The sequence below is a fragment of the Cervus canadensis genome, chromosome 1 (assembly GCF_019320065.1).
Source record: "Cervus canadensis isolate Bull #8, Minnesota chromosome 1, ASM1932006v1, whole genome shotgun sequence".
NCBI lineage: Eukaryota > Metazoa > Chordata > Mammalia > Artiodactyla > Cervidae > Cervus > Cervus canadensis.
Genome location: NC_057386.1, coordinates 113627051 through 113748946, shown reverse-complemented (window position 1 = coordinate 113748946; position 121896 = coordinate 113627051). Strand labels below are relative to the sequence as shown.

The following is a 121896-nucleotide window of genomic DNA, read 5'->3' as shown; positions in this document are numbered from 1 at the left end:
TGGACCAGGAGGGACTTTGCAATTTTAGGTATCTGTTTTCTGGCTTGCGTTGCCTGCCTGCCGCCCAGAGCATCGGTGATTCACCGGGAGCACCGCGCACTCTCCACCCACCCCCTCCCCGGGGTGCTCACCCATCTCGCGGCCCCAGCACCTCAGCCGATTCTCCTAGTTAACCATAAACACAAATCCTGTTATCTCCCCTCTCTCGCAGCACTTGCCCCTTGATTTAAGCTGCCTTCTCTTCCCCTTTCATCAGCCCTGGGCCCCTCCTGTCGTATATCTTCCCGTTTATCTACTTCCCTGCTCTGGATAGCCTTGTGCGCAATCGATTCGTGGGCGGGGGAAGATGGCAGGCCGCCTGCCCCGGCCTCCCGAGCCCGCTGTTCTTCTTGGGAGCCTGAGCCAGTATTTCTTGTTAAGCTTCTGTCTGGCCATGTTCGGTTTCTCATTAGGTTTCTGCCCGGGCGTGGCAGTATTTCTTGTTCCTCCGCAGGCACACGCTGGAGATCACTAGTAATTCTTAAACCGCGAGATGGAGAGGCGCTCCTTTAGAGCGTTCTAGAATCCGCCTGGCCCGTGCCTGGAAGTGGCACGTGGGGGCTTGCTGGAAGAGGGATGAGGGGGAGGGGCTCCCAGGATGGGGACTTGGTTGGGGGTGGTCCCTGGGTCACAGGGTAGGTTTGCTCCTGCGCCGGCTGGGGTCAGCTCCACCTTGGCGTCTCTGCTGCTGAGTCATCGAAACAGGATGGTAGCAGGTTCCCTGGAGCCGGCATCACCCCATGCCATCGTCGGAAAGAGCTCAGCAACTCTGCTAATAGCTCAGTGTGGTAAGTTCTTCTACGCCCGACTCAGTTTCCTTCTCTGCGAAATAAGTTGGTCTCTCTTTTTGTTCCTTTCTCCATTTATTTATTTAACAAATCTGAAACATGCAGAGTGTTCGTGGTGTGCCAAGTAGTGTCCTAAATATTTTACAACACGGACACATTGAGATTCTCCTAGCCACCCTGTGATAAGGGTTTACAGATGAGGAAACCATGGCCCAGAGAGGCTGAGTGACTTGTCCAAGGCCACACAGCTAACAAGAGGCAGAACAGGGATTTAAGCCCAGGCACTGGCTCCAGCGCTCATGCTCTCAAGAGGTGGTTCCTCTTTTTTTTTTTCCCCCTCTTTTTTGCCCACATCATTTGGCATGTGGGGTTTAGTTCCCTGACCAGGGATTGAACCCGTGCCCCCTGCATTGGAAGTGTGGAGTCTTAACCACTGGACTACCAGGGAAGTCCCAAGAGGTGGTTCCTCTTGATGGTCTTGTGGCCTCCACCCAGTTCCTGAATGTTGATTCTTGTTATTCCAACTAGTTATGCTTTATAAACTAACCACAAACACTGAACTGGTGAAGACTGAACTATGGCTCTTAGGGGACATACATGGTTAGGTTCCTGAAAGCCTCTGGACATGACGTTTTTTGTCAACTGATGAATACATAAACTTGTTTTATGTGTGTTTCTGTTTAAAGATACCTGAGTTAATATATATCGTTGATTCATTAACAGTGAACTCCCAGCCAATAGCACTACAGCTCATGTCTGAATAAATGTTCTCCAATGTGTGTGTTTTACTCCATAAGGCACATCACACAGCCTGCTTGCACTTAGGAACTCTATATAGCCAAATAGCAAAATGAAATGAACAAAGAAAAACATATGCAGCAAAATCACCAATGGAAAGCATACAGATGCAAAAAAAAAAAAAGTGGCCCCATTTAGACCACAAAAGGACACTTGTTCACAGGATGTGAGCTGAGACAGGAAGGCAGAGTGCTACCTTGCTCAGCCCCAGCTCTGAATGTTCATGATGGGTGACACATTTTTTTTTTTTTTTACCACTCTGCCTGTGCCCAAGAATGACTATGGAGATAGATTTGGGGGTTACGGGTACAAAATCCATGAATAATGAGGATTGATGGTATCATCTATTACTCCCCTGCTCAAACACCATCTAAGGCTTCCTACTACTTACTCTATCAAATAACTAAAGAGAAACTTCACCTGCCTGCCTTTCAAGGGTTTTAGTAATCTGGCCCCGTTTGGTCTATTAAAATACATTTCCCTTAACTCCTGGGGCCATCCCCTTCCTCTCTGGGCCAGGCTCCTCTTTCTCACTCTTCAGTTGCATCACCACCTCCCAACTTCACACCTTTGCTCTGGTGCTTTCCCTTCTGGGCTTATCCCCCCTTCTTTCGTTTAACTACCAAATCCTACTTACAGTTTAAAGGTCAGATCAAACTTCTTTTTCTTGGTATCACTTTCTCCTACTGATTTACCCCTTCTTGGACGGCACAGGCTCATACTGTGTGTGCGTGCTAAGTCACTTCAGTCGTGTCCGACTCTGCAACCCCATGGACTGTAGCCCACTAGGCTCCTCTGTTCATGGGATTCCCCAGGCAAAGATACTGGAATGGGTTACCATTTCCTTCTCCAGGGGATCTTCCCGACCCAGGGATTGAACCCATGTCTCCTGCATTGGGAACCGAATTTTTTTTTTACCACTGAGCCACCAGGGAAGCCCAGATCATACCATAGTGGAGCTTAATTTAAAAAAAATTTTAAAAACGTCCCTTTGTGATACTGTCACTAACAGCCTGTTTGTGGGGAATTTCCAACAAACCACTGTTTGATGACGCCTGCAGAATAGGAGACATCCAAGTTACACTGAACCATGTTTGGGCTTGGAGAGTGAGGATGTTTTGGGTACAAGTATAGAAGGAGAGATAACATTGTACTCACCGGTGAGACGTGCCTGGAGGAATGTTTTAATTCTTCAGAAATACCAGTTGGCCTCCTTACATAACATAGAACATTGAGCCAAGGATAATTAGACCATCAAAGTGGTCTTGGAGAGAGCTGATCTGTTCAGAGAAGTAAGCCTCTGCCTCTAACAGCCACGGGGTGAGCTGGCCACATGTGGACACCAAACAGATGCATGTTGCATGGATGGAGGAGCCCTGCCTTGGTGTTTCATCTGCTGGGTTTTTGCATACAATTTTGTTTGAACAAATGAATCACATGGTTCACCAGTTAGGGCCCAGCAGGAAACACATAGCACATATAAATTGGGATAATTCAAGGAGAGTTTAATAAAGGAATTGCTTACAAAGGTGTGGGCAGGGCATAGGGAAACCACACAGGATAGCAAAGTCTCTGGGGTCTAGGTACAGAGGGTACCAACATCATTCCTAGACCAGGAGATGGGACCAGGGAGGGTTAAGGGTTATGTGGTCTCCAGGCGGGGGTTGAAACCCTTTGTGAAAAGATACAGCCACCCCATCAGAGCTCCTGGCAGGCAGGAGTAGGAGGCGATAAACACCCTGACCTCCATCACCCTCCTCCCTCTCGTTTCCTTCTGGACCTCTCCTTCAGTTCAGTCGCTCAGTTGTGTCTGACTCTTTGTGACCCCATGGACTGCAGCAGGCCAGGCCTCCCTGTCCATCACCAACTCCCAGAGTTTACTCAAACTTGTGTCCATTGAGTCAGTGATGCCATCCAACCATCTCATCCTCTGTTGTCCCCTTCTCCTCTTGCCCTCAATCTTTCCCAGCATCAGGGTCTTTCCCAATGAGTCAGCTCTTTGCATCAGGTGCCCAAAGTATTAGAGTTTCAGCTTCAACATCAGTCCTTCCAATGAACACCCAGGACTGATCTCCTTTAGGATGGACTGGTTGTATCTCGTTGCAGTCCAAGGGACTCTCAAGAGTCTTCTCCAACACCACAGTTCAAAAACATCAATTCTTTGGTGCTCAGCTTTCTTTATAGTCCAACTCTCACATCCATACATGACTACTGGAAAAACCATAGCTTTGACTAGACATTCCTTTGTTGGCAAAGGAATGTCTCTGCTTTTTAATATGCTGTCTAGTTTGGTCATAGCTTTTCTTCCAAGGAGCAAGCTTCTTTTAATTTCATGGCTGCAGTCACCATCTGCAGTGATTTCGGAGCCCCCCAAAATAAAGCCTGTCACTGTTTCCATTGTTTCCCCATCTATTTGCCATGAAGTGATGGGACCAGAGGCCATAATCTTAGTCTTCTGAAGGGACCTCCAATTGGCAGAGCTCAACTGGAAAGCAGAAGGCAAGACAGTCCACTGCAGTCCACACGTGTCAGCCTCTGGGGCAGAGAGTCAGGGGAGGTGGGTTTAGAGAGGAAATGGGGGTGGAGCAAAAGGAAGATGCCCGAGACCAACACCCACCCCTGAGACCAACACCCACCCCCACCCTGTGATTACACAAGCCAGGGTTAGCTCTCAGATTGCCACTTTCTAAGGATCCTTCCGGGTTGGTCGTGCACAGGTTCTTCAATGGGTCCAGGCTTGCCAAGATCCTATTGTAGCAGCTCAGAGTTGGTCTGGTGAAAATGGCACAATTTTGTTGCATTAGGTCAAATAATGCCTGGATTCAGTTGTTTTGGGGTCATGGCATTTTCCCTCCCTCCTTTTCTTCTTCCTCTCTCCCTCCCTCTTTTTCTCTCCCCTCTCCTTCTCCCTCCCTCCCATCTCTCTCTGTATTTTCTACACACACAGATATTCCTCCTGCCGCTCTGGGATGCTGACAGGGGGAGCAGATATACAGCATCTCCGCCATGATATAAGGGCTGCTGCAGTGCACGACTCTCTCCCATGAAGGCGCTGCCTGGGTGTAAAACTGCACTTCCTTGTCAGCGCTGGTCTTCATGGACGTTTACTGACTTTTCCAGAAATTCTTGCAGAGCAGAGTTTCTCAAACAGGGGAGAGGTTGCGCCCACACCCGCCCCATTTTCCTGGAGGACACATTGACCCTATGTCAGCCCCTACGGCAGAGAGTCAGGGGAGGGTGGTTTGGAGAGGGAATGCAGGTGGAGCAAAAGGAATTTGCCCTTTTGATTGGAGACGTTTTTGGCTGCCACAACTAGGGGTTTGCTGCGGGCATCTTAGGGTAGAAGCCAGGAATGCTGCTGAACATCCTCCCGTGCCCAGGACAGCACCCGCCTCCCCCCAAAGAATTATCTAGTCCAGAATGTCAGTGGTGCTAAGGTTGAGAAACCCTTTGGTCGAGGGAGCCGCTTCGTGTGACTCTGATAGTTTAGTCTCTCTTTTCCTGAATACCTTCTACTACCTTCTTGCTATGTGATTATGAAGACTCTTGGATAGCCCAAGCAACAGGGAGCTCACTACTTGTTTTGAAGTCATTCAAGTCCAGGCTTGATCCCAGCTCTTCCACTGGCAGCCGCGCGGGACTCCGGGCTTCCCCACAGGCGGGCGTGGCTCCACCACTTTGGGCCTAATGTTCCTCCAGGACCACGGGATCAGCAGTAGCCCCGCCTCACAGGTTGCATGAGGAGCCGATGAAATGATGCTCTTAAGTGGCAGCTGGGCTCATGGCACAGGGTGAGACCACTCAGTAAACGTTCGCCCCTATGAATGCCCTGCCCTGGCCGGTTTCATCACCTGGGTTGTGGGTGCGTCAAGAGCAGATGAACCGCAGGCTCTTCTCTTAGGCCTGGGAAATTTCAGAAATGTTGACAAGCTTAGCACTGAGTGAGGAAGAAAATATAGGCTCTTGGAGGGGTGTGGGGGTGGTGCTTTCCCTTTGGGGTTGCTTCCGTTTGTGGGAGGGGCGGTCCTGGGGTGGTCCCAGGAGACCTGATATCTAGGCGGAGTCCAGGAGAGACCAGGAGCAAGTATGATGTTGTCTCCTCCCAGTGGAACCGTGGGATAGAGCTTCACTCTCCCAGCAGTGGCGTGCAATGACACATCCAGAGCCTTGCCAGCCAGGGAGGCTTACTGGATTCATGGGGTCCAGCATTTTTATTGGGCATCAGTCACATAGACATGGAGCACCTACAAACTGACCTTAATTATTCGGCCTCCAGCCCCTCCAAAAATCAAATGATATAGCAGGATTCAAGGCTGTCCCCCATAAATCACATTATTAGCATAGATTGTCCGGCCAGGTGTGGCCCAGGGTCCCAAATATACAAAGACACTCCTATTAGTGAGAATGACTCAAGGGCTTAGAGGTAATCTCCCAAGAGCCAGTGTAGTCCTTTCTTTGGATGGTTCAGGGTTGAAGATGCTAAACCTGCTTAGTTAACTCTTTAATGCACAACAGGATTCTACAGGTAAGAATGGCAAGGGCTTTTCAAGCTTGGACATTTGGAGATGGTGTCAGTGATCATTATCTGAGCAGGTTACTGCCTGTCTCAGTGCTATGTTCCTACCATTAGACTTATGGTAACTTATAATTATCCTATTTATTGGTTTACTTGCCTCATTTGCTAAACCATGGGGTAATGCGTGGGCCTGGTTTCTGGTGTTTTCCCTAATACTTAACATACTTCACATGCAGAGCCAGGACTAGGGTGAAGCAAAAATTTTTTTTAATACTTAATTTCAGGGGCTTCCCTGGTGGCTCAGACTGTAAAGAATCTGCCTGCAATGCGGGAGACCCAGGTTTGATCCCTGGGTTGGGAAGATCCCCTGGAGCATGGAATGGCTACCCACTCACTCCAATATTCTTGCCTGGAGAATTCCAAGGACAGAGGAGCCTGGCGGGCTGCAGTCCATGGGGCCGCAAAGAGTCGGACACGACTGAGCACACACACATTTCCTTGGCTGTGCCGAGTCCTGGTTTCGGCATATAGGGTCTTTAGTTGCGACATGTGGGATCTAGTTCCCCGACCAGAGATTGAACTCAGGCCCCCTGCGTTGGGAGCTTGGAGTCTTAGCCACTGGACCAATAGGGAAGTCCCCTCTGGGGTGCAAAATTTAAGACTGGTGGATGTATACAATCTCAGTCATTAAGATAAACAGTGTTTTAATGCAATATTAAAAAAAAATCAAAATTAATACAAGAAGCAAAGTCTCAGAATTTTAAACAAAGACAGGATCAGTGCTGTTGCTGATATTTTTCGACCCCCAACTCTACCAGGGCGTGGCACTGTTTGTGGCCTTGTCTCTGTACACAGTTTTGATATTTTGTTCATGATGGATTTGAGGTGTTCATTTTGATTTGAAAAAAACACTGCATCAAGAAGCTATTTTGAGGACTTCCCCGGTGGTCCAGTGGTTGAGACTCTGCCTGTCATCGCACAGGACACAAGTTCAACCCCTGGTCCTGGAAGATTTCACATGTCAAGGGGCAGCTAAGCCCGTGGGCCACTCCTGCTGAGCCAGAACTTGAGAGGCTGCGCTCTGTGACCAGAGAAACCGCTGCAGGAAGCCTGTGCACCGTGAGTGGAGAGCAGCCCCTGCTCGCCCCGACCAGAGAAAGCCTGGGCGAAGCGACAAAGACTCAGCGCAGCCAGAAATAAATAAGTTAATTAAAGACATTATCTTGAGGGCTGTTTTGGTGCCCCTTAAATTTTGTACTCAGAGGAAATGCCTTGCTTGCCTCATCCTCATTCTGGCCCTGTTGCTCCCCCATGGTAGGCCGTCAACAAATATTTCTTTGAACTTTTTATTTTGTATCAGGATAAAGCTGATGAGGGGCTTCCCAGGTGGCACTAGTGGTAAAGCAGGAGACTTAAAAGATGTGGGTTTGATCCCTGGGCCGGGAAGATCGCCTGGAGGAGGGCATGGCAACCCACTCCACTGTTCTTGCCTGGAGAATCCCGTGGACAGAGGGCCCTGGCGAGCTACAGTCCATAGGGTCGTAAAGAGTCAGACACGACTGAAGTGACTTAGCACACACGCGTGGCTGATTAACAGTGTTGTGATAGTTTCAGGGGAGCATTGAAGGATCTCAGCCAAACATATACCTGGGTCGGTCCTCTCCCCAACACCCCCCTCCACTCCAGGCTGCCACATGACATGGAGCAGGGTTCCTTGCACTGTACAGTCCCTGGTTCGCTATCCATTTTAAAGACGGCGATGTGTACCTCTCTGTCCCAAACTCCGTAACTGTCCCTTCCCCCCCGACAACCTTATGTTTGTTCTCTAAGTCTGTGAGTCTCTTTCTTCAACAAATATGTATTGAATGAATGAAGCTCCCACCTATGAGGTGCAGAGTCATATCTCTGTTTTTAAGATGAGGAAGGGGAGGCTCACAAGGGTGAAACCACTTGCTCCAGACCCAGGAGAGGAGCTGGGTTTCTTCCTGGATTGTCTTTCTCCAAAGCCTGGCTTTGATCTACTGTATCCAGCTGTCCCCTCTCCCTGCCTCTGAGCCTCCTATTCTGAGGTGGACCCTCCCGGGGGGCCCCTGGGGGACACATCTCGAGGAGAGGAGGCCAGTGGTGAGGGGAGGAAGGTCAAGAATTCGGAGAAGGCATAACACGTGTTCGTAGTGTCTGGATGGAGACACGTGACAGGCACCTTCCATGTGAGACAAACCCGCTGCCTTTGTCACTCACTGTAAATTGTCCCCCAATCACTGGGCTGACAAAGATGGATTCTCAGGGCTCACGGCAAAATGAAGCTTTCTCAGGCGTCTCACGGGGAAAGGAAGCAGTTGGTTTACTTGTGAATGCTTGGGGGTAATTTTCTAATGTCCCTTCCGCCATTACGGAGGCTTGGCTTCAATCTCTTATCATATGTAATTCCTAATGATTTCTCTGTTATGTCCTGTTTTATTAAAGCGTCATTGAACTATACCCTATTGATTTAGATTTCACAGACAATTGAAATTTAAATTGACTCCAAATTGAATGTCTCCATGTAATCTCTGTTCTGCAATAAAGATAGATAAAATGCTTCTATTTTTGATAACAAGTTATACTGGAGGCACATTTTAATTTTGGGAGAGCAGAAAAAAAAGTGACAGAGTCTTGACTTTCTTTGAAAAGTGGCTGATGGTTCAGGGCCTGGGAAGTGGTGGTGGTTGTTGATTTTTCATTTTTTTTCCCCCTCTGGGGCATGATGTTGGAGTTAAGGAATTTTGGACTGTCTGGGCCGGCTCATAGATGGCAACAGGAGGTGATCTCGGCCGACCTATGTTTGAATTAATAAGGTGAGCCACCCACAAGTCTATCCATTTGTCCAGTGTGAGGGGCAGGGGGCGCAGGAAGAGACGAGGACAACTCATCCCATGGCGGTGTGTGTGACTCATGTCCTTTGGAGGGTTGGATGTGGAAAGACATCCTGAGAAAAGGAGGAGACACATCATTGCATCACGTTCAATCATTATTCCCACAACCAAGGATGGCTCACTCCTGCCTGCCCTGGCATTTGCCGGTTATTGTCCCTCACTGATCAAAATGCCAGCCACGTGCCCCACCCACATGTCTTCCAGCACATCCTCCACCCAGAACCTCATAGTCCATGTTCTGATGGTACTCCCACCCAGGCGTATGATCTAGACATGAGTTGGCCCAGACTCATTCAGTCAGATCAGATCAGTCACTCAGTCATGTCCAACTCTTTGGGACCCCATGGACTGCAGCACGCCAGACCTCCCTGTCCATCAGCAACTCCCGGAGCTTGCTCAAACTCACGTCCATTGAGTCAGTGATGCCATCCAACCATCTCATCCTCTGTCATCCTCTTCTCCCACCTTCAACTTTCCCAGCATCAGAGTCTTTTCAGGGTCTTTTATTTGATCTGCCACTGAGATTCCCCTGTGGCTTGGACCTCGAGTCCACCCTCAAGGCCTGAAGTTGCTCTTCTTTCTCTCTCCTCTCGCATCCCCAGCATTTCCCGGGCCGTATCCTGCTTGCCCTTGAGTCTCCTGGGCTCCGGAGTGGGAAGCACCTGGCACCTAATGGCGGCTTAATAAACGCATCAATCCTTGTTAAGGCTTGATTGGCTGTTAGCCTCATTATCCTGTGAGCAGAGGGCTGGGGGAAATTCTAGAATGCCAAAGAGGGGCGAGATCACGAGGTGGGTATGACCAGCCCCCATGTATGAACACCCAGAAGGAAGGCCATCTGACCAGGAGTGTTCATCCCTGGTTGCATGTCAGACCCATGGGGAAGGTTTATAAATACCGATGCCCACACTCTGCCCAGAGGTATGGATGCTGAACCTCTAGGGGAGAGGTCCAGCCATTGGCCACTGGTGGCTTAGAAGGCCACCCCGCCCCCAGGCCAGTTTAATGTGCTGCCAAGGAGGTCTGGAATATTATTTTTAGTCTCTCCAGTGAAGAAAAGCCCCAAATTTGGCCAACACAGCTTTGCCACATGGGGATGCTCGATGAATATTAATAGCAAGTTCCCCGAGATCTGGGACTTTCTGGTCCCATCAACTTGGCCTTGTTGACAGTCTCTTGTCATCGTCGTCCTAGGTCACGCTGATACAGCATCTCCCGTGACCCTCCCAGGCACCCGATGGTCGCCATATTCATGCAACCTATGTGCTTCCATGCATATCTTTCTTCAAATTGCAGTTTAACCCTTCTCTTATTCCTCCCCTAGTCTATTCTAAACTAATCTTGCGAGAGTGTGGGTTTGATATTCTATGGATTTTTTTTTCCCCTAACACACGAAAACATAAACATAAAAGGATGAAAAATTAAAAATAGGCTCATGTCTCTGCCACCTAAAATCACTTGGTCAACAGCTCATTGTGCTTATCCTGCTGTATGGAAAAACACTATTTTATAGTTTCTGAAGCTGTTCCACAACTAAAAGGATGAGGGTGAGCACTTTTAAAAACTCACTGTCTCTCTCCATGAATAAGACATTGTTATTCTTTCATTACAGCCTTCTGACAGCCTTTGAGATATTAAAAATAGACTGTTTCTAATTAATTAAAATAGAGCCCCCTGGGGGTCTAATTTTGTGTGACTTACTTTCTTTCTTTTTCTTGGTATTTGCTCCTGGTCACAAATCAGTTTCACTCCTAAAACTTCATTTAAGTAGAAACCAGATTTCTCATTAAGAATTTAAAAAATATTAATACCCTTAGACCCATTCATTGCATTCTGGGGCATATATAAGAAGGGAAAAATTCAATATAGCGATAATAGTTTATATACAAAAACGTTCACGGCGCTGTTCTGTACAATTGTGAGAAACATTAATCCACCCAAATGTCCAATAACAGCAGGACTAATTCGATTAGCATATAATTAATACATAGTAGTGTATATACATATATATTCAATTTGATGAAAGATGTGGTTTATCAGATCAGGACCCTAGAAGACTTTAAAGTTTATTGGATTCTAATTTTTATATCTCCACCACTTAGCACAGTGCTTGGCACAGATGAAACCCTCAAAAATACTTGTTAGAGACTGAGTGATTTATTAAAATGATAGTCACAGAATTTATAATAACACACACACAAAAAACTGTTTAGTAAGTGAAAAAATCAGGGTGCAATAGTAAACACAAAGTATTGTCACATCTCTATTAAAATATGCTTTGGGGGCTTCCCTTGTGGTCCAGTGGCTAAGACTCTGTACTCCCAATACAGAGGGCCCGTGTTCAATTCCTGGTTCAGGGAACTAGATCCCATGTGCCAGAACTAGAAGTTCCCATGCCACAGTTAAGACCCAATGTGGCCAAATGAATAAATAAACATTAAAAACACACGCACTGGCTTTGCACATGCCAAAATTAAGGGTGGATCGCATGTAGGCTCAGTTGCAGCCTACTCTTTGTGGCCAAGAACACTGAAGTGGGTTGCTATTTCCTCCTTTAGGGGATCCTCCAAACACAGGGATCAGGCCCTTGTCCTCTGAGTCTTCCTCATTGCAGACGGATTCTTTACCACCGAGCCACCGGGGAAGCCCTGAGGGTGGGTTAGAGAAATATATATCCAGGCTATAGACTTTCCTGCAGCTACTAAAATGATGTTTGCAAATAACATTCACGATATGAGAAACTGTTTATGACAAAGACAGAAAAAGCCACATGCAGTATAATCCAATTTGTGTGTATGTATATAACACTAACTCTATATACTGTAATTGAATTATATCTATAATAATATATACATATTTAAATCAATATATTGTATTTATACATTTTGCATAAATTTAATATTAAATATTTATATATTATATAGGCGTATTTGTATTAATTTTTACATTTTATCTTATTTATACATGTGTGCACATGCATATCTGTGAATATATGTATACGCACACATATTCACAAGACTGGGAATAACCTCAAATATTAAAGGTTGTTTTAGGTGGTAAGATTAGGGTAAGGTTTTTCTTCTTTCCTCCATTTCATCTTTCCCAATTTTCCAAACATCTTCCTACAATGAGCAAGAATTACTCTTCTTGTCAAGACAAAAGAAGAACCTTGAGGGATGTTTTAGACACAAAGTGGGTGGAGGAGTGGAGGAGAGGCCAGCCGCCCAGAGGGATGCTGGAGAAGGGAGGTCCGCAGTCACATCGAATCAGCTGGTGTGACTGATTCCGCCCAAGTTCAGGTCCGCAGGCTTCTCTGGCTAGGAACCCTTGGCAGGGCTGGGTGGGAGGGTGAGCGCTGCCTGCACCCTGAACCGTCTCCCTGGGGGTGCTTTCGTGGACTCGTAGCCCAGAGGCCCGGCTGAACCCTTTCGGAGGAATGCCGCCTTCCCCTAATTTGCCGGGTCTCTCCAGTTGCTAAGAATGATGGACAGTAATTAAAACTAAGCTAATAACCTCCTCACTCTTGACATTTCTATGGGGTTTTGTTCACCATTATCTACATATAGATTAAAAATTGTAATTGGACTGGCGATCGGGTTAGGAAAATCAACCACCTTCCAACTCGTCGTTTGCTGGAGACTGACACTTTGAAATTTTATTTAATCTGAGAAAATTGAGTTGAACTCTGGGAGGAGGGGCGACGGGGGAGGTGGGGGGAGAAATAAAACAGCATTTATCTTTAAGGACTGATGCTAGCTAATAAAATATTCAGACTCCGGGCAGGAAGGAGTGAGTCAGAGGTCAGAAGGTTGGGGGCGGGGAGCAGCCACAAGAATCCAACAGAGGGGGCGTAGGGTGGGGGCCTCCTAGGAGGAAGCCCTTGGGAGGGTGACCAGATGCCCCAGCGGGACCCAGGATGAAGGAGGTTTAGGGAGGCCAAGGCCACCTTCCGGAGAGGCTTCCTGTGTCATTTCACAGGGCTCGGGTGACCTAACCCCACCGAATCCCCTGTGCCGGCAAAGAGTGACGTGCGATGTGTATGCTCAGTCGCTTCAGTCACGGCTGACTCTTGGCGACCCCATGGACTGTAGCCCGCCAGGCTCCTCTGTCCATGGCATTTTCCAGGCAAGAATACTGGAGTGGGTTGTCGTGCCCTCCTCCAGGGGATCTTCCCAGCCCAGGGATCGAGCCCATGACTCTTCTGTCTCCTGCATTGGCAGGCCGGTTCCTTACCACTGGCGCCACTCAGGAAGAGGAATGTTATTGGTTTGCCATTCTGTGACTCCAGGTCTCTGCAATGCTGTGGATATAGGGCTCCACCTGGTATCCTCCTGTTCTCTGCAAGACCGAGGTGCCATGCCTCCGTTTCCCCTGGGTCTAAGAGCCAGAGTTTCTCTTATTTCTGCATCTATGCTTCTGGAATGTGAGGATTCTAAAAATCAGAGATTATATTAATAACCTCAACCTTAAAAGGGTGGGGGGGGGGCATGGTCAGATCTGCCCACCAGTCCTTCCCATGGAGTCATGAATTTGTCTAAATTGAAACCCTTATACTGACATTAGTCTCAGCTTCTGTCCCCCAGGGGATGGGCCAGGTGAGGATTTCTTTGTGATACACCTTGTATCTGTGTCCATGCTGATGCTTAGGAGATTTCAGTGGGGTCTCACGGCCCCATGTGGGTCAAGTCCCGTCTCCTTAGGATGGCTTCAAAGCCATTCTGGGTTGGCCTTGGGCCTCATTCTCTCCAAAATCAGCCTCCTGAATCCTCACAAATATTCCCTCCGGCCCCAACAATATGTACACTCTCTGTCCCTTTTTTTTTTTTCTTTTTTTTTTGCTCTGTCCCTTTTTGACAACTATGCCCCCAAGTCTTTGCATTACTTTTCCCTCTGCATGCAGTGATCTCCTTCCCACCCCAGTACCATCCCCCTGAACACTGCCTTCTTCACTCCCCTGATTTCTACCCATCTGTCATTTATCTTGGGCTGCACCTTCTCCAGGAAGTGCTTGCCATCTTTCTGAATCGTGACCTCTGTTCCCTGGGCGTCTCCGGGCCCCATACTCACTTTGTGCCAGTTCTGTGTGCGACTCTCTGCCATCGCCTCCCATCAAACCGGGATCTCCTTGAAGGCAAGAAGACTTTCTTGTTTAACTGTTACATGATGTAGTATTGCCAGAATGAGACGAAGAATGGATCTGTGTGTAAAGGCTGGGAACTTGTGATTCCTTTCTTCTTGGAATGATAAATATTTCTTTATACATTTCAGAAGTATGTGTTGGCTGTCTGCTGTGTGCCTTATGCTGAGCTCAGCCATGGGATGTTACCCGGAGCAAGACAAATAAGTCTCTATCATCTATGGCACTTATGGGGAAAATAGATTAGAAAGATGGATTGGGGTTAAGGAATTAGGGGAGGAACATTCTAGGCAGAGGAAATCCATGCAAAAGATCTTGAGGGAGGAAGGGAGGGGAGAGACACACGGTGAGACAGAAGCCCAGTGGGGCTGGGGCACAGCGAGAGATGAGGAGGGGTCCAAAATGAGCCCCAAAATGTGGGCAACGACTCGGATCATGAGGTCCCTGCAGGGTTTCCAGCTTGGAGCTACAAGATCAATTTTACACTGTGAAAAGATGGTTTGTTAAATGAATTAACTCCATGTGCAAGATATAGACAACCTTGTCCCTTTATTCTGAGAATAATTATTCTCATCCTTCATGCTTGTTGCTTTAATCTTTCCAGCACACATTTACCTCCTAGAGAGGACTGATGAATTGTATCTGCCTAGAAAGCTTTTCCAGTTCCCTTCTTCTGGAAACAGATTCTGCCCACCCTGGCGGCAGAAGTGGTCCCATGACCCAGGTCTGACCAATCATAGCATCTGATCCCTCTGGTGACAGTGATTGGTGCAGGAGGCAAGCACGTGACCTAAGTAGGGCCAATCAGAGTCCTTCCATGGGATTGGTCTATGGACTTGGTTGGAGGAAGTTTCTCCCCGCACTTAATTTTGTCTAGCCGGTCCCAGCCACGTGGAGAAAGTAGAAGGTGTGTGTGGACAGTGAAGCCTCCATCACAAGATGAAAAAAAAGGGAGAAATGAGAGCTTTTCCTTCCAACATGCCCCAGTGTCTGTTGAGAACCAATGAATCTCCCCTTTCTCCACTAAGCTAGCTTACATTAGATGTTTATCACTTACATTCAAATGAGTCCCAACTCATTCATGGCACACCTGATCGCCTTACCTATCCGGGATGTAGTCAATGGAACCATCTTATCCTAATTTTATAGTGGAGGGGGGCTCTGGGACTCACAGAGTTGCCTACGTTTATGCATCATAGTGGCAGTGCTGGAATCTACTTATCCTTCTATCAACAAGGTGATGCTGTCAAACTGTTCTAAGAATGGTGATTCTGAGAATTTTCTGGATCAGCCCCAATTTCAGATTCACTGTCCCAGTATCCTCACAGACCATCTGAATGACCCACTAATTTGAAGTGACAAACCACCTTTCCTGAAATACTTTTCCATGTCCAGCAATAATTTTAAAAATTCGCTATAGCCATAGCTCTTGATTTTTAATTTGGAAGGCACTAAAATGACTCAGTGGTGTGCTGGTACATGTTTAACATTTAACATGTGTGGTTCTGACATGAATCTTGGTGAATATTTTTGTTTACATTAATAAGACAAAATAAAGCAACAAGACATATGGTTTGGACTTCACTTGTTTGTCAGTGGCGTGGGCAACTTCTTTCTAAATTGAATCGTGGTTTTCAAATACTGGAAGGATAGTTCCTCGATTGTCTGTGCTTCGACAATAGAATGACTATGAACACAGCATATCTTTAAGTTTAATCTGCTTTATTAACATTTTTCACATCACTTTTTAGAGAATCAACAAAACAATAGTAAATTAAACCCTGGCTTGAAGCATTTACTAGTGTCTGTAAATATTTTCATTGGGGCTGATTTCAAGCTACCAACCTGATGTCACTGAAAGTGAAGTTGAAGAGATGCACAGATGTTATTATGCATATGTCCAGCAGATAGATGTAATGGGTGTAAATAACTTCAAAAGCATAGATAATAAAAAAAAGTGGTCAATTAGGAGGTGATGAGTTTTAAGTCATTTTTAATGTCATTTATTTAATTGTAAGCTTATATAATTTAATTATTTTGGGAGTTGATCCAAACACATTTTATTTAAAAAATTTATTTAAAATTTCCATAAGAGACTATGAATGAACAAAAAAGTTATATTTCAGTTTTTCAAGATCTTTTAAAATTATTTTGTTTAAGGAAATGAAAGTGAACTTAAAAAATACAGTTTGGAACATATATTTCCATATAATTTAATCATGAATCATGGCTACAGTATACAACAGGCTCACAAAATTCCTGAAAATTTAGCCATTAGCTCTCCTGGGCTGGTATGAGCTGGTCCAGTGCCCTGCCACAGATCTCTGTGACCGTGATAGAGTGATCCTCTCTGATGACTGGATGTTGAATGGCAGAAACTGTCTGCCATTGTTCAAGTGGGCTTGCTCCTTCTTTTACTGGGAATAAGCTTATCATGGAAGTTCCTTCTAAAAGTATCCTTCCAGTTCAGATCAAGCAATGCCCTCCCCTTTCCTCTCACAGCCTCCTCTTTTTCCCTTCATGGTCCTTAACAAAGTTTGTAACCAGGTGACAACCACAATAGAGAAATATCAGGGACTTCCCTGGCAGTCCAATGGTTAAGACTCCATGCTTCCACTGCAGGGGCTATGGGTTCAATCCCTGGTCAGGGAAGTAAGATCCCACATTCTTGTGGCATGGCCAAAACCCCCCTGCATATATAAGTAAATATAAAAACATCTCCAGTCTTCCCACATCGTTTTCATGGGAGAGAGTGTTTGTTTCTGTATTTGGACAGAAAAGAAATTACACAGTAATAGTCATGATTGTGATGATGATGGTGGTGACTACGGCAGGTACAAGAAATTGTGCTCTTAAGGTGACAGGCTCGATTCAAAGGGTTTCTCGTGCTTGATTACTTTACAGTTCACTCGTGAGGAGGGTGTTATTACCTCCATCTTGTGAATGTGGAAACAGAGGCTCAGAGAGGTTAAGTGACTTCCCCAAGGTCTGCTGCTGCTGGTGCTGCTGTTTAGTTGCTCAGCCGTGTCCGTCTCTCTGTGACCCCATTGACTGTAGCCCACCAGGCTCCTCTGTCCATAGGGTTACCCTTGCAAGAATACTGGAGCGAGTTGCTATTCCCTTCTCCAGGGGATCTTCCTAATCCAGGGATCAGAGCCGCGTCTCCTGCCCCGGCAGGCGGATTCTTTACCACTGGGCCACCAGGGAAGCCCACACAGCTTCATTCCAAGACTGGTCGACTCTGAAGCACCTCCTCTCAAAGCCTGTATCTTATCTGGGAGGGAAAACCTGGATGGGAGGCAGGTGCGGGATCCCCTTTAGCTGGCAACCCTTTGCTCATTTCCTTCCCAGCGTCCGTCACCTTCCAGCCACGGAGGCACAAAACCCCGCTCCCTTGGCCATATTAAGTGCATTCACAAAGCTTGGCCAACCCGGCAGAGACTGACCTGTCAACCAGCAGAGAGAAAAAAAGAAAAAGCAATTTCTTCCATTTCTTGGCTCAATCCTATGCAGTCAATACTGTTAACAGTAAATCAAATATCAGGGCTGCACTGACCCAGGAAAAGGCCAAGGAGAAAAAAATTTCAGAGAAGAATCCAAAAAGTGTAGAGAGAGAGAAAAAAAAGAAGTTTCATCCAGAAGCATAAATCATACATAGGGAAGAGAATGCGCAGTGGCAGCGTAATGGAATTGAGACTCAGCTGCCCCAGCGAGCTGGATCCCAGGACCTCTGATTTTGGTGTCTGAGTTTCTTGGACCCTGCTTCTTGGTAGATCCAGGGGACGAGAGGCCACCAGAGGCAGGGCTGGGGATTCTGATTGGAGGTCCTGACTTGGGGCCTCACTGCACAACCCCTGTCTCAGTTGAGAAGGTATGTCTGTAGGAAAGGGCTCTTGGGGGAGAAAGCTCCCCCTCCCCACCTCAGCCCTTCATCCCTCCATACATGCCATCCTGTAAGATTTCATATCTTAGAGTGCTGGCTCCAAAAAGTATGAGGCTCGAATGTTCTAAAAAAAATTTCAGGCATGTCTGAGACGTGTTGCCCATTGACCTGCGGCCTCCTTTCATAAACGTAAAGAAAGTGAAACGTGAAAGTGTTAGTCACTCAGTCGTGTCTGACTCTTTGTGACTCCATGGACCATAGCCCACCAGGCTCCTCTGCAGAATTTCCCAGACAAGAATACTGAAGTGGCTAGCCATTCGCTTCTCCAGGGGATCTTCCCGACCCAGGGATTGAACCCGGGTCTCCTGCACTGCAGGCAGAATCTTTACTGTCTAAGCCACCAGGAATGTAGCTATTCAATAAATTTTTATGAAGTACGCACTGTGTGACAGGCATTGTCCGAAGGCCCTGGGGTTTCATCTATGGACAAAATAGAAACACGTTCCCGACTTCACTGAAGCTACAGTTTAGTTAATGATGAGGGAGATAAGAAAATTGAGATTTTTATAGTATGTTGGAGGGTAATATATGTTAAAACAACAACAACAAAAAGAAAATAAAAGAGAGGTAGAGTGTTTTGGGTGGGAGGAGTCAGGTTTAATTATGGTAAGGGGATGTTTGAGGACAGACTTAAGGCAGATGAGCATGTGAGCCCATCAGAAAGTGGAGAAAGGTGTTCTAGGCAGCAGGTGCAAAGGTCCTGAGGCATGGTGCATTGGGGGGTGTTTGAGAAATAAGGAGGGAGGGCTGGAGGGGAGCTAGGGGATGGTGATGGATGGTGTAGTTGATTGGAGAGGTGACCGAGGGCCAGGACAGGCAGGGCATCTGGGCAGTAGTGAATTCGGTTTCTTCTGGGTTGATAGGGATTGTTGGGGAAATTGGAGCTGGGAGAGATCTAATCTAATGTGGTTTTCAATTTCTTGTCAGTCCCTCATTCCTATATCCTGACTACTCAAGATTAAAAAAATCTAGATGGATTTATATGGCAACTTGTACACCACTGAGAACCCATCTTTCTTTCTTTCTTTTTTTTTTCAGGCAAGGTTTTACTGGGGTCCCTGAGACAGCAGGGGGAGTCGAGAACAAGTAACAGTTTCCCTTGCTCGCTGGTTCCCTGAGGGTGAAGGAGGGGAGCTTGTTCCTTATATGGGGTGAGGGTAGGAGTGTGTCAGGGGTGGGGCCAGAGGGTTGACTGGGTGGTTTGCCCACCCCACTGGTGGTATTGAGCTATGGTTTTTCCAGTAGTCAGATGTGGATGTGAGAGTTGGACTATAAAGAAAGCTGAATGCCAAATAATTGATGCTTTTGGACTGTGGTGTTGGAGAAGACTCTTCAGAGTCCCTTGGACTGCAAGGAGATCCAACTAATCCATCCTAAAGGAAATTAGTCCTGCATATTCATTGGAAGAACTGATGCTGAAGCTGAAACTCCAATACTTTGACCACCTGTTGTGAAGAACTGACTCATTGGAAAAAACCCTGATACTGGGAAAGATTGAAGGTGGGAGGAGAAGGGGCTGACAGAGGATGAGATGGTTGGATGGCATCACCAACTCAATGGACATGAGTTTGAGTAAACTCCAGGAGTTGGTAATGGACAGGGAGGCCTGGTGTGCTGCAGTCCATGGGGTTGCAAAGAGTCAGATATGATCGAGCGACTGAACTGAACTGAACTGGTGGTGTTGAGTGCAGAGGGCATGCGTAGTACCCTGCTTTTGCTGCTGACACCCCATTTTTCTCCCTCCAGGCTCTTCAAAAGTGGCAGTTGGGTGTTTTTGTCTCTTCGTATCTTCTGGGTCCATAATTTGCCCTAACCACGCCTGCACACAATTATTTTTAGTCCTATATAGTTTGCTCGTATTTTGTTGCTCAAGGAGAGGTGTGTCCAGTTGCAAGCATTGCAACACTGCAGTAAAGGGTCCCAGGTCCCTCACTGCTCCCTGAGAGACTCTATCCCCTTATTCGTAAGGGGTGAAGGGCCGACAGAGGATGCGATGTTGGATGGCATCACTGATTCAGTGGACACGAACTTGGGCAAACTCCGGGAGATGGTGAGGGACAGGAAAGCGTGGCCTGCTGCGGTCCACGGGGTCACAAGGAGTCGGACAGGACTTGGTGACTGAACAACAGCAGCAAGGGGCTGAAGGCCTCTTCTGAAACTTCGTCCTGCAGGACAGGGGCCGTGGACACAAGAGAACCCATCTTTCTGACAGTCACCTGTAAAGCCCTTGCACATTCTTGGTACATGACAAACACGCAAATGTATTAGATGAGCATAGAAAGACAGCTGGGTGGATGGTCAGCAAACAGTCAGTGGTGCTTCCTTTGGAGACTGGAATGGGTGTGACAGGTAAAGGGCAATTTCCTCTTTTATTGCTTATCTTTTTTGTACTGTCAAATTATTATTTTTTAAAAAGATGTGTTGACTGGATAAAGACTGACCTTGCATAGGTCATGCTTTTCCGAGTGTCCACCACTTGTTTTATAATGAGGTAGCCCTTTCACACCTGCTCATGAGGGTCTTGGGACGATTAAGCGTAGTGTCTGGTTTGCACTGATTTTAATCAGTGAGGAGCCATGTAAGTTTCTTAAGGAGAGACCTGATGGGGAAGGACCTGCGCCTTATGGAGACAGGTGCCTGTACTAGCCTTCACCTGCTGCTCTGAGCAGGCCCAGCCTCCTCTATCCTCCTGGGCAGCTGGGAGCTGGTTGAATATCCCTTCTCCCCCTGACACACCCCTACCCCAGCCTAGTACCCTATATTTTCCTAGGAGAAAATCAGCCAGCTGCCCTGCACGTCCCTCCGAAATCGAAGGACTTGCTGAGACCTAGGGGAGAAACCAAATCGCCCAGTGGAACTCGGTGGCATCTTCTTCCAGGCAAATCGCAGAGCCTTGTAAGGCCTTTACCTAAGAAGGAGCTAGGGGACTATCTTCACCTTCACCTTAGACATTTCCTGCAGTGTCACCCCCAACAAGGCCCCTGAAGTGGACAGTTGTGGGTTTTGCCTCATTAGCATCTTTTCCTTTTCCTGGTAACAGTCCCCTCCTATTTTAATTTTTTTTGGCCGCTCCACCGTGGCATGTGGGATCTTGGTTCTCCGACCAGGCGTGGAACTCGTGCACCCTGCAGGGGAAGCTTGGAGCCCTAACCATCGGACTGCCAGGAAATTTCCAACCGCACCCTACTTTCTTAAGGAGTCCCCTGCCATCCCCATTCCACCAGATTGAATGAGGCTCACTGTGGCACTCCGACATCTGGCGGAGGGCATGTGGACCAGGCCTGAGCCAGTCAGAACACTCCTGCCCTCTGCTGTCAGTGACTGGCTCCGTGCTGGGACTCATGACCCAGTCTAGCCAATGAGAGCCAGACTCAGGAGTTTGGTTTGGCCTGTTGGTGTAACAGTCAAGAAAGGGTCCGGGATATGCTCCAGCCCCTCCGTCTTACTTACGGTGGTGCAAATCTTAGTGGCACAGAACAGGGCACACGTTGACTTCTTGTTCATGCCCCTTGTCTGTCTCAGGCTGGCGGGGGCTCTGCTCCTATCTCCCTCATTCAGAGATACAGGCTGGTGGAGCTTTCACCACTGGGAACATCATCAAATACCATAGCAGCGGGGAAGGGCACCGTGGAATTAGATGCATCTGACTTCAAGTCCTGACCTTGTTGCTTGAAGCAAGGGGCCTGCCTGGTACTCAGTTATTGCTCAGAGAGTATCAATTTCCCCCTTATCCGGTTTCTCCAAACCTTATTTTCTGTATGTCCCAGTTGGATTTCCAGAGCTAGGCTCAAATGCCTGCCCCTCCAGGATGAGTTCTGAGACCCACATTTCCCAGCACCTCTCCATCATCTTAGCACAGTGGAAGCACATACTAGAGACTGTATGTGCCCTGTCAGTGTTGAGCAGAGAGCTAAGTGCTTGCACGCTAAGTCACTTCAGTTATGTCCGACTCTGTGACTATGGGCTTCCCTTGTGGCTCAGCTGGTAAAGAATCCACCCGCAATGCGGGAGACCTGAGTTTGATCCCTGGGTTGGGAAGATCCCCTGGAGAAGGGAAAGGCTACCCATTCCAGTATTCTGGCCTGGAGAATTCCACGGACTGTATAGTCCATGGGGTTGCAGAGTCGGACACGACTGAGTGACTTTCACTTCACTTCTGTGACCTATGGACTGTAGCCCGCCAGACTCCTCTGTCCATGGGAGTCTGCAGGCAAGAATATTGGAATGGGTCGCCATTTTCTCCTCCAGGGGATCTTCCTGCCCCAGGGATGGAAGCTTCGTCTCCTGCTTGGCAGGCAGATTCTTTACCACTGAGTCACCAGCTTTGGAGACCACCCAGAACAGCTTTGTGTGTGCGTGCGTGCTCCGTCACTTGTCATGTCTGACTCTTTGCGACCAAGGAGGTCTCTGCCAGGCTGCCAGGCAGAGCTGTGGCCTGCCAGGCTTCTCTGTCCATGGGATTCTCCAGGCGAGAATACTGGAGTGGGTTGCCATGCCCTCCTCCAGGGGATCTTTCCAACCCAGGGATCGAACCCGTGTCTCCTGCTTTGCAAGGGGATTCTTTACCTGCCGAGCCACCTCCGGTGCCCCGTCAGTGTCCAGCAAAGACCCAGGAACTTAGTAAGTGGTATTCTCAGTGCTTTGCAATGTGAGGCACGTAGTAGGCGTTATTAGTTGACCTGTCCACAATGTCCAGCAGTGTCAAGCTCATAGTATGTTTTTTCCTTGTATCTCTTCCCGCAGTGCTTCTAGCAGTGTCTTTTTCAAAGGTTACTCCTCAAAACACCTCCTCCCAGCCCCCAGCCTCCTGCATCATGGGACCTGGAGTTTGTCGCTACCAGGGTGTATTTGCTGAAATGAGTGGGGTGGGGTGAGGGGGCCTTGAAGGGGTGGTCCAGGGCTGCACTGCCCCGCGCGGGTCATCAGGGGTCAGCGAGCAGCAACTTGGCTTATGAATTTCCTCAGAGGGCCCCAGACAAAGGGGGAAGTCATTGGTGATGCGGTTACCTTGGCAACCCTTTGTGCTGGAGAGTGGGAGAGAGAGGTGAAGGGAGGAACCTGAGGGAAGGGGGCAGCTGCTGGGGGAGAGGGCGAGGCAGGAGGGGACGCTCCCCTCTAAAAGAGAGGAATGACTTGGCGTCTGGCTTCTGAACAAACTGAAGGAAGGGGTCTTCCCGCGGCAGGAGGGAGGCTGGTCAGGGTGGGATGCCCTGCTTCTCCTCCTCCAGCCTCTCTAGAAATCCTTCCAGCTGGTCTGAGAACATGGAGAGAAAGTTGGTGTTCCGACTTGCTGTGTTACCTTGTGCAAGTTACCCTCCCTCTCTGAACCTCAATCTCCTCTCTTATGAAATGGGGATAATCATCCACAGCGTGGCAGTGAGGGTTAGATGATTGTTTGATGTAAGGTGTGGAACAGTGCTGGGACGCTGTTATTCATCTGATGGCCTCTTCCTGGCCACATGGATTTAGGCAAGTGACTGCGTGCGTGCTCAGCTGTGTCTGACTCTTTGTCACGTCACAGACTGTAGCCTGCCAGGCTCCTCTGTCCATGGAATTTTCCAGGAGTGGATTGCCATTTCCACCTCCAGGAGATCTTCCTGACCCAGGGATCTAACCAAGTCTCCCACATTTCCTGCATTGGCAGATGGATTCATCACCTCTGTGCCACCTGGAAACCCCGGCAACCGATTACCTTGAAATAAGGGTAGGGCATTTCTCCTGTAACATGCTAAGTGGGAGCTCCCAGTGACTGTTGATTATTGATGATTATGGATGTTTCTTGACCTTGGGAGTGGGGTATGGAGGAGAGGCGTTATTGTTTCATCTTATGGGTCATTATTATGTCAATGGGGAGACTGAGGCCCAGACTTGGGTGTGAGTCTGAGATGCCTTTGAGGGAGATGCCTGGGAGAGGAGGCCAGCCGTAGGGCACCAACGTTGCTCTGCCTCTGCATTCTGTGTGTCCGTGGTCCAGCCCACTTGACACCCCAGCGCCAGGGCTAAAATCCTCGGCTTTTGGTGGATGAGCAAACTGGCAGACATTGGCTGCTGGTGGAGCAGGATCTGGGGCAGAGAGGATGTCACCCCACTATGCCCCACTTCCGTCCTTCTCCCTCTGACCTGTGTGTTGGGAGGGGGCTTCCTGGGGGCCCTGGAGAATTTCCTGCCTGCCCCCACTCCCAGCCTCTGCTGGTGGACCACTGCACAAGGCACCTTGGAGTCACTTCCCTGCCCTGGAGCCGGCCCAGGACACAGATTTCTACAGGCAATCTTAATGGAAATCTCTCCAGCTATTTTTCTGTCTCTAGGAGGAATTAGCAACCACAAAATCTTCTTTTGCCCCAGAAGTGGAGCAAATAGGCAGCACTAAGGAGTTGTTCTCTCCTCCCTTTACCATGACTTAAACAAATTTTTTTGAGTATATTCACTTTACAATATTGTGTTAATTTCTACTGTACAGCAAAGTGAATCAGCCACACGTGTACATACATCCCCTCTTTTTTCCCATTTCCTTCCCACTTAGGTCCACACAGAGCATTGAGTAGAGTTCCCTGCGCTATACAGTAGGTTCTCATTTGTTATTTATTTTATACACAGTAGTGTATATATGTCAATCCCAAGCTCCCAATTCATCCCACCCTCGTCTTTCCTCTTTTTGTGTTCATATGTTTGTTTTCTATGTCTCTGTTCTATTTCTGCTTGCAGATAGGTTCATCTGTACTATTTTTCTAGATCCCACATGGTTGTGTTAATATATGATATGTTTTTCTTTCCGATTGACTTCACTCTATGACAGTCCCTAGGTTTATCCATGGCTCTGCAAATGGCACAATTTCATTCCTTTTCATGGCTGAGTAATAGTCCGTTGTGTATATGTACCACATCTTCTTTATCCATTCCTCTGTTGATAGACATTTAGGTTGCTTCCGTGTCCTGACTATTGGAAATAGTACTACAATGAACATTGGGTGCGTGTATCTTTTGGAATGATAGTTTTCTCTGAATATGTGCCCAGGAGTGGGATTGCTGGGTCATATGCTAGTTCTGGGGTTTCCCAGGTGGGACTACTGGTAAAGAATCTACCTGCCAATGTAGGTGATGCAAGAGACTGGAGTTCGATCCCTGGGTTGGGAAGATCCCCTGGAGAAGGGAATGGCCACCTACTCCAGAATTCTTACCTGGAAAATTCCATGGGCAGAGGAGCTTGGTGGGCTATAGTCCATGAGGACACGGAGTCGGACATGACTGAGCACGCACACATACTACCATGCTAGTTTTATTTTTAGTTTTTTAAGGGATCTCCATGTTGTCCTCCATAGTAGCTGTGTCGCTTTACTTTCCCACCAACAGTGTAAGAGAGTTCCCTTTTCTCTACACACAGCCTGACCATGGTATTTGCAACCACGGGGGAGATCATCAATTACTGAGCACCAGCTGTGTGCATTTCCTACGAATAGTTTCTATCTGGCTGGTAAATTCATTCGATTCCACTTTGTGAACAGAAAGAAGTGGAACTCCGAGAAGAGCTTTGCTGAGGTCACTCCCCAGAGAAGCTTAGAGCCGGCGTCCACACCCGGGTCTGCTCACTCTGAAACCCCCGAGTGGGGCCACCGTGGCAGTTGGGCACTGGAGCCAGTTCAGTGCCCTAGTTTAGGTGTGGCTTCTTCCCAGGAAGCTGGGTCATCTTGGGCAAAGGGCTTGACTTCTCTGTGCCTCAGCTTCCTCATCTGTAGAATGGGCATAATAAAAGCACCTACTTCACTGGCTTGTGAGAAGTTAATAGCTTAGACTGTGTTTAGCTAAAGTACTGGGGACAGGGCCAGATGCGCTGTGCAATCCAGGTGAATTCAACAAATCTCGATTTGGATGCTGGCGCTAGAGTAGAGGAGCAGAACAGACCCCATCCACCTTCCAGCACTTACATTTTGGCAGTGCCAGAAAAGTGTAAGATACTAATCTGTGAGCCTTGAACTACTATGTATATATATTCATCCACTTAACAAATGCTGAGTACCTACCATGTACTTGGCCAGGCAAAGAGGAATAAGGTGCTGCTTCTCCAAGGAAGCATGTGGATGGGATTATGAAGAGGGAAGGAGCGTCAGAGAGCCTGCACCAGGCTGAGTCCTGGAGGACCGACAGGAGATAGGCTGGGAGGGTGATCTAGGGGCTGGCATAGCACACGCAAAGGCACGGAGCTGTCTTGCTGACTCTCGTTAAATCTCATGGTTGTTAGAATCCTCCAGTGTGACGCGAAGAGCCGGCTTACTGGAAAAGACCCAGATTGAGGGCAGGAGGAGAAGGGGACATCAGAGGATGAGACGGTTGGATGGCATCATCAGCTCAATGAGTATGAGTATGAGCAAACTCTGGGAGTTGGTGAAGGACAGGGAAGCCTGGCGTGCTGCAGTCCATGAGGTCGCAAAGAGTCAGACGTGAATTAGCACCTGAACAAGACTCCTCCACTAACGTTTGGCCATTTCTTTCCAAAACTCGGTGAATTGTGGTTGAACATGAGCACTTTAACCCCAGCTAGCTTTGACCTTGATTCTCTTTACTTTCTTTTCATATATCAAGTATTTTTATTTTTTAAATTTTATTCATTAAAAAAATATTTATTTATTTGGCTGTGCTGGGTCTTAGTTGTGGCATGTGGAATCCAGTTCCCTGACCAGGTATCAAACCCGGGTCCCCTGTATTAGGCGCACAGAGTCTTACCCACTGGACCAGCAGGGAGGTCCCACACATCATGTCATTTAATCGGAACAGCAATCCTGTTAGTACAGGAATAGAGGACGACTTCATTGTACAGACGCCCAGAAAGGTGAAGTGTTATGTCCTAAGTCACCTCGTTGCTGGACTTACAAAAACAAAAGAAAACAAAACTGGGAGCCCCATTCAATTCAAATTTCAGATAAACTATGCATGAGTTTTTTGAAGGCTAAGTATATGAAATATTTGAGACATCCTTTAAAAAAGTGTTTGCTGTTTCTCTGAAACTGATGGAGTGTTTTGTACTTGGCAAAGCTATCCAGGTTTTGAACTCGGTTGTGCCTGTTTTCACCCCTGAAAGTAAAGGTAGTGACCACTATAATCTGGGTTTCTTGGGGGCCTACTATGTGCCAGGCTGTGTCCTAAGGGCTTGACATAACCGTGTCTCTGGAGCTCTGAAGGAAGGGGCCGGTCGCCGGCTGTCAGCGGCCTCTGCTCGCAGTTCCCAGCGCGGCCACGCGGTGTCACCCTCGGCCCGCGGTACCCGGGAGGGGCCGGCCGGGCGCGCGCGGCCCATTCATCACCGCGGGGCCGCGGCGCGCAGACAATGCGGGGAGCGGCCCTTGCCCGCGCCCGCGCGGCTGTCGGTACAAAGGATGCGCTGTTAACACGTGTACGGTAATGGGCTCCCCCACGGCCTCTTCGCGGGCCGCCCGCTCCCAGCCTGACGGATGGCCCGAGCCATCCATCTAAATTATGTCATGGGCAATGAGCATCCTCCTGTGTCCAGAGCCCTGCCGTCTGGGCCAGGCTGGACTTCGTTTGGTGCCTTCTGCCTGGGCGACCCCAGTGACCTGTCACTCTCTGGAAGGAACCTCCTGCGGGGTGAGCACCTACTGTGTGCTGGGTCCAGGCACTCTCTCCTTGATTTCCATCTAAGGTGGTGTTTGGGTTATTAGCCCATTTCACAGAGGAGGAAACTGAGGCTTGGAGATGGGAAATCTGTATTCTAAGGTCACACAACTCTAGAGTTTGCTTAAGATGGATTTTTTTTTTCTTTTGCAGCTTTATGGAGATAAAACTCACCGACTATAAAATTCACATATTCAGATGTACATTTCAGTGGTTTTTAGTCTATTCACAGAGTTGTGCAACTATCCCCATGATTCAATATAAGAGCATTTTAAAGTCCACTCCTGTGGCCCCCTCAACCCCCCGCCACCACTAGCCAAAACCTGTTAGAAGTTTAAAAAAATTTTTTTTTAAATTTATTTTTGGCTGCACTGGATCTTCATTGCTGCACTGGCTACTCTCTAGGTGCAGTGCACGGGCCTCTCGTTGCAGCGGCTTCTCCTGCTGTGGAGCAGAAGCTCTGAAGTGCTCAGTGGTTCCGGCTCCTGGGCTCTGGAGCACAGGTTCAGTAGTTGTGGTGCCCGGACTTAGTTGCTTCCCACGTCGTGTGGGATTTTCCCAGGCCAGGGGTGGAACCCGTGTCTCCTGCATTGGCACGCAGGTTCTTTACCCCTGAGCCACCAGGGAGACTCCAGCAGTCGTTCTTAATTCCTGTCTCTCCCTGGCTCCTGGTAACCACGAATCTACTTTCTGTCTCTATAGATTTGCCTCTTCTGGACACTTCATATAAGTGGAATCCTACCATGTGTGACCTTTTGTAACTGGATTGTTTCACTTAGCATAGTGTTTTCAAAGTTCATCCGTGTTGTAGCCTGTGTAAGTTCTTCCTTGTTATTGCTGAATAATATTCCATTGTATGGATATATCACATTTGTGTATCCATTCATCTGTTAATGGACACTTGGTTTGCTTCCACTTTCTGACTCTTGTGAGTAGAGCTGCTATGAACATTTTTAGAATTTTGGTGTAGATGTATGTTTTCAATTCCTTTGACTAAATACCTAGGAGTGAAATTGCTGTCATACAAGAACATGATGTTTACCAAAATTTGAGGCTAGGCTGTTTTCAAAGTGACTGTATCATTTTATATTCCTGCCCACAGAAGATGAGTGTTTTGATTATTTTTCCACATTTTAGCCAACCCTTGTTACTATCTGACTTTTTGATTCCAGTCATCCTAGTGGGTGTTAAGTGGTACCTCATTGTGGTTTTGACTTGCATTTCATGTCCCTGATGATTAATGATGTCAAACATCTTTAAGTGTGCTTATTGGCCATTTGTATATTTTCTTTGGAGGAATGTTTATTCAGATCCTTTGCCATTGAAAAAAAAAAAGAGTTGTCTGTTATTGAGTTGTTGGGGTTCTTTATATATCCTGGATACAAATACCTTATCTGATAGATGATTCGCAAGTATTTTCTCTCATTTAATGAGTTGTCTTTTCGCTTTCTTTATGGTATTGTTTGCAGCAGTTTAAAATTTTGGTAAATGTCCAAGTCCCTATTTTTCCTTTTGTTGCGTATGGTTTTCATGTTGGTAATGAAGAACCAGTTCCGTGTGACTCTGAAGTTGGTGGTCTTTTTGCCTTCAGTTTCCATGGGGGATGAAAGAGCTGGTCCAGGTTTGGTGGTCATTGTAGGCTTGGGTGAGGGTGCAGAGCTGTGAAGAATAATGACCCTGGAATCAAACAGAATTGAGTTCCAATCCTAGCCAGGATGTTGCTTTTTTTGATGACTTGGGCAGGTCATTCAGTGCCTTTGAACCTCCGTTTACTCATCTGTACAATGGAGATAACCACACCTACTTCGAGGTTGCTGTGAGGTTAAATAAAGGGGGGGCAAGCACATGGAAGACACTTCCTAGACATAGCTGGGGTGACAATGGCCTCTAGGTTCGCCCATGAAGACCCCCAGGTCCCCCACCCCCAGCACTGACCAAGGCACACGGCCCAGAGTCCCTGAGCCTCTGCAGTGAACTTTTCTCTGGAGTCTCAACACCAAGCATAGTTTGCCTGTACCCTGCTGAAAACCGCAAGGGCAGCAGAAGGAACCAGAAGGAACCATTAGACTGTCGGGCAGAGGGAGGTGGAGGCTCCAGTTTAGACATAGCCCCCCAGCCTGCCCTGGCTCCCATAGCCTTTCAACCTCTGTTACTGACAAAGAAACTGAGGTTCAGAGAGGTGAAGCCCCTTGATGGAGGTCACACAGCCCCATTCTGAAAAGTGATATGAAAAAGGCCTTCTTGCCTCTGGGTCCGAGACTCTTCAGGCATCACCCTGGCACATGCCCCACTTCACTTAGAGTCAGGCCCTTGGGATGACGCCCTGCCCACAAGGCACCTCCTGGCTCCCAGTTAGGACATGAGGCTTTGGAGCTACACGGAACAGAATCCAGAGACATCATCTACTCTGTGACCCTCAGTCTCTTCATCTGTTCAGTGGGAACACTTGTTCCTGCCGGTAGAGTTGCTGTGAGGATGGAATGAAAGCTGAGCCTTGTATGAGCTGAGTGTGGACCTGACCATCATGAGCACTTGGTAATTACAACTATTTATTATGATTATCAATAACCCAGATGAGGGTCTTGGAACAGATCCAGACTGGGCATGCACACTGGCCTGACTGGGAGGTGGTGACCAGACTGCTTCCCCATCCCCGGAACCCCCAGAGGCAGTATTTTCAGGGCGACGGGAAGTGGAGGGCGCTGTCTGCTGGCAGATGGATGGAGGGGATAAAATTGATTCCGGCCCAGCGGCCGCAGGTGGCTGGGCAATTACCCACTGCCAAGCTGCTGGAGATGAGACGCCCTCGGGTCACGGCTCTGCTGACCCCCAAGGCGGTGGATCGGGCTGGCTGGCTGGCTGGCCGGCCGGGCCTCCTGTGCTAAAGCTGGGGGCTGTGATGCTGGGGCACCCAGGACTGGGGCTTAGCCTCGCCCGCCTCTCCAGATGGACAGATAGCCGGCGGACGGGCCCACGTCCACTCCACGGGGGAAGCTGGACGTGGTTCTGTTTTGATCATCACAGACCCAGTCTCACAGGCCAGTGCTTAGTCCCCTGGGGAGGTCCATAGCCCACTCATGCACACAGGTCCCCTCGATGAAGTCTCGGTGAATTCTGTCGCTCCTCCGACACCTGGTGATGCAAAGACAGCTGCATGGCTGTTAAGCCCCAGACTGAGTGCCCCCCAGGACAGGAGCGCGTCTGTCTGGGTCAGCATCCTCTCCCCCCGCGCCAGGCACAGTACCTGGTACACAGCGGGCACTTGGGGGAACGTGCAATTGGGGTGGATGAGCGCTTGACCCGGGTACCAAGGGTTAGGATTTCAACATATTTTGCGGGCACACAGTTCAACCCATACTTGGCCTGCCATGAAATAAACATCGTGCAGTGTTTTTTTTTGAGCGCCAACTGTATACCTGGCACATGGTGCCCAGGGTGCAAGGGAGAGAGGTAGGGGGTTAGGGAGGAGAAACAATAGGAGTGAGGACCAGGGCGGGGGTGTGGCTGGGAGGGGGTGTGGCTGGAAGGGGGTGTGGCTGGGAGGTGGGAGGCGGCCTCTGTCTCTGGGCCTGCAGGGGGCGCATTCGGAGCTGGGTCAAGACAGCTGGGACCGATGCTGCTGGTGGCTTGGAGTGCCAACCAGGCGCAAGACTTGGGGATTGAACCACTAAGAAGTTCGCAGGTGTAGACAGGAAGGCTTAGACTTGATGAGCTCAAGAGCTGTAGAAATCATGCTTTTTAAAAAAGAAGTTCCGTTCTTTTTTAAAAAATTAGTTTTTTGGCTGCATTGGGTCTTTGTTCCTGCCCTCAGGCTTTTCTGCCCCCGCAGCGAGCTGGGGCTCCTCTTCGTCGCGGTGCACGCGGCTTCTCACGGCGCTGGTTTCTCTTGTTGCAGAGCGCGGGCTCTGGGTGCGCCGGCTCAGTAGTTGTGACCCAGGGGCTTAGTGGCCCCTCGGCACTGGGATCTTCCCGGAAACAAGGATGGAACCCGTGTCGCCTGCGTTGGAAGGCTGATTCTTACCCCCTGGACGGCCGGGGAAGTTCCCTGTTTGTTTGGAGCGGGAGGTCTGTGTTTAGAGCTCAGCTCAGCGACAGCTCTCATTTTATGCGGGAAGAATCCGAGCTTCGGAGCGGGAAGGTGACTCTCCCAGGGACACGCAGCCCGCAGGGGCCAGGAGGAACCCTGGACGACAGACCTCCTTGCTTCCAGGTCTTGCGAGCATGTGGCCCAGTCTGCAAGTTATAAAAATGCTTATTCAAAACACAACAGCCGTTGCGGATGACAATAGAAGCCATTTGCCTGGTTTCGCTCATCTGCATCTCTAGGGGTTAGTAAACTTGCAGCCAATTTTCATGGGTTTCAAATTGAATTTCTAGGTAGGTTCCGTTGAGACGCGGAGAAAAGTCCCCACACTTATGGTAGAAAGGGCTAGGCTTTTCCTAGAAAGATTCCTTCATGCGGTGAGTGTTTCCCGATCACCCACCCTGTGTGCCAGCCTCCCACTCCCCAAATGAGGGCTGGGAATTGAGATTTTTTTTTTTTTTACTCTTGGAAATTTCTTTAAGAATCCAAAAATACTCTTGCTGCCTTGTCCTCATGGAACCCGGTGTCCAATGGGGTAGGCAGAATGGTGTCCAGTGGATAATCAGAATCCAGGTAGGACTTCCCTGGTGGTCTAGAGGATAAGGATCCACCTGCCAGTACAGGAGACACAGGTTCGATCCCTGGCCCGGGGAAGTTCCACGTGCCGTGGAGCGACTGACCCTGTGCACTGCAACTTACTGCGCCAGAGTCAGAGTGACTGAAGCCCGCGTGCTCAGGTCGGCAAGCCACGACTCCTGAAGCCTGTGCACCCAGAGCCCGCGCTCCGCAACAGAAGGAGCCACCACGACGAGAAGCCCACACGCTGCAACTAGAGGGGAGCCCAAACCATCTGCAGTTAGAGAAAGCCTGCATGTAGCAACAAAGGCCCGGCACAGCCAAAAATAAATACATAAAAATAAACATAGCAGTGTGTATATGTAAAAAAAAAAAAAAAAGAAATAAATCAGGTAGCATGATTGGAGCAAGCCCAGGGGGTGGCAGGGGTCTGGGAAATGTGTCTGACCAACCTGGAGTGAAGAGAGGGCTTCCAAAAGAAGGTGATTGGCCATGAGGCTGGGGAGGTGTGAGGCATAGAGGGGCCGAGATTAGGAAACGCCTTTGGGGGTGGGCTGCGTCTAGAATGTCATAGGGATGTATTTGGAAGGATTCAGAGCTGGGGAGTAGAACCTAGCGATAGTGGCCTTTTTGAGAGCTCTTTCTGGCTACTGTGAGGCCGATGAAGAGACGGCTGCAGTTGTGTAGGTACACAATATTTAATATAATAATAGAGGATGGACTTCCCTGGTGGTCCAGTGGTTAAGAATCCTCCTTCCAATGCAGGGGATGCAGGTCCGATCCCTGGTCGGGAAACTAGGTCCCATGTCCCACAGGACACTGTAACTAGAGAAGTGCATGCCTGTGAGGAGGACCCAGCGCAGGACCCTCCAAATATACATATAGTAGTTACTACAATATATACTACAAATAGTATACCAGGAAATATTCTAAGCATTTACATGTTCTACCTCATTCACTCCTCAAACATCCCTACAAGCTGAAGTGCATCTAAAGTTCTTAACCTCGGGCCTGGTGTATCGAAAGCATCAGCCAATCATCTTCATCATACTAGCAAGCTGTATGTGCTGCTAGCCCCATGTTGCAGCTGAAGATTGAGGTTCAGACCATTTAAGTAACTTGCCATGTTGGATGCTGGGGTGTACAACCGGCCCCAGTTGAGGAAAGGAAGGGTTTATTCTTTCACTCCAGGAGTCGTGCCCTCTTTAAGGACTGACTCAGCAAGGTCACTCCCTTCTGGGGGCAGCCAACATCCAGTGACTGAGAGATGCGGGAAGATAAAGTCCTGACCCCCTGTCCTAATTCGAGACGCTTCTGAGAGGCCATCCTGGCTCCCGAGCTCTGTGTGGGATCCGCTGAGACCTTTGGTGGACCATCATCAGAGCTCACCTTCTTCCTCTTTCCAGTTCTGCTTCCTTCTCCCCTCGTCCTTGAGTTCTGATCCCAAGAGCACTTTCTACTGAACAGCCTGCATGGTCACGTCTGCTTGCTGGGGACCCACCTGTGATGCTTGCCCAGAGGAGTGCAGCCAGTGATCAGCAGAGCTCATGTGTTAGTTAGGGATCTCCAGAGAAACTGAACCAATAGGACAGATAGACAGGTAGGTAGGTAGATAGGTAGGTAGGGATAGAGAGGTAGGTAGGTACATAGATTAGCTAGGTCAGTAGATCTATGTGTGTGTGTTTAGTCACTCAGTCGTGTCTGACTCTTTTGCGACTCTTTGGACTGTAGCCTGCCAGGCTCCTCTGTCCATGGGATTCCATGGAAATTGGATTACTAGGCTCCTCTGTCCATGGATTTCCAGGAAACAATGCTGGAGTGGGTCGCCACTTCCTTCTGCAGGGGATCTTCCCCACCCAGGGATCGAACCCACATCTCCAGTGTCTCCTGCATTGCAGGGAGATTCTTTCCCTGCTGAGCCATTGGGGAAGCCCCCAGTAAATCTATAGATAGATAGCTGAGCTAGATAGGGGTGGGTAGGTAGGTATGGATTAGATATATCAATAGATTTATAGATCTATAGAGAGATAGGAATTTATTATGAAGGATTGGCTCACGTGATTATGGAGGCTGAGAAGTCCCCTAGTCTGCCGTCTGCAAGACTGAGCCCCAGAAAAGCTGGCAGTGTGGTTCTAGTCCACACCCCAGGTCCCGAGAACCAGCGGAGCCAACGGTAGAAGTCCAGGTCCAAGTCAGAAGGCCCGGAACCATGAGGGCTGATATCCAAGGGCAGGAGAAGGTGGACACCCCAGTTCAAGCAGAGGGAGTGAACTGGCCTTGCCTCTGCCTCTTTGTTCTCTTCCGGCCCTTGGTGGATCAGGTGATGCCTACCCGCGTCGGTGAGGATGAGCTTTACTCAACCTGTCGATTCAAACACCCTCACAGACATCCCCAGAAATAGTGTCTGACCAGCTGTCTGGGCATCCCTGAAGCCTTGTCAGACTGACACATAAAGGTAACCATCGCAGCCGGAAGACAAACGCTGGCCCCCCCGGTGTCAATAAAGTCTCCATGCTGTTCTCACGCCACGCTGCCTTGGTCGAGCATCTCTGACTCTCTGAACTTCGGTTTCCTCGTCTGTAAAGTGAGGGCGTATCGGTCAGTGTCTTAGTCTGCTCAGGCCGCCGTGACAGAAGACCATAGACGGGGGCTTAGACAGTAGACACTGGTGTTCCCACAGTGGTGGAGGCTGGGATTTGGGGTGCTCGGAGGCTGCTTGGAGGAGGTGATCCAAAGCATCTTGGGTGGCTTCTCACTGCTGCTTTCCAGACCTGGGGGCCTGATCTCCATGCCTGCAATGCTCCGCCATGCTAATGACCTAAAACAGTGGCTAATTTGACAAGCCAAATGGAGTCCCCATGATTGCATTTGACTTTCTGACTGATGACAAGAGACGAACTCCCTTTTCTTAGTGCAACTTACAGTTGGATAGCCTTGGGCCATCACCCGATCCCATTGTTCAAAATGTTGCCTTGTAAATTGTCTAATAAAGTAATAAAGAAAGAGACTCGCTAAATGATTTGTCTTTTAACCATTGTAATGGGATTTTTTTTTTTTTTTTGGGCAACTGTTTTATGTTAGAATGCAAAAATTATCACATGTAATTAGAATCATTTCAATTCCGGTCTCCACCAGGCCTCTGACATATCCGGCAACTTGCGCCACGTCGTCGAGAGAGTCAGCTCGTAAAACCTAATCAAATAAAATTGTAAAAGGCAGTCAGATTTGGAGTGGTTCTGTGAATGCTGGAAGGGAAGGCGGCTCCTCCACGCCTTGGAGGGAGGAGAAAGCAAGGAGGGAGAAGGACGGAAGAGAAGAAAAGAAGAGGGGAAGAGTCACGACAGGGCTTCTTTCTACCCAGGCAGCCCAGGACCTGACGGGCCACAGTGACGCTGTGAATCACTCCCCCTTCATCCCCACTCAGATCCGCCAATCATACCTTTTGCCATTTGCTCCCCAAGTTTCATCTCATTCAGGCTGACCAGGTTTCTGCCTGTGCGTCTTCTTAATATTTAATCCTAACCATGCAGACACATGTATGGATCTATTTATCCACAAAAGCTGCAGAATAAATGTTTAACCAGGAAGGCACTCGGCAGCTCAGAACATCTAACAGACAAGCTTTTCCAAGGGCAATGAGGACGGGCAGGCTGTCTCGCTCTGGGGAGAAGATATTTATTGAGAAAAATGTCCCTGGGTCCCAAAATGTCCAGGTTGGGCTTTGGGGGACTGGAGGTTAGCAAAATGTTGCTCTTTTCAATTGGCTTGAACGAGAAGTGGCTCTTGGCCTCTGATAGGAGGAGAGTGGAGATCGAAGGCTGCTTCCTTCCAGATGTTGGTGGGCGTACAGGCCCTTCATTTGTCCCACAATGTCCCTGTGTAATGGTGGCGGACTGTTTGTCCTCCCTGGGGCCTGGAATCTGCTTCTAGGCAGGAGACTTGTCTGCCCAGGCTGCAGCATGTGGGCGGCAGTGGAAATTCACGTTGGAACAAGTGCCCGTGGTAGAAGAATCACAGTGTAAAGCCAAGTGATGGCATCAGGGAACAGCAAGAGAGTGCTTGAATATTCTGGGCGCTTGGACCCACAGCCAGTTCCAGGCCCGGCTCCTGATTCGTCAATATTACACATAGGCACTATGGCAAGCAGACTGTCAGCAACTTTACTGTTTTTTTTTTTTTTTTAAACTTTTTGTTTTACATTGGACTGTAGCCAATGAACAATGTTGTGATAGCTGCAGGTGGACAGCAAAGGGATACAAGCGTACATATACATGTCCATTCTCCGCCAGGCTCCCCTCCCATCCAGGCTGCCGTATGACTTGAGCAGACTTCCCTGTGTCAGTACAGTAGGTCCCTGTTGGTTATCTATTTTAAATATGTGTACACGTCCATCCCCAAACTCCTGACTATCTCTTCCCCCCATTCTCCACCCCTCTCACAACCGGTAAGTTTATTCCCTAAATCTGTGAGTCTGTTTCTTACTTGTAAATAAGTTCATTTGTATCACGGATTTTTAGATGTAAAGGATGTCATAGGATCCTTCTCCTTCTCTGACTTAGTTCACTTAGTATGATAATCTCTAGGTCCATCCTTGTTGCCGCAAATGGCATTGCTTTATTATTTTTAATGACAGAGTAATAGTCCATCATATAAATGTACCACATCTTCTTTTCCCATCCCTCTGTCGATGGACAATTAGGTTGCTTCCACGTCTTGGCTATTGTAAATAGTGCTATGAACGTTGGGGTGCATACATCCTTTCAATCCATAGTTTCCTCTGGATATATGCCCATGGGTGGGATTGCTGGATCATATGGTAGGTCTATTTTTAGTTTCTTAAAGAACCTGCAAAAAAAAAAAAAGAAAGAACCTGCATATGGTTCTCCATAGTGGCTGTACAAATTTACATTCCTACCAACACTGTAGAAGGGTTCCTTTTTCTCCACATCCTCTCCAGCATTTATTATTTTTGGATTATGTAAGAACTGAAGGACTTCCCATTCCCTTCCTGTGTTCAAGCTGAACAACTCTGTCCATTCTACTTACTGGATTTTGTTTGAAAAACTATTCCACATGGACTTTATTCAGGACTCTTCTGATAGGGGAGATGGAAAGAACAGTGAGAACTTTTAGCCAAGAAGCAGTTTGGAGGTGGTGGTATGAATGGTCAGTGACTAACAGAAGACATCAAGGATAGAGGGGATTCTGTTTTTGATTATGTGAAAGTGAGTGGAGTCGCTCAGTCGTGTCTGACTCTTTGTGACCCCACGGACTGTAGGCTACCAGGCTCCTCTGTCCATGGGATTTTCCAGGCAAGAGTACTGGAGTGAGTTGCCATTTCCTTTTCCAGAGGATCTTCCTGACCCAAGGACCGGGTCTCCTGCATTGTAGGCAGATGCTTCACCATCTGAGCCACCAGGGAAGTCTTAATGGCGGCATTCAGGATCTTCACTACCACGTGGGAGATCTTTAGTTGCAGTATGTGGGATCTAGTTCCTTGACCAAGGATTGAACCCCAGGCCCCCTGCATTGGGACTGTGGAGTTTTAGCCACTGGACCACCATGGAAGTCCTGAGGGTAGAGGGGATTCATGCTGAAGGCAGGCCAGGGGGTCAGATATCAAGGATAAGGGATTCTCTCAATGACTTGACAGGATTCTTACTACAAGTGGGTGATGCGGGTCCGGCAAGAACGGGTACTAAGGACAAGATCTAGCTGAGAAGAGGGCTCAGAGGAGCCTGACTCAAGGGAAGCTTCATGAGAAAGACCGCAAAGCTCTCCGGGTGTGGTTCTAGGTACCAGAGGAGTCAGGGACCACCCTGCCTTGCCTACAGTCCTCCTGGATCCTAAGCACACGTCGCCTTGCACCTCCTCCAGCTCCCAGCCCTCAAGCACTGCAGTTCATGCAAATAGCTGCCTGAGGGTAGAGCAGGCCTAACATGTTAAATTTCCACTTAGGCTCAGCTGGGATCTGTAGTTCCGCGGTTTCTTTATGATTCAGGGGTTTTTAGTGTTCTTTGATACTTGAGCACTCTATCCTCAACTACTATAGCACTTTGATTTTGCATTTCTTTGATTCTAGACATGATGATCCTGGGATGTAGACTTTCTGGCTCAATTATGCCGGGAAAAAAAAATTTTTTTTTTTTTTTTTTAACCAACTTGTCCAAGCCCCACTTGTGAGATACTGGTCCATGCCATGGCGAGGCACCAGGGGTGGGAGTGCAGTGGGGGTTGCTGACTGAGACAGAGCCTTACATGTTGGCCGTGTCCAAGGTCAAAACTAGAGCAGCTGCACCTCTGCCCTCAGGTATGAGGGGCCAGAGTGTGGCCAAGCAGAGCAAAATAATGCCAGGCGATTAAGAGTTGGGGGTACAAAGGACGGAGCGGGGGATGAGGAGCAGAAATGGATATGAGGAAAGCATCACCTATTCGATATGAGAGAACTGGGATGCTCTGAAATGATTGGGTTTGGACAGGTGCTTGTGGTTCCCTGCGATAAGCTCTTGCTACCCCCCTTCGCTCCAAATCAACCTGCCATATCATCCCCTGCTCCCAACAGGCATCTGAATAAAGCCGTCCATACATCCCATGTGGGTCTGTTAGCCAGTTAACTGTTGGAATTTAAATGGGAGCCTTTGGTCTTCCCCGGTGGTTCAGACAGTACAGAATCTGCCCGCCCTGAAGGAGACCTGGGTTCAGTCTCTGGGTCAGGAAGACCCCCTGGAGAAGGGAATGGCTACCCACTCCAATATTCTTGCCTGGGAAATCCCATGGACAGAGGAGCCTGGCGGGCTACAGTCCCTGGTACCACAAAGAGTCAGACACAACGGAGCGACTGAGTATGCAAATGAGCACGCATATACTTTGATACAGCACAACATTGATACCAAGGATTGCTGAATTAGTCAGGATAAGCTAGGTTACTGCCGCAAAAATGCCTCGTAAGCAAAGCTCATTTTTTTGCCCCTGTAAAGTCCACTGTGGGTCTGGGCAGCTATGTTCCACATGGTGATTCAGTGATCTAGGCTCCTTGAATGTTTCTGCATTTCAACAGGAGGCTTCGTATATTAACAGGGGGCAAGAGAACTTCCACAGTTTGAAAGTGATGCTTGTGACCTCCACTCAGAACCAGTCACGTGACCCTAGCTACCTGGAAGGAGGCTAGGAAGGGTGATTTTCTACGTGTCCAGGAGAGATGAATACGAAGTAGCATTTGGTGAGCACATCGTACCATTTCTGCTACAACCACCATGTCTTATTTTAGTAGCAACCATACAAACATGACTCTACATTAATTTATTTAAATCATTAAAGATCCTTACAGGGGCTTCCCTCCTGGTCCAGTGGTTAAGACTCTGTGCTCCCAACGCAGGGGGCCCCGGGTTTGATCCCTGGTCGGGGAACTAGACGCACATGCTTCAACTAAGGGCTTGCATGGCTCAACTAAGATCCTTCATGCTGTGACTACGACCCAGTGCAGTCAAATAGATAAATATTAAAAAAAAAAAAAAGGAAACTTTTCAGATGAGGAAACCAAGGCCCAGAGAGGTTGAATAACTTGCTCAAAGTCACACAGATAATGGCAGATTCAGAATCTGAACCCAGGGGCTTCTCTGGTGGTCCAGGGGCTAAGACGCCACACTCTGGAGGCAGAGGGCTGGGGTTCCATCCTTGGTCAGGGACGTGGCACAGCTAAGAGTCACATGCCACACCTAAAGATCTCAGGGGCTGCAGCAAAGACCCAGTGCAGACAAATAAACAAATACACAAAAATAAATATATATATATTTTTTTTAAAGAATCTGAACCCAGGTTTGCATGCCTCTGAGGTCTGCACCCTTCCCTTCTCATGTGGTGGACCCGCCGGGTCCGGGGGTGGGATGACGGCCTGCACTCCCAGCTATCTGCTTGCGGTAGACAAGCTGGATCCGAGAGGGGAAGCACCCTTTGCTGACTTGGGAATTCACTGGGTGCAGATAACCCCTGGCAACAGGCAATCAGTGGTTCCTGACAACTTTTTTTTTTTTTAATTTAGGCAAGAAATATGGAAAGCATATTTTGAACTTTGCTTTCCTTCCATTTCCCATCTGTTCTTCACTGGGAGTTCAGATTTAAGAGCCTCCTAGAGTTGGTGTTGGCTTCGAAGCCGACACTCCTTGGGGAGCTCCCGTGTTGTGAGAGGCTGGGTTGGGTCACTGGTTGTCGTTTCCTCCTCGGCCTTCTGTCTGTGTGTCCATCTGTTTCTCTCACCTTCTGTATCTGATCCTTCCCATCCAGAAGGCCCAACTCACTTGTGGGTGAAACTTTCGTGTATAATTTCAGAGATATTTGATTAGTTTAGTGACCTTTCACCCACTTATGCCTATGTCTAAAATTCTCTCATTCAGGAGCTTTTCCTTTAGCTTAGGAGAATGCTTATGTCTGGTCAAGATGCCCAAAGAGAGCTAATTGTGTCACAATACTGTACCCTTTCAGCAGCAGGGGGAAAACTCTTGAAGAAAACAGATCTCAGAAGGTAAAGAAGATAGAAGACACAGGGAAATAATACAGTTGTGTTCAGAGTGCTGAGTTGGGGTCAGAAAACATGGGGGTGTGGCCTTCCTTGGTGGTCCAGTGGTTAAGAATCCGCCTTCCAATGCAGGAGACACGGGTTCAATCCCTGGTCTGGGAACTAAGACCCCACACTCCACGGGGCAACTAAGCCCAAGTGCCACCACCTCTGCGTCCAAGCTCAAGGGCCTGGGAGATGCAGTCACTGAAGCCCTTGTGCCCCAGAGCCTGTGCTCTGCAACTAGAGAAAGCCCACACAGCAACGAAGACCCAGAGCAGTCAAAAAAATAAAAAATTTAAAAAATTAAATGAAAAACTCCTGCTTAAAAAAAAAAGAAGAAGAAAACACAGGGTTGTGTGCCACTTATGCCACCGTCCTTGGGTTTGGGTCTTGCAAGCCATCCGACCTCTCCGAATTTGTTTCTTCATCTATAAAATGGGGACATTTGATGTATTTCTTATAGGGTCACTGAGAAAATCGTGAGAGATGAAAAAGGCAACTCACACAAACACAGTGTTTCACAGTCTGGCAGGAAAATATTAACTTAGATCCTCTTTTAAAAAAAAATAATTCTGTGCATTTATTTATGTGCTGTGGCCCGTCTCCTCACTCAGGCAGCAGCCAGACCATGCGGCATGCCTCAGGGAAAGGATGACACAGCAGAACTCAGATAAGGAAGGAATCCAGCCTTGGCTTTTGAGTTTTAAAAGCCGGCCAAGGACTGGGCATATGACAAAAGATTTGGAAGGATGGAAGAGTGAAGTGGTCCTGTCTCTGAGGCTGGAAAAGACTCCGTGGGCTGCAGGATAGAGTGAGGTGGGAAGTAAAGGGAACATGGAGAGGCTTCCCAGGTGGCCAAAGAATCCGCCTGCCAATGCAAGAGATGCAGGAGGTGTGGGTTTGATCCCTGGGTTGGGAAGATCTCCTGGAAAAGGAAATGGCAACCCCCCTCCAGTATTCTTGCCTGGGATGGGGGGTCTAGTTCCCTGCCCAGGGACTGAACCCAGGCCCCCTGCATTGGGAGTGTGGAGTCTTAGCCGCTGGACACCAGGGAGGATCCCCTCCAGAATTCAGACACAGCCCTGGAGAAAGCAGGCAGAGGACCCTAAATGCACAGTAACTATTTCCGTCACTTGGTTGAGCACAGGCTTAAATAGAAATTATGCGTGCTTCTGCTTGGCCACCAAGCCACGTCTGACTCTTGTGCAGCCTCTGGAAAAAAGGGCTCTTTTGCAGCACACCAGGCTCCTCTGTCCATGGGATTTTCCAGGCAAGAATACTGGAGTGGGTTGCCATTTCCTTCTCCTGCGGATCTTCCCTACCCAGGGATCGAGCCAGAGTCTCCTGCACTGGCAGGCGGATTCTTTACCACTGAACCACCAGGGAAGCCCTATAGATATGATACTCAATTACAAACAAAATAAAGCTTTCTGGACTGCTTGAGTTTCTAGATTAGCCATCTGCTGCAGCTTACTCCAGACGGTTTCCATGGACATTTCCGGGACCGTGGGAATCTGGAGAAGCCAGGACAGGAGCCCTAGACTTTTGGGACAAGGTTGGGCAAGGTGCCTGACAAGACACAATTCCCCAGTTCTTCGATTTGGGGACCACCTGGTCTGTGCCGGTCCCTTCTCTGGACTCCCTTCTGCTTCTCACTGCGTACCTTCCCACGAGCACACGCGAGCTCTGCCCAAGCCCTTCAATTTGTCTCGTTAGAAAACCCTTGTGTTAAAGAGACCATTAAAAAAGAGAGGGAAAGACAAATTGCCTGAAGCTGCAAGGCCCAGGAGGGAAGAGGAGAGCAGGTGATGGAAAACAGGCCTGTGATTAGAGGGCAGGGGGTGGCACGGGAGCCCGGGCAGGCAGAAACCTCCACTGGAGATGTCAAAATATTTGAAAATCCTCTTCCTTTGGTGAATTGAGTTACCAAAATGTATTTTTTTTTCTCTCTCTCCCTTTTTGCACACAGAGCAGTCTGGCTGTGGTTCAGAGCACATTTTTGAGTCCGGCAGAGCTCCCTTTCTTGCTGCTATCTGACCTCAGGTGAGTCTCTGAACCTCTCTGACCCTCAGTATCTTCCTCTAGAAAGAGAGATAACGGTAAGCCTACAAAAAATGGCTCTGAACCTCCCCCTCTCTTTGTGCTTATGCTCCTTGCAATGTGACTTTACATCTCATGTCTCAAGGTGGAGTCTTTCCTCCTACTCCTTGATTTCGAGCTGTCCATGTGACTTATTTTGGCCAATAGGACATCGTGAAAGTGAAGGTATGACAGTTCTGAGCCCAGGTCCCAAGAGGCTTTGTTCACTCTGTTCTCTGAACCTTAGAAGGAGAATCAGGCTAACCTATTAGAGGATGAGAGACCACACGGAGCAGACATGAGCTGTCCCAGCTGAGACTATTCTAAAACACCTGGGAGCCAGGTGACCACAGATGCATAAGAGAGCCAGCCGGTATATGTCAAGGCAGACCCAGGCAAGCAGGAGAGCCAGCTGACTCATAGACTCAAGGGAAACAGTGGATTTTCCATTGTTGTTGTTTAGTTGCTAAATTACGTCTGACTTTTTTGCAACCCTGTGGACTGCAGCCCCACCAGGCTCCTCTGTGCATGGAATTTCCCAGGCAAGAATACTAGAGTGGGTTGCCATTTCCTTCTCCAGGAGGTCTTCCCGACTCAGGGATTAGCCTCGTGTCTCCTGCATTTTCAGGCAGGTTCTCTGCCACTGAGCCGCCAGGGAAGCCCAGGATTTAAGTTGCTAGTTTTCGTGTTGATCTGTTACACAGCAGTAGCTAACACACACACCTTTACCTTAAAGACGTGCTGTGAGGAGGAAGCGGTCATGCAGGAGAATGACAATAGCTGCCTTGGTTGTGTGCAGATTGCCTGGCAGCCTGCTGGGGTTTGATAGGCAGTGTCTCAAGGGCTTCCCTGGTGGCTCAGTGGGTAAAGAATCTGCCTGGAATCCAGGAGACAGAGGAGATGCAGGTTCGATCCCTGGGTGGGGAAGATCCCGTGGAGGAGGAAATGGCAACCCATTCCAGTATTCTTGCCAGAAAAATCCCATGGACAGAGGAGCCTGGTGGACTACAGTCCATGGGGCCGCAAAGAGTTGGACACGACTGAGTGAGCAGGCATGCATGTACACACCCGTGTCTCGAGGACTTGCAGAGAGAGACTTGTGGCTGGGGTGGGGCATCCTAGGGCCTCACACGGAGCCTGGCACAGGGTACCTCCTCGACACGTGTTAGTCGCTGGCTGCTGCTGCTGTTGGGAGTTCTGACATGTGCCTCTGGTTCCGCAGTGGGTTCTGAGCTGTAGCCTCTGGGTCTGGAGGCCTTGGTGAGTACTCATCTGTGAAAAGACTAGCATCTCTGGGTGTTGGGGGAACCTGAAGGAATGAAGTTGGGTCAGGCAGGGGACAGAGCATCAGCCAGGATGCTCCATACTCTCCCCCCTCCCCACCCCCGCCCCCCACCAGCCCCATGTGATCCCTGAACCAGCTCCCTCAGCATCCTCTAGGCTATTATTAGAGATGCAGATTCGGACTTCGTTGGTGGTCCACTGCTTAAGTCTTGGAGCTTCCACTGCATGGGGCATGGGTTTGATTCCTGGCCAGGGAAGTTCTGCATTACTGCACAGGGCAGTCAAAACCCCCAAAGTTTGCATGCGTGCTATGTAGCTTTAGACGTGTCTGACTCTGTGCAGCCCCATGGACAGTAGCCCACCAGGCTCCTCTGTCCATGGGATTCTCCAGGCAGGAATACTGGAGTGGGTTGCTGTGCGCTCCTCCAGGGGATCTTCCTGACCCAGGGACCAAACCCATGTCTCTTATGTCTCCTGCACTGGCAATGCAGGTTCTTTACCACTAGCGCCACCTGGGAAGCGGGAAACCCCTTTCCCTGTCCTCCCCCAGAAAGGAAAAAAAAAAACCTACCAACTCTCAGGTGCCACCCAGATCTGCTGAATCAGAAACTATTTTAACAAGCTCTCCAGGGGACCTGTGTGACGTGAGAGTATCTAGAACCCTGCTTCTCAAGCTACCTGTGCTGAAGGACCAGTGTTCTTCTTAACAAGATTTCCTATTCATTGCAGACTGACACTTGTAAAATCCAGTAAAAAATGAATTTTTTAAAGATTAAATGAAAAATCAAAAAGAACTACAAAGTCCAAGCCCTTGCTTTTTTATCATTAGATTCAAGAGACATAAAATTCCTGTTGAATTATTATAAAAGTTTCTTAACATTTACTCTCTTTCTCTGTGCATACCTCACTATTTGGAGGTGATAGTTTTTGACCTGGCACGGCCTGTGGACCATACTCAGAGTAGCACGATTCTAGAGTTAATAATGAAAATGATATGGATACGATATGATGATACATGATTATGGGCTGGATATTGGCTGGTGGTAGGAATTTATAAGCCTATGTACCTTGGAAAGGGGTTCCCTGGGGGCTCAGATGGAAAAAAATCTGCCTGCAATGTAGGAGACCTGGGTTTGATCCCTGGGTCGGGAAGATCCCCTGGAGAAGGGAACGGCTACCGACTCCAGTATGATTCTCTTGCCTGGAGAATCCCATGGACGGAGGAGCCTGGCGGGCTACAGTCCCTGGTGTCACAAACAGTCGGACACGACTGAGCTACTAACACTTTCCCTTTTGCACACCATGGAATCCTCTTGACCCCCTGTGCAGCAAATAAATGTTTTCATCTCCACTTTTCAAATAACGCAGTTGAGGCCCAGAGAAGCTAAGTGATTGGCCCAAGGTCACACAGCCTAGCAGTGGGGTAACCAGAGTCCACCTGTTTAGCTGCCCCAAGGCAGGAGGATGGGGAGGGAGGTGTCCCCTATGGGAGTGACAGCTGTCAGAGAGCCAGGCCCAGGATGCTCGCTGTCTCGGAGCCTAACAAGCTGTCTGCCAGCCTCAGGCTGGGAGGATCTTCCCCACGCCTCTCTCTTGGGTGCAGCTGGAGGGAAAGGAGCCCAGCCCCTGACACCAGCCGAGTCCGCCGGGCAGCCAGGGGTGAGGGGGCAAAGCCCCCTTGCAGACAGCTTTCTCTCTCTTGCATTCTCTTTCCCCTGGAGCCCTGGGGGCTGGCAGAGGGGCCGAGGTGAGGGCTGGCAGGGCGTGTGATAGCTAGTGATCGACAAGTTGATGAGTGCCACAGAAGGCTGCCCGAGGACACGGAGGCAGAAGCCACAGCTCCAGGAGAGCCAGTTGCCAGCATCTCTGCCCAGGGCCCGGCACTTCCCCTCACCATCTCATTAATCCTGATTTACAGAAAAAGGCAGCAGGCAGGGGCCCTCTTAACAGGCCAAGCAGGCGACTGATTTGCCTTCACTGAAGACAATAGTGCCCAGGAGACCTGGCTTTGCTGAATTATTCAAATCAGCCATGGCAGGAAGTCTGAGGGCACAGTGGCGAGGGCCCCCTGGCCCCCGGAGAGCCCCCTTCGCCTGCCTCCCAGGCGGCGGTACCCAGCAGCTTGGGGTGGCTGCGGCAGGACCGCTTGCCGGAGATGCGGGCTGCTTCCAGCCGCCCCTCCTCCCTGGATGGAAGTCGGAATTGGTGTTGATCATCTCTAAGCACCTTAGAGCTCTAGTAATGGATCCAAAATGACATTTCCCACCTGCTGGTCCCGGGGGGGATATTCTGACAAGGACTTCTGGATGAACATGTGATGGGAGCCGGGGGAGGATGAAGGCAGCCGGTGATGGGTCTTCTGCCAAGGTGTGTGTCTGTGTGTGTGTGTGTTTCAAAGAGGCAGAGGACATGGGGTGAGTCCTGGCTTCGAAAAACCCCTGGGTTTTTGCTCTTGGTAAAAAAGACACAGTGAATAAGCAGCTCTTCCATTCAGAGATTTGCAGAGGTTCAGGAGCAAAGATGCTTAGACTCGGTGCTGACACCGGGTGTGGATGGAGCTTGGCAGTAGTGTGGTGGATTTCCAGAGGGGAGGGAGGCTTTGGTGAGCAGGAGGGGTAAACTGAGGCCAAGAGGGACTTGCCCAAGATCATCAGTTATTTTGTGGCCAAACTGGGATTAAAAGTCATGGCGTTCTATCTGCAATCAGGGGCTCTTTGTTAATAATGATATCTTTTATAATCATACCCTTTCCAGGGCATGCGCAGTGTGATAGCCTCTAGGTTCAGGGTTTTGTGATGTATTATCTCTGCTAACCTCTTGATAATCCCATGAGGTTGACCAACTAGTATTCCCATTCTCCTGATGAGGAAACTGAGGCTTATAGAGATTTAAATACCAGGCTAAAAAGTGACAGATCTGAGATTGGAAAGGTGGTCTGTCTGATGCTGGGCAGTACCTACACTGACACTTTGTGATGGTCTCCTTGGGTTGAGCCTTGTCACCTGTGGATTGTCCCCAAGGGGAGGCAGAGATTCAAGAGTTTTATCCTTCTCATAAAGGCTGACTTCACAGCATCTCAAAGGATCTCCCCTGAGCCCAGAAAAACCTTATGGGAAGGGGAGAGTCTTTGAGTGGAAGGAACTTTATTCATGAAGGGGTTCAGGATCTCTGGATACAAAATCTGCATCTTTGGGGATGCCAGTGGGTTCTTTCTGATAGATTTGACCATCAGTGGAATAACTTTTTCTAGGGGATGCAGAAGCTGGGAATGGTGGGCTCCATCAACCATGTGTGCTGGTGGGAGGGGATCTAGCAGGGTACGTGCATGAATAATAGCCTCTGCTTTTTTGCATCAGCCAAATAACAGCAATAATAGTAATAGGAGTAGGAATGCTGTTTAGTCGCTAAATCATGTCTGACTCTGAGACCTGTGGACAGTAGCCCACCAGGCTCCTCTGGCCATGGGATTCTCCAGGTGAGAATACTGGAATGGGCTGCCATTTCCTCCTCCAGGGGATCTTTCTGACCCAGGGATTGAACCCATGTCTTCTGCATCTCCTGCACTGGCAGGGGGATTCCTTACCCCTGAGACACTTGGGAAGCCCAGGAACAGGAATAGCGACCTTTATTCAGAGTTTGCCACGTGCTGAGCAGACTGGTTCCAAATCGGGAAAGGAGTACGTCAAGGCTGTATATTGTCACCCTGCTTGTTTAACTTCTATGCAGAGTACATCATGTGAAATGCCAGGCTGGATGAAGCACAAGCTGGAATCAAGATTGCCGGGAGAAATATCAAAAACCTCAGATATGCAGATGACACCACCCTTATAGCAGAAACCAAAGAAGAACTAAAGAGCCTCTTGATGAAAGTGAAAGAGGAGAGTGAAAAAGTTGGCTTAAGGCTCAACATTCAGAAAACTAGGATCATGGCATCCAGTTCCATCACTTCATGGCAAATAGATGGGGAAACAGTGGAAACAGTGACAGACTTTATTTTTTTGGGCTTCAAAATCACTGCAGATGGTGACTGCAGTCATGATATTAAAAGACGCTTGCTCCTTGAAAGTAAAACTATGACCAACCTAGACAGCATATTAAAAAGCAGAGACATTACTTTGCCAACAAAGGTCCGTCTAGTCAAAGCTATGGTTTTTCTAGTGGTCATGTATGGATGTGAGAGCTGGACTATAAAGAAAGCTGAGGGCTGAAAAATTGATGCTTTTGAACTGTGGTGTTGGAGAAGACTCTTGAGAGTCTTTTGGACTGCAAGGAGATCCAACCAGTCCATCCTAAAGGAGATCAGTCCTGGGTGTTCATTGGAAGGACTGATGTTGAAGCTGAAACTCCAATACTTTGGCTACCTGATGCGAAGAGCTGACTCATTTGAAAAGACCCTGATGCTGGGAAAGATTGAAGGCGGGAGAAGAAGGGTACAACAGAGGATGAGATGGTTGGATGACATCACCGACTCGATGGACATGAGTTTGAGTAAACTCTGGAAGGATAGGAAACCCCAGCATGCTGTGGTTCATGGGGTTGCAAAGAGTCGGACACGACTGAGCGACTGAACTGAGCCCTTTGTTTAAATGCAGAAGTTCATTGAATCTCCCAGACCATTTTAGGAGGTCGGGGCTATGAGGTTGGTATCTTTATGTCCATTTCACAGGGGAAGAAACTGAGGCTCCAAAGGGAAGCTGTTCACCCGAGGTCCTGCAGCTGGGCTGGAAACCCGGAGCCTGTGATGCAAGCACGCGGCCCTGGGTACACTGTGTTACGTCCAGCTTCTCCACCCAGGCTCATGTCACTCTCAGAGGGGACCCGTTTTCCCCCTAACCACAGTGCCCCCACTGCTGGCCCATTCAGGGGCCACCATCCATGTACTTGACTCCCCAGAGGGAAGCTTGGTTCTTCAAGGCGGCTCAGATGCACCTTTATAAACCTGGTCCCTTAGAGAAACCTGCTTTTCCCAGGGACACTGGGCTCTCTCAGGCCCTCCTATCAGCTCCCATTTGGAATGATCAGCGTCTGAATTAGCGCCGTCTCCAGCTTTTGCCCGGTGCCCAAAGGGCCTCCAAGAATCCCCCCTCCCTGTGGAAAAACTAAACTAAGAGAGATTTATCTCCTGGGTCAGATAAAGGTGACTAAATGCAAACTGGCCAATTCCTTTTGGCAAACAGTTCCCCGGGGAGGGCTCCTACAAGGAGGAGAAGAGCCAATCGATCAGGGAAATGCTTTGAGGTGACTTATAGGGGAGACTTAAAGGAAAAAAGCCCTCATGTTTTTACAGCCTCCAGCAACTCTGCAGCCTGTAAAACTTCCTCGACCAGCAAGGAGGTGGGGAGTGCTCAGTTACCAGGTACTCACTTACCAGGCAGGCAGAGGGGCAAACTCTGCCAAGTTCCACCTCTCAGACTCCAGCCTTGCTCATCCTCCATCTCCCAAGCATCTGTTGAGTGCCTACTGTGAGCCTGCTAACCCCTTCTTTGTTTCCCTCTGCTTCTCCCCGATTCTAAGCTCCCCTCTCTGCTTCCAGGCTCACAGAGACCTTCCTGCAGACTGGTTTCCCTCCGCATCGCCAGGTTCACGTCGGCCCCTTGTCTCAGCTTTCTTCCCCCTCACTTTGCTACGGTGCAAATCCCATCTACTGGGAAGGGTAACTGGGTCTGGCATCGGTCTGCAAGTTTTTTCTGCAAAGGGCAGATAATACATATTTCAGACGTTGTCCTAACTACCCATGCTGAAGCTGAAACTGAAACTCCAATGCTTTGACCACCTGATGCGAAGAACTGACTCACTGGAAAAGCCCCTGATGCTGGGAAAGATTGAAGGCGGGAGGAGAAGGGGATGACAGAGGATGAGATGGTTGGATGGCATCACTGATGCAATGGACATGAGTTTGAGCAAGCTCTGGGAGGACAGGGAAGCCTGGTGTGCTGCAATCCATGGGGTGGCAAAGAGTCGGACACAACTGAGCCACTGAACTGAACTGAACTCACTCAGCCGTTGTGATGCAGAGAGTATATAAATGAGTGGATGTGGCTGTGTTCCAATAAAACTTTAATTACAAACACAAGCCCTGGGCCAGATTTAGCCTGTGCAAGGCCTTTCATTTGTTGTCCTTAGAGCAGAGGAGAATAAGTCTTGTTTGGAGAAGTTCTTCGGCAGTTCAGTGGTTAAGACTCCGTGCTTTCATTGCAGGGGGTACAGCTTCCAACCCTGGTCGGGGGACTAATATCCTGCATTCCACGTAGTGTGGCCAAAAAAAAAAAAAAAAAAAAGATCTGGTTTGGAGGTCACGCAGACCTGCAGTTTCCCCTGGGTCACTTCTTTTACTTCTTCACTGTGACCTTGGGCAGGTTGCTGCATCTCTCTGTGCCCAGTTTCCCTTCTGTAAAACGGGATAACGATACACCAGCAACAACTGAGCTGTCTCTAGGATTCAGTGAGAAAAGGCAGTGATGGAACATAGCTAGTGTGCAAACGGGTAAGTGTTACTTTCTAATTAATGACTTTAGACCTTCTGAGGAAAGCCCCCTCCCTTCTGGGGTAAGGGGAAGCTGTAGATCTGATATTTGGTGGCTAATTATGCTGATAAAATTTTCATTTTTTTTCAAGTTAACACACTTGCATTTTAATGTTTTGGAAAGGATGTAGGATGTGTCTCTTTAGGGACAGAACTGACTGGCAGGCCTTTCTCAGGGCGATGGTCAGTGAAACTCTGGATGCCCCCAACGTCCCCTTGAGTCCAGCTTCTGGTTTCCTCTCCAGGCTCTGGAAGGAGGGGCTGGGTGGGTCCAGCGTGCCCAGTGATCCTCTGGTTCAGAGCTGATCACAGGTGGCCAATTAATCTATTACTTGCAGATACATTTTCCATTAGTGATGGTGGAATTGCTGACTTTGAAGCAATTAGTCAGCGTAATGAACTTGAGTCTGGGCAAACAGAGGGGTGGAGAGGCTAACCCCTTGATGCCCAAAGGGGGGTTGTGTCGGTGGGGGGAGCTGACAGAAGATTGGGAAAAAAGGAGGGGCTGGCTGGGAATAAAAGTCTGCATCAGTTCAGTGTCTCAATCATGTCCGACTCTCTCAAGCCCATGGACTGCAGCACACCAGGCTTCCCTGTCCATCACCAACTCCCAAAGCTTGCTCAAACTCACTTCCATCGAGTTGGTGATGCCATCCAACCATCTCATCCTTCCCTTCTCCTCCCGCCTTCAATTTTTCCCAGCATCAGGTTCTTTTCCAGTGAGTCACTTCTTTGCATCAGTTGGCCAAAGTATTGGAGCTTCAGCTTCAGCATCAATCCTTCCAATGAATATTCAGGACTGATTTCCTTTAGGATGGACTGGTTGGATCTCCTGGCAGGCCAAGGGACTCGCAAGAGTCTTCTCCAACACCACAGTTCAAAAGCATCAATTCTTTGGTGCTCAGCTTTCTTTATGGTCCAACTCTGACATCCATACATGACTACTAGAAAAACCATAGTTTTGGCTAGGTGGACCTGGATTTGTGTAGGGGGGAGGGCAGGCATGGGAAAAAAGTCAGAGAGAAAATGGGGGTGTAGGACCTCACAGATCTTCACACAGAGTCTGGAGGTCATTCAAAGAGACCAGTGGCTAGTTCCATGCAGAGGAGGCACATGATTGTTTTTTAAAAAGGCCCCTCCTCTTCATCTACATTGTAGCCTGTATCACAACTTGCTTCCTTTTTACAGCCAAGTAATATTCCATCGTATGGATAGATGGGGAATTCCCTGGTAGCTTACAGTTCCCTGTTCTGGGCTTTCACTGCCGTGGCCTGGGTTTGGTCCCTGGTTGTGGAACTGAGACCCCATAAGTTGCATTGCCTGGCCAAAAAAAAAAGTAACGTATATGGATAGACTCCATTTGTTTATCCATTCACCTGCTGATAGACATTTGGGTGGTCTCCACCTTTTGGTTATTGTGGATGGTGCTATTAGGAATATTCGTGTATGAGAATTTGCTGAAACACCTGTTTTCAGTTCGTTTGGGTGTATACCTAGGAGTGAAATTGTTCCATTTATGTGAATTTCACCACAATGAAGTTTAGAAAAACGAAAAAGTTTCCTCTGGCAGTTTTTCCAGGAGTCATGTATGGATGTGAGAGTTGGATCATAAAAAAGGCTGAGTGCCGAAGAACTGACGCTTTTGAACCGTTGTGTCGAAGACTCTTCAGAGTCCCTTGGACTGCAAGGATATCAAACCAGTCCATCCAAAAGGAAATCAACCCTGAATATTCATTGGAAGGACTGATGCTGAAGCTGAAACTCCAATACTTTGGCCACCTGATGAGAAGAGAAGACTCATTGGAAAAGACCCTGATGCTGGGAAAGATGGAGGGCAAGAGGAGAAGGGGACGGCAGAGGATGAGATGGTTGGATGGCATCACTAACTTGATGGACGTGAGTTTGAGCAAGCTCCGGGAATTGGTGATGGACAGGGAGGCCTGGTGTGCTGCCGTCCATGGGCTTGCAAAGAGTCAGACACGACTGAGCGACTGAACAACAACCGCCTGGAAGAGGGCATGAGTGGAAGCCGGGAGTTTGGTGGGAAGATCATGATGGAGGTGATGATAACTCGTCCATGACGGAGGTGATGGAGGATGGCGTCCAGATCCTGGTAGTATCTTCAAGGTAGAATCAGTGGGTGGTGAGTTTGTGGTCAGGGGAGTAATAAGGAAGTGTAGCTGCCTCATTGGCATGAATGCAAAAGCTGGAGTGAGACCCACGCAGCGCCCGGCACGTTTACCCATTAGGCTGAGATAGAAATCCTGTCTCCCAGTTGCTGGGCTGAAGTCACCCTGCACGTCACTTTGGCTGAACCTACTCCCCGAGGCAGGAACCTTCTTGTCTTGGCCAACATTTGCCCCATCCCAAGAAATCTCCGTCTACCCTCATCCTCCAGACACTGGCAGACAGCCGGCCCCGGGAGAATTGGATGTTCTGTCTGTTTCGGTGGCTGGGACAGGCTGTTTATCAGTGTCCTGGTGCCTGCAAAGCCATTCCGCAACCTCAAGTCACCGCCACCCCCTGCCAGGGAGTGCGCGTGGCGCGTGTGTAAGCAGGTAAACTGCCCCCCATAATGGAGATGGATGGAAGCCCAATTTTGTCATGAAGAGCCTTTCATTAAGGAAACCACTGTCTCTGGATGATCTAAAAGGCGCTAATGGGCCAGCCCCAGCTTGGGACTTAATTATATTACAGTTCTCGAGCTGCACCATCAATGACTGCTTGGTATTAGTGATCGGGTTCCTCTCTCCCATTGTGCGTCTCAGGTGACAGGGTTGGAGATTGTAGAGAGTGTGATGGCTGGGAGGGTCAGAGCGAGGGCCGCCTCTCTGAAGAGTCTCTCTCCTTCTGCCTGTAGCAGGAGAGAGAGAAGTTAGACTCGGGGAAGTCCTTTCAGATAGGGAGGCTTGGAAGATGCTTATGTAAGGGTCCTGAGTCAGCTGTGTCTGTATCCAGCCCCAGACCCTCATACCCTCTCAGAGTGGGGCCAGCATCAGAAAGACTTGGGCAGGTCGGGGAGAGAGAGAGACAGGGAAACACATATTATGCACAGGGCGTCCAGCCTATCTTGAGATTTGCTCTTCTCCCAGCTGTTTGTATGGCTGCTTCCGGTAGGACTCAGGGGACCAGCTGCCTCTGCAGGGAGCCCTGCCCAGAACTCAATCTCAAAGTAGAAAACCTCCCTCCCCATCCCTCCCCAGCACATTGCCCTGTTTGTATCCTCCTTAGTTCATTACCATCTATAATTATCTGGTTTATTAATGCATTTACTTGTTTACTGTCTGGCTCCTGCAAGCCTATCACCTCCGTGCTCGCAGGGGTCTTTGTTTTTCTCTCTCTCTTTTTTTTTTTTTTTGCCTCTGCTTCCACGGCCCTTGGAGCCATGTCTAGTCTGTTGCCGGTGCTTAATAAATATTTATAGAATGAATGAATGAACTTGTGAGTATTTAAAAGATACACCGGTAGCTCGGAGTAGCTTGTGTGAAAGTGTTAGTCACTCAGTTTTGTCCGACTCTTTGCGACCCCGTGGACTGTAGCCCATCAGGCTCCTCTGTCCATGAGATTCTGCTGGCAAGAATACTGGAGTGGGTAGACATTCCCTTCTCCAGGAGATCTTCCCAGCCCAGGGATTGAACCTGGGTCTCCTGCATGCATACAGAGTCTTTATTGTCTGAGCCACCAGGGAAGCCCCAGAGAAGCTTAGTTCACTTAAAAAAAATTTTTTTGGCGGGGGTAGTTTCTTTCTTTATGGCCATGCTGGGTCTTTGTTGCTATGCGGGCTTTTCTCTAGTTGTGGCTAGTGGAGACTACCCTTTTGTTGCAGCGCACAGGCTCTTCATTGCGCTGGATTCTCTTGTTGCAGAGCACCGGCTCTAGAGCGCAGGCTCAGTAGCTGTGGCACAAGGGCCACAGGTGAGATCCTCCTGGAACAGGGACTGAACCCGCATCGCCTCCACTGGCAGGGGGATTCTCAACCACTGAGCCACTAGGGAAACCCCCACCACCCCCCAAAAATGTTTAGGGACTTCTCTGGTGGTCGAGTGGTTAAGACTGCACCTTTCAATCAATGCAAGGGGTGCAGGTTCAATACCTGGTTGGGGAACTAAGATCCCACATGCTGCAGGGTGTGGCCAAAATTTAAAAAAATAAACACAACCTTGTAAATCAACTATATTCAATAGAAGTTTAAAAAAAATTGTGGCAAAATACACATAGCATATATAATATTTACAATTTTAGCCATTTCTAAGTATATATATTAGTGATGTTGTAAGTACATTCATAACATTTTACAACCATCACCAACCATTTCCAGAACTTTTCATCATCCCAAACAGAAGCTCTTGTACTCATTAAACAATAACTCCCATTTCCTCCTCCCCGCACCTTCTGATAACCTCCACTCCACTTTCTATTTCAGTGAGTTTGCCTACCCTAGGTGACTCATGGAATCATGCACCGTTTGTCCTTTTGTGTGTGGGGTATTTCACTCACTGTAACGTCCTCAGGGTTTACCCACGTCGTGGTACCTGTCAGTGCCTCGTTCCTTTTTTGTGGCTGGGTAATGTTCCGTTGTAGAAATCGATCCCAATTGTTTTTCCATTAACCTGTTGTACAGGGTATTTTGAGAGAAGAGTAGGTGTTCCAAGGTGAGGGATTAGATATTTCAGCTCCTTGTCGGCCTGCAGAACAAGAGAGGGTTCCCGTAGCACTTCCCTGTTAGCTTAGATGGTAAAGAATCTGCCCCCTGATGCAAGAGACCTGGGTTCGATCCCTGGGTTGGGAAGATAACCTGGAGAAGGAAGTGGCAACCCAGTCCAGTCCTCTTGCCTGGGGAATTCCACTGACAAAGGAGCCTGGCGGGCTGCTGCCGGCCATGGAGTTGCAGAGAGTCGGACACGACTGATTGACTAACACCAACACCCTCCGAACTTCATCTCCTGTGAAAGGCTGTTGCTCCAAGAACACCAAGGTGCATCCCACCTTCCTGTCTTTGCCCATGCTGTTCCTTCTGCTCCACGTGGCCTTCCCACTGCTGCCTGTTGGCCTGGCTCAGTCTCATTTTGTAGACTGCGGGGTCAGGGAAAGCAGGGACCACATAGGTTTTATCCATTTTGGGATATCCAGCGCATGAGACACACTGCATGCTGACTTGCACTAATGAATGAATACACGGTGCATTCAGTCCCACGCTCCTTCCGAGGGTCCGCCTCAACTGCCTCCTGTGCTTTGCATCCACTCCCGGCTGTTTTTCAGTCACGACACTAACTGATTGATGCTGCGTCTGTCTCTTCTACTAGACTCTGTGCTTCCTCTTTTTAAAAATATTTACTTATTTGTTTTTGGCTGCTTTGGGGTTGAGTTGCAGCAGGCAGGATCTTTTGTTTTGTCGCATGGGCTGCTCTCTAGCTGCGGCGTGTGGGCTGCAGAGAGCATGGGCTCTGTTGTTTTCGGCTCGTGGGTTCCCTAGATGAGACACGTGGGCTCAGTTGCCCTACGGCATGTGCAATCTCAGTTCCCCTACCAGGGATTGAACCCGTGTTGCCTGCTTTGGAAGGCAGACCACTGGACCACCAGGGAAGTCTTAAGAGCTCTTGAGAGCTGATCCCACGTCTTGCTCAGCTTGCGCCCCTCCTTTGGCACATCACCACCCCAGAGTAGATGTCTGCTGAATAAAGGTGAAGGCTGCTTACAGACCTCGGTGTTCTTACTTCCTCCCTGCCATTCTGCCTCTGCCCACCTGGCTTCAGGCCAGCTTATCTCCATCTCAGCAGAGTCCAGAAGACCACAGGACGCTTGCCCAAGCCTTGGCTCTGTCCGTGACCGGCTGAGCAGTGATATGGTACAGAAGTCTCCCGTTAATAACTTTTACACAACCACTCACAAGTCCGTGAGGCTCAGACACTCTTTAGCTATCCGGAGCCTCTAATAGGCTGCTGATGGTTAACAGAAAAGATTACTATGTTCATTTTACAGGACATGAAACAGACTCAGAGGTTGGTGTGGGTTTGCTAAATTGCACATGATTAGTAACAGAGGCTATACCATCATCCAGGTCTCCTCCCTACCAGGTCCTGACTTTCTCTCTCTTTCCTCCTGGGGGAGCTGGTTTTATTCAATGCCTAAAATTTGTAATAGTCATAACCACAAAAACAATAAAAATGACAGCTAACTTCTGTTATGCATTGGTTCTGGTCTGGCCCCATGCTCAGAATTTTGCCCTTTAGAGAGTACGTCCTTGGCATGGGTCAGTCTCCCAAATGTCTGCTTTGGAAAATATTGAAATCAAGAGGAATTTGACTTATGAGTCTTTTGGATCAGGACAATATTCAGGCTTGGAGAAGGAAGAGATGGAGCCCTGATTCAAGTCATCACGTCCATTTCTCCAGGACTCGATTATCCCCATCTGTAAAATGGGTGGTTGGATGAAGTGAACACTCCAGGTCTTCTCAGAGCCAACACTGTATTGCTTCATTGTGAGCTGGCTCTACCTCTGCCTGAGTGTGGCTATCCCGTGAAGGCAAGTCCCGGAGTCCGTGGTGGTGATTCGGGGTCCCTGTCTTTGGACCTTTGAGAGAGAGCAAGCACTAAGCAACTTGAGAAAGCCACACATGCCCCATCCTTCAAAGGCAGCAATTTTCCGTGTAATTAAGTTTATTCATCATGTATATTAAGGGGAAAATGGAGACGCATGATCATCACAGCCCATTTGCCATCGACATCCATCTCTCAAGCATTGTTTCTGTTCTCTCCAAGACCAGCTTGCTGTGATAGATGCAGGGCCCGGGAGAGCCGTCTGATGTGAGGAGCCCTGGAAACCCACCCCTCCGCAGGATCCAGGTCTCATCCAACTGGACAGACACTTCTCACAAACCATCACTGCCCTCAAAGGGCTTACAGCCCAGAAATCGGGTTAACAGGGAGACTGGTTAACGTTGAGTCTTGCTTTCAGCTTGTCTTCTTGCAGTAGAATGCTAGCAATGCCATTGCTGGGCTAGAATGTGGACATATAGCCTTGTTGCAATGTTTCTACCACACTCATCCTTGCAGCCTGCTCTGGTATGCTTTCTTACAAGGGCACAGATAAGGCTTAGTCTGACCCCTGGCCCATGTAGGAAATTCAATCAATTCATTCCACAGATACTGGTGTGCTTATCTATTTCAGGCTGTGGATCCAACAACCTAGGAGGCCTGCAGTGCAAGCTTGAAATAAACCTATAAAGATGTGGGGGTTTCTTGTTAAAGCAGCATGCCTTATCCCATCGCAACTGATACAATAATAATAACAATAATAATGTAACAGGCACAACTAGGGACTTGACTCTGGCCCAGGGGTGGGGCTCAACCCTTTAGCTGCATTTTACTGTTTAATCCTCAGAGCTGCCTTGTGGAATGGGCATGATGATTTTCAAGAAGAGGCAGCAGAGTCTCAGAGAGGGAAAGCCAGTAGCTTGAGGTCAAGGTTTCACGCAACTGGATTCAAGCCCAGGTGGGTCTGACTCTGAGGAGTTAACCCCAGCACTATTCTGCCCTGATGAAGCTTGCGGGGAGCTTCTGCTCACAGCTAAAGGGTGGATGAGGAGCTTGGGGAACAATGCATGTATATGTGTGTGTGTTTAGCTCACTCAGGCTGGGGCCTCACTGCAGAGAGGGGCCCTAATGGTGAATGGGGGCATTCCCTGGGTTAGGGGAGACCACCTCACCCAGCCCAGTCCAATCCCGCTTTGTCTTTGCCTGTGGCCACCTCCTTAGCTCCTCGCAGCTTCCTCTGCTCCAAGCTCCCTGCAGGCCCTGAGCCAGTTCTGCCTTCTAAGGGACTTAATTAATCCCCGGTGAGGAGGTCGGAGTGTCAGCTCTTGGCAGGCAGCTCCCTGGATTGGGGAGATGGGTGGTGGGGCAGCCATGGATCCTGAGCTGCGTAGCAGAGAGAGAACAATAATAAGAACACCTATGATAATAATAATAGTAACCATCACAACTTAGGTGAGCTGTAAACAGTAACTGCCTTTATTATTATTATCATCATTAGCCACCTGGCTCTGGGCCATGATTAGCATTCATGGAATATTTCCTGATCACTGTTAGGATTGTACTGAGGGGTGAGACCTTCTCCTCCTGCTCCCTCCTCACCCCAGTGATCTTTTTGTAATTTTTTTTGGCCATGCGGCGTGTGGGAACTTAGTTCCCTGACCAGAGATCAAACCCGTGCTCCCTGCACTGGGAGCTCGGTGTCTTAACCACTGGACCATCAGAGAAGTCCTCCCCCTTCCAGCTATTTTGTCAGGAGGCTTTGAGGGAGGTGGCCCATCTAGAAGAGCCTTGCCCCATTTTATAGATAGGAAGGCTGAGGCCTCAACAGGCCAGGTTCAAGGCTGGTCAGAGTCCCAATCAGAGGGGTCCTGTGTAGGTGGGTGGACCTGGTCCCTTCCAGGACCCTCTAGGACTCTGGGCCACTGTCTCAGTGGAGGAGACATGTAGGCTGGGGAAGGGCAGGTGTCCCCAGGGGTCACTCCTGGGCCGAGGCTGGCCCCTGGCTACCGCAGGGCACAGGGTCACGGTGGGCTGTGGTCTTGCTGACGAGGCAGCCTTGGTGAGCGGCCGCAGAGCCCAGCCTCGAGGCTTGGGCTCCCCGACATGCTCCCGGCAGCCACCGCCTCGGGGAAAGCAGCCTTATTAGCGCAGCCGCCCACAGGCCCTGGGTGCAGCCGGGGGCGGAAAAGGCCTCATTTACCCCGGTGCTGGATCCTGTGCCCGGCGGCCGCATGCGCTCCAGGTGGGGCTCCCAGAGGTACACGCGCGCGGCTCCCCGCCACATACGCACACCTCGGGCTCTGGGTCGACACGGTCACGGGCCCAGAGTATAAGCCAGGCTTACACACTCAGGCAGGTGTATACACGGGTGCCCAGAGGTGCCCTCAGATACAGAACTGTAGGGATGTGCCCGTGTCCACACAGCACGGACACACATAGGCATCTGGGTGTACCAAGGCAGGCAGATACTGTGTACGCTCGTGCAAACACATGCAAGCTCACTTCCCTGCACACAGTATGCACAAACAGGTGCCCAGGTGCATGGGACACAGAGCTTCTGTCTGTTCACCTGGGCTGGTCAGCACCTGTGCTCTGAAACACACACACACACAGGGAGGCCTCCAAATGCAGGCCCTACTGGATCCAGGAATGCACACCTGCTGAACACACACACACCACACACACACACACATGTGCCATTGTACAGACACTGCAACTCATGGACAGTCATTGCAATTGACAAACACACCCACCCCGACACACGAGGACCCGCAGGTCTTTGTATGCACCGGCACTGTGTGTGTGGGTCTGTCTGTGCTGTTTCTGAGTCTGTGTGAAGCTCTACCCACCTACTGATGAGTGGCGCTTGCAGGCCCTGTCAACGGATAGAAGCTCATTCGGTTCCCACGGCCTTCTTGTGGGCCAGCCTTTACATATGCCCATTTCACAGAGGAGGAAACTGAGTTGCCAGTTGGGACTCACCCAAGCTGGAAGCAGGTGGAGCCCTGGTTACATCCCAGCACAGGCTGTACCGTGAGGAGCCAGGCACAAACCTGGGTTTGAGTCCCGGCTCTGCTGCTCACCAGCTGTGTGGTCTTGGGTAAGTCTGGGAGATTTTGTGCTTGCTCCTGAAACGGGGAAGGACAGCAGCTGCCTTGTGGCATCTGGTGTAGGGAGATGCTGACGTGGAGGGACAGGCTCGGTGAGGGGTGCCCTGTAAGCAGCAGGCAGAAGTCATCTCTATGTTCAGTTCAGTTCAGCCGTGTCTGACTCTTTGTGACCCCACGGACTGTGGCATGCCAGGACTCCCTGTCTATCACCAACTCCTGGAGTTTACTCAAACTCACGTGCATTGAATCGGTGATGCCATCCAACCATCTCATCCTCTGTCATCCCCTTCTCCTCCTGCCTTCAATCTTTCCCAGCATCAGGGTCTTTTCCAATGAGTCAGTTCTTCGCATTAGGTGGTTCAAGTATTGGAGCTTCAGCTTCAGCATCAGTCCTTCCAATGAATATTTAGGACTGATTTCCTTTAGGATGGACTGGTTGGATTTCCTTGCAGTCCAAGGGACTCTTATCCTAACATTGTACTGTTATCCTAATGGTACTCCTGCGGAGAGAGGCGATGTAAGGATACAGGAAAAGATGGCCACCGACAAGCCAAGGAGAGAGCTGGGGGCTGACCCTTCCCCTGCAGTCCTCGGAAGGAACCCACCCTGCCCACACCTTGACTTTGGACTTCTAGTCTCCAGAACTTTGGGGCAATAAATTTCAACGATTAAGCCGCCTGGTTTTCGGTCCTTTGTTATGGCAGTCCTTGGACACTAAGGCAGATTTTGGTCCATTGCCTTTTGTTCCATCACAGTTCCAAGGGAGGCTGCTGGCAGAGCCCCATCCCCAGCCGGCAACGTCTCCAGGCCCCGGTGGTCTCCGGTCAGGGGCGCTGGGCATCCCCAGAAGACCAGGATCCTCATCCCCCGCGAGGAACAGGGAAGCCGGGAGCCCCGAGCGTGGCGGGCAGGCTCGTTGTAACAGTGACTTAGAGCTGATATAACACCCTCGTTTTCTTTTAGTGAGGCCTGAAAGGTGCTATTAAATGGAATATTGAGATAAGGAAGTGGGAGCGGGAAAGGTTAGACACTATTTATTCAGGTTTTCATGGGGCACTAAAATATCCTCCGGGCCGCCACTCGCTGCCCCTTCCCCCTCCTCCCCCTCCCTCCTCCCCGGCCCAGGCAGGCTCTCCCATCACACAGGAGTCAGGAGGCACTGGGCTCCTCTGCTGTCTCCCTGGGAGGGGGCAGCCTGGGCCTGGGAATAGGCTGGGTTCTGGGCCCGAGGGGACGCGGTTTTGAATCCCATCTGGGCCTGCTGAGCTGAGGGTAAACAGAGCTTCTGTGCTTGGATAGCTGCGGGACTCAAGGGGAGGGTGGTGCATGGCAGAGGGTTTCTTGCCCTTCTCTTTCCTAGAGCCCAGCTTGGGGTGGGAGGGGTAAGGGACAGCTCACAGAGCACCCTTCTCCCCTAACAGGACCCCTGGGACTAGGGAGGACCCTCCGGTCACCTCCTACCATCCTGCCCTCCTGTCCTCCCTTCTTTCTCTTTCCTTCCTTCCTCCTCTTTCCTTTCCTCCTCCTCCTCTCCCTCCTTCCATCGCTGAGTGTCTCCTTTGTGCCAGGAATGCAGTGATGGGAGATGGGAGAGGATGCTCTTGTCCTCATGGGACTCACAGCTTCACCTGCAACAGCCCCACCCTTACCCCCATTTGGCAGATGTGGAAACTGAGGCTTCGATCACTTGGGCAAGGCTGCCCAGCTGGTCTGAGGAGAATGAAGGATGGAGACTCAGTTCCGTCTGATCTCTGACTCATCTCTGTCTTAGAGGGCTGCCTGCAGGGACTAATGCAGGTACCCCAGAAAGGGTGAGATCCCCAAGCAAAAGTGTGGGCAAGTGGGGGCCCATGAGGCATGAAGACAGTCCTGGGAGAGCAGCCATGGGGGCCCAGGCAAGGAGGCAGAGAGATGGCAAGGACATCTCGGCTTTTGGAGGAACCCCTGGGATGGGCTCAGTCAGTAAAGAATCCATCTACAATGCAGGAGACTGCCTGCAATGCAGGAGGCTTGGTTTTGATCCCCAGGTAGGGAAGATCCCCTAGAGGAGGAAATGGCAACCTGCTCCAGTGTTCTTGCCTGGGAAATCCCATGGACAGAGGAGACTGGCTACAGTCCACAGGGTTGCAAAGAGTCGGACAGGACTTAGCAACGAAACCACCACCACCAACTGGGATGGAGTTGGCCAGCCTCACCTGATCCTGGGGTCCCCAGGGCAGGCTCCTTTCCAGGCAGTGGGTGATCTCAGCCCATCTCCACTCACTTCCTCCATGGAGGGAATTTGCTAAGTGATTCTAGAGGGTGACGGGATGGACAGACCTGAGTTCAAATCCCAGTTCTGCCTCTTGCCATGAGATTCTGGAAAAGCGAGTTAAAACCTCAGAGTCCTCATCAGTAAAATGGGCACCAAGATGCCAGCTTCCATGTGTTGTGAGGGATGGGGGGCTAACAGAGGTTTTCGTGCTTTATAAACTGTACAGTGCTATCTGTTGGGAAGTTTGGCCATTATCCACTTTCACTAAAGACTCAGCACCTTGAGAGCTGGTCCCTTGACTGATTCAACCATGTACACAGTGGGTGCTCAATAAGTGACAAAGGCATGATCTGTTGGGTGGATGATAGCTTTTGTCTTTTTGCTTGATTCCCTTTGCAGGTAGGTAGTGGAGTATAAGCTCCTTGGGGGTCTCAGGAATGCTCCAGAGATGACAATATTTATTACTTAACGACAGTAATGACTAACAGTTCATTTCATTGAGCACTTTCTGTGTGCTTGACTCATCTCATCTTCACAGAATCCTTATAAGATGTGTATTGGTAGCATGCTGAGGAAAGGGAGGCTCAGAGATGTTGTGTTACTTGCCTAAGGTCACACAGCACACAAGCAGTTGGGGGAGTTAAGACTTGAGCCCTAGTCTGGGTTTTTCTGCCTCTGGAACTGGGCCACCCCAACCCCTGGGAAGGGGTTTCTGTCCTCGAGTCCGGGGAAGAAGACAGAATTCTGTGGAGTCTGTCACCAGCTGGGCACTCACATTCACTAATAATACAGTCAATTGCTCCTTTCAAATTACAGTAAATGTTTCCCCCCTTGAACAAATCATTTACCGCAACTGCAGAGAGAGTGTCCTGTTTACACGCAGAGCTGAAGGAATTCCAATCTGAGTCTAATTATTGATGCTGCAGCTTCTATGGCCTTGGGAAAGGGCTGCCTAATTGCACCAATTAATACCTGCCACTCGTGTGGGTCTGTCGAGTTTGAGGTTTGGCTCCCTTCCTCCACGGGTGTGCAGACGCCATGGACCTGTACTGCCACCGTGGGCCCCCAGTGTTCCTCCAGGCCACAGGCTGGGGAGAGCAGGGGCTTGTTCCCCAGGCATTGTCATTTTCGGGAGAGGGGTGCCCCATCAGACCTCGGCTAGGCGGGGACTGCCTCCTTCCTGGAGGGTGGGGACGGCTGGGGGATGTGACTTCCATTCGCCAGTCTCTGTTCTGCCTTGGACGAGCCCTGAGGTCTTTGGCAAGGCACACCTCCAGCCTGAGTCCTGGTTTCCTGATGCAAAAAACAGGGTGCATGCCCATTTTAGCATTACCACGAGCATTTCATAGGATTGAATGCAACTCCATCTAGCCTTAGAATTTTTCCTAGAAATGGCAGGACAGTGGCTGGGGAGGGGTGGTCAGGATATTAGGGTTCTCCATCTTGGGGCCACCTCTGGCTTTGCTGTGAGTCATGGGACAAGGCCTTCATGTTCCTGGGCCTCAGTTTCCCCATCTGCAAAATGGGAATGATTTCACCTTCCCTGTCTCATGCCTGCATGGGAGCCTGGCCAGTGGTACTCGGCCAGTGAAGATGGAGACTGTGATTGTTCCATGGTGCCGATGATGAGTTCCTGTATTGGACGAGGGAAACTCTACAGGGGGTGGTTTGGGTGCCAGGTGCTGGGTGGGAGTGGAGAGGCAGGAGAAAGGCCGTTGGCTTTCAAGTGAAACTGATCACTTTCAAGTCTTGTGAGTCACGTGGTCTTCAGTATAATAATGACAGCAACAATGACTCATTGGTGCTTGCTGTGTAAGGGGCTCCTGTTAGCTTATTCCAGGCAAAGAGGTGGCTAGAACTGGACAAGATCAGTTACTCTTCTTTGTGAATGTATGCGGGTTGGGAGACGCAAGGGCACTTTTCCGTCCTCCACCCATCCTGACTCTACGAGGCCTGGTGGGAAGCTTGGCTGTTTATTTCCCAAGAGAGGGGGGGATGGGTGGGCTGCCTTGGCGGGAGAGTCCTGCCTTTGGTTTCCCCGGCACCCCTGGGGCTTGTGGTCCCACCCGAGCGCACGCGGGGCTGTGTTTTCTGATGTGACACATTGTCACCGTGCATTACGTGTCATCAGCCCTGCAAAGCGGTGACACCAGAGCCCGATGCCACACAAAAACGATGTGGGCCCCCTGGGGGGGGGTGCGTCTCGGGCCTTGACAGGAGCCCTGCGGTCCCCCCTCCCCCCCACCTTCAACTCAGAGCCCCTCTGCTGGGTCTTGGCAGAACCTGCCAGGCCCCGAGGGGGTGGGGTCTGCTGTCGGGGCCGCGGCTCGCGTGGGGATGGGTTTGATGTCCCGGAGCCTGACACATGCCTTGTCTGAGGTCCCCAAATTAAAAGGAACAGAGCTCCCTAGTCAAAGGCAGCCCGGGCCTGGTGGGGAGACGTGGCGGGGCTCTGGAGTGCGGTGACTGACTGATTTCCCCCTAATTACCGCTGGTTTAATATTTATAGGGTTGGTGCCAGAGGGGCTGCAAGGGAGGTGTTCAGCCTGAACGGCTGCAGGCGGGTGGGAGGGAGGGGGTAGGGAGGCCCCGGTGGGGGCCACTGAACCGGCGAGAGTCGGCCTGTGTTCGGGGTCCTGCTTGGCCAACTGATCTGCCCCTGGCGCCTTCCTGAGGCACAGAGAACATCCACTTACGTTGCACTCACTGTGTGCTGGGCCCTGGGGATCAGACCCGCCAGCCTGGAGGCCCCTGGGGCCTAGTAGTTCAAGGTGGGGGCTCTGGTGTCAGACACCTGAGTTTCTAATCCACATTGGATTTCTTCCGGGCTAAGTGCCCTTGGGCAGGTGACCACGCCTCTCTGAGCCTCAGTCCCTTTGTCTATAAAACGGTGGTAGTCATTTCCCTCCCTGCCATGGTTGTTGTAAGATCCAGTAAGGGAAAACATGCAAGGTGCTTCATACAAAGCCTGACACGTGGTTTTGCTCAGTGAGCGGTAGCTGAGTGTATGGATCTATCGATATTACTTTGTGGAGTGGAATTCCTCAGTGTCAGTTAGCTATGGACTCAAGGACGCTGCATAACAAATCAGCCCCAACCTTGGTGGCTTAAAACAACACTAATGTATTCTCCCAGGTTTGTGGGGTAAGTTGAGGGTTGGTTCCCCTAGACTGGACTCAGCTGGGTGGCTCTGCTGATCTTGGCTGGACTCGCTCTAGCAGGTGAGGCTTGGATCACCCAGGCTGGGTGCATAGCTCTCTGTCCACATGGCTCTCTCCTCTTTCTGGGACCAGTACTGGGTGGTGCATGTTACTCTCGTGGCAGTGACAGAAGCATGCAAGTGATTGTTTGTCCTTCCACACGACGTTCCTGTGAAGGAGAAATCATTCCCATTTTCCTGATGAGGAAACTGAGATTTGGACTCAGCAAGTCACCGATGGTGGAGCTAAGAGCTTAACACTTCAAAGACCGTGTCCTTCTCAACCACCAGGTACTCTGAGCCACCTTGAATCACAGTGGCAGGTACCATTTAGTAAACTGCTACTAGGACTTCCCTGGTGGTTCAGTGGTTAAGAATTGGCCTGCTAATGCAGGGGACTTGGGTGTGATTCCCGGTCCAGGAAGATGCCACATGATGTAGGGCAACTAAGCCTGTGTGCCACAACTACTGAGACTGCACCGCAGAGCTCGTGAGCCACAGCTATGGAGCCCATGTGCCCGAGAGCCCGTGCTCTGAAACAAGAGGAGCCGCTGCAGTGAGAAGCCCGTGAACCAAAACTGGAGAGGAGCCTCCTCTCGCCACAACTAGAGAAAAGCCGGCACAGAGCAATAAGACCCTAGCACAGCCAACAAGCAAACAAACAAAACCCCAAGTGCTTTGCTTGACTTCTCACCAATCCAAAACAACTTTTAGATGAAGGCACTTATAGCCCCATTTTACAGATGAGGAAGTTGAGACTCGGGTTAAGGAACTTGTCCAAGCGCTAATGACTAATAAGTAAATGGCAACAAATTCAGGCCTGGAACACAGGTCTCTCGAACTCCATGCCAGCGTGTCTTCGTAGCTGAGGTTTCCTCTGCCTGGCATGTCTCTCTCCCTGCGTCTTTTCTGTAACCAGACTATGTCCATCAAAATAGTGTGTTCAGTAGATTATAGTCAATAATGGACCCTCGGAATGACGGTGGTGCTGCCCCCATTTTAAGGATGCGGAAACTGCTTTGCAGAGAAGTGGGGTCTCTCGCTCGGATCACAGAGCCAGAGGTGGTTTTGCAGCATGGAACCAGCACTTGAATTGCCTGCCACCAAAGCTGCAGTTTTTGTGTCTGCAGGGCTGAGGTGCAGAGAAGGGTCAGCTGCTGTGTGTTGTGCAGGGAACTGGCCATTTCTGGCTGCTCTCTCCTGCTCCCCGTCTGCCCTAGTCTCCATTTGATTAATTGAGGCCTTTCGGCACTGAGCGCCTACATCCAGCAGGCTCCCTGCCTCCCACACCCTTTTCTCTTCGCCCTTCTGTTTCCACCTTCTGGGCCACCTCGGGGTGCAGGGCTGAGGATGGTATCTCAGCCTCTTCTCTTGACTGTCCCCACCCCGAGCTAACCGGAGTGAACGTTCCCTCTGACCCTCTGAGCCTCAGTTGCCTCCTCTGGAGAATGGGAAGAGTCACACATACTCCAGGCCTATTGTCAGTATCAAAATGCGCTTATGTCTGATTCTAGCACAGTGTCTGGGAGAGAGGAAGCAGTCCATAAATGTAAGCTATTGTTACTGTCAGTTGGGCCCGGCCATATTTTTTTTTCCGCTTCGAGATGCGGGGGGAAAGCTTAAAATTACGGGAGCCAGATGACTTAGGTTTCCGATCCATCACTCCGCAGATGCAGAGATTATCTGAACTCCATCCCCGGCTCCAGGAGTGCGGGCAAGAAGGAGGGAGAGATTCCACTGGCTTCCAGCTGTGGCCGAGGAGGGGTGATGGGGGTGCGGGCATGGGGGGGTGACAGTATTGTGCCCCAAGTCCCGCTTTTCCGATCCAAAGGCTCAGAAGGGCCCAGGAGTGCTGCCCTGTCCTACAGCCAGCTGGCGAGGGGGCAGAGGCCACTCTTGGACCGAAAGCTGCCCAGGTCTTCCACTGTCCAGGGCTCGGGCCTCCCTGGAATGCAGTTGGGATGCTGTGGGGTGTTTCAGGGAAGAGCAGCAGTGTGGGGGAAGAGAGAGAGAAAAAGAGAGACGGAGCTGCCAAAGCAATTCTCAGTGAGACCCCCAGGGGTTTGTGTCAAGGACAAAATAGTGTGTCCCATGGGAAAATATAGTTAACACAGCTGCAAAACAGAATTTATTTCTTGTTTGAGATATCATTTTTAAAGTATGGCATAGGGAGAGCTTTAAAAATGAAATTATAGCCGGCAATAAAAAACCTCATAGGCACTGTATTCAAATTATGCTACAGTAATAGGCCAAGTTCATAAATAAACATTGCGGGTTAACCCTTTCTGAGCCTGGTGGGCAAAGCCACTGGGATTCAGCTGGGAGCGGGGGTTTTATACCCCAGTGGGAGGAAACAGAATCGCCTTCCAAGGGTCCCTTAGCGCCCACTACCCTCCACGTGCTCCCAGCCTTCTCTACCTGGCCTCTCCCTTCAGATGTGAAAGGGTCACGGGTGATTCTTTGCTAAAACTAGGGGCGTGGGTTTGTAGAAATGTGCTGCATAGACCTCCGCACTTCGGGAGCGCTTTGGGGTCTGGATTAGGTAGGTTCTTCCCCAAAGTCTCCATATTTCCCATCTCCTTTTAAAAACATTATACATTAAAAATTTCTATTCTCTCTCTCTCTCAATACTCTTTAGTACAGGGTGGTGATTTTGCCGCCCATGAACACACGGCACTGTCTGCAGATGCTTTTGGTCGTCGCAACTGGGAGACGCTACTGGCTATCTGGCGGGTGGAGGCCTGGGGTGCTGGTCAACATCCTCTAATGCACAAGAGAGGCCTCCACCCCCACCACCGTCACAAAGAATGATCCAGCCCCATGTGTCCACTGTGGTGAGACGGAGAAGCCCAGCTTTATCGGGATTCCTGGTTCAGTGTCTGCCGTCCTCTGAAAGCTAGCATGAGCAGTCTTGCTCACCACTGAATTTTATCACTCATTCTAGTGCTTGGCGCACAGTAGGTCTTCAATAGGGATTTGCTACAAGGTTGAATGAATGAATGGACACACTGCTCTGCCCCTTCTGACCTATCCTTTTGTCCCCAGCTCAAAGGCTGCTTTTTCAGGGTTGAAAAGGCTGAACTCATGCGAAAGTGCTCAGTCGCTTCAGATGTATCTGACTCTTTGCGACCCTATGGACTGTAACCCGCCAGGCTCCTCTGTCCACGGGATTCTCTAGGCAAGAATACTGGAGCGGGTTGCCATGCCCTCCTCCAGGAGATCTTCCCAACCCAGGGACTGAACCCACGTCTCCTGCACTGCAGGCAGATCCCTTACCACTGAGACAGCGGGGTTCCCCACCCCCCCACCCCCACTATTAGACATTTTGGTGACATTTGTTCCTTGTTTCTCATCCTTGGATTTACTTGTCCATTGCTCACGTTTCTGGTCAAATGTCACGGCTAAAGTGGCCTCCCTCCTGTCTCTCTCCTCCTCCTGTTTCATTTCCATCATAGCACTTATCAGTAGCTGAAGTCATTTTGTTTATCACGGGCTGGGGCTTGGCCATCACGGGGTCCCCAGGACAGAGGGGATGTGCTGTGAATATTTGCTGAATGTGTCAGCGAGCGTTGGAGAATGGGAAAGCATTTTCTGCCCCAGACACTCACCTTTCCTTTGGAATCTTCCCAAATCCCCTTCCTCCAGTATGGAGACTGTATTAGGACTGAAAAACCTCTGATCTCCCTCTGCATTGTTGTTGTACCTTGGGAGAAACTTACAAGTCCCTTTCTCTCCCTTCTCTGCAAAATGAAGCCACTGGGGTATATCTGTGCTTTGTCACTGGGTATGTATGTCAGAATCACCTTCTTGGACTTTTCCTAAGAGACAAAGCCCTACTCCACGCACACCTGCAGAGCCAGCTTCTCTACAAGGGCATGTGCCCCGCGCTGTGCTTTTGTGAAAACTCCCCAGGTCATCTGGACGCAGGGCATGGTCCAGAGCCAGAAAACGGGGCCCCCCCATTCGGCCCCAGCATCTGACACCTCCATGATTTTAAGATGCCCAGCCATTTATCTGAGTGACTCTCTTCCCAGGCTCCCCTGGCACTTTCGCTAATTTAATAGCATTTAATTTAATTTCGAAATGATTTTTTAAAAAAGACGGCTGGCGCAGAAGCCCCAACCATCTCATTCTTCTTCCTCCCTGAGGCTGGAAATACATCTTGTGGCTGAAGCCAGGTTTCTGGCCACGGATGTCCCTTGGAGAGCCCACAGCCTTTTTGCGAAAAATGCTGAGTTTGCTCTCCACCCATTGGGCATAATTACCTTTCTCCTCTCCAGAGCCCCGTGCATGTTCTGACCTAAGGTGGAAAGAAAGGGCTGGAAAAACCAGACCAAGTTAGTGTCTGATGCATGAGCTCCTATCTTAGACAAAGAGACTGGTGTAACCCCACACACAAATACACACATGCGTGCACACACAGGGACACCCAGTTCATTCTTTCATATTCTTTAGGGCTGTATGGCTGCAGCTGTTTGCTATATTTCTGTGGGCCATTTTTTTTAAAGCTTTTTATTTTGTATTGGGGTATAACCTATTAATAATGCTGTCGTGGTTTCAGGTAATATGGAACATTTTAAAACTCTTCATTGAATTTGTTACAATATCACTTCTGTTTTATGTTTTGGTTTTTTGGCCAAGAGGCATGAGGGAATCTTAGCTCCCCAACCAGGGATGAACCAACCTGCTCCCCCTGTGTTGGAAGGCGAAGTCTTACCCACTGGACCACTGGCAAGCCCCTGCTTTCCTACTTTTAATTCTGGGCTTTCTTCTGAATTTTTCAGGTTTCTTCTTTTCCTGGACATTCATGGGCTTTTTCTCGGGGATATGTCACATCAATTTCTTTGCCTCTTCTTAATTATTTTCTGTTATTTTTAACCCAATTTTACATGTGCTTGATCATTATGACTCATCTTAGATTTATCTATTCACGCATTAATTTTTATTGAGAATCTCCCACGTGGTCAGTGTGAAGACAGGTACAGTGGTGAGTCAGACAGACCTGACGTTGCCCTTGAGAAAGAGAGAACCTGCCAGGAGGAGAGACAGGTATGGGGGGGAGGTCCTTACAGGGAGACATGGGGAGGGAATATGGAAAAGGGGGATGGGCAAGTAACCCCAGAAGTCTTGGGGGAGGTCCCCAAGTAGCATGATTATGCTATTTGTCCAGATCGAAATCAGAAGCAAAAAGGTAGGATGGAGATGGTGAATGCATCCTGTCACATCCAGACATATTGTGGGTTTTTTTTCGCTCTCCTATGGCAGAGATGACTAGCTTTTCCCTACATCTGTTTTGCCTTCTTTCAGGACACACAGCTCAGGTCCCAGCCTTCCTCGCAGTGATGCTGAGACCAAGTTCTAGTCAAATGTGAGTGGGGGAGATGGGCTCCACCCCCAATCCTGGTCATAAACTCTCCTAGGTGTGATCTTACATGCCCTCTCCCGTCCACTGATTTAATTCACTTCAGTCCAGTGAGTTGGGAGACTCTGAGCTGAGGATGGAGGAGCCACAATATGGCAAGAACCTGGGTCTCTAATACCTCTTGGAAGAAAGTCACCCTAGAGAGTTACCCAACCAGGAGTGTCTGCAGTGGGCTTTGCAGGAGCTAGAAAGAGACCTCTGCCATGGTTAAGTCACTGCACATCTCAGGGTTTGTTTGTTACATCAGATGACATTACCTGAATTCATGAGCCTCAGCTCTCCTGTCCCCTGTGTCTGTAAATTGTTTTGTTGGAGCACAGTCTATGGCTGCTGTGAAGCTGTGGCAGCAGAGTTGAGGAGTTGTGACAGACTGTATGGTCTGCAGAGCCTGAAATACGTACTCTCTGGCCTTTTACCGAAATTGTTTGCTGACCCTGGTCTTCGCTAATGTGCCAAGCATCTAGGCTGGAAGAAGCAGTCTAGATTCTTCTCGTGCTCTCCAATACTGGTTTCTTTGAAGAGACCACTCCCAGATGCTCTGACTTCCTGCCCTGACTTGGTTCTGGTTTCCTTGGCCGCTTTGACCCTGTTTCACGGGCACAGCTAGGCTTTGTGACTTAGAAAAGAATGATTAGTGGTCATCATTCTTCAGCTTCTTCACCTGTTAGCTCTGACCTTCTGAATCATCTAGTCTAACCCATTGACTCTGGAGTCTTGGAAGCCGACACCCAGAGAGAAAGGATTAGACTTTTGCCAGGGTCACTCAGCCAGTCAAGCAGCTGAAAGGTCTTGCAGAAAAAGCTGAGGGGTCAAATAAACTGCCTCTGGATAAAAACAGCTAATGTTTTTGGGGTGCTTGTTATGAGCGAGCCACACATTACTCTTTTCAGCAGATTTCATTGTGCTATCATCATCACTCCCATTTTACAGATGGTGAAACTGGGGCAGAGGAAGTTAATTTGCCAAGGTCCACTCTGTTGGTGAAGCGAAGGTCTGAACTCAGTGGTGTGAGTTCAGTCCATGGATTTGTCATCCATGCCCACTTTGAGTCTTGAAACTTTCCCCTAATCAGCTCTGGTAGGATGAATAGACTCAGGTGTACAGGGGGGTCTTTTTTCAGCCCTTCTTTTCCTGTTCCACCTCCCTGTGATCCTCAAAGCCCAGAACAGTTCATCAATTTCATTTGTATATCCAACTTCAGACACTGTCATTTCATTAACTCAAGTGAGGGGCTCTTCATAAGAGGTTGAGCTTCAATAATTCTCTTTAAAGTTACGGGAGAAATGTATGCTTAATTATATTTGCATATGAAAAATAGGGTCTAATTAGTTTGATTGATTATTATTTTAACCCTAATGGCATTTTGAGTATCTGTCCCAACTAATAGCCAGTGTGTCGCTAATAAATCATTGAATTTTTACGGCATGGTCTATTGAGCTGGCTTATGAAATATATTTTATTAATATCCCGGAATGTATTGAAACTGATACAAGTCAAACAACTGCTCATTTATTAAACTGTTTAAATGTCAGTTTTATACAAGAGTAATAATACAGGAAATATGTTCATTCAGGAGACATCAGCAATCCAGGGTTACTCACAATATTAGTTATCTCGGAAAAATATATTATGGAAATAAAAGTCCAATTATGTCATTTATTGCATTAAATAAATCTATATTGACTAACATAAATGTTGCACATTAGCAGATGCACTTTCTTGCAAACTTTTTAATTCTCTATGATTGCGCTCAAGGGCGTAGTGGCAGCTGAATCTCCAGGACAGAGGGGTCCCTGAACGTTGTGGCCAGTTCTCCTCATTGTGACCCGAGGCTGTCCTGTGCATTAAAGGTCCCCAGGATGTCCTTTCTCTTTTTAAAAAAAATTTTTTGGCCACACCCTGTGGCATGTGGGACCTTAGATCCCTGACCGGGATCGAACCCTCGCCCCCTGCATTGGAAGGCAGAGTCTTAACCACTGGACCGCCCGGGGTGGGGGAAGTCCCTAAGATGTCCTTTCTTAAGGTGTTCCTCTTCTGGGACATCGCCAAGGACTAGGGTTCAGACCCAGCTCTTCCAGGAGCACAGATGTCATCTTGCATTTGTTCATGTGACGGGTACTTTGGGGTGTCTGCCCTGTGTCAGATGTTGCCTCCTGGGGACACTGGGGTGCCCTAGTCAGGTAGGGACCCTGCTCCCATGGACCTGACATGCTAATGAAGGTACAATTAAAAACGAAGCTCTCTTTCTCTGCTACGACTGTGAATAGCAACTAGAAGGAAAGAGCACTGTTTTTATTCTACTACTTACAGTGCTTCTGACACCAAATATGTGGGATTCCCGCCCCCGCCCCCCCGCCACGAGCCAGTTCTCCAATGCCCTGGACACCATCTGGATGTCCTCCTTCTCGGTCCTGACACTCACCACCTGGGCTTACTGCAGACCCTACTGGTTGAGGACTCAGTTAGGGACAGGCTGGCCCCCATACGTTTCAGATTCCCACAGGCCCCTGCATGGTTTCAATGATTTGCTGAAACACCTAGCAGAACACAGGAAAGCCCTTTGCACGCTATTATTTGTTGATGGTGAAGGATACAACTCAAGAACAGCTGAATGAAGAGTTGCATGGTGCTTGGTATGTGGGAGGTGGCGTGGGGCCCCCCTGCCCTCCCGGCTCCAACCCCAAAGCTATCCACACCTTTGCCTAGGGCTTTTACTGGGCTTTTCATTACCTCCATTGCAGTGATTGTCATCGGTGACTGACCTCAATCTCCGGCCCCTCTCACCTCTCCAGAAGTTGGGGGTGGGGTGGGACTGAAAGTTCCAACCTTCTAATCGCAGAGCTGGTTCCCTTGGCAACCAGCCCCCATCCTTAGGGGTTTTCCCCAAGTCACCTCATTAACATAAACTCACTAGAGTTGAAAGGGGCTGATTATGAATAACAAAAGATATTCCTCTCACCCCTGTCACTCAGGAAATTCCAAGGGTTTTTTTAGGAGTTCCGTGCCAGGAACCGGGAACAAAGACCAAATGTATAAGTATTATTGTATCACAATATCATGGGGAGACAATGGACAAAAGAAAAATGAGATAATTTTAAATAGCGATGCTGGTTAGGAAGGGAGTGATGCAGATTGCTGGGGTGGGGAATGCGCCGCACAGGGTTCCTTTAGATCGGAAAGTCAGAGAGAATGGCAAGAAGGGGATGAACAGCCAAAGACATGGACTTCCAGGCAGACGGAATACCAGGTGCAAAGACTTTATATTTTGCCAAGGTCACTAGGATGCTGGGAGGAGAGTGGATTGCAGGGGGCCAGGATGGCCGTGGAGAAACAGAGGGGAGGAAGGTGCAGTTATTTAGGTAGGGGGAGGGAGGGAAGTCAACATTCAGGATTTTGTGGAGGTCGAGTTGACAGGACATAGTAATGGATCAGAGATCTGGAGACAGGGAGGGAGGAGCCAAGGACGCTTCCAGTGCTTGATCTGAGCATCTGGGTACCATTTCCCATGCTGGGGAAGAGGATGCAGGAAGGAACAGCTTGCATAGCTGGTCAAGAGTATATTTTTGGTCCTGCCAGTGTTGAAGGGGCCAGTAGGACTCATTCTCAAATGTTAAGTGTATTAGAATCACCAAGGATGCTGGTTGCCATCCAGAGTCCTGGACCTTGTCCCTAGAGGTTCTGATTCATCAGGTCTGGGCTGGGTTTATTCACCTGGGTTTATTTAGGGGGAGGGTGGCCTCTGGTGATCCAATGTGCAGCCATGTTGGAGAACCGCTTTTCCAGGCTCCTCATTTTTCAGAGTGGGAAACTGAGGCCCAGGGAGGAGACAGGATTTGCAAGTTGGTGGTGGAACTAGGATGGAAGTATGTTCTTCCCGGCTCTTGGCTCGGCGCGCGTCTCCTCCGTGGCTCATGCCGCCTCTGGCATCCTGAAAGGAGCCCAAAGGCATATTCTAGTGCCCCAGGAGGCAAAGCCCAGGCATTCCGGCTCAGCCAAGCTCAGAAATGCTCAGGACAGAGGTGGGATGTAGGAAGTTTTAGAGTTAGAGGCAGCTGAGGATGGTTCAGCCTTTGGGCACTGCCATCTTGCTGTGCATCATTGGGCAGCTCAAGTAACCTCTCTGATCCTTGGCTTTTCTAGGTATGATTTGTCATAAGAATGATAGCTTCTTCACAGGGTGTTGTGAGGATCAAATGGGATTCTCATGTAAGGGGCTTAGCACAGCTCGTGGCACTTGGTAAGTCCTAAATACACATTAGCTATAATATTGATACAAATTACTATGAATACCTAACGGTGACCTAGGGAGGCAGCCTGGAGCAGTGATAGCAGCATGGACTTGGGAATCAGGCAGATCTGGGTTCAAATCCCACTTTTTTGCTGTGGAACGCTGGGGAGGCATTGTACCTCTCTGAGCCTCTATAAAATGGGAGGGCAGGCGTTATAACGCCCATGTGTAGTGTTGGTTTGTGGATTTGAGAAAAATGTGCACAACTTTTCAAGCTCAGGGTCTGGCCCTCAAGTGCTGGAAGTTATTGAAATTATTATGTCAATTTTAATTCACTGACTCAAACCCCCGTCAGTTGCAACCCCTGCCTGCGGAAACCGCCACTGCCGTCAAGCGGGTGACCGTGGAGGACAGCACATGCCTGGGGTCTCCCCCCGCCGTCTTGCTAACTTGCTGTGTGACCTTGGGTGAGCCCCTCACCCTCTCTGGCCCTTGTTGCCTCATGCGTGAAATGAGGAGCTTAGTCTGGTTAATCTCCAAGGTCTTTTTCAGAGCCTTAAAAAAAAATCGATGACTGTAAAGGTCTGTGATTAGTGAGAATCCGTCTGCCCCAGGCGAAGACCAGACCCTCCCCAACCTTTCGGTGGGGGTGGGGGTGAATAAAACAATAAGCAGAAGGCTTAGCAAATTGCTATCTCACAGGCCTTAAAAACGAATATCTGCTTTTGTATCAGCCTTGATTGAAATTCTTATGCTATGGCGGGCGTCCCCGCCATCAATGCCTTAATTAGAAATTAGGACAGTCACATTGGCATAAATTAAATCAGACTAAAGATGATTAACAAAGTAATGCAAGAAATCATTAAATTAAACCATTGTGCCAAGTCCTCTGCTGATCTATCACAAATTTGGGCTGCTAATGAGGTCTTAATTAGTAAGTTAGGTCGAAATAATTCATGTCATTCACTTCAAAGACAGCCCTCTTTCTTGCTTGCTTTTTTTTTTTTTTTCTTCTCTTTTTGAATCTAGCCCCTAATGCAAATTTATCCTGGGCTGTGGAAGGAAGGGGGCGGGTGGACATCATCAATAAAAACCAGAATTGCTTGGATTATCGAAACTTGCTTGGCATCGAATGTATTTGGGGGGAGGTCTGCTCTGATGTCAGGTTAGGCGGAATGGGGATGAACAGCTGGAGATCCCAAGATGACAGAATGGCGGGAAGAGATGGGACAGTTTGGAAGTTCATTCCTTCATGATATGATGGGAAAACTGAAGGCCAGACAAGGGAGGCATCATTCAGAGTGTGTTGCAGGCAGAGCTGGGACCCTGGCATCCCGAGTAAAGATTGCCTCTTCTTTCTACTGCTTTCTGACATCTTCCCTTTGTCCAGAAAAAGCAGCAAGTGAAAGCAGCAAGTTCTGCAGTGGTTCAGTACTGCCCCGTTCCATCTGTAGGCTCCTCTGCCCCTGCTGGGTAGGGATTGACATCTTCATGGTCTTCCAAAGGGACCCCGTCAGTGCCTGACCTGTGGCAGGCGATCAGGAGTAGTGGCCACAGATATAACACCTGGCGTTTGCTGAGCACACACTCCATGCCAGGCTCTGTGTCATAAGTGCTTCCATGCCTTTCCTATGTCATCTGCAAAGAGTTCCATCAAGTAGACATTCTGGTGTTCTCCCTATTACTGATGAGGAAGACACGGATCAGAGAGGGGAATTAACTGGTCCGAGGTCACACCGCTGGGGAGAAGCAGAGCTGGAGTCTGACTCTGATATCAGTCTGAATGCTCAACCGCTGTGCTCTCCTGTTTCAACAAATAACCACCGAGGGGGTGCAGGGGGGCCGGGTGGGTGAGGTGGGGGGCACATGGTAAGAGTTTGTTGGAAAGGTGACTGGGGAAGAGGGAACCAGCCATGGATGATCGTGCTGACTCACATGATTTTAGAACCGAGTGGGGCTGTTGGAAGGCCCATGGCTCTGGGGTCAGGCGGGTCAGAGGATGGCACTGGTCCTAGCCATGAGGTCTTACGCCAGTCGTTGCCCCTGTTTGAGCCTCAGTTTCTTCACCTGTAGTATGTGTGCAACTCTTTGTGACCCCATGGACTGTAGCCCGCCAGGCTCCTCTGTCCATGGGATTCTCCAGGCAGCAATACTGGAGTGGGTTGCCATGCCCTCCTCCAGGGGGTCTTCCCCACCCAGGGATGGAACCCAGGTCTCCCGCATTGCAGGCAGATTCTTCACCATCTGAGCCACCAGCGACACTACCTGGGCTCACAAGAGAGTCAGCCGTCAGCTGCCGGTCAGCAAGGCAGCTCTGTCACTGGGGGTTGGCTGGCTGTGGGCTGGGGTGCCTGAGCCACATGTCTCTCTCATTTCCCAGCAGGCTACCTTGGGCTGGCACTCCTGGTGAAGGGTTCCCAGCAAAGCCCGAGAGGGCCAGCCCTATGGCACAAGCACCCCTAAGCTTGTGTCACATTTGCTTTAGTCTCACTGGTTGTGGTGGGTTGAATAACGCCCCCTGACTCTCTCCCCAGATGTGTCAGAGTCAAATTCTTACCGCCACCCTCGGAGGCAACTGAGGCCCCGAGAGGCGCGGTGACTTGTCCACAGTGACATGGCTGGTAGGTGGGGGTGTCAGGGCCTGAACTCGGATCTCCTGGCTTCTCGGCGGGCACGTTGACCGCCTTTCACTTCTCCATCCTGCCTCGCATGGCAGGTGCTGGGCCTCCTGGGCCTTAGGACCCACAGCCCAACCACAGCTCAATAAAGCCCCCCACCTCCATGCCGCCTGAAGCCACCCATTTGTTTCCCACGGCCGACATGGCTCCCCACCCAGCCAGGGCCAGAACGATCACTTCTTCGTGGATTTCCTGTCAATTAATTAAAAAAATCCATCCGACCACTCCACAGCTTGCTGGACTCGGAGGATTCAGAAGGAAATAAATAAATTGGTCCTGGAGAGGGACCGGAAGTGAGGGGGTCCTGGGGGGAGGAGATGGGGAGGCTTACTCAGCTCCAAGGATCCAGCTCTGTCCTGCTGTTTGCATAACTTGTGAAGGCCGGGGCCCGGGAGCACCCGCCCCGGGACCCTCTGCAGAGGAGCAGGGGCAGAACTGCTGCTTGTATTACGATGAGTATTCTTAATAATAGCTATGTTTTATTGGGCATTACTCTGTGACGGGTATTTCAAATATGTTCCACACACGTTATCTCATTAACACTTCATAGCATCTCTGGGAGCCAGATGAGGAAACCGAGGCTCAGAGAGGTCAGGTGATTTGTCTGAGCCCACACAGCACTTCTTTGGGGAGCACTTTCTGACTGGCCCATTGTAGGGCTCTGGGCAAAGAGGGTAATGGGTGGGATTCTGGTGTCTTGGAGGGAGTCTGGGGAGTTATCTCCCAGGGGAAGGACTTGGGTGCTGAACTTCTGGAAGGTTATTGAGACCTTAGCCCTTGCTTTGATGACTCTCAAACTATTTTTAGCCTGCACATTCCATGTTGAAGGGAAATCTCATGTGGATTTGTGAAGGGAAGACACTGAAAACAACCCTGCTTGGTTGGACCATAATAATCATATTAATGACCATAACAGGTAACCCTGCAGTCCTGGAGCTGCTTCACCCCGGTTCATGAGAGCTGGTTGTTAAAAATTCAGGAGTTTTCTAAGTCACTTGTTAAACCATTGGCTTGAAATCCATCGTGATGGAAATATTTGCACCATGGAAACTGGCCCGTGTCCTAAATCAGGGCTCCTCCATCCACTCCCCAGGCCTGGACGTTTGGGATGAAAGCCACGTGTTTGATGCCATTTTACCGCTTGGTCAGCTCTGTCTCCAGTCTCAGCGCCTCGACTGGACTGTGGGTCTGAAAACCCCCGGTTCCTCTTCTCAGGGAGGATGTTAGGTGAGATAGGCCACTGGTCAGTAAAAGATGGATCTGGAGCTTGGAGAGAGGGAGAAGAGCTGGACCCTGGAAGCTGCTCTATTTCCTTCCAGTGGGGCCGCTGAGGTCTCAGACTGCCTGCCAGGCCTTGTTTTTGTGGTTGCTTTTTATGTATTTATTTTTAAAAATTTTATTTATTTATTTTGGCTGCACTGGATCTGCATGGCTGCACACGGGCTTTTCCTAGTTGAGGTGAGCGGGGGCTACCCTCTAGATGTGGTGCAGGGGAGCTTCTCACTGCCGTGGCTTCTCTCGTAAAGCACAGGCTCTAGGGCGCGTGGGCTTCAGTAGTTGCAGGACAGGGGCTCTAGAGCCAGGCTCAGCCATTGTGGTGTGTGGGTTTAATGGCCCCGTGGCACGTGGAATCATCCCAGGCCAGGGACTGAACCCGTGTCCCCTGCATTGGCAGACGGATTCTTAACCACTGGACCACCAGGGCAGCCCCGTTGTTGCTTTTTAAATTTACTTATTCTGTTCCTTTTTGGCTGCGCTGGGCCTTCATTGCATTGCACAGGCTTCTCATTGCAGTGGCTTCTCTAGCTGCAGGGCATGGACTCTGGTGTGTGTGGGCTCAGTAGTTGTGGCTCATAGGCTTAGTTGCTCCCAGGCATTTGGAATCTTCCAGTACCAGGGATGGAACCCATGTCCTCTGTGCTGGCAGGCAGATTCTTAACCACTGGACCACCAGGGAAGTCCATTTTTGTTGTCTTAATTCTCCCCAAACAAGCAGTTTCAGGTGAGAAGAGTGATGTCTTGTGCACCAAAGGTGCTGATTGAGGACCAACTCTATGTAAGGTCATGAGGCAGACTTTCCTGTGTGTGTGTGTGAGGCAGAGGCTTAGGTTCATCCAACAGTTAACTCTGAAAGCCTGCAATACATTCATTCATTCACCCACTCACTCATTCATTTATTCATCCATCAGCATCTGTGGCTATTGACCCTCTAGGCAAGGGCCAGGCCCTGTGCTAAAGCTGTGGGGATTCAGAGAAATATAAGACCTGAACCCCTACCTGCAAAGCTGATTGTAAGGGGGACAGATGTCTCACTACGGGCCAGTTAACTCTGGGCTGTTTCTTACCAGATACATGTACAAAGAACTGTATGTGAAGGGATGAAGCAAAAGCTTCTTGCTGATGGGGCATTTGACTCGGGCTCTGAGGGATGCATAGGAGTTCACTAGGCAGAGGAAGGCATTGCCAGAAGTGGAAATCCCATGAGCAATATAGAGGAGGAAGTCTGTATCCTCCTGTATGAGGATCAAGTGTTATTTGACCAGCACATGGGATATCTTTAAGGGCATATCTGTGTGTGTGTGTGTGTGTGTGTGTGTGACGGTAATGAGGCAGAAAGCTGAAAAGGTAGGTTAGGACAAATTATTAAGAGCCTTGAATGTCATGATCAGGATGTTAAATTTTGCTCAGCTGTCACAGGGTTGGGAGAAGCAGAGGTTTTCATATGAGGGAGAAAATATCAAATTCATGTATTTTCAAAAATGATACTGAATAAATTATAGATCCTGCCTCCTTCAGGATGTTACAGAGACTGAGTGACTGAGGACAGCTGCATCTCTGCCACCAGAAAACACAGCAAGCTGGGACACCAGCAGCTCTGAGACTCAGTTTAAGTCCTGCCTCTTTCAGGTAGCCTGCCTTGATTACTCCTTTTCCAGATGGTACAGTCAACTGGTAGGAGCACTGGGACGTCAGCCACATCTGGATTTAAATCCAAGGCCCATATTTAGCCAGCTCTGGCTCTTGAGAGGACACTTAATCCCTTTAGGGTCTCACTGTTTCTTTTGAGAGAGTGGCATCATAATAATTATAATAGTAGCATGGTAGGACTGTTGGGAAAAGTCAAATGAGATCACGGACAGGGAAATGCCTACTGCTGAGTCTCCTCCCTGATAAAAGGGGTCAGGAAATGAGTCTGCCTTTCCCTGACCACTCAAATCAGATGCTCTGGAAGTGCCTGGCCAGTCGCCCCCTCCCTCCGGGAGATGTCCGCACTGACATTCTTCGTTTTATTTCTAGAATGGAGGATCAGGGACAAAGCGAAGCCTCTTAGTGCCAGGAGTGTTCATAAATTATGGGGAGATGAGAATATTTTAATACAAACCAAAGAATCTCAAGTACAAAGAACTGTTCTGAGAATGTGTTTTTCCCCCTCCTTTTCTCCCCGCTTTCTGTTCCCCTGATATTTGGAGCTGAGAAGACTCCTCGGGGAATTTATAACAAGTGGAATATTTAAGGGTAGGGAGACAGAGGTCTCTCTGGCGTTCTCTTTTCAAGGGAAGTCACCTCGGAGTGTCTGGTACGTGCATGAGTGACATGAAAAAAAGGCTGTGAGTGGAGAAGGGGAGAATATGCCAAGAATTGTCAATTATGCAAAAAAAAAAAATTGCTTGTCCAAAAGAGTGATGTGTCTGGCTTTATTCCCCAGATGGAGTTCAGCACTCTGGACGAGGCCCTTGCCAGACTGTGAGATTTTCTGGAAGTGCCTCGGAGCTCGGCTTCTCCGACCCACCCGTGACGAGAGGTCCTTGGTTAGCCGGGGGTCACTCTCCACCTGCTCCGCCAGTGACAGCCCCGGGATGTGTGCTTTGATGAGTCTTGAAGAGACCCGGATATCTCGAGTCCTGTGGTTGGGACCCAGTTTCCAGAAACGAACCTGGGACTGTCCTTTTAAGATCAAAAATGTTTTCTTTTTGTGTTTGTTCTGATAGCTCAGTTGGTAAAGAATTCGCCTGCAGTGCAGGAGACCTGGGTTCGATTCCTGGGTTGGGAAGGTCTGCTGGAGAAGGGATAGGCTACCCACTCCAGTATTCTTAGGCTTCTCTTGTGGCTCAGCTGGTAAGGAATCCGCCTGCAATGCAGGAGACCCTGGTTTGATTCCTGGGTCGGAAAGATCCACTAGAGAAGGGATAGGCTACCCACACCAGTATTCTTAGGCTTCCCTTGAGGCTCAGCTGGTAAAGAATCCACCTGCAATGTGGGAGACCTGGGTTTGATCCCTGGGTTGGGAAGTTCCCCTGGAGAAGGGAAAGGCTACCCACTCCAGTATTCTGGCTTGGAGAATTCCGTGGGCTGTATATCCATGGGGTCGCAAAGAGTTGGACACAACTGAGCGACTTTCACTTTCACTGATGTATTAATTGTGTGAAAAGTAGTAGAAACCTATTACAGTACATTACTAATAGCCGATTGTGTTAGTTGGGTATCTAGGCTAACTTTGTTGGACGTATGAACCAATTGGACTTACTAGCTCACTCAGAATGGAACTTACTGTACAATAAGTAGTGGACTTACTATACACCTGAAGTTGTCCCGGTTCTTTCTTTATTCACTCAAGTGCTCTCTGCCCCGCCCCCTCCCCTCACTCTGAGATGACGAGCCCCATCAAGCACCTTTTTTTGTTCACACCTGTATCTGTAGTACCCAGCTCAGGACCTGGGCATAGTGGGTGCACAGACTGTCTTAGCTGAGTCATTGACGGTCCAGTTCACTATGAGTTGCTGAGCAAGCCTTTGCCTGCCCCAAGCCTCAGTTGGCACATCTATAAATTGGGGATGTTGTACAACAGCCCATTTCCCCACTATTTTTGAAGCTGATTCTCTGGGGCTGGGGGCTCAGGGGTAAAGAACCTGCCTGCCAATGAAGAAGATGCGGGTTTGATCCCTGGGTTGGGGAGATCCCCTGGAGAAGGAAATGACAATCCACTCCAGTGTTCTTGCCTGGAAAATTCCACAGAGGAGCCTGGTGGGCTACAGTCCATGGGGTTGCAAAGAATTGGACATGACTGAGCTAGTACACAACAGCAACAACTCTGGGGCTAGGCTGTATTTTGGGTGCTGGGTACATAGGGATGATCCTGACCCGTGGGTTTTCTGGCCCATCGACAACGTCTGGACTTTGCATTTCCTAGGGTGGCTGCGAGGATGGGTTGGGAAAAGATGTGAAGTAGGTGGCAAGAAACTGAACAAACAGGAGACATTTTAGTCCTACTTCACGTTCTCCTGCATCTGGGCTTTTCAAAGCTTTCTCCACCCCAACAAGGATGCTGAAGGTCACCTGTGCTCATGAGGAAGGTGATATAAGAATCAGCACCTGGAATGGTGTTCCAAACAGTATTATTTATGCTTTCCTCCCCCACCTTCCTTATCTGTATCCAGGTGGTTTTTATTTTTAATTATTATTATTTTTTAATTTGGCCACACCATGCAGCATGCTAGATCTTAGTTCCCTGACCAGGGATTGAACCCACAGCCCCTGTATTGGAAACTCAGAGTCTTAACCACTGGACTGCCAGGGAAGTCCCCATCCTTTTTAAAGGATGTCAGATCTTCTCCATGGAACTCTGCTTCCAAGTCTTTTATTTGAATCCAGGGGAACTGGCCAAACACAAAGCCATCAAAACCAAAGTGGTCCAAGATGTCCAGCTGGCCTGAATAGACCAGAAAAATGAGAATTTCCTGGCTGTCCAAAGGGTTCCATCGGACCTGGGGTCCTGAAGCCTCTGACCCTCCCCTCCCCAGCACGAAGAAGGAGAGGCTGGCTCAGGTCCCTCTGCCGAATTCCTAGCCCAGCAGTGGTTAAAATGTGATCCCTTTTATTCAAGTAATAGAGACGAAGTTCCCGGGCCTTCGAGGAGCATCAATTCCGAGATTTATTAACCAATTTAAAATACTATTGTCTTTCACTTCAGAGCAAGATTGAGGGGTGTTGTTGGAGGAATGTAAAGGCAGAGTGACTGAGCCACAGAGCCAGGAGGTGTCTGTACCTGGGACTCAATAGATATTCATGAACATTCCCGTATTTAGTGAAGGAAATAACTTAATACCGACAGTGCGATGGAATAATAGCTATTTCCTGGCTGACTTGCAGGCCTCAGAAAATGAGATTGTGGCGGCTTCATTTTTCTTGTCTTTTCCCGCGCGCTCCCTGCCAGAGAAGGCAGCCGCGCTGGGATTCTCTCTGCATTTCCAATGAGCTGGGGCCTGCCGCCTCCTCCCAGCCGGGTACTTCCCTTAGTACCCCTCCCCCTGCCATGACCTTGGGCCTGGGCTTCCTCGAGAGGTCACCCCGTGCCCTGTTTAGGAGTCCAGGCAGGGACTGAAGTAGTTCAAGCTTTATTCAGGTGGAGGGGGAGGCAGATTGGTCCACTGGTTTGAACACTTGTTCATTCATTCATTCATTCATTCCGTATTCACTGAGTGTCTGCCATGCATTGGATGCTGAGGACACAGATAGAATACTCACGGGTCCTTCTTTCCAAGAGCTCACAGGGCATGGATGGAGATGCAGAGGAAAGCATTCTAGGGGCCCCGAGAGCTGTCTATGAAAGGTCCACTGAAGCTCATAGAACAGCGGGGCCCTGATACTCGAGGGACAGATGGTCAGGATTGGCTTCGTAAACGATGTACTTCTTAAAAATTGCCTCTGGGGACTTCCCTGGTGGTCCGGTGGCTAAGACTCCATGTTCCCAATGCAGGGGGCCCAAGTTCGATTCCTAGTCAGGGAAGTAGATCCCACATGCCACAAGTAAGAGTTCACATGCCTCAACTAAGAGGGTCCCATGTGCCATGACTTAGACGGGGCACAGCCAAATAAACACCTTTAGAAAAACTGCCTCTAACATGACTCACTGAGTGACCTCCTGCCAAGCTCTTTGGAAACCTTCTTTCGTTTGGCCCTCATAGTAACTTCACAATCTGGACTAGCATCCTTCGCCTGTTACAGGTGAGACACTGAGGTGCCAGCAGGTGAACTGGTTTCCCCCAGGCCATGCAGCTAAGAAGTGGCAGAAACAGACCTGGAAGCCAGGTTTCCAGGCTCTGCACTGTCCCACTGTCCTGCTGGGCTTTGCTCAGGTGTGGGTGTGGGGAGGGCATTCCAGGGGGTGGCAACAGCCGGGGTAAAGCTCTAGAGATGTGAAGGGACCTTATGCTTTGGGGGAACCATGAGAAGTTCCCCAAACTTGAGGGTAAGATGGGAGTGGGAACAGGGGTAGGGACCAAGGGGCCGCGGGGGCATCCTGGGAACCTGTGGGCAAAGAGGAGCTAATGAATGATTTCAGCCTTGAGGAGGGGCGGGGCTCTATGTGGGAGGTATCCTGCTTGACCCTCCAGACTGAGCTCCATCCTTCACCATACTGCCCTGAGCCTGGGGAGCTGACTTGATTGGACACATTCACAGATTCCCATGCCCGGCCCTGTGGGTTCTGCCAATGAGGAGCCCGGTAGGAGATCAGGGGGCGGGAGGAGAGGAAGGTTGGCTGTTTGTCCACCTGGCCTCCCTGGGCTGGATGTGGCCTTTGACCGAAGGTCACCAAGGGAGGTTGCTCTAACACCACTCTCTTATTTCCTTCATAGCACTGATGACCACCAAGGCCAAACCCTTTATTAACAGGCTTGTTCATGGAATGGTTTTGCAGGCTCCCTTGGGGCAGGGACCGTGTTTGCGATGGTTACCTTGGGCTAACATTTTGGAGTGATTATTATACACTGGCCTATCTTCTAAAAAGTTTCACTGGATTCATCGTCTGAATTCTGACACCCAGTCACTCCCATTTTATCAGTAGCACATGGACGTAAAGTCACTTTCCTAAGTTCACACAGCCAGCCAGTACTCACACCAATACTTGAACCATGCTCAGTCACTCAGTCGTGTCCAACTCTTTTCAATCCCATGGACTGCAGCCCATAGGACTCCTCTGTCCATGGGATTCTCCTGGCAAGAATACTGGAGTGGGTTGCCATGCCCTCCTCCAGGGGATCTTCCCAACCCAGGAATGGAACCTGAGTCTCCTGCATTGGAGGGTGGATTCTTTACCTCTAGGGCCACCTGGAAAGCCCTTAGAATAGGAACTCCACAAATACTTGTGGCAAGAATAAGGAATGGGTTTCCTTAGAAAAGATCTAGACTGTGAGCCGATTGCTTGTCCAGCCTTGTGGCTCATCAAGTTACCAAAGTTCAAGTCATGCTGGTCAAGTACAGGTCAAACTAATCAAGTGCCTTCTCTGGGGCCCGGTTTGTGCCTCCAAATCCCTGAACAAACATGGCTGCAGGGCTGCATTGTGGCCTTCCTGGACTGTATCACAGAGTTCCTGGGTTCTACACATTTCTGCCTTTATGGGCCTCTTCGTCCATTAAAAAAAAAAAATTATTAAAATTATATTTTATGACTGCTTTGGTACAAGAAGGAATATTATCCCTCACTGGATTATGTTACAACTTGGCTTTTGGTTTTAAAAGACATTAAAACCTTTTCATGGGCCCCTAAAATGATCCCTAAACACTCAGTTGACTGTGCATAGCGGAGAAGTCAGGACTGAATGATCAAGCTTGCGATTCTAAGCATTTGTTATTACATGTAAATTGCACACAAGCATTCATGGGGGGCATGATTTCGTCCATTACAGAGATGGGAAAGCTGAGGCTCAGAGAGATTAGCCAGCTGGCCCAGGAGCAGAGTGAATCCACGGCAAATCTCACGCCTGCCTGAGGTTTGCCACGTCACCACGGGAAGTTCCAACGACAGCTCTCTTGGGCTGTGCAGATGACAAGTTCACGTGGCACTGAACTTGTCACAGTGTCAAGATGAATGTGTGTCTGGTGCAGGGATGGCAGACGGGACAGAGAGAGTGGGAGACTCAGATGGATTCCTGCTTGACTCCTGGTCCCGGGGTGGTGGCGATGGATGGGGACAGAAGAGGGGTCAGCTCTTCGCCCTCAGACTTGAACTTCCAGGTGAAGCTGGTGGCCCCTGAGTCTATGGCTGCCCTTGGGGTGGAGACTGGGTTTATTTATAAGCTGCACGTGATCCTGCCCAGCTCCGAATGCAGGTGGTCAGTGATAAGGTGGCTGCTCCGTAATGAGCTCAGTGGGAAGTTAATAAACACCATTGTACTCAGAGGGCAATGGCAAACTTGAGCACGAAATAAGAGAAATAGCCAAGGGGTGGCAGGACCCCTGAGCTGAGGAGCAGCTGCGCCCAGAGCACCCCCGCCCTCCGCCCCCACCACCCACACAATGTCAGACAGTCGTGGCTTCCTGCAATGGCTCAGCTGTTCCCTGGTGTGTGACCTGGGGCAGGTGGCTTCTGGCTCACGGCTGCCTCCTCTGTAGAGAGGGGCAAAGGGGAATTAAACAGTTACGGCACCGACATCCTGGGTGCGCTATGATGCTGAAGCCTGGTGTCCTGTGGAGGGCCAGTACAGGGGGGACCTGCTCTAAACAGCTCAAAGGCAGGATCTCTTCTGTTGCAAGTGAAGGACTGGAGGCTTATTGATTCAGCCCCCAGGTATTTACTGAGTTCCTGCGAAGCACTGGGTTCTCAGCTTGGCGCTGCTTGTGTGCACTGCACCAGACAAGTCCCCTGGGCCTCGGTTTGAGAGGAAGGAGATGGACAATAACAAATAAACAAGGATCATCCAGGTGGCTCAGTGGGAAAGAATCTACCTGCCAAGCAGGAGACTTGGGTCACAAGGGTTTGATCTCTGGGTTGAGAAGATGCCCGGGAGGCTGGCATGGCAACCCACTCCAGTCTTCTTGCCTAGGAAATCCCACATCCAGAGAAGCCTGGAGGGCTAAAATCCGTGGGGCCCCCAAAGAGTTGGACATGACTTAGCGACTATATAACAACAATGCAGTGAGTCAGAGTGAGTGGCAGTGAAGAAGGGCAGGGCAGAGTAGGGAGCTGCTTTTTTATTGAGGGGGGGCCTCAAGGAAGGATGCTCTAGTAAGGTGACCTTTAGAGAGTGAGGGGACAAGGCATGGACATAGCTGGAGGAAAAGCACTCCAGGCGGGCAGGTCAGCAAGAGCAGAGGCCCTGAGGTGGGAAGGAGAGGGTGGGTTTGAGGAAGGAGGGGGCCAGGGTGGCCAGAGGCAGGAGAGGACAGGGGAGGTCAGAGAGGTGATGGGGGCCAGGTTGGGTGGGGCTTTGTTAGGACTCTCCTTGGGGGAAGGCCTTGCGGTGTCACTGGCCTCTGGCCTTCAGTTGTCAACCCCAGGGATGGGCCAGCCCCAGAGGGCCACCTTGCCCTTCCTTGCTGTCTACATCCTGTAACTGACAACAGCGGGTGTAGGGGCCTGGTCATTCCCCCAGCATGGGCTAACTCCAATGGGCCATTCTGGCTATGGGGCTCTCCAGACCCGCCTTTAGGCCTGGGTCCTCCCCCTGCCCAGCCCTTCCCACCTCCCTTCTGACTGCACTGATCCAAGGGTGCATGATGTCTAACCCCATCTCAGTTTCTCCTTTTAGAAAATGGCATTGATGACCCCAAAGCTTCTTCCATCTCAGCATTCTGGGCTGTGTGATAATGTGCGGAGAATATGGTGGACTCCTGGCCTCCAGATATTGGGAGGCTTGCAGTATGGTTCAGGAGCAAGGTGACAAGTCCCTCTCTCAGGTCTCACAGCCAGAAAAATGATCACTACCAACAGGCACTATTGCTGTTACTGCCAATAAACCATGCAGATGGTGACAGAAGTCCACCTGGTAAATAGTGGAAAAAATTCTCTTCTGTTTGGTGCTCAGAGGGGTCTTCTGGGGCACAGTCTTCCCAGGACTCTTGGGATCCCCACGACCACTTGAATTTAGTTGGGGTTCTCTCTTTACCTCTTGTTGGGCCAGTTCCATCCTGGGTGTTGGGGATACGGCTATGACGAGAGTCAGCCCTGTCCTTGATTTTATGATCCAGGAGGGGAGACAGACAAGTGGCAGATTGCAACCTAATAAAAAGCACTCTGATGGGGGAGCAGAGGGGCCTGAGATATGTTGGGAGGCTCCTAAATTAATCTGGAGGTGTAGTAAGGGAAGACGGGATGGTGTTCCAGTAGGAACAGAAGCGTGAGTAGGAGTTAGCCAGGGAGAGGACAGCATGGCAGAGTCCTGGACGGGAGGGAGAGCGGGGTGGCTCCTGGAAGTTCAGGTGTTTCAGAGCAAGTCTTTGGCCTCTCCCTCTTGTGGCTAAAAAGTCGCCCAGAGGGCCCCCCCTTACCCCCAGGATGGCCTTTGCCACACAATCTGGAATGTTGAGATGGAATCAACCTTGAGGTCATCAATCCTGGTTTCTAAATGGAGAAACCAAATCCAAGACAAGATAGGCCTATGGATGCCCTGCATAGCAGGGCCTTGGTGTGGAATTCAGACTTCCCTGCCTTACATACTGAGGGTTCATCCCTAAAGTTTTGCTCCATGGTTTGAACAAGCAGCTAAAACTTGGCTAAAGCCCCCAGCGTGAGCTCGGCACATAGTAGGTGCACAGTTGGCATCAGCTCTCTTTCATGTGTCCTAGCTCTGTTTCCACTCTCTGGCTGTGCTACTTTTGGATAAGGTCTCACCCTCTCTGAACCTCCTCTGCTTGATGGGAAGGTGAGATAGGGAACCACCTGGGGTATCTTCCGGGGTTGATGTTCTGAGAACACACAGGAACAATTATTTGGCTGCTAGGATGGTCACATGCTTCCATTTCTGATACGATGTTTCTGCCTCAGACAGCCTGGGATGTTTTACTTTGCTGGGGTGTAAACTGGAAACAGAGGCAAGGGGCCCAAAGGGGGAGAATCCACAAAAAGCTGAGGCGGTCCCACGGTGTTGTGATTGCATTTGGGTTTCGTCCCTACAGAAGAGTCATGGCAAAGCCAGCAGCTGTCTGTCCCCTTTGAAGAGCCTTCTGGGCAGCCACCATCCATCACCTGCTTGGCATGACCGTTAAGTACCAGCGCTCAGCGCCGAGGGCTGAAGGAGGGGACTCTGAGAGGGGTCAGCCCAGGGCCAGGGAATTAGAAAGAAGCAATCAAAACAGAGGGGCTGGCGCATACTGGTTAACACGCAGGCTGTGAGCGAGGTGGCTCTGGGTCAGATCTCTGCGTGGCGGCCACTGCCGCTCAGCTGCCTTGTTCTGCTCTGTGGGTTTTAATAACAGATTCTTGGTCTTTCTTTGTGAGAAGGCCCCTCTCCTACACCTTACACCCGTCCCAGACTCAAGTGTGGGCAGGCAACCCTGGCCTGCACAATAGTACCTTGCAACCCTTTTGACCACAGAGAGCAGGTTAGATGGTCATGTGACCTCAGGTTTGGTCCACTGAGACTTGCATTTCGATGGTGGTTGCTAGGTTGCTTTGGGGTACACTTAGAGCTGCTTTTGGTCATCTTACCTCAATGAAGGAGAAGTTTCCTGGGAGTAAAACTATCAATAAACAAAGTATACCAAGAGATGGAGACAGATATCTAAGTGCCTGGATCCAGCCATGCCTGATGCTCTTCCTTTATATTTTTCTGCCACATGAGCCTGTAAGTTCCTTTTCTTACATTAAGGGTTTTTTGTTTTTAATTGGATTTATGTCCAAGAGCAGTCACCGGTCCCCACTGTTACACTCATTTGGCATATGATTTCACCTCTTTGGACCTCAATTTTCCTACATGTAAAACAGAGATGACAACAATACCTTGTAGGGTTAATATTTAGGTTAAATGAAATAGTGTATGTAAAGTGCTCATCACAATGTCTGACAATAATTAATGCTCAATTCAGCTATAATTAAACAGTTCTCATCCTGTTAAGTCTACAGAGCCCTTTGTTGGCCCCTTATTCTCACGTGAAGGGTTCCTGTGAGGCTTAAACAAGGTGCCATGAATGTAAAATGCCTACTGTTCAGTCTGGCACATTCAGCAATGGCTGTTCAGAGGTTTTTCTGGTGAGCAGGTTATCGAAGCCAGGGTGACTGAGAAACAGGTGAATTGCAAGGACTGAGGGGACAGAAGGAGGGAGAGGCGGTCTGAGTAGGACAAACGTTCACTATGGGGACGTCCTGTGGGTCCCAGCAGCACATTCCCCTCTTGTTACCCCGGAGCTGTATGCTTCAGGGGCTCCCCTATGAGGGCCGCTTGGGTCCTTCTGTGGTGGTGGGTTGGCTATACGGGCAGTCTGGTAGGCTTGACAGGCCCCCGATCCAGCTGGTTGCCAGGCTTTTCCTGTGTGGAGGCTGCCAGCTACTGGTTGGCAAAGCTGAGTCACGAGGTGCCTGACTACAGAGCCTCAGGGGACGCTGGTGCTTGTGCTGGCTCAGTGCAGGGCTGAGTGAGGGTCCAGAAGGCTCTGAGGCCACTGCCTGCCCACTGGTGGGTGAAGTCGGGTCCTGGGGTTGCTGCCTCACTACTGGCAGGCAGAGCTGGTCTTGGGAGTCTGGCTGCAGGGACCAGGGGTCCCAGACCTGGTGTCAGATTGTCAGCTGGGTGTGTGGGGCTGAGGTTCCGGACACATTTGGGTACAGGGTCTCTGGTGTCCTGAAAGTTGTGTTGGCCTACTAGCTGGCAGGGCTGGGGCCAAGCTGGTCCCAGGGTAGGGTCTGGCTTGCCGGGAGCAGACTGGGTCTGCAGGAAAGTGAATCGTGGCTTTTCTGAGTCTGGTGTCCGCCCCAGGTGGGTGGGGCTGGTTCAGAGGCTCCTCAGGCGTGGGGCTGGGCTCAGGGGATTCTGGGAATGTGGGGGAGCTGGGCCCTGGGCGCAGGGGATTCTGGGAACATGGTGGAGCTGTGCCCTCGGCGCACGGTATTCTCGGACTGTGGGGGAGCTAGGTCCTAGTCTCAGGAGATTCTGGGACTGTGGCAGAGCTGGGCCCTGGGCGCATGGGATTCTAGGACCGTGGGGGAGTTGGGTCCTGGGCGCAGGTGGTTCTGGGATTGTGGCAGACCTGGGCCCTGGGCGTGGGGGATTCTAGGACCGTGGGGGAGTTGGGTCCTGGGCGCAGGGTATTCTGGGACTGTGGTGGAGCTGGGCCCTGGGCGCAGGGGATTCTGGGACTGTGGTGGAGCTGGGCCCTGGGCGCAGGGGATTCTGGGATTGTGAGCTGACCGGTTCTTGTCAGAGGCAGTTGTGGGTTCAGGCCCACTTGACAGCTCGCTCGACAGCAGGTGAGTGAGGCTGCGTCCCGCCCAGTTAACTGCTTGGCCTGAAGTGTGGCAGCACTGGCCTGAACTGCTTGGCCTGAAGTGTGGCAGGGCCAGGCCAGGTCTTTGGCCCTAAGGAGCTGGAGGCCGCGTCAGCCTCCTTCAGTGGAAGGAGCTCCCAAATATGGCTTCTGTCAGGATGAGCCCGTCTCCCGGCCTCACCCAGAGACCCTCCAAGACCAGCAGTTGGGTGCGGCCGAGGCACTTGTGCCCTGTGCTCTGGAGCGTGTGAGGTTATCTGTACGCCTTTAAGAGTAAAGCCTGTATACCCCCCGGCCCCCGGCTCCAGAAATAATGCCCTGCTAACCTTCAAAGCCAATGCTCTGGGGGCTTATCTTCCTGGTACAGGACCCCTGGGCTGGGGACCCCGAAGAGGGACCCAGACCTCTCACTCCTGTGGGAGAAGCGCTGCAGTGAGTCACCCTCCAGGGGTGTGGGATTTGGCTGTGTCACCGGTCCACCCTTCTTGCCCGTCTCATGTGATTCCTTCTTTAGTTGTAGGTCTTTTCTGGAGAGTTCTGGCCTTTTTCGCCCGTGGTTGTTGTACACAGTTGTGATTTTGGTGTGTTCATGAGAGGAGTTTGGTGTGTTCAAAAATTTTTTCTACCCGGTCACCACGGCTGATCTCTCCTATAAACGCTTTGATGGTTAATTTTATGTGTCAACTTGACTGGATCATGGAGAGTCTGGACATTTGGTAAGATGTTCTGGGCATTCTGGGTGTGGCTGTGAAGATGTTTCTGAAATTCCCAAACCGGTGGTAAGTGCAATTGGTCTCAACAGAATAACGGTGCCAATAATGCTGCAGAGACGTCATGTTTTTCCCCTTTGTTTTCATCAAGGCCCATCTGCCCCTCTTTAGAACATTTGTGAAGGAGAAATGTGGCATGTATCTGAAGAAAAAAAAAGTTATATATTAAAAAGACCCCCACAATACAAAAAGATACACGCATCTCTGTTCATAGCAGCATTATTTGCAATTGCCAAGGTATGAAGCAACCTATGGATTCATCAATAGATGGAATACTACTCAGCCATAAAAAAGAATGAAATATTGCCATTTGTAGGAACATGGGTGACCTAGAGATTATCATATTGAGTGAAGTAAGTCACACAGAGAAAGACAAATACTACATGATGTCACTTACATGTATAAAGCAAACTAGTGAATAAACAAAAAAGCAGACTCATGGACATAGAGAACAAACTAGCAGTTAGCAGTGGGGAGAAGGACAGGGTAAGGAGCAACATAGGGGCAGGGAAGTAACGGGTACAAACTATTAAGTATAAAATAAGCCACAAGGATATATTGTACAACATGGGGAATATAGCCAAAGTTTTAGAATAACTGTAAATGGAGTTTAGTCTCTAAAAATTGTGACTCATTATATTATACATCTGTAACATATAATATTGTGCAGCAACTATACTTCAATACAAAATAAACATACTAAAAATGTATTATAGGACTTGCAAATATAATTAAGACAGTTGAAAAAAGAGACTAGAGGAAAAAAGAAAGTGTTCTTTGTCAATGTTGTTTTGATTGGCTCTGTTGAATTCCATGATTTTTAAAAAAACGTTTCTTTATTTTGGCCATTCCTGTTTATGCCCCTGCCCCTGATATTTGGCTATTCTAAATGATGTTTCTGGAATGTGCTATTTTGTTTTTCTTCTCTCTTGGCCCACATGAAGGAGAGCATTCTGTCCTGTCCTCCTTTAATTCAAGTCATCCTTGAGGTTGCATCCTAGATGTGCCTCCTCCAGGAAGTCTTCTGGGATGCACCAGTTCTGTGTCAAGTGCCTCTCCTTCCTGTAGAGCCTTGTTCTTCTCTCATCACAGTGTGTGATTAGTATCAAATAGCTTGCTTCTAGCTGGACCAGGAGTTCTAAAGCTCCCAGGAAAGCATCTTATTCATAGCTGTAACGGGTACAATGCAGCATGAAATAGGTCACACTGTAGATATTGAATAAATGTTGAATAAACACAGCAACACACATCCTTGGATCATTGTAGAGAAAGTACTGTTTGAAAGATGATGAGCTTGAGACTCAGAAAGGCAGCAAAAGCTGAAGTGAGGCAGAACTGTGTTCAGAAAACAGTTTCCTCTGATTCCAAGGCATTGTTTGCCCTTTGCTGTACTTCCTCCGTTTCAGCACCTCGGGTTGCCTCTCCCATTCCTTCGCTTCCCAGCTCCTGAAAAAGGATAGAAACAGAGGAAAAGAAGCTGGAAAGAGGATTCTGTAACCCGGGAAGCAAAGGCATCACCTGCTCCAGCAGGCGAGGAGCCGGGGACGCTCACATGGGCCAGCATTTCCCGTTATTTTCTTCCGGAGGAGGACTTGGCCTCCTTCCCTCATGCCGGGGACTCACAAAATCCGATTTGAAATCTACTCAAGTGTACACTAACCAGCTTCCTCTTGGCACAGGCTGGAGAGCCTATAATTAGAGCAGACACCATACCAGTTAGCGGGTTTCATTCACATGAACAGAAAGTGTGTTTGCAAAGGGAGATGATGGCTGGAGGAGCAGACTTAGGAAACTTCTCTGGAGGGCTTGCACCTGCCTAGTGCCAGAAAGATGCCTTTCTAAGTTCAGAGATTGTGGCTGGCTGAATGTGAAACGTGAGCGGGGACTCTGGGAAGGCGATGCCTATAGTCCTTAAATACATTGTGCTTGGGTTAGGGCACAAATATTCAAATCCAAGCTCCAGCACTCAGGTAAGTAATTCAGTTTCTTTGAGCTGTAGCCCATCTGTGCAGTTGGAACTTCATTACCGACCTCACACGGTTGTGTTATCAAGGTCTAGATGATGAGACGCTGTATACACAAAACCAGAGCAGGTGCTCAGAGACAGTAACAGTACTTATTAGTAAAACCACTACCTCCACTGATAAAATAATCAGCATTTATTGAGTGTGTATTATGTACCAGACCCTGTTCTAACACTGTACACGTTTCATTTTCACAACAGTTGGTAAGCAACGTACTTGGGAAAACTGAGACCCAGCGATGTCCTGCCATTTGTCCAGGCATCACCCAAGATGGTAGCTTTTCACTAACACTCCAAGGGGTGGAGAGAGCATGGCAGTATAAGACAGTGTACGGGGTTGTCTCATGAAATATACAAACTCATCAGTGCTGGGGTCCACACTTTTTCTTGTTAGGGTCCTAGGAGAAAGGGGAGAGAGTTTGCAGTAAACTCATTTATTGGGCGCATCTAGTATAATCTAGATGCTTTTATAGGTGTTATTTTATTTAATTCTTTTCCGGGAGTCTATGGATGTGAAAGAGTAGACTCAGAGATTGATGTCTTTTGTCCAAGATTATGCAGAGCTATGATTAAAACACCGGACAGACCAATCCCAAGTGAACTGCTCATTTTATAATACTGCAAGATCACCCGAGCCTGTCAGGACTCTCTGTTCTGTTTGTTTACGTATATCATTTATGGATGTTAATATAAAATCTGAAGAAGATTGGAGATTTAAGTCCTATCAGAACTCTTTTTGAATGCAGAGGTTAGCTTAAGGGAAGAAAGAAATTTGTTGGATCATCAAATTGAAAGCTTTTGAAGCAGGCTTTCAGGCAAGGCTGAATCCAGGTGCCTGAATAGAGCACATAGGCCTTCATCTATTAGCCTCTCTTCCCTCTGTGATGTCTTCATCTTCAAGAAGTCCTTCCTCTTTGTAGTGAGATTTCCATTGGCTTTATGGTATCTGGAACAGGCTTCTTCCCTCCCACCTCCCACCATTGGCTTCATTATCTCACCCCAAGTTAGACGACAAGGTGACGTGATTCACGTGGGTTAGCCTCCTCCTGGGTCTCAGAGCAGAGCAGGGAATGAAGGAGAATGGGATTGAGATGGAGGCTGGAAGGAAGACAGCCAACACTCTTTCCTACTCCCCATCTCTAGGATCCAGTCTTGATCCCTTAAGTGCCACAGGTTTTCTGCCAAAAGAGGAGACTGCCCTGAAGCTTGGTTTTTATCCTAGGATTGGATGCTCATGCCCAGGCATTGGCTGGCCCTCCTCCTGGTGGGCCAGTCGGGAGGAAGCATGCACAACCTTCCTCTGGCTTGGTCGCTGTCAAGACCCAGGGTCCCACCCCCCGATGCCTGACTTTGGATTCCTCCCTCCCCCACCACCCCACTCACTTCTTGTCCAAGTCCACCCAACTCCAGTAGCCTCCTTGGGCTCCATTTCTTTCTTGCTTGTACCCTGGTACTTAGATCTTTTTCTGTCCAACCATGTCTGTTCCCCGCCCCTCCCTTGCCCCGCCCCCTCAGGGCTTGGCACATTAAGCCCCCTCTGTCATGCTCCCACCTCTTCCCAGATGTGGCATCAGGGACCAACCTTCCTCATTCCTTCTCTGCTTCTTTGGCTCTTGCCCAGCTGGACACCATTTACCCGCTGCGTGATTGAGGGCCAGTTACCTCTGCGGGTCTCGGTCTTCTCAGCTGCAGGAATGGGGACGATCCCTTCTGATCAGCTGGCCTGAGCTTGGCGATTGTATTTACAGTAACACGAGCACAATATGTGAGGAATTACTAGGAGGCTCTGGGCTGCCGCGAGGCCGGATTTGTACTGATATCGCCCCATTATGAGGTGTCATGTTGCATTTGCAGGAGGTGGCTCTCCTGTGCTGTATGAAATACTCACCCACCTCCCCTGGAAGGGATGAGAGTTTCTCTCTGCTTCCTGGCCACTCCACTGTGGAGGGAGCCAAGCCCCAGGCTGTCACTAACACAGGATGACACCAGGACCCAAAGCAAAGCCCTGGGCATCTGGGATAGAGGGGTGATGCTGGTGGGTGGTGCAGAATGGGTGGAGGGGACCTGTTGTCTGTAACAGTCCAGGGTCCATCAGAGCCTGTTTACTCACCTTTTCCCCATAGGCAGAGACACTTGGGATTGGAAGGAGTTATGGGTTGAACTGTGTGTCTCCATCTCCAATCTCGGTGTTGAAGCCCTAACCCCCAGTACTTCAAAAGGTGACATTATTCAGAAATAGTGTGACTGCAGATGTGAGTAAAGATGAGGTCGTCCTGGAGTAGGGCGGGTCCCTAGTGCCATGTGTCCGATGTCCCCGTAAAGGGGGGAGGTTTGGAGACACACATAGGGAGAACTCTGTGATTGCTGGAGCTGTGCTGCCAGAAGCCTGGGGACTGCCAGAAGCTGGAAGAGAAGCCTGGAAGAGCCCTTTCCTAAAGTCATCAGAGGGGCCCTGGCCCTGCCCACATCTTGACTTTGGACTTCTGGCCTCAGAACTGTGAGACAATGAATTTCTGTGATTCTCAGCTGCCCAATTTGTGATGATTTGTTGCAGCAGCCTAGGAGAATAATCCAGGAAGGGCGTTCACAGATCTCTAGGGGTCCAAGAAGGTACTACATGGGTGGGACATAGAGGATGAACTCTGGGGTCAGTCAGAATTGACTTTGAAAATGAGAGTTGAAGTTTTAGAAGGGAATTTGGTGTTGAGAGTCAGAATCGTGGCTCTGGAGATAGAATGAAGGCATCCTTCCTTCCTCCCTGTGGGACACCAGGTCTAACTTCTTTGGGCCTCAGTTTTCTCATCTGTGAAATAGGGACAACATATCATTGTCCTCATAATATTGTTGGGAGATGAAATGATACAAGACTTGAGAAGCAAATAGCATATAGACCATGTTAGCTTTTCTCATTGCTAGCTGAGTGAACTTAGGTGAGTCACTTTGCTTGTATAGACCTTAGTTTTCTCATTTGTAAAAGAAGGCTAATGATTTTGTCCTCACATTTTTGTTAAAAGCATAAAGAAGGTATAAAATTACTTGTTCCAGTAACTGGCAGATAGTAGGAGATAAATAATTGTTAGCCTCATTCTTTGCATTTAAGTTTCCTACCTATATAGTTGCTCAGCTTCTGCTTGTATACCTCTAGGGATGGGCAGCTCCTTATGTTTTATAATGTTTAATTCTATAGGGAATAGAAGCCTCACACAGAAAATCCTGATTCAAGGAGACTTTCTAAGGTCCCATACATGTGTTATTATTTCTCTTCAAGACTCCACTTTATACATGAAGAGGCTGAGGCCCAGGAACCAAACAGAAAGATTAGAAATAAGGTCTCTGGAAAGGGAACCCTCCTGCAGTATTGGTGGGGAGGTAAATTGGTGCACCAACTATGGAAAACAGTATGGAGGCTCCTCAAAAAGCTAGAAATAGAGTTGTCATATGATCTAGAAATCCTACTACTGGGAATATATCCAAATAAAACTATAATTCAAAAAGATACACGCACCCCTATGTTCACAGCAGCATTATTCACAGTAGCCAGGACATGGAAACAACCTAAATGTGCATCAGGAGATGAGTGGATAAAGAAGATGTGGTCAGTATGCATAACAAAATACTACTTGGTCCTAAAAAAGGATGAAATACTATCTGCAGCAATAAGGGTGGGCCTAGAGATTGTCAGGTGGCGCTGGTGGTAAAGAACCCACCTGCCAATGCAAGTTAGATCCCTGGGTTGGGAAGATCCCCTGGAGGAAGAAATGGCAGCCTACTCCAGTAATCTTGCCTGGAAAATCCCAGAGACAGAGAAGCCTGGCGGGCTGTGGTCCATGAGGTCAGAAAGTCGGACACGATTAAAGTGACTTAGCACACACAGAGATTATCATACTAAGTGAAGTCAGTCAGAAAGAGAAAGACAAATACCATGTGATATCACTTGTATATGGAACTAAAATGTGACACAAATGAACTCCTCTACAAAACAGAAAGAGACTCACAGACAGAGGAGACTTGTGGTTACCAAGGCTGGGTGAGTGGGAGAGGGCTGGACTGGGAGCTTGAGATTAGCAGACGCAAACCACCGTATAGAGAATGCATAAACAGCAAGGCCCTACTATGTAGCATACAGAACTCTATTCAGTATCCTATAATAAACCATAGCATAAAAGAATATGAGAAAGAATGCACGCCTGTGTGCATAAAGTCGTGATTCAGATAAAACTGAATCACTTTGCTGTGCAGCAGAAGTTAACATGACATTGTAAATCAACTATACTTCAATAAAATAATAAAAAAATAACATCTCCCCACTCCCTGTATGCCCACCCCATTCACGTCCTGGACAGCTGTCTCTCTGCACACCTCCTCTTGAAGCTCTATGGCTGAGTGTGAAAAGGGTGAAGGGGGAGGGTGGGTGACTATGTGGGGGCACGGCGCCCCTCTTCCCGTCTATCTCTTCTTCCACGCTTGCCTCTTTCCCACTATGGCCTAACAACGTCAATTAGCTCACACCATTCCCTGCTTCTGACTTTCAGTGGATTCCCATTGCACTTGGAAAATAATCCCAAAGGCCTTTGCTTGGCAGACAAGGACCCTCATGACTCTGGTTCCTTCGCCAACCCCATCCTGGGGTATTCCACCCTAAACAACCTCACGCCAACCTCAAGGCCTCTTCCTGTCTTCACATGGACCATTCCTATGATCACCTTGGGGCTGCCCTCTGCTCATTCTTCTGTCTGAGGGTCACGTGACTGCAACCTCTCACCCTTCAGGCCTGGATCTAAAGCTCACTTTATGCTAGAAGTCCCCACTCCCCTGCCCCCAGTGCCTCTGAGCTGGGTCAGTCTCCACCCCTGCGCATTACCTTTACTGTGCTGTTTATTTCCACTATCACACACAGCACCAGTGGTATGAATATGTTTATTCTGTGCCTGTTTGATGAATGCCTCTCATTCTCAGCAGACTGAAAGCTCCAGGGAAGCAAAACTTGTGCTTTTTTAAAATTCACAGTTGGCCCCTGGGCACCTGGTAGGAACTCAGTAATTGTCATTTGAAAGGTTGAATTGCACGGGTGTGAGTTTGGGTCTGGGGTATGCATGAGGTGGGGGGGTGTGATTGTTTTTCTCAAGGAACTTACATATGTGTCAGATTTGTAGCTCTGAGATGAAAAGTTGGTGAGTGACCAGAACTGTGTTTTAAAAGAAACAAGTGGCTAAACTACATGTGTTAAATCTGGCAAGGAACAGACCTGGAGAACATGAGACATGTCACTATCCCATTGAAGACAAGACTGTCTCTGTTCCCCAGGATGTCCCCAGGATCCAGCCCCGTCTCTGACACAGAACCTTAACTTGAGTGATGCTCAGTGGCTGTCTAAAGAGAGTACAGGGGCACAGACCTTGTCTCGATCAAGGAAAATTCTTTGTCATGTTTGGAGCTGGCACATGCTTGGGGGGAGAGTGGGTGGCCTTCACCTGGTCTTCAAGTCCCTTCCAGCTCTGAGACTTCATGCTCTAAGAGACCTTTCCCTGGCTGGGCAGACCTGGGCAGAAGACAGAGTAGCTTTCCTTTTCTCAGTTGGGAGCACTGGGTGGAGGGGGCTGGGAACAGATCAGTGCTTCACTCCTGGACCGGAGTTCAGTCCTGTTGGTCTTAGCCCTGGGTCTGGAAGCAGCACTACACTCCTTGAGACGGGACCTTCTCCCCCTTCCCCCTCTGTAGGTCCTCAAGCAATGAGTCCTGAGCAAGCCTTGTTACCTCTCTGCTTATGTAATGATTTCCCTGGGTCTCACAATGCTTATTATTGAAGTCACAACAAACAATCACGGGCCTCCTAATTAAAAATGTCAGCCTTCGTTCGGTCCCTGTGCTTGGGACTGCAACTTGGCATCACCTTATCCAAGATGGAAAGCTGGTTGGCAGAGGTCTTAGTGAGAACTTGTTACCCAGGAGGTCAGGACAGAGCTCGTTCAGAGGGGCTGAGGAAGCCTGGACATTCTCCCTGAGCCCAGTGCGGCTCATCAGAGCAGGATGTATGTTCACAGTGATCCTTGTGTGGAAGCCTAGTGAGAATAATGTGGACTCAAGCAGCTAGGGTTTAGAACACCAGCTCCTCTAGGTGACCTTGAAGAAGTCACTTCATCTCTTGGGCTTTAGTTTTCTTATCTGTAAACTGGGATTGCAACAGTGTTTACCTCTTAGAGTTGCTGTGAGGAGTAAGTGAGTAAAGCAGTGAACACAGAAGGTCCCAGAAGGCCAACATTTTGCCTTACAGGAGGCAAAGACCTATTTCTTATGCTGAGGGACTTATAGTCTTCCATTTCTGCTGCTTGGCCCAGTAGTTGCCTAATAGTGGAGAAATGCTTTTTTGGGCCACCTTAAGTGAGAAATGTGGTCATTTCTTTCACTCCTGGAAAAAAAGTTGACTTGAGGGATTTCAGACTGTCAGCAGAGGGCTGGATGACCTCAAGTCCATTCAGCCTTATCTCCTCACGTTGAACTTGTAATACCTGAGAGGCAGAGAGGGAAGAGCGCTTGTCCATGGTCACAGCTGTGAACGCAGAGCCAGGATAAGCACTCAGCGCTCTGATCCGCCCTCCTACTCTTTCTAGGGCGTGACGGCGGCATGGCGGTTGGCCATTGTCCCAGCCCTGTTGAGTCCAGAAACAGCCCTCCTGAGTCGCGAAGCAGCGACCGGTGGGACGGTCCTGTCAACCCAAGGCCCGGGCAGGGCCAAACCCAACAGGGGAGCTTGCTCATAACAAGACCACAGCTGACAGCCTGTACTCACAAACAGTGTTGAGGGAGGTGAAGGGGAAGTAAGTGCTCTCTTGACTTTCTGAAGGAAAACAATTTTCTTTCTTGGTAACTGCAATTACTTGAAAACCATGTCAAAACAGTCGTTTTTCTCCAGTGCTGTCTCTCTCTCTCTCTCTTACTCTCTCTCTTCCCCCTCCCTTCCCCCTCCCTTCTTTCTTTCTTAACTAGTGTTCAAGGGGCCAAAGAAACTGCAGGGTGATCGAGAGAGCAAAGATCTGAGTTAAGGACCTTGGACAGAGGCGCATAAGCCTCCCTGTTCCCCCCCCCCCAACCCCCACCAACACCCTTAGCTGAGCTCTAGTGCAGAGAAGGGTAGCAGCTAATTAATGTCCGAGATCTGATGAGCTTAACTCCTTATATGGGTATTTCATTGCTTCTTGGTTCCACTTCCTTATGAAGTGATAAGTACGGTGTTGATGGACATTTCTTTCTGTTTTTATGAGATGCTTGGAGGGCCCTCATCTCTCCAGAGTGCTCTAGAAAGGTTGTCTACTCTAAGTGAGAGTTGCTGCTTGTTCTAATTAGGGTCCCTTCCTATTCGAAACCTCTTTGAATAGTAAATAGATAATGAGACTCAGAAAAACAAAAGCTGTGTCTTTAAGCTGTGGACCACAGTTCATCAGCAACTTTGGGGCCACTTAGCTCCATGACTGCTTGGATAGCTGTATCGGTACCTAAAACACCCAATTAATGGTCCTATTTCCACTGTCTGATCACTGAACAGACGGGGGGAGAGGTCACCAGCGTCCCACTTATAGAACTAAATAAGACACCTTTGTTAAGGTTCTCCTCAGTACCCTCTGTTTAATTATAGAAACAATTGTTTGACCGAATTAATATAACAGTTTAGCAGAAAGGTGACCGTGTGAATGCAAAGTCCCTCCCAGGCCAGGAGAAGGATTTAACTTCCACCTCTGCCCTCAACCAAACTTGTGTCACTTTCATCACACATTTGTGACCTATTTGGAGTTCATGTCTCTGTTACTCCCTTCTTTAGAAGGCCTGTCCTGTGGATGTGACGGGCAGTTACCTAAGTTGTATCTGCCCCCGTGAGACTCTCAGACCCTCAAGGGCAAGGAACAGACCTGACTTATCTGTGCAGTGCTGGACACAGTAAGTGTTCAGTGAGTGTATGACTGACTAACTGATGGACTGAATGAATGTTAAAAGGGAAATTGAATTTAAGCTCACTGAGGGCAGGGATTTATGTCTTTTATTTTTTTCCTGGAACAGTGTTTGGCACAGAGTAGGTGCTTGCTAACTGCTCATTGTACTGTGTGGGCATAGGAATGAATATGAGAACAAAGGTTGCTTTTCTTTGCTAATTGTGTGAACTAGAGAAAGGAATTCATCTCTTTTTATGGATAAAATTATGGGGATGAAATGACTTATGTGCAGTTGCTTGCTAAAGTATACAGTAACATACACATGTGTATTGGTTACCCAGGGACACAATAATGCTGTGTAAGGTACATGAAAAGGTGCTCAACACAACTAACCATTAGGGAAATGCAAATCAAAACTACAGAGAGGGGACTTCCCTGGAGGTCCAGTGGTTTAAGAATCTGCCTTCCAATTCAGAGGACGCAGGTGCCATCTCTGGTCTGGGAACCAAGATCCCACAGGCCGAGGGGCAACTAAGCCAGCATACCACAACTACTGAGCCCTTGCACCATAAACTGCAGAGCCTGTGTTTTCTGGAGCCCATGTGCGGTAATTAGAGAGAAGGCCACACATCACAAGGAAAGATCCCATGTGCCGTCATTATGATCCAAAGATGCCAAAAAAAATTAATAGATAAATATTTAAAAATTGCAGTGAACTATTTCCTTACAGCTGTCAGGATGATTAACATGACTGCCTAAAGTATAAGTGCTCAGTTCCAGGACTGTGGTAGTTTTTCCCTGCCTTGGGCCAAAAAGAACCCCAGATTCTAGGATGAGGTAAAGGGGAATTAGTTCTCTTCTCCCCACCAGTTATAATAGATGCTCTGGAGGAAACACTGGTGGGGGCCATGTCTGAGAGGGTGGGTATTCAGGGTCAGGTGGCCTCAACAGTGGTGGGGGGAGGGGAGAGGGACATGGAGTCTGGGAAGTAGAAGGGTCTGGCCGAAGGTTATCCGGGCCATCTCCTTGAACTCCCCATCTTAAGCTGTGGACTTTAAAAATTGTATCTTATTTACTCCTGTCCTCAGCATCCAGTGAGGCATCTGAAATAGAGATACTCAGTAAATGCATGATTGAATTTAAGAATCAGCATGATGGTCTGCCCTGGGGAGGGTCACCTTTTCCAACAGGGGAAATCTAAAACCAAAAGTGGGACGGTCAGAGGCAGGAGGATTGGGCTGTTGGCACCGTGACTGCACCTCTCACCAGGGGAAGCAGGTCTTTAGCTACTAGTTACGGAGAAATGTTACCCAATGTCAGTACTGTTCTGCCTGCCTACCTTTTGGTTGGGGGCTGCAGAGACACCCCTCGCCCTACCAGCTGAGAAGTGCCTCACAGGCCAGTCAGCATACTTTTAAGCAATTGGGCAAAGCAAGAAACTTTGGATGGCTTTTGGAGGCAGGACCTGCTCATTCCAGCCTTGTTATCTTTTTATTTTCTTTTGTCTCTGGATCAGGGATAAATAGTTTAAGAGATTGAGCTTCTTCAATGTCAAACAGGTCTGAGTTCAAATCCAGGGTCTATCATTTGCTCTACATGTAACCTTGGGCAGGGAATGAATGTCCGTTCTCTGAGCCTCGGTTTCCTCATCTGTAAATGGGTATGATAGTAGCAGAACCCATTCTTGTGAAGATTCAATAAGGTAGTCTAGGACAAGTACTTAGTCCCGACTTCCTCAAATATGTATTGAGGGCTAGCTTGGTGCCAGGACTCAAGAGATATAATGGAGACAAAAACAGATACAGTGTCTGCCTCTGTTGGCAGTAGGCTACTGTGGTAATGGTCAAGTTAGAAATCACACAGAGAAATGCGAAATTGCCATTGTGATCACTCCTGTGAGTGGAGTTGCGCGGACCTCTGAGAGTCTCCAGGGAGGAGTTCAGCCTTGTCTGGGAGGTCAGAGATAGCTTCCCTGAAGTAGTGACTCTTGGGCAAAAATCCAAAGAAGCAACATCTAGAAAGCATTCAGTGTATGTATCATTGTCCTTTTCTTTCTCGCCTTCAGAGGTCAGTTTAGCTCAGCTGGTAAAGAATCTGCCTGCAATGCAGGAGATCCTGGTTCAATTCCTGGGTCGGGAAGATCCCCTGGAGAAGGGAATGGCTACCCACTCCAGTATTCTTGTCTGGAGAATTCCATGGACAGAGGAGCCTGGCAGGCTACAGTCCATGGGGTCACAACGAGTCAGACATGACTTAGTGACTAAACAACAACAACAAATCTCTTTCAATCCTCTAGTAACCTCCTGTAAAGTAGGCAGGATTGCTATTCTCACTGTAACACACTGAGTCTCAGAGAGGTGAAGTCATAGTTTAGAGGAAGGAATAAAATGGGTTAAAATCCAGGTCTTTCAGGCTTCAGAGTTCTTTCCTCTGTAGACACAGCAGCGGGGTTCATATATTCCTGGTGTGATTGATGCCTGGGAGGAGCCTGCACAGGGTTCCAGCGATTAGATTTGCAGAGTGTTTGTCTTCCCAAAGGTTCACCATGCCTGGAATCCCACCATTAGCTTGGCAGCCCTTACAGTCCTCTTCTGGGTAGAATTTTTTCCTCATTATTTATAGTGGCCAACAAAATGGGTCAATTGCCCATGAGGAGAGACAAATTTAAGATGTTAATTAAAAGAGAGATTTGGGAGCAGGTACATTCAAAGGTGGGCATCCTAGGTGGTGTCAGTGGTAAAGAATCTGCTTGCAAGGCAGGAGATGCAGGAAATGAGGGTTCGATCCCTGGATTGGGAAGATCCCCTGGAGGAGGGCATGGAAACCGACGCTAGTATTCTTGCTGGGAAAATCCCATAGACAGAGGAGCCTGGTGGGTTACAGTCCATGGGTTCGTGAAGAGTTGTATGCAATTGAAATGACTGTGTATGCATGCATGATCAAAGGCAAGATGAAGAAGATACCTAGACCTCTCTGCCTCCTCTTCACCTCCCCACAACCCCATAATCTTAGAGAGGTCAAAATCTTAGTAACTACCTAATTCAATCCACTTAAGTAATACCTGAGAAACCTGAGGTTCAGAGAGGGTTAGGTATTTGCCCAAAGGCACACAGCATGTGACTTACAGCATAGGGACTTGTACCAGGGTTTCTTAAATGCTCTTGTGCTTTTTTTCCCCCTGTACCATATTCCTTCTAGTTTTCTTTTTGTGGGGGGGGGGTGGTGCTTAAAATTGCCTCCTAAAGGAAGGCAGCAGATTTATGGGTTAATAAACATTTACAATGAGCTGCTGAAAAAACAGACTCAGGTAGACAGGAATTATTCATTCAAATTAACTATAAATTAAGATCAACCTAATTTAGGCCTATTAAAATGGAAAGCATATTATCTCTCATTCAAAGGAATTTGTATTTGATGCAAATAGAACAAGTTCCTAAACTTTAGAAATGTTCTTGGATTTTTCATCTGCGTAGTTAACCAATGGAGAATGGGCCCCCGATTTAAAAGCAGGGGAACATACGGAACAATAATTAGTTATGTAAATAATGTGGCATTCTTGTTTATAATTAGTTCAAGAATAAAATAAAATTCACGCATGTCACAGGACTAATTTTCGTATGCAAATGAACAATCAAAATTATAAACGGTAATAATGCAGTTTGGGAGATGTGACATTCTCAATTTATTAGCAGAGGTGCCAGTTACAGCTGATGATGGCTGACGTTGAGAGATTTCAAAGGTGCCCAGACCTGAAAAATTCTCACCCATCAAGAGGAGAAAATCTAACTGAAATATTTTCACCCATTTTATGTTGCTGATGGCCACAAAGTGTGCCCAGGGCTCCCCCAAGGCTGGAAAGAGAGATTGCCACACCAGGGAGAGAGGACACCAAGAGAATCTTTGAAAACATTGCCTTGAATCTGGCTGGTGGAAGGAGCCAAGAGAGGGCATTCTAACCTGGGTTCTGGACCTCAACTACGTGTATGACCTTGGGCAAGCCACCTGCCCTTGCTAGGTCTCGTTTTCCTCATTTAAGATGGAGGTTTTGTGAAAGAGTTGGTGGAAGTTTTGGAATCAAACATTTGGGTTAGAATCTCTGTTCTGCCGCTTGCTAACTGTAGGGCTTCCTCCTTACCTCTCTGGGCTTATGTTTCCTCATATGTCAAATGACAGTAATAATAGTGTCCCTTGTCTGTAAGCAGTGCTGAATTAGCTCAAAGAAGAACTATGTGCAAATTTGATGGAAAGTATAATATCAGGGGAAGAAAAAGAATGAGATAATGAGAAGGTCTAGAAAAAATGGTGCTTAAATTTTGGCATTTGTGAGAGCTTTGTGTTGTTCTGAAAAATAGGTTGAAATTATACCATGTCACCATGAAAATGTGTATCATGTTTCTTGAGATTTACCCATTCATCCATCCATCCACCCATCATCCATTCATCCATCCATCCGTTCATCCATCTGCCCATCCATCTATCCATTCATCCATCATCCACCCATCCATCCATCCATTCATCTATCTGTCCATCCATCCATCCATCCACCCATCATCCATCCATCCATCTGTTCATCCATCTGTCCATCCATCCATGCACCCATCATCCATCCATCCATCCATCCATTCATTCATCTATCTGTCCATCCATCCCCCCATCATCCATCCATCCATTCATCCATCTGTCCATCCATCCATGCACCCATCATCCATCCATCCATCCATCCATTCATCCATCTGTCCATCCATCCATCCATCCATCCATTCATCCATCTGTCCATCCATCCATCCATCCATCCACCCATCATCCATCCATCCATCCATCTATCTGTCCATCCATTCATCCACCCATGATTCTTCCATCCATCCATCCATTCATCCAACCATGATTCTTCCATCCATCTATCCATCCATCATCCATCTACCCATAATCCTTCCATCCATCTAACTATTAAGAACATTTAGAAGGTTAACTGTCTACCATGTGAAGGGTGGAGACTCCAGGCCCATTAAACTGGTGGCGCTCCAGATTTGGGATGGGAATGAATGATTACTGGGCAACTACCCTGTGCTAGGCTCTGTCTAGAAGCTTTAGTTACATGATCTCATTTAGTCCTTATACAGCCCTGAAAGTTATGGATAACAACACATAAAATAATAATAGCTTCATTTACTGAGTGTTGCTATGTACTAGGCATTGCGATTAAACCTTTATGTGAATTATCTCAGTTAATGTCCTCAACAGTTTTGAAAAGGAGTTACCCTTATTTCCCAGATTTACCATTATTTCCCAGATTCAGAGATAAGTGCCCTGCCTGAGGTCACACAGGACATGAGCATTCAGGCCAGGCTGTAGCCCCTGGTCTTTGGAATTCCAGGGGGGCTTCTGTCTCCTTCACTGTGCCTTCAAGACAGTGCTCTTCTCTTGGAGGGGTGCATGCTGGCTCCTGGCCCCAGTAGACAGTCTTGGGGGTAGGAAGACAAATGCCTTCTCCCAGAATTGCGTCTGCTCCTTTCCCAGGGGGCATCCCCTCCTGAGAACCCTGACTGGTCAGCCTGTGCTCAGAGCAGCCTGGGAGGATCCTCCACACCTCCCAAGTGTGAGCTCACACAACCGTCAGTCTCCCAGGAGTCTCTGGATCCCAAAAGCAGTGGGGGACTCTGCAGGATTAATTGCATCTCCAGCTCCCAGCAGGGAAGCAAGGGACTGAGACAGCTCCGCCTGGTTCACACTGAAGGGAAGGCACCCAGGTAGTAGAGAGAAGACCTCTGTGGCTCAGGGGCTCTGTTCTGCAGGCCTGAGAACCTACGTGGGCAGAGAAAAGCTCATGGCAGGTAGGGAAGACCATGGAAGGCCTCGCTTCTTCCAGGGGGATGATGTCAGACCCCAATGTCCTCTTCTCCCATGCAATTCTGGAATTACACAGCTGGAAAAGGAGCCCCCGAAGGATCTGTTTTCACCTTCTTAATTCTTTTGATGTGGACTTCTTCCCTGTCTTTCTCTCTATTCTTCTTCCATAGTTATTTTGGGACACCTACTGTGTACTATGCTCAGGAAGAACTAGGCAGACCCAGTCTCCAACTCCATGGAGCTGGGTCTAGGTGGGGAAGACAGAAGCCATCAGATAACTGGCACAAAGAAAGACATGTTTACACACTGGGAGGGTTATGTCAGGGAGTCACAGGTCTCCCTGCAGCAGGGACTGGCTTCACTGGGGGATTAGCCAGGAAGGGCTTTCCTGGGGGAGTGACATTGGCACCAGGACCAAAGGATAACCAGGTGAAGAATCACTTCACCTCTCAAAGTCTCAATTTTCTTGCCTGTAAAATGGGATAACAGTAGCACCAACATTCTAGGACATTTGTGAGGATGAAATGCCATGAGACGGGGGAAATGGATGACACACAGATGGTCCTTAGTTAGCACACATCATAACACACCTCCATGTGAAGCCACCATAGATTGGAAGTTTCACCTTTGACCTAGGAACTGCTTGCTGGCCCGAGGGGCTAAAAAGTGCAAGACTGCTGCATGAAATGCTTTGATGATGAAACACAGAAGAGGAAGGGTCTCTCTCTGCAGTGTGTGTGTGCATGTGTGTGTGTGTATGTGTGTAAAAGAGAAGGGGGCAGAGGGAGAAAGGTTGCACGGAGAAGGTGGTGCCTGGGCCATGCCCTAAACAGTTAATACTGTTCAAGAGAATGAAGGCGGGAAGAGTGTTGGAAGTAGAAGGAACAGCAAGTGCGAAGTGATTAAAATATGAGAATGAATGTTGTCTGTTGGTTGATACCTGAAGAAATTCAGATGGTCACGTGGAACAGATGTTGACACAAAACAAGATTTATTAAGACAACACCATATAGACATTGCAGGATAAAGATTTCATTTCTTGAAAAAAAAATAAGACAGTGCTGCTATTCTTAATAACAATAATGGAGATAATAACAATGACCACAAACTCAGAGGGAGGCAGTGCTTTGCCAGACACTACATGTGGCTGATATGCTAAAATGCTATCTACTCATTCTGTGATGTTGCCTGACTTGACGTCCAGCACTGTGTGGGCTACTCCCACTGGGGAGGAATTGAGGGTGGTGCTGTAGAGGAATTTTCTGTTCTATCTCAGAAGAGATGCTCTGTTTCTGCAGGGTTGCCCTTGGCAACATGAATGGTCTAGACAGTTTCTTTCTTTGTTTCCTGGAGGGTAAAACTGAGACAGATATATTAAGGAAACAGGTTTAGCTCAGTAAAAAGATGATTGTACAGAGCTCTAAGAGGTAGTGAGCTCCCTGTTAAGGGGATATGCAAATGTTAACCTGGATAATTCCTCATTGGAGATGTTTTGAGAGCAGCCAGAGAGAAGTCAGGGACTTCGCCGGTGGTCCAGTGGTAAAGAATCCACCTGCCACTGCAGGGGACATGGGTTCGATCTCTGGTCCGGGAAGATTCCATGTGCCTCAGGGCAACTAAGCCCATGCTCTGCAACTTCTGAGCCCCTACATTCTGGAGCCTGCGAGCCACAACTGCTGAAGCCCGTGCACCTTAGAGCCTGTGCTCTGCAACAAGAGAAGCTATCTCAATGAGAAGACCGTGTACTGCCAACGAGAGAGTAGCCCCTGCTCGCTGCAACTAGAGAAAGCCTGTGCAAAAAGCAATGAAGGCCCAGTGTGGCCAAAAATAGATAAATGGATAGATAGATAAATAAATTAGAGAAGAAAAGAAGTCAGGGAAAAAGAAGTATGAGGAATTGGACTAGGAGACCCCTGAAATCCCTCCAATTCCAAGATCCTGTGGTTTTAGGGAGGCAGACATGATCTTCTATGAAAGGCTTTTACAAACAGTGGGAAACACTCTTCTCTTTGCTGTCCCTATCTTGAGGAGCCTTGACTATGATTTGCACAGCTGCAGGGGCACGGGTGCTTACTGTCTCACAGTTCCTTTCCAGCCCTTGAAAGCATTCTGGTCTGTACTTGCAGCCTCCCTCTGAAACTGTAACCAGAGTCACCTTCACCTCTTCCCAGCTGTTGCCCCAGCTTCCTGCTGCAGCGGTTGGCTATATGCAAAGAACATCACACTTTACATAGGAAATCCTTTTAAAATACACCATCCAAAAAAAAAAAAAATACACCATCCACTATTGGATTTCCTCATTTTAGGCATGTGAAATAAGAATAACCAGGCTTCCAAGACACCTTGGCTCTATTCCCAGCAGCATTCTTCTTATTTATTTATTTGGCTGTGTTGGTCTTAGTTGTGGCACCTGGAGTCTTCACTGTGTCATGCAGGACTTTTCATGGTGGCTCACAGACGCCCTAGTTGCCTCGCGCAGGCTCGGAGTTGTGATGCTCTTGTGGGCTTAGTTTCTACGCGGCATGTGGAATCTTAGTTCCTGATCCAGGGATCAAACCTGAGTCCCCCGCATTGCAAGGTGCATTCTTAACCACTGGACCATTAGGGAAGTCCACCTCAAATCCAGCAGCATTTCTTCATGTGACAGATATTTGTGGGGGCCAAAAATAGATCAATCACATTAAACTTAAAATTGAGAATGTTTGTTCATTGAAAGACATTAACAGAGTAAAGAGGTCAGAGAGTGAAAAGGTAAGAAATTGAGTGGGAGGAGATATTTGAAATTCATATACTTGACAAAGAGCTCATACATAGACCAAATAAAAGGACTCCCACCATCCACACGAGAATGGCAGATAATCCTATAGAGAAATGGGCAAAAGGCTTGAATAGGCAGTTCACCAAAATGGACACTGAAATGAGCGATACATGTATGTGTTCATTTTCAGAAGTCAACAGAATAATTCGGATTAAAATCACCATGTGATACTACTGCACGCACTACATAACGGTTCAAATATTTTAAAAGCTAGGGAATTCCGAATGTTGGTGAGAATATGGAGTAACTGCAACAATTTTGCGTTGCTTGTGGGAGAATAAATTGAGATAACCATTTGGGAAATCTGTTTGCTGGCATCTACTAAAGCCAAGCTTATGCATATCCTATGACCTAGTAATTCCATTTCTTGGTATAAATACAACTGAAATACATACAGATATGCACCAGGAGACTTGTAAAAGGAAGTTTAGCAGCACTATTTGCATTAGTCCCAAGCAGAAACAACATAAATGCTAACAACAGAAGCATGGCTAAATAAATTATGGTACATTCATGCAGTTGAAAACCAAGCACCCAAGACCATGAACAAACCACAGATACATACAAAAACATGGATGACTCTCACAAACATGATTTCAAGGGAAAGAAGGCAGACCCCGAAAGAAGATGTGCCCTGTGAGTCTATCTACCTCAAGTTCAACAGTTGGACAGACTTATCTGTGTGTCAGGAGTTGGGAGGGTGGTTATTCTTTGAAGTTGGGGGGGTGGTGACTTGGGGGATATGACAACCTTCTGGGGTCATGGGGTAGGGAAGGCTGGGAATGTTGTGTGTCTTGAGTTCAAGTACTAGTTGCACTCGTGTTTGGTCTGCAAAATTTCATTGGTTGCATACTATGACTTGTACATCTTTCCACAAGTATGTTATGTATTAATAGAGTTTATTTAAACATATTTATGGGGTCCTGCATTGTGCAAACCAAGCTTGACTCTAGGGAGTCATCCAAAATCAATGGAGAGGAAACCCTCCCCATCATGAGATGAAGTATTAGACGTCCTAGTAGATACCGTGGACTTGCTGGGTGGCCTCAGGCGAGAGATCCCATTTCCCTTAGAGAACTGGGTCTCATTTCCCCATCTGTAAGTTGAGACTCCTCCTTTCCCCAGTCACACCCAGCTGGCAAATTCCCTTTTCATCGTTCCCTCCTGCCCTCAAAGAGACAAGCCCTCCTCACCATTTGTCTCTTTGTTTATTTCCACTCAGAGCCACCTATCAAACTGTGGTCCTGAGAGGCAAGGCGAGGAGGGGCTCTGGCTTCCACCTCCGTGAACCCCACAGCCCTCCTCCTGAGATCTGCAGGGGGAGCATGAAATATTTAAAAGCTTAAATTGAAATCCTGTTAGCGCCAGGTCTTGGAAAGCCAAGTTTCCCAGCCCCAGAACATCAGTATCTGTTTGTCGGTGTCACTTAGGGACCCCGGCTTTCCAAACCATTGACTGAACCTTTCTGTCAATCCAACACTTTTAGGGTAATTTAACTTAATAATACCTTTGTCGGCACCGGCGCCTGTATCTGAAGGGTGATTACCATAGAAGTTATTTTAGGTTGTTTAATGGAATGTAGTAAATTCTCAATTGACAGGGCAGATCCTCAGAATGGCTTTTCAAAGTGTTTACCTTTCAAAGCTTCCCCCCCTTCACTTTACCAAACTTACTACTTTGAGCCGGTGAAGACTTCATAAATTATTAGCAATTGTTCTCCCCCCGTGTTCACATGCATCATTAATTCTTTGTAAAAAGTTCAAACTGTCCGGAGCTTAATTGTTATCACTGGGAGAACGGCTGGAAATGGATGTGGGCTCTATTATTTCTGTCAGAAATTTTGACTTATTGCACTTGATATTTTACCCATCACATCATATTCTCAGCACAAGAGAGCAAAAAAGAGGAGGGGAGAAGGGGGGAAAAAAGAACATAACTTCTTCTCCTTGAAACAAAAAAAATAATAATACATATATTTCTGGGGAAAAAAGTCAGAGATCCAGGTGACAAAATAATAGTTCTAATCCCCCAAAGAGAGAGGAGGAGAGCAGTATTGAGGGGAAAATTTATGTTGTAACTTTTATTGGCTTGAACTGTATTTTTATTCTAAGGTTTGAAGGTTCTATAATTCTAGGAATCTAATTTTTAACAGTTCTGAGATATTGAAATTCCGTGTGTCCAAGTTCCTGAGGCATTTGGTTTTTAGGGTAAATTAATCCAACAGTCCAAGATTCAGTCCTGCTGAGAGGTGTAGTCTCTCAGAATTAGAATAATATTGACAAGAGTCACAATAATAGCTAGCATTTATTAAGAGCGTATTATGTGCAGGCATAGTGCTAAGTGCTTCCTATGCATCACCTCATTTAATCTTCATGTCCCCTGAAACTCCTGATTAACCCCATTACACAGCTGGGTAAACTGAGGCACATAAGGATTGAATAACATGCCCAAGAACACACAGCTGGTAAGTGGCAGGGTTAAGCTTTACACTCAGGCAGCCTGTGTTCAATCCCGTAAGTGTAGAATCTAAGTATCCCATCTCAAGATACTGTTGGTGGTTCTTTCTTTTTTGGGCACACCCTGCAGTGTGTGGGATCTTAGTTCCCTGACCAGGGATTGAACCCATGCCCCCTGCATTGGAAACATAGAGTCTTAACCACTGGACTGCTAGGGAAGTCCGCGTCCGTGGTTCTTCTGTCCCCACCTGGAATGCTGTGGATCAGGCAGCGCGTGGAAGTGCAGGTGAGACACTTGTGGGTGAGCCTGCTGCCAGGCAGCACTCCAGGCGGCCCAGCTCTGCCTCGTCTCCTGCCTCCGTGGAGACTGCTTGTTCAGCCCAGCGGGCCGTCTCTTCCCGTTCACCCTACGAGGCCCTCTCCTCTAAGAAGCCGCCAGCTGTGCTCTGTCACAGCCGGAAGCGACAGCTCCATCGTTCAAGGCATCACAGCAGTAGGGTGGTGGGCGTCCGGTAAACCACCCGAAAGCATGGCTTATGGGATTAGATGCTGGGTTGGAATCTTGCTTCAGTGCATTGAGCTTGAGTTAGGCATGTCATTTGAGCCTCAGTTTTCTCATCTGTAAAACAGGCTGTCTCGTAGGATTATTGTGAGGATTAAGGGAGGTGCTCAAGGGGAGCCTAGTAAGCTGCCTCATACGCAGTTGGTGCTCAATAAATATTGACTGCTGTTCTGACTTGTAGTGTTATAGTTATTTGTGAGTATGTCCTATTTTTCATGCTGAATGTTTTGTGGGTTAGAGCATGAGGATCAGTTATCTTTTGGCCATTTGCTGTGGGGTCAACCTCTGTACTGAAGGCTTTATGTTTGTTACATCACTTGACCCTTATAACCACCCTCTGAGCCCATGATTATCCCATTCTTCAAAGGATGAGACTGAGTCTCAGGTTAGTCAGCCTACTCATAGTCACAGGGGTGGTGTGTGCTGGTTCTGGGATTCATGCTGAGATGGGAAAGCCTGGGTCTGTGAAAGCCATGGGTTCATCTTCTCTGTGCCTTTCTCCAGAAGCTGAGTGAAGAATATTTGGGAGGAGTCTCCTGGCAACATCTGTCTTGTCTTTGGACCTCGGCCAGGGAGGTAGGGCCATTGTCTGTACGAGTCAGGCAGGAAAGTAGTCGTTTTCCTGGGGAGATTCTCATGAGTTGCTTTTGTTCTGTACCTCCTCCCACTTGTTTTCCTGCTGGTCTTCACAGTCTTCCTTCCCAATAAGCAGAAGGAAGTCCTGATGTCCCAGTGATGGCCAGAGTGACTTCTAGGTTGAGGGTGCAGGTGGGTGGGAAGGATTGGGCCAGGCCCCGGGGGCTTGAGTTCTGGCCCTGCCCCTTCTCTCCCTGGACATCCTTTCCCACAGTTGCAGAAACATACGAGTTGTATCATCGTTTAAGTGGCTTCCATGCTGTCTTAGTTTGTGAGGCAGTTGAACCAGATGCTCAGATGAAATTGTTATGAGGAAGGCTTACACTCAAGTGGGTGGAGAGGGAATGGGGGTGTTGATCCCGCCTCCTAGCTCCTCCGTGGCACCTAAGGCGCCCATAGTGAACACCAGCTGCCATAAGACACTGCTTGAAAAGAGGTGGCCAAATGGTCCCTAAAGATATTTATTTCTCCAACGTTCTATGTCTCTTAGCATCCTAAACAAGTCAGCTTAGAACTTCTCAGTGGAGCAAGGTGAGCCCGTCCAACGTCCTGAGAGTATGAGCAGAGAGGGTGCTGTGGCCTTGGCCGTTGATTTCTACCTGGCTTTGGAATATGGGTCTGCAGTTTCCTCCAAGTCACAAGCTTGCCTGTGCCTCAAGTCTTGTGGGAGAACTCCCATTCCCTCTTCGGATGCCTCCTTTCTTCTTTGCTGAGTGAAGAAGTGTCACCATCAACAAAGGAGATGAGGATGTTGTTGTGAATTCTAGCACATCACAGGGAGTTCAGGCTAGTGGTCTACATGGGGGGAGGAAAGGTGTCTCTGTGGTTCTCCTGGGGGAGGAAAGCAAAGGCAGAGTCCACCCACCACCCCTCCCCTTACTGGAGTACCTGCACTCTGACCGCTTTCCATATGCAAGTGTGCTTTTAAAGTAGAATTTCTTTTAATCGGAGCATAGCTGCTCTACAAAGTCATGTTAGTTGCTGGAGTACAACAGTGTGTGTCAGCTCTATGTATACATATATCCCCTCCCTCCTAAGGCTTAGCAGGTGGTGCTTGTGGGAAAGAACCCCTGCCAATGCAGGAGACATAAGAGAAGTGGTTCCATCCTTGAGTTGGGAAGATCCCCTGGAGGAGGAAATGGCAATCCACTCCAGTGTTCTTGCCTGGAGAGTCCCATGGACAGAGGAGCCTGATGGGGTTGTAAAGAGCTGGACACGACTGAAGTGACTTAGCATGCATGCACTTCCCTCTTGAGCCTTGTACCCCCTCATCCCACCCCTCTAGGTCATCACAGAGCACAGAGCTCAGCTCCCCGTGCTACACAACAGCTTCTCACTAGCTTTCAGTGCTAGCTCTCTATGCTGGCTCTCTATGCTAGCTAGCTCTCTATGCTAGCTCTCTATGCTAGCTCTCTATGCTAGCTCTTTATGCTCTAGCTAGCTCTCTATGCTAGCTGGCTATTCTACCTATCTATGCTAGCACACCATGCTGTGTGGTATGGCCAAAAAAAAAAAAAGTAAAATTATTTCTGTTTAGTGTTTTATTTTCCTCTGTTTCACACAGAAAGCTAAGACTCTGGTATGTTGGAGCCCACTTCTTCTGGCTCATAAGAACCTATTGTGTCCATCTCTTCCCAACTCTATTCAGTGAAGTTGTGTTGGTAGCTTGAAATTGGCCATGGTGGGACTACTTACACCAAGACGATTGGCCAACACTGTGAATCAGAGTTTTCCCCAGGAGAGTCAGTTGTTAAATATTTACCAGCATGCCACTAGACTAATATAATAATGCTTATATACCCACCACCCAGCTTTGGTAAATCTTGACATTTTGCTGTATGTATTTGTTTCAGACCTTTCATTTTTCTTTTAAGGGATAAAATAATACAAAAACAGTTGGCTCCATCTGTATTACTCCCCACAATCTCATTCATTTGCTTCCTGATCCAGAAATATAGTCCCATCCCAAACTTGGTGTTTATCATGATTTAAAAATATTTTTACTACATATGTGTCCATAAATAATACATGGTATTGTTTTGCATATTCTTAGATTTATATCCGTCGTATTCTACCATATGCATCATTCCACAACTTTTATTTTAAAATACATTTTATGTTTTTTTAAAAGATTTATACATGTTGATATATGTAATTCTAGTTCATTCATTTTAATTTCTATATGGTGTTCCATTGTATAAATATACTAACATTAATTTATTCTTTTCTCTACTGATGGACATGTAGCCTATTTCCAATTTTTGTACACATCTCCTGGTGCACATATGTAAGAATTTTTAAGGTATATACTTAGAAGTGGAATTTCTAGGTGCAAGAATATGCATATCTTAATCTCTACTAGGTTTGCCAAGTTGCTCCCCAAAATGGTTGTACAAATTTACACTCCCACTAGCAGTGGGTAAGAGTTCTTGCCAACAATTGGCATTGTCAGATGGCTTAATATTTTCCAATCTGATGGGTGTAAAATGATATCTCTTTGTGGGTTTAATTTGCATTTTCCTGATTACTAGCAAGATTGCGCATCTTTACATATGTTCAATGGACATTTATTTTTCTGTTTTGTGAATTATCTATTCGTTTCTTATGCCATTTCCCCCCAAAGTATTGCTTATCTTTTTTGTAAATCAATTAAAAATATATTCTGCTTCTTAATACTTTGTGATTGTATGAAGTGAGTGAAATTTTTTTCTGCCAGTACAAATCTTGTTTTTCAATACTGTGTGGGATATCTTTGTGTAGAAGTTTTCAAGTTTAATTAATCACAGTTTTTAATCTCTTAGGATTTGTGCTTTGAGTCTAGTTTAATATAGATAGTCTATCCTGAGGTTATAAGATATATTCTTACAATTTATTGTATAATTTTTTTTCCATTTATTTTTATTGGTTGGAGGCTAATTGCCTTACAATATTGTAGTGGTTTTTGCCATACATTGACATGAATCAGCCATGGATTTACATGTATTCCCCATCCCGATCCCCCCTCCCACTTGTATAATTTTAAAAGTTTTATTTTTCCCTATTAGGCCTTTAATTAACCTGGAATTTATTTTTGCATAATATGTTAGAGAGGAATCTAATTTTCTTTGTTTTACATGTATGTACCCAATTGCCCCACCACAATTTAAGAAATATTCCATCTTTTCATCTCTGATTCTCAGCAATGTCTTGCAGTTTTTAGTGTAATAAATTTTCTTATTGTTTGTTAGATTTATTTCTTAGGTATTTGAAATCTTTGATACTATTATAGTTTTGTAATTTTCTTAAAATTTTTTTCTATTTGTTCATTGCTGGTATACAGAAATAAAACTGATTTTTGTGTGTATTGGCCTTGTATCCAGTGACATTGTTAAACTAAAAGTATTCATATTGAATGATGCTGGGAAAGATTGAAGGCAGGAGGAGAAGGGGACGACAGAGGATGAGATGGTTGGATGACATCACTGACTCGATGGACATGAGTTTGAGCAAGCTCCGGGAGTTGGTGATGGACAGGGAGGGCTGGCATGCTGCAGTCCATGGGGTCACAAAGAGTCAGACATGACTGAGCGACTGAATTGACTGAATAGTTTATAGGTTCTTTTGGATCTTCTACTTACTTACTCATGTCACCAGTGAATAAAGACAGTTTTATTTCTTCATTCTCCATCCTTAAGCTTTTACCTTCTTTTTCTCTCTGATTGCTCTGACTAGGTCCTGTAGTATAATGCTAAGTAGAACTGTTGGCAGCAAGCATTCTTATCTAGTTCCTTATTTCATGGGGAAAGTTTTCAGTAGTTTTCACCATTAAGAATAAACTTTGATATATTTAAATTTAAAAGATCAGATTGAGGCAGATTCCTACGATTTTTAATTTATTGTTTCTGTGGGTTGAAAATTATCATGTTATGTATTTGTGTGCTCCCCCTCTCCCTTTTAATGTAATCCAGACTTGCGAGATTTTTTGTTTTGTTTTGTTTTATTTTAAACAGTGGCTTTGTGATTTTTGATCCTCTCTATTGTTCTGAGGTCTTGGGGCTGGAATTTTGGCAGTTGCCCTGCTGGTACAGACATACCTTGAAGAAACTGCGGGTTTGGTTCCAGACCACCACAGTAAAATAAATATTGCTATAAAGCAAGTCATATATATGTTTTGGTTTCCTGGTGCATAAAAAAGTTATATTTGCACTATACTATTGTCCATTAAGTGTGCAATAGCACCATGTCTAAAAATTTTACACACCTTAATTAAAAAAACAAACTTTGTTGCTTGAAAATGTTATGCACTGAGACTTGAGCAGGTTGTAGTAGTCACATCCAAGATCACCACAACAAACATAATAATAATGAAAAGGTTTGAAATACGGTAAGAATTGCGAAAATGTGACACAGACATGAAGTGAGAAAATGCAATTGGAAAATGACATCGATAGATTTGATCAATGCAGCATTGCCAAAAGGCTTCCATTTGTAAAGCAAAAACAAAGTGCATTATCTGTGAAGTGCAATAAAACAAAGTATGCTTGTAGTCAGGTTCAAGGATAAAGAGTTTGCTCAGGGAAGACAATGGCATAGTGGATAGTAATTGCTTGACATGGTTAATTCCTTAAAAGGGACATTAAAAGGGCCTTGTTCATCCTCAGTCTTCAGTACCCAGAACAGAGCATCTCATGTAGAAGTGCTCCATAATGCTTGGCAAATGGATGAATGGAATTCATCCCATGGAGATGCCAGAAATGAGTAAAAGCCTTTTTTACCTTTGCAGTATCCCAGTTCTGACACCCTTATTGCAATCCTTCTAGAAAGTAAACTGGACTTTAGCAGAGATAGGAAGACCCAATCTTCTCAGGCTATTTATTTGCATCAGGTCTCCCTAATACAAAACACTCTGTCCATTGTGGTTTTGGCCGTGAATATAGAGCTTTCAAGAGCAATTCTAGTTGTTGGACAGGAAGTGCTTCCATACCAGAAAGACTTTCTAAAATAGATGAATACAAATCAGTTTCATTCATGCCAAGCCAAGCCAACTGAATCCTACAAAATGTACCCAACTTAGTTCACATCAATTCCATTGAAATTCATCAATATAATGACCCAGTTCAGCCCAACTCAACTAATAAAATGCAACCCAATTTGACCAGACATTATTTAACAAAACCAACCCAACCTAACAAATTATAAAACTCAACACAATACAATAACTGCTTATCAGTCTTACAGCCTAACTCAACCAAACACAAGCAAATTCAAGTAAGAAAAACTTCTTGCACAAGATGTCCCAACAATGTAATGAAATTCAGTGGAGTGCGATTTAAAAAACTGTTTTAACACCTTTTCTGCTTAAGTGTACTTCGAATACTCTACCAAAATAATATCTATAAAATGTGTACTTGTTTACAGTCAGTTTTTGAACAAACCCTTGAAACCATAGCCTTTTCAAATCTCCTCAGTGTAGATATGAGGAAACAGAATCTCATAAACTAGAAAATTCTCTCTATTCATCTCCCTTGCCTTTCTGGCCCCCAGAATCCTTACAACTTTATCTTACGTTTTGGTCTCATCTGCACTAGATTGTGAGCACTAGGGGCAGGGACCATGTCTTATTCACCTGTCTACACTCAGCACCTTTCAAAGGGCCTTGAGAAACATGGTTTAAATGAATGAATGACCAGAGGGAGAAATCTGAGAAGCTCACTCTATTTTGAAGCATCCATAGAGTTTACCTATTTTGGGGTCCTATTGAGGAGGATGCCACGGCAGAGCGCACAGACAAGCCTGTATCTGAATCCTGGCTCTGCCATTTACTAGCTGTGTGTCCTTGGGCAAGTCACATCATCTCCTTTGGACTTGCCCATAGAGTGAGGAATATAATACCAACTCCAGGGGTGTTTTGAGGATAATTACTGAGTTGATTCATGTAAAGCAGTTCATACTATGTCTGACATATAATTGAGGATTAATAAAGAGTGACTAGAATTTTTCTCCGAGTCTTTGTTCAGCATTTTACCTTTGCAGTTTGGGGACACTCCCTCTATGGACCAGGAAAACTCAAAAAAGTCTCTTCTAGATTCCTTGTAGAATAACATCTTCTTTTGCCGTGGTTTCAGTCCATAATTATTGAATAATCACCATTTTTTTTTTGTATTTCATTATGATTCCTTTGTTAAAATAGGCTTGAGAATGATCATTCTGGTAGAAGTGTGAATATATATTCTTAAACAGTTAGGGATTAGGGCACAGAACTTTATGATAGCTACAGTCATTTGAACATACACTGTTTGCCACCCCTGGTGGATGCACAGTTTGTGGCACGTGATTCCTCTGCCAGAGGAACTTATAGTTTAGGGAGAAGATGATGTAGAAATGAGGTTGACGGGAGATAAC

The 121896-nt window shown here is 48.4% G+C and overlaps 1 long non-coding RNA gene across 1 annotated transcript; it reads left to right on the top strand.

Annotated features, from left to right (window-relative positions):
- The first annotated feature begins 672 nt into the window (after positions 1–672).
- On the top strand, positions 673–82104 carry LOC122421078. The gene is made up of 3 exons (XR_006263441.1): positions 673–827; positions 42944–43017; positions 81992–82104. It is a non-coding gene; the product is annotated as an uncharacterized LOC122421078 (long non-coding RNA).
- The last annotated feature ends 39792 nt before the right edge of the window (positions 82105–121896 follow it).